General features: G+C 44.0%; 2 protein-coding genes and 1 non-coding gene across 8 annotated transcripts in view; 2 read left to right on the top strand and 1 right to left on the bottom strand.

The window, feature by feature from the left end:
* The first annotated feature begins 368 nt into the window (after positions 1 to 368).
* CTTN (cortactin) lies at positions 369 to 70,875 on the top strand. Of its 2 annotated transcripts, XM_040328119.1 has the most exons (17): positions 369 to 471; positions 23,506 to 23,586; positions 27,103 to 27,176; positions 29,013 to 29,142; positions 33,852 to 33,962; positions 40,784 to 40,838; positions 43,434 to 43,544; positions 46,275 to 46,385; positions 48,437 to 48,547; positions 52,959 to 53,069; positions 55,315 to 55,370; positions 57,851 to 57,920; positions 60,595 to 60,743; positions 61,156 to 61,266; positions 63,270 to 63,405; positions 66,453 to 66,524; positions 70,004 to 70,875. In XM_040328119.1, the coding sequence occupies exons 2-17, from the start codon at positions 23,506 to 23,508 to the stop codon at positions 70,138 to 70,140; spliced, it is 1,626 nt and encodes a 541-aa protein (XP_040184053.1). In that variant the 5' UTR covers positions 369 to 471; the 3' UTR covers positions 70,141 to 70,875. The 2 variants fall into 2 exon arrangements, with proteins under 2 accessions (XP_040184053.1, XP_040184054.1); XM_040328120.1 differs by lacking the exon at positions 52,959 to 53,069.
* On the top strand, positions 46,007 to 46,218 carry LOC120918046. Its single transcript, XR_005744263.1, has one exon. It is a non-coding gene; the product is annotated as a small nucleolar RNA U3 (small nucleolar RNA).
* A 24,552-nt stretch (positions 70,876 to 95,427) lies between the features above and the next one.
* SHANK2 (SH3 and multiple ankyrin repeat domains 2) overlaps positions 95,428 to 121,896 on the bottom strand; it is a 530,251-nt gene continuing 503,782 nt past the window's right edge. For all 5 annotated transcript variants that reach the window (XM_040328114.1, XM_040328117.1, XM_040328115.1 and 2 more), the window contains 2 exons: positions 117,985 to 120,379; positions 95,428 to 98,641 (listed from right to left, as the gene is read on the bottom strand). In XM_040328114.1, coding sequence (XP_040184048.1) covers positions 98,086 to 98,641; positions 117,985 to 120,379 — 2,951 coding nt within the window. In that variant the 3' untranslated portion in view covers positions 95,428 to 98,085. The remainder of the gene's footprint in view (positions 98,642 to 117,984; positions 120,380 to 121,896) is intronic.

Here is a 121,896-nt window from a genome sequence, read left to right as displayed (position 1 = left end):
AATATGAGGTCAATCCTAAACACTTCCCATTTGTATGCAATCAGGCAGGGCCTCGTACTACGCAGTTGGGAAATAAATCTAAAGAAAATTGAATAATGTATGGCCAGCTTAGCTTTACATCACTCGCGCGCCGTTGGCCCCTAGTTTACATTAATTGGCGCCCCCTCAGTAGTGCAGCGCTTGCTTACGTAATGACAGCGCGGTGACACCTGTAGCGCTTTCTGTGTGGGTGAGTGAGCGCGCGGCGTACACTGCGGAGGTGATAATATACAGAATACAGGGCGCGCCCCGCCCACCCCGCCGCCGCCGCACTGGTCATGTGACCCGAAAGCTTTCCACCTGGGATCGGCGGCTGGGATAGTCACGTGACGTGGCTGACGTCAGCTCGGGAGAGACAGGAAGTGGGATCCCTGACACCCAGCGAGAGACACCTCCTTCCTACAATCCGGAGAGGAGCCGACACCGGGAGAGGTGAGAGCGGGACGGACTGACTGACTGTCCGTACTCCGGAGGGGTTCTTCTGCATCCTTCCTATTTCCAATACACCCCTCCCCCTTATCTATTGATCTCTCCCCTGTATACCAGGATCTATATTGTGAGCGCACATATTCCGCCCCCCTCATATACACAATACCTCTCCCCTGATCATCCAGGATATCCCTCAGTTCTCTGCACTCCACCAATCACTTCATCCCCCATTATGTGTGTATGTGATACCCCCCCCCCCACCCCATTATATGTGTATATGACCCCCCCATTATATGTGTATGTGATCCCGCCCCCCCATTATATGTGTATGTGATCCCGCCCCCCCATTATATGTGTATGTGATCCCGCCCCCCCATTATATGTGTATGTGATCCCGCCCCCCCATTATATGTGTATATTATGATCCCCCCCCCATTATATGTGTATATTATGATCCCCCCCCATTATATGTGTATATTATGATCCCCCCCCATTATATGTGTATATTATGATCCCCCCCCATTATATGTGTATATTATGATCCCCCCATCCCATTATATGTGTATGTGATATCCCTCCCCCATTATATGTATATTATGATGCCCCCCCCCCCCCCCATTATATGTGTATATGATCTCCCCTCCCCCCCTCCCCCCCTATCTATTGATCTCGCCCCTGTATACCAGGATCTATATATTGATCGCACACATACCGCCCCCCCCTCTGTCCTCCCTTCCCTCTTCTATATACATAATGATTACACACCTCTCCAATGATGACTCCAACTCCAGGTTATCCCTCAGTTTTTCTGCTCCCCCCCCCCCCAATTATATGTGTATATGATCTCCCCCCCCCCCCCCCACCTGTACATTTATATCTGTATATGATCTCCCACCCCCTTCACCTGTACGTTATACCCGATCTCCTATTCTGCACAGTCCCCCTCCACTCATTATTGGTCCTCCTGTGTCACACGGGGGGGGTTTCATCTTGTAGAAGAGTGATGTGACCAGCAAGGACTCATGGGGTCCTTTCACACGGGGGGGTCATCTTGTAGAAGAGTGACGTGACCAGCAAGGACTCATGGGGTCCTTTCACACGGGGGGGGGGGTTCATCTTGTAGAAGAGTGATGTGACCAGCAAGGACTCATGGTGTACTTTCACACAGGCTTTCCCATCAGATCGATCTGTCAGTTTTTCAGGCGGACCTGATCGGAGCCTCCATTCACTCCTATGGAGCGGCGGATGTCGCGGTGACATGTCCGCTGATCTGATCCGGGAAATCCAGAAGGATGGTGACTCTATTTTTCCATCCATCTGGGGGATGAGATCAGATGGCAATGGACAAGCAGTCCGTTCTTATCTCCTCTCCCCATAGAGGAGAGCGGGACTCTGACAGGTCCATCTCAGTGAGCGGAGACTGACCCGTCATCCCCCTCCTCAGCGGATCCATCCCCCGCTGAGCAAAGCAGAGTCCGCCGTGTGAAAGGGGCCTCAAGCTCTTGTAGTTCCTTCACAAGCCCTGCGGCTTGTAAGCAGTGAGCCTGTATCAGAGGTGTGGGCTGAAAGCTGCAGGATCCCATAATGGGGTGCAATGCTTTGCAGGCTCCAGCAGGGGGGGGGGAATAAATGCACATATTGCTGCAGGAAAAAATATTTGCATTTATTTCTTTTTCTCCAAGAGGTGAACTTCTACTTTACATGTGAGAGCGGCAGGAGTTCCTATTACCTGCTTCATTGATGGGGAAACACTTTGCATCATTCTTGTTGGCTGACATCGTTTTTTTCAGGATAAATCCGTAACCAGGAGACATTCCCCCTGAATACAGAGATCCGATTCTTGTACTTACAGAAATGTATTGCTTACTAATGAATCAAACTGCATTCTATAGCAGGGATTCTCAAACTACTGCCCTCCAGGTGTTCAGGAACTACAATTCCCATCATGCCTAGTCATGTCTGTGAATGTCAGAGGTTTACAATGCCTCATGGGACTTGTAGTTCCGCCACAGCTGGAGGGCCGTAGTTTGAAGATCCCTGTTCTATAGCATGAGCTGCTTGTGGTCGCCCCTTGTGCTTGTGGTCGCGGTCGCCCCTTGTGCTTGTAGTGGCCCCTTGTGCTTGTAGTAGTGGCCCCTTGTGCTTGTAGTAGTGGCCCCTTGCCTAAACACCATCTTAGTAATGCCATTGTGCTTTTTAAAATTGTTTTGTGTAGCTCATTTCTAAAGGCAACTTCTAGTACAGAAAAACATTGGATTGCGAGCATGATTCGTTCCAGAAACTTGCTTGTAATCCAAAGCACTTGTATATCAAAGCATTTTTATATTACAGGGTATAAAATAGGAGAGGCGCCTCCTAAGTGTAGCAATAAGTTGCTAGATGTTGTACCTTCATTAAGGCTCCATGCACACTGGGCTTAAAAAAAAAGTCTGTTCTTTTTGGAGTAAAAAACGTTCATATAGAGCAGGGGGCTCCAAACATTCTAAACAAAGGGCCGGTTTATTGTCCTTCAGACTCTTGGAGGGCCGGACTTTGGCCAACGGGAGTGAAAATTTTCCTGGCATCAGTGGGAGTAAACATCTGGTATTAGGGGGAGGAATAGTGCCCCATTAGTGGTGTCAGTTGGATAAATAGTGCTCCATTGTCGGTGTCAGATGGCAGAATAGTGTCTCATATCATTGGGAGGGATAGGGCCGGATAAAGGCAGGCAAAGGGCCGTATGCGGCCCTTGGGCCGCAGTTTGGAGACCACTGATATAGAGCATTTTTTGTACAAAGTTTAGCAGAGTTTTACGTTTTTTCTGCCAGTGAGCTCCAATCAGAAACGCGAATGAGAAGGTTTTTTTTTTTTTTCCTGCCTCTAAACGTTGTTCTTAAAAATATGCCTGTAAACATCCTAATGTGTATGCACACAAAGGGTAACATTTAGTTGCTTCTACAGGCAGAACACACCAGTGTGCATGGAGCCTAAAGGGGTTGTAAAGGTACAATTTATTTTATCCTAAATAGCTTCCTTTACCTCAGTGCAGTCCTCCTTCACTTACCTCATCCTTCCATTTTGCTGTTAAATGTCCTTATTTCTTCTGAGAAATCCTCACTTCCTTTTCTTCTGTCTGTAACTCCACACAGTAATGCAAGGCTTTCTCCCTGGTGTGGAGTGTCGTGCTCGCCCCCTCCCTTGGACTACAGGAGAGTCAGGACGCCCACTAACACAGCTCCTTTATCCGCAACATAGAGAGCGGCCTGACTTTCCTGTAGTCCAAGAGAGGGGGCGAGCACGACACTCCACACCAGGGAAAAAGCCTCGCATTACTGTGTGGAGTTACAGACAGAAGAACAGGAAGTGAGAATTTCTCAGAAGAAATAAGGACATTTTAAAAGCAAAATGGAAGGATGAGGTAAGTGAGGGAGGACTGCACTAAGGTAAAGGAAGCTATTTAGGGGAAAAATAAATTACCTTTACAACCCCTTTAAATGTAACCATATCGCTACACTTAGAGGCTCCTCTCTTCTCTTTTACACTCAGTTGTGACATGACACTACTCTTATATCAAGACATCGCTTGTATATCAAGGCAAAATTTCTTAAAATGTTTTGCTTGTCTTGCAAAACACTCTCAAACCAAGTCACTCTCAAACCAAGGTTTTACTGTATATTGATGGTGAACACACACTTTGGGTGGACAGCAATGTGTCAGGACCTGTGCTGGAATGTAAAGGTGACACTAGCCTGACCCACCCTGTAGAGCTGCACGATTCTGGCTAAAATGAGAATCACTATTTTTTTTTTACTTAGAATAAAGATCACAATTCTCGCAGTGTAACATCTTCTTTCACATTATAGAGAAAAATATGGCTAACTTTGCTGTGTGTGTGTGTGTGTGTGTAATATATTACCGTATTTATCGGGGTATTGCGCGCTCCGGTGTATAGCGCGCACCCCTAAAGTGGACCCGCATTCCTGTGGAAAAAAGATTTTGGTACTTAACGTTTTGGTGTCTTGCGCGGCGGCCTCGTCGGGTCCAGCGTCCGTCTGCGGCTTCGGTGGTGTCCTCCTTGCCCGGTCCGGCGTCCTTCTGCGGTGTCCTCCCCGCTCGATCTCCGCTTCCCGCGCTGAGTTTGAACTACTGCGCCGGCATATACCGAGCGCAGTACACGTGTATAGTCGGGCAGGCTCGTCTCCTTTCGCGGTCACGTCCTGTGCGTCCAGGACGTGACTGCGAGAGGAGCCGAGCCTGCCCGACTATACACGAGTGTACTGCGCTCGGTATATGCCGGCGCAGTAGTTCAAACTCGGCGCGGGTATCGGCGTATATCGCGCACCCACAATTCAGGGCAAAAAAGTGTGCGGTATACGCCGATAAATACGGTACGTTTGAAAAAACGTTGCACAAATACAGTGTGACATAAAATATTGCAACAACCACCACTTTATTCTCTAGGGTCTCAGCTAAAAAATATCATGTTTGGGTGTTCCAAGTAATTTTCTAGCAGAAAAATATATATATATTTTTTTTTTACTTTATAAGCAACAAATGTCAGAAAAGGTTTGGTCTTTGAATAGTTAAACTACCTTCATCTACTCGACAGGTAAGAAAACAAAAAGATACTTTGTTTCCACTTATTCTGTGTTGTAATAAAACTTGTCAGGCTGCCTGGATTTTGTTTTTCCAGCTGTGAGAACTCTCTGCACTTGTTAGGAAGATCGGGAAGGGAAAAAGATTGCGATTTCCATTCTTCGCGATTAATCGTGCGGCTCTACCACCCTGTCCTCGCTGTACTTTGTTTCTGGCGATGCTGAGCTGTCGGTGCCCCCCGCACCTACTCCACCCATCTGGGGATTTGAAATCCTTCTTCCTCTTCTCTGTGCAGAGCTTCCCAGGAACGACCAGAACAATTCTGATTGGTCAGCGCCCTCGTAGTGAATCACTCAGCAGTTTTGCACTTCGTGGCGGGCCAGGTTCACATTTGTGAAACCGCGGTTTCCAGCATGGAGTCCGGTGCGTTTCTGTTCACCAGTTCAGGTGCGATTCAGGTATGAATTTTTGCCTGAATTAGCACCTGAACCAGATCCAAACACACACAGGACCCTTTTGCAATTTGCACCACGGCCGCCACGGACCTGTGTTCCCTCGCATGTCATGTGAATTGGATGCAATAAATACCGCATCCAATTCGCACATATGCGAACCCAGTCTTGCATGGGTTGCTGTCAATCAAGCTTGGCACGTTGCAGTTCAATGGTCGCACTGTGATGAAAAGCGCCCACGCACCAGCATAGCCACTTGTACGTGGGCAGTCAGGGGAGGTAAAAATGTGGATCAACTGGCTTTTTTTACTACATACATAAAACATTGTTAATACTGCGCTGTGGCCACCTATGTAAAAGGATCCCTAAGGGGTTTTTCTTACCCCATGTTCTTATTACAAACTATGGGGCAAATCCACAGAGCGAGTACGCCGGCGTATCTACTGATACGCCGGCGTACTTTCAAATTTCCCGCGTCATATCGTTGTTTTGAATCCTCAAAACAAGATACGACGACATCTGGGTTAGATCCGACAGGTGTACGCCTTCAGGTCTAAGATGCAATTCTTCGGCGTCCGCTGGGTGGCATTCACGTAGTTTTCCGTGTCGGATATGCAAATTGGCTATTTCCGACGATCCACGAACGTACGAGCGGCCGTTTGCATTTTTTTATGGCGTCTCTAGTCGGCTTTTTCCAGCGTATAGTTAAAGCTGGTATTTCGTCGCGTATAGTTAAACCTGCTATGTTAAGTATGGCCGTCGTTCCCACGTTTAATTTGAATTTTTTTTTTTTTTGTTTGCGTAAGTCGTCCGTGAATCAGGATGGACGTAATTCACGTCTATGTTAAAAAAAATTACGTCCTTGCGACGTCATTTAGTGCAATGCACGGCGGGAAATTTAGGGACGGTGCATGCGCAGTTCATTCGGCGCGGGGACGCGCTTCATTTAAATGAAACGCGCCCCCTAATCGCCAATTTGAATTCCGCGCCCTTACGCTGCCAGAGATAGACTATGCCGCCGTAACTTACGGCGCAAAATCTTTAAGGATTAGAACTAAAGCCGGGTAAGTTACGGCGGCGTAGCGTATCTCTGATACGCTGCGCGGGTGCAGATCTCTGTGGATCTGCCCCTATGTGAGCAGACTGCAATTTCTTTTTTAAGGTAACAAAAAATACCTTTTAGGCTTTAGAACCACTATGAATCGGTGGTCTTGACGTCATCAAGACCACTGCATAGTCCATAGCCGTGAGCTGAATGTTTGCCAAGGGACACTTCACTGCCGGATTAGAGGAGAGAACCTCGCTGCCAAGGCAGCAGAAGGTCGGCTATAGAGAAATGCCCTCCTAGCTCTTAATTGGCATTCAAACCCTGCAGTGCCAGGGCAGCCTCACCGCAAAGGAGAATTTCCTTTTCCCGGAGATGGCTCCTGTGTGGGTAGATGTTGATGTTGTCATCTACCAAAGAGATCTGTTGTCGCCGATCAATACACAACATCCAGGAACATTTGTTCCAGAGCTCATTACTGCTTGTTTATCCCTGTGAGCCTAAAACCCAACACTGCGCCCAGGAGCTGCTGAATAAAGAGCGCGCCGGTTCTACAGGAACGATCAGTATGAACGACCGAGGGAGTGACGTTATTGGATGCGACTCAAATGTTTGTCGATCGCAATATTACTGTAATTATATAATACTTTGTGCTGATTCATCGCTGTGATGCAGGAACATCAGGCCAGATTCACAAAAGGGATACGACGGCGAATCTCTGTTTCTATCTATGCGACTGATTCATAGAATCAGGTACGCATAGATAGCCCTTAGATCCGACAGGTGTAATTGTTTTACACTGTCGGATCTTAGGATGCAATACCTCGGCCGCCGCTGGGGGGTGTTTGCCTTGTAAACCAGCGTCGGGTATGCAAATTAGGAGTTACGGCGATCCACGACGGATTTTCGCGTTCGCTACATCACCGCTAGTCTAGTTTCCCGTCGCAAAGTTAGTCGTCGTTTTGGGTGCCCTAACTTTAGTCAGCAAACGTATTGCTGTCTAAAGTATGGCCGTCGTTCCCACGTCGAAATTTAAAAATGAACGTCGTTTGCGTAAGCCGTCCGGGAATACGGAATTACGCTATGCGCGTCGCTGTTCGAAAAAATTACGTCACGGCGCGCAAAGCACGACGGGAATTGCGCAACTGAGCATGCGCAGTAGGTCCGGCGCGGGAGCACGCCTAATTTAAATGGCACACGCCCATTTGAATTGGCCCGCCTTGCGCCGGAGGCCGCCGGCGTAGTTTTCATTGCAAGTGCTCTGTGAATCAGGCACTTGCGATGAAAACTTGCGGCGGTGTAACGTATCTACGATACGTTACACCGCCGCTCACCTACGTGAATCTGACCCATCTTTTCCAGCGCCCCTCCTATATAATCATAGCTTCTAAAATACAATCTGACCTCTTCCTGATCACTGGAGTTTACATCACGCCAGCTATTGATCTGTAGATTATACAATGAAGGGTCCAACCAGCTTTTTCCCAGAACTCCTTTTATTTGCTTTTTTGTTGTATCTTTACCTTCCCTTTCGCCTGTTTGTCACCTCCTTCCGCGTCTGTAATCTGCTGTTGTCTACAAGCAGTGACGGGACATGCTTTAACAAGGAGGAGAGGTGACTTTGCTGCTGATAAGCACGGCATTGTGGGTATATAAAGGGCGTGTTCACCATTCTATAGGAATGCGGCCAATGTTCTTGTAAAATGAAGGAACAGCCTGTCGGGTCGGAGTCAGAGGAATGTGGAAGTGCCCCAGTAGCCGGTATGATGGTGTTTTCCTGGTGTCACGTTCCATACGCTGTACAAGTAGAGACCTGTTGCCACATGCGTGACTCTCCATTGCTCTTTCTTAAGGTGTAACTGAAGTCTACAACAGACTTTATCAACATGGAGGAACCCTTGAAAAAACCTTTCGGTCTCAGGGAACCCCTTTTATAAATGGCTATATCTACAACTCGTGATATAATCCTAGACTCTGACTTGTCTTTTCAGCCTCAAGTCCAATCGTTGTCAAAGGTTCGTAGAATTCACCTTCGTGATACCTCTAAAATTCGTCCTTTTTAACAAATGAAACCACCAAGCTCCTCATTTACTCCCTTGTTATCTCTCGCCTTGATTATTGCAACTCTATTCTCATTGGCCTGTCTCTCCATAGGCTATCCCCTCTTCAGTCCATCATGAATGCTGCTGCCAGACTTATCCACCTTACCAACCGCTCAGTGTCTGCCACCCCTCTCCTCCAATCCCTACACTGACCACCAACCCTCTCCTCCAATCCCTACACTGACTGCCACCCCTCTCCTCCCATCCCTACACTGACTGCCACCCCTCTCCTCCAATCCCTACACTGACCGCCAGCCCTCTCCTCCCGTCCCGTCACTGACCGCCAGCCCTCTCCTCCCGTCCCGTCACTGACCGCCAGCCCTCTCCTCCCGTCCCGTCACTGACCGCCAGCCCTCTCCTCCCGTCCCGTCACTGACCGCCAGCCCTCTCCTCCCGTCCCTACACTGAACGCCAGCCCTCTCCTCCCGTCCCTACACTGAACGCCAGCCCTCTCCTCCCATCCCGACACTGACCGCCAGCCCTCTCCTCCCAGATGAGGGTAGATGAGACTGTCAGGTTGCATGTTTTAAGTTGGAGGAGGTCTAGGGCTAGAATTATTGCTCTCGCTCTACCAATCGCAGCAATACCTCACATGTGTGGTTTGAACACCGTTTACATATGCGGACGCTGCTCACGTATGTGTTCGCTTCTGCGCGCAAGCTCGTTGGGACGGGGTGCGTTTTCTGGCTCCTAACTTTTTTTAGCTGGCTCCTAGATTCCAAGCAAATTTGTCAAACCCTGCCTTAGTCTGTAGCATTCACGTTGCCCCACCCTTTGCAGCTATAACGGCTTTAACTCTTCTGGTTTGGCTGTCCACAAGATTTAGGAGTGTGTCTATGGGAACGTTTGACCATTCTTCCAGAAGCACATTTGTGAGATCAGGCACTGATGTTGGATGAGAAGGCCTGGCTTGCATTATCCGCTCTAATTTAATTCATCTCAAATGTGTTCTATCGGGTTTAAATCAGGCCTCTGTGCAGGCCAGCCACCTCAAAATCGCTCATCCACGTCTTTATGGACTGCGCTTTCTGATCAGATCGTAGCAGTGTGAACCTAGCCTGAAGGTGATTGTAGCTGCATATAAATTCTGTATCCCACACAGTACTCATCTGTGTTTCTGCTTTTTTCTGTAACTCTTCTGGTATGCAGAGGGTTGAACCCGGTAGAACATTTGATGGTCTGTGGCTCAGAAATATCCTTTCAGTGAAAAGCGCTGATCTTTAATTTCGGACCATTAAGAACTTGGAACGTTCTCAAGTCTGAGTCACTTTTGCAATTTTTGGCAAGTCTGTCCTCTGTCTATAAGGACGCATTTTAAGACGGGCAGTTGCGAGAAAATGAACACATCTTGTGTTCATTTTCCTCTTCCAGACTTTAGTTTGTACTTTTAATGGATGTTAATTTGTTAAATTGCTTTTAGTACGCCAGCCGTAAAAACAAGAAATGTTGACGATTCAACTGGTCAAGCAACTTATTTTTCCTTTTTAATCTTTGAATACAATCGGTCTCTAGTTGGCCCTAATAATCACAAACCGGCTTCTATAAAAAAAAAGACAAATTCCTTGGTTCTTTGGAACAGTCAAGTGAGATGCGTGGCTTGTGCATCTGCCCGGCAGATGAATGTGGCTTGTTGGTTTCCATCGTCTGTCTATTTCTAGAGCTAGGCTCCTGTTGGATAAAAATAAATACAAATACATATCCAAAAGGACCCTTCATTTTTTGGACCTGCAACAGACCATGCTTGACTGGTTTGTGTGATCCAGACCTTCAGGGCCAGCACACCCCGTATTTCTCTCATGACAGGTGCACTTTAAGCCTGTCATAGGCAGGGCTGTGGAGTCGGAGTCGAGGAGTCGGGGGAAATTTTGGGTACCTGGAGTCGGCAAACAATGCACCGACTCCGACTCCTACTAAATTTAGATTGGAATAAAAAAAAAAAAAAGCAAGTTTAAATGTCTCACGTAACCGCAAAACGAACACGTTAAGTGACCGTGAAGAAGCATGCTTTTCATGTGCTTCACTATATGGCACGCAACGCACAATTAGGAGCTGCAATACTTCTACTTTCCATAGTGTTGTGTTCTGCTTTTACAGGGAACGCATGTTAGAGAACCAGTAAGTGTCCAAATAAAAAATTTCCAACAGGAGTTTTATAAAGCACTAAAAGAAGTTGAAAAGTATGATCGCTCATCAAAACTTACTGTTGAAGAAGCCATCCTTGTTTATCCAGAGATCGTTAGTGATGTGGCCAGAATAGTTACTGCAATGCCACCCACCCAAGTCAGTGTCGAAAGATTATTTTCAGTCCTAAAAATAATAAAGTCTGACTTAAGAGCCTCTATGAAAGAGGATCTGGCAGAGGCAATTCTCTTCCTTAGAACTCTACATTGAATTGATTTGCTAAGCCTATAACTACATTTCAAGATTAATATAAACCATTTCTAGGTTTTACAGATTTTGTTTTTGGTTCATTATAGATAAGCTTTGTTTTTGTTCTAAAACAACCAAATAATGTGGTTTGTATTTTTGAACTGGTAAAGATCCTGTTCCTGATGTTTATGCCTGCTGCTACTATCCAGTCACTTGATTGTTTTCATTGTGTTTGCCTTTTGCTTAAACTGTGCAATACAGTAGACTGTTGGCTTCCAAGCCAGTAGTCCTGTGGTAGGTTGCGTTTCTTTCCCTCAAGGAATGTATAAAATACATTCGCATATTAATACAGAGGAGTCGGAGTCGGGGAGTCGTAGTCGGAAGTACATAAAACTGAGGAGTCGGAACATTTATCTACCTACTCCACAGCCCTGGTCATAGGCTTTTATTCTTTTTTTTACATTTTAAACAATGTGCGGATACAACAGAAACTTTGTTTCGGCCCTAAATATTACCACAGTCAGCTACCCAGAGTCTGGGGTAGCTGACTGTGGTAATATTCATAATATGGGTAGCTGACTGGTAATATTCATAATATATTATAAGGGACAGTGGTTGCCGGCATTTTAAGTCCACTCCTCGCATGCCCCCCTTTAATAGCCTTTTGAGAATCATGATCTTCATTATAAGCAAAAGAATCGTGATCTTCATTATAAGCAAAAGAGTCGTGATTCTCATTTTTCCCAGAATCGTGCAGCTCTACTGCCCGCCCACCTCTTCCAATCGGAAAGCAGTCTCTGGTGCTCATGCTGAGGGTCCGATCTCCTGTATTTAGAATGCAGCAGGCCTGCTGCTCAGCACAGGGCCTTGGAAGCAAGTGGAGATCCATGGAGTAGCTGTGTCTACTTCATTGATTTCTAGCTTTCAGGAGCACCAGCCAGGGGCTCAAATAATGACTTTCTCCACATTTTGATAACCCGAGAGGTTTTCACAGGTTATCAAACCTCTTTGGGCTCGATCACACTAGCTTTTGGGGGGTGGTAAGCCATGCTTCAGCCAAACTGAATGGATCACCGCTAGAGAAAAATACACAAGGTTGTTTCTGCTTCAATGCTCCGTAAAGGTTTGAAAGAAAGAGGTTCCCCAGTAGGGCTTTTGGGCAGCGATGTCAAAAAGTATATTGGATAGTTTCAGTATAAAAGATGATATTTAATTGCCGATATTCTCGGATGTCACAGTGAATAATAATAAAATATACAATACAGAAAGAGTACAAAAGTAAAATATCATATCCCAATCCTTGATGCAGTAGACATGGATAATTATACATATCGTTAAATTCAAATTATTGTACAATTTAGATCCTCAACGTGTTTCGACCGTTTGGTCGGTCTCTTCAGAGGGACAAAGGTTCTAAAAATATTAATTGCGTAGGTTCGAAATTAGAAAAAGAGAACATGTCAACATACATCACATTGAATCTACCATAGTGATATATTTACCGCTAAAGCAAGGAATCAAGAATATTGGGAGCCGCTGGATGGTCCGGAGGGGCTTATGGCTGCCTCCACCCCCCCCCCCCAAAAGGGGTGAGAAGCCCATCCAAGAGGGCTTGCAAGGAGCCAGAGTATGGACACCCTCTAGTAAAGGTTTTACCTCCATCTCTAATGTGCTTTTCAGTGTTATCACAGTTGCACGAGGTGGTTTTGGGGTATTTCGGAGGCAGAAAGATCTTCCAAAAACTGAACCACCCTGTTTGCCCCCAGTGGAGACGAGCCTTTGGAGCGATCGTCCTGTAGACAAATGGGTAGGATTTGTGTGGGTGGATCCATACCATTGGCAGTCCTTTCATGTTGACTCACAGATTACACTGATGACTTCTAATTAGGTGGAGGTGTCAATTAGAGCATGCCGCGGAGGAGTAAGCCTCTCTTTATGTTTCTGTTCAACGTTTCCATTGCCAATAGAGATTTAAGTAACGCACTGATTAGATATTAATACACAGCTATGTATGTATTCATTCCTTCTTTTCCAATACATTTTTTATGCCCTTATACTTGCTTTTAGATCATTTTGGCTATCCTTCAACAAATGAACATATATGTGTGTAGGTGTATGTATGTACATACTGTGCTGGATTCATAAAGAGTTATGCCGGCGTATCAGTAGATACGCCGACGTAACTCGGAATCTAAGCCCGTCGTAAGTTTAAGTGTATGCTTAAACTGAGATACACTTAAACCTAGCTAAGATACGACGGCGCATCTTGGGGTGCAATTTTTCCGCTGGCCGCTAGGTGGCGCTTCCATTGATTTCGGCGTAGAATATGTAAATGACTAGATACGCCGATTCACGAACGTACGCTTGCCCGTCGCAGTAAAGATACGCCGTTTCCGTAAGAGGTACGCCGGCGTAAAGATAAAGCTGCCCCCTAGGTGGCCTAGCCAATGTTAAGTATGGCCGTCGTTCCCGCGGCAAAATTTGAACATTTTACGTAGTTTGCGCAAGTCGTCCGTGAATGGGGCTGGACGTAATTTACGTTCACGTCCAAACCAATGCGTCCTTGCGGCGTACTTTGGAGCAATGCACACTGGGATGTGTACATGGACGGCGCATGCGCCGTTCGTAAAAAACGTCGGGTCACCAATCATTTACATAACACGCCCCCCTCATCCTCATTTGAATTGGGCGCGCTTACGCCGGTCCCATTTACGATACGCCGCCGTAAGTTAGGAGGCAAGTGCTTTGTGAATACATGCGTAAATACGATGCGCTACGCTGCCGTAAAAATGCGCCGATCTACGTGAATCCAGCCCACTGGCTTTAACTTCAAACTCCAAGAAAACACTGGTTCATTCACCTGCCAAATGATTTGTATTTATTTTTTTAAAATCTAAAAACAGTGAATGTTAAAGGCAAGTACTTTAAACATCATTTGGTAAAGCAGTTATAAGGTTAGTGTTTTTTATATTTTATTTATTTTTTTATCTTAAAGTGGAGTTTCACCCAAAAGTGGAACTTCCACTTTAAGCACTCCTCGCCCCCTTACATGTAATTTTTTGCAATTTTACCTACTTTTGACAGGTACTTCCTGTCCCACTTCCTGCTTCAGTCGCCTGGCGGCAACTCCCCCCCCCCCCCCCCCCTCTCCAATCCTCTCTGCAATCTTCTGGGACATGCCACGGGCCCCAGAAGATTGTCTGTCTGGGCGCTAAAAGAGCGTGGCTCGCAGCGCGCGCCCGGCTGTGAAGCCGCAAGCTGTCACAGCAGGGTGCCCACAGTTGCAATGACGGCGGAGAGGAGTGGCCCGCATTGCAGGATCGTGGGACGGATGAGTGTCTGTTTATTAAAAGTCAGCAGCTACACTTTTTGTAGCTGCTGACTTTTAATAAACTGAGAAACAAGTGTAACTCCGCTTTATTGCATTCTATACATTAAGATAAAACCCCCCTTCTAGCGTTGTGCATGAGAGCCTCAACTGTCTGGGGACTCTCCCTCCTTATTGGCTGAGGCAGCAGCATGCGCCATTGGCTTCTGCTGCTGTCAATCAGTGAGCCGAGCCATGGCTCTGTCTCTGATTGGGAGGGAGCCTGCTCGGATGCCTCTATAGCAAGCTGCCTGCTGTGGGGGCACTTGACGGGAGGGAGGGGCCAGGAGAGCCAGCGTGGGACCCAATGAGAGAAGAATCTGTGCTGCTTGGCGCAAAACTACTGCACAGTGCAGGTAAGTATAACATGTTTGTTATTTTAATAAAAAAAACAATACTTTAAAGCAGTGTTTCACCCTAAAAAACAACTTTATAGCATCTCATTCAGCATAGTAGCGCGAGCTACAGTATGCCTTTATATTTTTTTTTTGGTGCAGTACTCACTGTTTAATCGCGTAGTAAAATTTCAGACTCCCCGTGGGGAATGGGCGTTCCTATTCAGAGGGCTCGTGATTGACGGCCGGTTATGGCGCGTCACGCTTCACGAAAATAGCCGGAGTAGGTCTCGGCTCTTCCCGGCGCTATACGGTGCCTGCGCACAGACATCGGAGCTGACTGCGCAGGCGCCGTTCAGAGCAAACGCCTATTTCGGCTATTTCCGTGACGCGCCATTGCCGGCCGTCAATCACGAGCCCTCTGAATAGGAACGCCCATTCCCCTGAAACTTTACTACGCGATTACACAGTGAGTACGGCGCCAAAAAAAAATATAAAGGCATACTGTAGCTCACGCTACTATGCTGAATGAGATGCTAGAAAAAAATAAAAAAAAATTTTTTAGGGAGAACCCCCGCTTTAATATATAATGGGAACGTTTGAGCAAATGTTTGTACAAACATTGGAAAATCTGCTAGTGTATGGCCAGCTGAACTAGAGGTCTTTGTCTTCTCCCAGCCTGACTGGGCAGTGACAGGAGAAGTGGAAGACTGATGTACTCGTGTCTGTCACTCTGATCTCTCCTCCACTTGCTTTTTGCACTGCTGCACACGTGACTTTGTGCTGCTTCTTTCCTTTTCAAGTGTGATCTCTGCTGTAAAGTGACTGTAAGAGGCTTTTAAGACCTATTCAGGTACCTAAACCGCGTGCATGAAACAAGCGCATTCACGGACGTCATGAACACACAGCTACCTTTGTTTGAGTCTTTTATATCTGCCTGGAGTTGAGCTCTTTTTTTTTTTTGGTTAAGCGCATTCATTTACTTTAAATAACTGAAAGTTCTCAAGGGATCTAATGCTTAGTCACAGAGGGCTACATGCCCAGTCGTTTGTTGCATTCACTTGTTGATCTGTCATGATGCCTATTCCTCATTATGTGCCACTTTGTTCCAGAAGCAGACATGTGGGTCACGGGCCGGGGTCCAAAGTGTTCAGCCATGTCTGTGCCTTCTCTGCTGAATATACAAACATGCTGTACTTATTGATGCCGGGCCTGGAAATGTGATTGGGAACACATTTTTCTTCTCTTACTGGATGACATTTTCAGCCACAGAGTGTGATGGCGGATTTCCAGCATGGTGGTTTTTATCCAAATAAAAGCTCTAAGCAAAAAGTTATCCAATGCAGTGAAGCTGTGCCCGGAAGTCTTCCATTATAAAGTTTTACCTATAGGTAGTGTAAATATCTCCTAAACCTGTACCGTTTAGCAGATATTACTGTCCATGCAGGCCGTGCGTGCCGTTTCTTCAGAGCAGTGTGCCGTGACCGGCGGCGCCTGCGTGCATGTGGGAGTGACGTCATCGTGGCTTTGGCCAGTCACAGACCCGGAGCTGTGAACCCGGAAGGAAGATTGGGTTTAGATGGATGCCATCTTAAGCGATGACATTGCACTGCTGGAGGGCTTCATTTTAAGGTGAGTTTCACATAATGTGCTAGTATATGATGCATAACTAGCACATTATGCCTTTGTCTTGCAGGCAAGGTGAAAAAAAGTGTAGCGGTTCACAACAGATTTTAAAGGGTACGTTCACCTTTCGTAACATATTCCGGGTGTAATGTAGCACAGGGTTTGACAAATTTGCTTGGAATCTAGGAGCCAGCTAAAAAAGTTAGGAGCCAGAAAACGCGCCCCGTCGCGTGCAGAAGCGAACATATACGCGAGTAGCGCCCGCATATGTAAACAGTATTCAAACCACACATGTGAGGTATCGCCGCGATCGTTGAAGCGAGAGCAATAATTCTAGCCCTAGACCTCCTCTGTAACTCAAAACATGCAACCTGTAGATTTTTTTTTAAACGTCGCCTATGGAGATTTTAAAGGGTAAAGGTTTGTCGGCATTCCACGAGCGGACGCAATTTTGAAGCGTTGAGTATCAATTTACTCAGCGTAACATTATCTTTCACAATATAAAAAGAAATTGGGATAACTTTACTGTTGTCTTATTTTTTTAATTAAAAAAAGTGTAATTTTTTTTCCCAAAAAAGTGCGCTTGTAAGACCACTGCGCAAATACGGCGTGACAAATTATTGCAACGATCGCCATTTTATTCTCTAGGGTGTTAGAATAAAAAATATATATATATATATATATTGTATGTATATGTTTGGGGGTTCTAATTAGAGTGAAGGAGATGGCAGTGAAAATAGTGAAAAATTACATATTAGAATTGCTGTTTAAGTTGTAATGCCAATGGCCACCACCAGATGGTGCCAGCTGACAGAAGGAAGAGTTTGGGACTTCGCAAAGCCGCGGCCTCAATTACCGGTCGATCGCGCCGCGGGGGAGGTGGGGGCGCACGGAGACACAGAATCATGTGCCTCCGTGCGCCCCCACCTCCCCCCCCACCGCGGGCCTGTGGTGGCCGATAATTAAGGCCGTGGCCACAATTTCTTGTCACTATTGCGACCTGGCGCCCGGAAATATTGTAGACCCCTGGTCGAACGGACCAGACCCCGCACAAGACCGATCCCTGCTGTGACCGCAAGGTTCTTCTCCCCTGCAAAATTATTATTGCCGTATTTTTTTTCACTCAGAACCAAATGGTGTACTAAAATATTTACCAGTGCCAATGAAATGCAGCCTGATCAGTGCCAATAATGCAGCCTTTCAATGCCCTAATAATGCAGCCTAAATTGTGCCAATATTGCAGCTTGATCGATGCCATTAAAGGCAGCCCTACCTGTGCCACCTTCACCTCACACAGACTGACGTCAGCCTGTCACTCAGAAGACAGAGCAGCCCGAGCGGCCGTACTGCATTCGACCGCTCGTTCTGCTGTGTCTTCTGTGAGCAAGTGAGTGACCGGCCCAGCACTCGCGGGATACAGATTTTTTTTTTTTTTTTTTTTTTTCCCCAAAAAAAAGTTAACTTGTCCTTTAACTGTTTGGTTTGTCTAGGGCAGTAATGGCGAATCTTTGCACCCCAGATGTTTTGGAACTACATTTCCCATGATGCTCATGCTCTCTGCCGTGTAGTTGAGCATCATAGGAAATGTAGTTCCAAAACGGATTGGCTAGAATCTGATAAATATTCAGGAGGCCTGGGCAGAGTCGTCTTCCACTGCTAGGACGTTTCCAGTTCTCCGTAGGCTCAAGTCCCTCTGAAACAGCTAGAAAGGGCCCACACTGGAATTCTTTCCTCTATCAGGAGCTGGCCTGGGGGCTTGGAGAGAGAATTGCTAAAATACCATGGAACACAGTCATCATCAAGTGGAGAAAATATGGCCCAACAGTGACCTAGCCAAGAACTGGACATCCCTCCAAAATTGATGAGAAGAAAACTGGCCAGGGAAGCCGCCAAGAGGCCTACAGCAACATAAAGGACTATGACTAAGCACTAGTTTCAATGTGAAACGCGTCAACAGGTTTTATTTTGCTGTGACTTGTAGTGCTGGCCTTCTTTTAATAAAAGGCTACAATTTGTTCAAAGTGCGGCTGTCCAGAGACAATCTTTGTTCCTGCTTAGCAACATAAAGCAGCTGCAGGAATATCTGGCCAGTACTGGCTGTGTGGTACATATGACAACAATCTCCTGTATCCTTCATATGTCTGGGTTATGGGGTAGAGTGGTAAGACTTACGAAGAAAAACATCCAGGCCTGACTAAATTTTGCAAAAACACATCAGAAGTCTCCCAAAAGCATGTGGTAAAATGTGTTGTGGTCTGATGAAACCAAGGTTGAACTTTTTGGCCATAATTCCAAAATATATGTTTGGCGCAAAAACACTGCACATCACCAAAAGAGCGCCATACCCACCATGAAGCATGGTGGTGGCAGCATCATGATTTGGGGCTTTTTTTTCTTCAGCTGGAACAGGGGCCAAAGTCAAGGTAGAGTTGCATATACCAGTTAATATTGGCACGTCAGGCTTCTGCTAGAAAGTTGAACGTAAAGAGGAACTTCATCTTTCGGCATGACAACTACCCAAATCATACCTCCAAATCAACAAAGGAATGTCTTCCACCAGAAGAAAGTTTTGGAATGGCCCAGCCAGAGCCCAGACCTGAATTCTGTTGAAAATCTGTGGGGTGATCTGAAGAGGGCTGTGCACAGAAGATACCCTTGGCAATCTGACAGATTTGGAGTGTTTTTTTGCAAAGAGTGGGCAAATATTGCTGATAGACTTCCTACCCAAAAAGACTGAGTGCTGTAATAAAATCAAAAGGCGCTTCAACAAAAAAGGAAGGAGGGCGAGCGTTACAAAAAACTTCGTTACGCCAGCCTTTGTTATGGGAACAGACGCTGACGCCGCTGCGCGTGCGCGAGATCGAACGGTGGATGCTGGGATTACAGCATCACCGCAACCAGGAAGTTCATGCTGGTGGGATTCTAATGCCCACAGTAAGGATGGCAACGGCAGACACTAAGAAATATAAGTCATTATTACAGACCGAGAGAGGAGTAGACATTGGACAAGAGAAACGTGAGTTTCTTTAAGGCCCCTTTCACATTGAGGCGTTTTTCATGTGGTACAGCGCTAAAAATAGCGCTGCTATACCGCATGAAAAAACCTGCCCTGTAGTGTTCAATGTGAAAGCCCGAAGTCTTTCACATTGAAGTGGTGCGCTAGCAGAAGCGCTCCAAAAGTCCTGCTAGCCGCATCTTTACCGCGGAATAGGAGCGGTGTGTTCGCCGCTCCGATAGCGCGCCTTCCCATTGAAATCGATGGGAAAGCGCGGTATTAACCCTTTTCTGGCCGCTAGCGGGGGTTAAAACCTCACCGCTAGCACCCGAATATCGCGGTAAATACGTCTGTATAGCCGCGCTACAAATAGCGCGGCTATACCGTCACCGGGGCTGCACGCCTCAATGTGAAAGCAGCCTAAGCCTTGATATTAGCTGTTTAACCCCCCCCCCCCCCCAAAAAAAAAGTATTGGCATGGGAGATCCGCTTTAAGGGTGTGCACACTTATGCAACCATATTATTTTATTGTTTATTTTTTTTACTTCCCTCCACCTGAAAGATTTCAGTTTGTTGTTCAACTGAGTTGTACAGTTCATAGATCACATTTAAAGATGGAAAAAGTTCTGAAATGCTTTATCTTTGTCTCATATTTTATTTTTTGCATCACAGAAACCTGATATTTTACCAGGAGTGTGTAGACTTTATATCCACTGTATATACATACCGTATTTATCGGCGTATAACACGCACCCTAACTTTAAGAAGGAAGTTTCAGGGAAAAACTTTCCACAGCCCCCTGCGTATAACACGCAGGCACAGTTTACCTTCTATTTTCAGGGTAAAAAAGTGAGTGTTATACGCCAATATATGCAGTACATTGGTCGAAGCTGGAGCAATAGAATACGCATAATAGATCTGTAGCTGGATTTCCTCTTGAAGTGTAGGGTAAATTCAGGTTATGGTTTTGTTTCGGCATCTTCGGGTTAATGAATGGGTTTGTGTCGTCGTCGTTGTTTTTTTGAATTACTTGGCACTGAAGTGGTGGAATCTAAAACAACTGTGCCTAGATCGTGGCAGCTATAAATAACATTCGTACCAGTGATGCCAAGTAATTGTTGAAGACAATGTGTCGCCATAGTGACTGAAGACGACTACTCGCCAAGTAGAACGTATGCAAACGTCTATCGCAAAACCTTGTTTTTTTTTTTGTGTGGTAATTTTCAGTATTAAAAGTATCTAAACCTGTATGCTGTACCTCCTAACTGTGCGCTTGGTTTATTGTGAGTCTTGTGCTGTCTATTGGATTTACACATTATATTCCTTTTTTTTAAAGCCGTATTAACCCCAAAGAAAACATTTTGTTATATTGCAGCTTACCATTTCTTACATGTGATGGCTGCATTTATTTTCTTTTCTTTTTTAAGGTTGGGTTCACACCACAGTACGGAGCGGCTCACAGCAGGTGGTCCGGTGTGTCTCCATTAGGGTTGTCCCGATAGCGATACTAGTATCGGTATCGGGAACGATTCCGAGTATTTGCGGGAGTACTCGTATACCCACGATACCAAAATAGAATACTTCCCCGCCGCTGCATCCCCGCTTGGTTAATACGGCGGGGAACATTGCAGCATTCATTTGAATAGCTGTAGTCTTTCCCGCCGCGTATAGACACTCCCCCCTTGCTCGGGTGAACTGTCCAATCCCGAGCAAGGGGGAGTGTCTATACGCAGCGCGGCGCGAAAGACTACAGCTATTCAAAGCTGTAATGTTCCCCGCGCGTATTAACCAAGCGGGGATGCGGCGCGGCAGCGGGGATGCGGCAGCATGTAAGGTAAGGGGGACATGGCTGCTTTTTTGGGGGGGGATATGGGGGGGGGGGGTCATGGCTGGATATGGGGGGGGGGTGTCATGGCTGGATATGGGGGGGGGGGTGTCATGGCTGGATATGGGGGGGGGGGTGTCATGGCTGGATATGGGGGGGGGGGGGTCCTGGCTGGATATGGGGGGGGGGGGTGTCATGGCTGGATATGGGGGGGGGTGTCATGGCTGGATATGGGGGGGGACATGGCTGCATGTTATGGGGGGACATGGCTGCATGTTATGGGGGGACATGGCTGCATATATGGGGGGGACATGGCTGCATTTGGGGACACATTTAAAAAAAAGTATCGGTACTCGGTCCTAAAAAAAGTGGTATCGGGACAACCCTAGTCTCCATTCACCAATTTCAAGCCAAATTTCGGCTGAATTCGGACCTGAAACGGACCAAAAAACGCACAGGACTCCTGTCCAATTCGCACCGGAGCCGCTCCGGAGATGTGTGTGAACCGACTCCATAGAGAGCCGGTCACTATCTCCTGCTATGCAAATTGGATGAGATTAAACCACATGCAATTCCCAATAGTGTGAACCCAGCCTGAGGCTTTCTTTCCTCTATTTTCACCTAGTAGAACAAGCGCTCCAGAAGATGTATCCATTACAAGGATGAGACAAACCATTTAACACTGGCAGGGGTGCTCGCAATGATCAGCTTTATGTATCTTTAACCCAAAAGGGGAAAAATAACAACTTGCTGTAACTGCTTATAAAGTATTAGCTGGAGTTTGGCTTCAATTTGTTAGATAGTAGACACTGGTAGATTTGGATACACTAAAACTCCCCTGTCATTAGCATACACAATTAAATATCTTAGGAGCAGATCTAATTAGCACAATGGACACAGAATGCAATCACGGCAAGACACTTAAACATCCCATAATAGGCAGCCAGACTGGCTACCAAGCTCGAATTTACATCACCACAGTAGCAGACTTAATTAGCAACTCAACAGTCTGTTACACATTGAATGAGACATTCTCATTGACCTGTTGGGGGTCAGAATAAACCACCTGTAATATGTCAAGATCTCCTGCAATACATGAATTATCATTAATGTCCCATCTCATGTAATCCGAGATATCAGTTCTCAGTCATCCTGTGCCCAAAAGGGACTCCCGTTACAGTGATGACGTTTGATCTTCTTCCTATTCCCTCTGTGGTGGCAGTGAGTGGTCTTCAATACCAAAGAGAACAGTGATGTCCTTATTTCAGCAACACTTTATGCAGTATTGCAGGGGTTGACAAATTTGCTTGGAATCTAGGAGCCAGCTAAAAAAGTTAAGAGCCAGAAGACGCGCCCCGTCCCGACGAGCTTGCGCGCAGAAGCGAACACATACATGAGCAGCGCCCGCATATGTAAACGGTGTTCAAACCACACGTGAGATATCGCCACAATTGGTAGAGCGAGAGCAATAATTCTAGCCCTAGACCTCCTCTGTAACTCAAAACATGCAACCTGTAGAATTTTTTAAACCTCGCCTATGGAGATTTTAAACGGTAAAAGTTTGTCGGCATTCCACGAGCGGACGCAATTTTGAAGCGTGACATGTTGGGTATCAATTTACTCGGCGTAACATTATCTTTCATAATATTAAAAAAAATGGGGATAACTTTACTGTTGTCTTATTTTTTTAATTAAAAAAAGTGTAATTTTGTCCCAAAAAAGTGCGCTTGTAAGACCGCTGCGCAAATACGGTGTGACAAAGTATTACAACGATCGCCATTTTATTCTCTAGGGTGTTGGGATAAAAAATATATATAATGTTTGGGGGTTCTAATTAGAGGGAAGAAGATGGCTGTGAAAATAGTGAAAAATTACATTAGAATTGCTGCTTAACTTGTAATACCAACGGCCACCACCAGATGGCGCCAGCTTACACATCTGTTGGTAATAACTTGTAATACCAACGGCTCACCACCAGATGGCGCCAGCTCACAAAAAAAAACACTTTTTTTTTTTCCCCCCCCCCCCCCCCCTTTCAAAGCCAAGTCGCCAGGACCCCATTTCTAGTCGCCATGGCGACCGGGATTTGTCGAGCCCTGCAGTATTGTACTGTGAGTCCAGACCTTTATGGTGACACACCCACAAGGGGCGGGGTCCATGACAGTCCCGGGCTAACAGGAAGTGAGTTGAATAACGCTGGCTGTCATATTTGACCCAGAAGTGAAACAAGTGGCATACCGGATTTTCTATTTTAGGACAGCTCTGCGAATCAATTTTGTAAATTGGATTTCTGATTTAGCCTATTGTGAGAGAGTGTTGTAGTTAACAAAGATTCTTTATTTTAGATGTGGAAATCAGCAGCAGGACATAACATTTCCATCTCTGAAGAGGACAATGATGACTGGGAGACGGATCCAGATTTTGTGGTGAGTTTAGAAGAAGTATAAAATCTGAGCTTGCATTTTCCATATACTGCAGCGTACGGCTCTGTGTTCCTGCCCTAGCTGCTCCAATGTAATTCTCTATATTTTGACCAAATTATTTTGGGACATAAGGGGGGTAATCCACAAAAGAGATACGACGGCGTATCTACTGATACGCCGTCGTATCCCTGTTTCTATCTTTGGAACTGATCCACAGAATCAACAGTTTCCAAGAGATAGACAGAAGATCCGACATGTGTAATTGAATTACACTGTCGGATCTTAAAGCGGAGCTCCACCCTAAAGTGGAACTCCCGCTGATCGGAACCCTCCCCCCCTCCGGTGTCACATTTGACACCTTTCAGGGGGGAGGGGGGTGCAGATACCTGTCTAAAGACAGGTATTTGCACCCACTTCCGGCCAGACGCTACGGGCAAAAGACGGGCATTCCGTCACATCCCGTCTGTCGCCCGTTGTGTGCTGGGAACACTCGGCTCCCAACACACAGCGGGAGCCAATCGGCTGGCGCGACGCGACTCGCGAATGCGCCATAGGGAACCGGGCAGTGAAGCCGCAGCGCTTCACTTCCTGGTTCCCTGAGCGTGGATGGCGGGGGGAGCAGCAGAGAGACGAGCGATCGCTCGTGCTCTGCTGCGATCGGCGCTGGACTCCAGGACAGGTAAGTGTCCTAATATTAAAAGTCAGCAGCTGCAGTATTTGTAGCTGCTGGCTTTTAATATTATTTTCCCGTGGCACATCCGCTTTAAGGATGCAATTGTAGGCTGGCCGCTAGGTGGCGAGGCCATTGCGGCCAGCCTAGAATATGCAAATGAACACTTACGGCGATCCACGAACGTTCCGATGGGCCAGTCGTGCTAATTCTACGTCGTTTACGTCGAGTTACGCCGTGTAAAAATAGGGCTGAGTCCTATTTGACTAAGCCCTATTAAGTATGGCCGTCGTTCCTGCGTCGAAAATTCAAACTCTACGTCGTTTTGTAAGACGTCCGTGAATGGCGCTGGACGCCATTTACGTTACCGTCTAAGCAAATGACGTCGGAGCGACGTCTGTTGGCGCAATGCACGTCGGGTAATTTACCCGACGGAGCATGCGCAGCACGTCCGGCGCGGGAGCGCGCCTAATTTAAATGGGAATAGCCCATTTGTATTAGGAACGCCTTGCGCCGGACGGAGTTAAGTTACACAGCCGAAAATTTCCAGGTAAGTGCTTTGTGGATCGGCACCTAACTTGGGAGATTTGCAGCAGTGTAACTTAACTCTGAAAAGTTAAGTTGCGCTCGGCGGCTGTGGATCTGGCCCATGATAACTACAGAGTCTGTAATCAAACTTGCCGTGCAGCACCCAGGATTCCACACTATAACTAAACCATACAACACAACCCACCAAATCAAGTGTACAGTTAGTGATGTTTTCCCCCTTCTGTACATAAATATTTGATTTCCGTCTGTAAACCCCCATATTTTTTTTTTTTTCTTTTTCCTTTCAGCAAGTTAGTATTATAAATTAACAATGTCCTTACAATATGAACATGTAGGGATTGATTTCAAAACGCAACAAATAAATTCTGTGCCAAAGGGCTTTCCTCCCTTCCCAAAATGAAAAAAACAAACGTACAGCCATTAATGTCTAAATCGCTGGCAACAAGTGAATGCACCCCTAAGTGAAGATGTCCAAATTGGACTCAAAGTGTCAACATTTTGTGTGGCCCCCATTATTTTGCAGCATTGCCTAAACCCTCTTGGGCATGGAGTTCACCAGAGCTTCACAGGTTGCCATTGGAGTCCTCTTCCACTCCTCCATGATGACATCACAGAGCTGGTGTATGTTAGAGATCTTGCGCTCCTCCACCTTTTGTTTGAGGATGCCCCATAGATGCACAATAGGGTTAAGGTCTGGAGACATGCTTGGCCAGTCCATCACCTTTACCCTCCGCTTCTTTAGCAAGGCAGTGGTCATCTTGGAAGTGTGTTTGGGGTTGTCACCATGTTGGAATACTGCCTTGTAGCCCAGTCTCTAAAGGGAGGGGATCATGCTCTGCTTCAGTATGTCACAGTACATGTTGGCATTCATGGTTCCCTCAATGAACTGTAGCTCTCCAGTGCCGGCAGCACTCATGCAGCCCCACCCCATGACACTCCCACCACTGTGCTTGACTGTAGGCAAGACACACTTGACTTTGTACTCCTCACCTGGTTGCTGCCACACGCGCTTGACACCATCTGAAACAAATACGTTTATCTTGGTCTCATAACATGGTTGCAGTAATCGCTGTCCATAGTCTGCTTGTCTTCAGCAAACTGTTTGCAGGCTTTCTTGTGCATCCTCTTTTAGAAGAGGCTTCCTTCTTGGGTGACAGCCATGTTAACCAGTTTGATGCAGTGTGCGGCGTATGGTCTGAGCACTGACAGGCTGACCCCTTACCCCTTCAACCTCTGCAGAAAGACTGGCAGCACTCGTACGTCTATTTCCCAAAGACAACCTTTGGATATGAGCAGTTTAGACTACCCCCCCCCCCCCCCCCCCCCCCCCCCGCCAACCTTCACTTCCTTTTCCATAGCCAAGAAGGAAGTCGGAGGAAATCCCTGCAAATTAAGGGAATTCATTGGGGACCCCAAGGTAACCAGGACTAGTGTCCCCATTGGAAGGTTTCCCCTCTATTACTTCTGGGGACAACCCAAAATTTGGGATTTCACAGCATCTCCCCGCTGGAATGTACTCCCAAGGGAGAGGGCGAGCACGCTGACTATCTCCAGCCAGAACGGCTCGGATGATGGGGGCAAGCTTACTGAGGAGGAACAGGATGTGAGAAATTCTGACAAAGGGAAAAAAAACATTTAAAGGTAAATCGAACGGAAAGGTAAGTGAACCAACAATACACATAAAAAACAAACCTTTACAACCCCTTAATGAGCTCAGTTGTATGGACTGATGCATGTTTCTATATAAATAGTTAATGAAATAAGGCTTTAAATATGACCATGATGGCATACCAGCCTTAGGCACAGCGAGAATCATGGGATTAACCGGTAACTCCAAGGAAAAAGCCAGAATCGGCTGGAGAGATGATCAGTGTGGAGAGGTTGTACAGCAGATTCCAAAAAGCCGACTCGCAGTAAGTGGCCCACAGTTGGGCATGAAATGGCATGTACGTCTGGTATGCTATTATGGTCATCTTTACAGTGTCCCTGAGCTTTTTACCACAGCATCATTTATTTTAAAGAGCCATTTCATTTGTCCTTATGTGCTCAATAAAAAAATTCACTGGTCCCTGTGGATACATTAATTATTTAATGAACTATTTCTATAGAAACATGCATTAGTCCATCTAGCTGAGCTCATTAGCTGTGCTCTAACACTTATCTAGTGACCACCTACCAACGGCGCTCTTGTTTGAGTTTTTGAATGAGCAGCGAGGGCAAGGGGCTGGATTTGCATTCAGTCGATTTATTTTTTATTTATTTTTGCCCATAATATTAATCACCTTGTCTCCGTTTAATAGAATGATCTATCCGAGAAGGAACAAAGATGGGGAGCAAAGACCGTGCAAGGATCTGGTCATCAGGAACACATCAAGTAAGTGAACCATTTATATTGGTGTGGTGCCTTTACTACCAAATGTAAAAAGGTACTTCAGCAAAGTGTGAAAACATAATGTTCCTCTGTGTTTAAAAGGTTGAGACAGGATGTCATAGATACTCAATTGCATAGGCATGTATGGGGGCACTTTCCAGCACCCAATCCTTTCTGAAATAAGTGCAATGCATCTTTACTCAAACCTTTTTTTTAAAGAGGACTTTCTAGTAAATGAAATATTAGAGGGAAGGCAAGCAGAAGAGAATGACTAGTCATTGGTATTGCCTATACAGTGGAACCTTGGATTACGAGCATAATCCATTCCAGGAGAATGCTCGTAATCCAAAGAACTCTCATATCCAACCAAGTTTCCCCATATAAGTCAATGGAAATGAAACTTGTTCCACGTTGACTTCTATGGCATGCAATACCGCATGTGGACAGAGACTCGGAAATACTCAGACCATTTGGCTGCATTTAGAAACGCTCAGGAACAGAGTATTTCCGAACGGCTTGGGCGCCCCCACACCTCTGGCCAAATGCGGTACTGCACACCGCAGGGGCTTGAATGCTTCTTGTTTTGTGAAACACTCGCAAACCGAGTCAGAATTAAAAAAAAAAAAAAAGCTTGTATTTCAAAATGCTCATTGACCGTGTTACTCGCAATCCGAGGTTCCACTGTATAGGTTCCTTGCAGCTGACTTGCTATGCCTGCACTTTCTTTGTGTGGAGACAGCCATCTTGATGCATGCTCAGGACTTTGCTTCCTCATGCCAGAGCTGTTCTCCTGAAGACTGATTATCTAATAACCAGTAGGGGAATTAAGAAGCTACAGGAGAGTTGTAGGTATAACATACTCCATGGAGATCCTTCCATTACAGATCTTCAGGTATAGCTTTCTCTCTAACCAGGAGAACGGTGAGAAGCACCAAATCTCAATCAAAATATCAGGACATTAGCAGTCAGACAACAGTACCCTAGGCAGTGGGTTGTCAGCGCCTGGGGCGAGGCAAGTAGTTTGCGCCCCCCTGACCCATGGACTTACCTATTTTCAGCTATCTCTAGTCTGGTCACATGATCCACTATGTGAGAGAGCGGTGACTGTAGGGAAGAGGAGAGCGTGCTTGATAATGACCGGTAAAGCCTGGAGTGGTGACATCATGCATATGTTCCTATGTCCCATCTGCTGTTGGCGCTCCCTCCTCTTCACACTAGTGACAGCGCCCCTCTAAATTTTGCACCCGGGGCGGTGGCCCCCCTCGCACCCCCCACACTATGCCACTGACCCTAGGTCTTGCAAATCAGACATACAGCTATGAAGCCCAAGATTACTAAGGTATTACTATTTAAGGAGGAATTCAGGTAAATCTCCAGGTTACTATTTGGTCTCAAAAATTTATAGATTTTCCCTATAACAGCAAATCTTTGAGTTCAGGTCCACTTAAAGCAGTGTTTCTCAATTCCAGTCCTCAGGCCCCCCCAACAGGTCAGGTTTTCCGGATTTCCATTATTTTGCACAGGTGATTTGATCAGTTTCACTGCCTTAGTAATCACCACAGCCTTTTCATCTGAGGGAAATCCTGAAAACCTGACCTGTTGGGGGGGCCTGTGGACTGGAATTGAGAAACACTGACTTAAAGCAACAACTCCACCAAAAGAAAATGCATTTTCATTGGAATGATGGGGTATTTGATACTTTTCCAGGATGTCACCCAACCCCTAGCTAATTTTTTTTAACATTTTTAAGCTGTGCTGTGTGTTCTCTCAAATCTGTATTTCCAGTTCGAATTTTAAACAATATCTATAATTGTGATACCTCTCTGATTTTTGTCCCAGCATCCACACACTGAGGGAAAATGTCTCTCAGGAACACCAGAACCTGAAAGAACAAGAACTGGAGTCTGGACCCAAAGCTTCTCATGGTTATGGAGGAAAGTTTGGTGTAGAGAAGGACCGCATGGACAAGGTGGGTACAAGGCCTCTGAACACTTTGAGGATGGTTTTTGGAGTACAACATGGTGATGAGTTTTAATTTCAGTGACTTGGAGAGTGGGATTTGGGGTCTGTGTCAATGGGATTTTGTTTACATCAGAACTGCTTCTCTTACTAATACAAGTCGATAGGAAAGCAAAAGAAACTGGTTGATGCAGCTTAGGAGGTCAATTACCGGTCAAATAGACTTTTCAAACTGCAAATCTTCTCAGAAACGTCTTAAAGGATAAGTTGACCTTTCCCAACATGTCACACCGGTATTTAGGGGGTAAAATGTTGAGCATTTATTGCCATCCACCCCCCAATTTGCCCTTCCCTGTGACAGCGGGTCGGGGGCCTTCTCCCCACACTCACTGTTCCAAGTTGAAAACAGTGCAGGGTCTTGCCCACATGGCCACATCATACATTCAGAGGAGAAAGCCTTTCATTACTGTGTGGAGTTACAGACAGAAGAACAGGAAGTGAGGATTTCTCAGAAGAAATAAGGACATTTAAAAGCAAAATGGAAGGATGAGGTAAGTGAAGGAGGACTGCACTAAGGTAAAGGAAGCTATTTAGGGGGGGAAAAAATATTACCTTTACAACCCCTTTAAATGTAACCATATTGCTACACTTAGAGGCTCCTCTCTTCTCTTTTACACTCAGTTGTGACATGACGCTACTCTTGTATCAAGACATCGCTTGTATATTAAGCCCTTTAATAGTAATCAGAGTTTTACAATCTGTTGGTTTTGGAAAGCCTAATGCCCCGTGCACACGATCGGGCTTTAGCCCGACCAAACTCACATTGGTGTTCCAAAGGAATAGAGAACATTAGGGTTGTCCCGATACTAGTATCGGTATCGGGACCGATACCAAGCATTTCCCCCGAGTACTTGTACTCGGGGGGGAAAATGCTCCGATACTTCACCCGATGCCTAACTTTCCCTGTATCCATCTCCAGTTCCCCCATCCGTTCTGCTCTCTTCCTCCATGCTCCTGTGTGTCCCCCCCCCTCCGTGCTGCTGCCATTCTGCTTACTCCCTCCATGCTCTGTGTCCCCCCTCCGTGCTGCTGCCCGTCTGCTCTCTTCCTCCATGCTCCTGTGTCCCCCCTCCGTGCCGCTGCCATTCTGCTTACCCCCTCCGTGTTGCAGCTGTCCTCCGTTCTGTTCTCCCCCTCTGTGCCATAGCTGTCCTCCGTTCTGTTCTCCCCCTCCTTGCCCCAGCTGTCCTCCGTTCTGTTCTCCCCCTTTGTGCCGCAGCTGTCCTCGGTTCTGTTCTCCCCCTTTGTGCCGCAGCTGTCTTCGGTTCTGTTCTCCCCCTTTGTGCCGCAGCTGTCCTCGGTTCTGTTCTCCCCCTTTGTGCCGCAGCTGTCCTCTGTTCTGTTCTCCCCCTTTGTGCCCCAGCTGTCCTCCGTTCTGTTCTCCCCCTCCGTGCCCCAGCTGTCCTCCGTTCTGTTCTCCCCCTCCGTGCCCCAGCTGTTCCGTTTCCTCCTCCGCCCCCTCTGTCAGGATGGAGAGCGGCGGTAAGAGCCGCTAAACCCGGCTCCTACCTTTTCTGAAGGAACAGTCAGTGATCACTGAATCTGTCCATTCATATAACTGAGCAACGTAAACTGTGTTTACAATGCTTCATTTTATGAATGGATAGGAACCTCTGTCTCCTGTCCATTCATTTCCAGTGCAGCTGAGAAAGGGACTGGGGAATCTGTGTCCTTAGTCCCTTTCTCTGTCTTTAAAGGGGAGATGGCAGAGGTCTGTTAAGACCCCTGATATCTCTCCAAAGACCCCCAACAGGGCTGATTGAAAAAAAAAAATTGCAATAAATATAAAAAAAAAATATGTAAATAATAATAAAAAAAAAAACACACTGACAATCCACCCCCCCCCCTAAAAAACAAAACAAAAACAAAAAAAATGACATAAAAAAAAGAATCTGTATTGGCGCGTACTTGGGAAAAAAAGTATCGGTACTTGTACTCGGTCTCAAAAAAGTGGTATCGGGACAACCCTAGAGAACATCTTCTCTATGTAAACTCCGATGGGGCATGCACACGGTTGGAACTTCCGATATAAACAGTCTGTCAGACTTAATCGATCGGAAATTCCGATCATGTGTACGGGGCATGAGTGGATGAATATAAGAACGATGTGTTTTTTTTTCTGTGAGCAAGTAAATGTCTTGATGGGATTAGAAGGTTTAAATGCCAACAAAGCAGTCTCTAGTACTCGAGTATTTGAATAGTTGTATAGCAAAATCCAATGTATTTCACACTTTTTTTGTTTTGTTTTTTTTGTTTTTTAATACTCTGATCTTGATTTCAGCTTCCAGAATATTTCGTAAAATTTATGCACGAGACCCATTGCAAGAAGCAAAGCAAAATATTTGTGGAGGCTTCTTGTTAATTAGAATGCCCTTGATTTCAAATTGTGTACTGTGCATTCTTGGTGTGTGGTACATACTTCCTACGAGTGAGTGAATGCCATCGCTAGGCATGGAGGTTTAGAATGGCAGGCGAGGCTTCTGAAGGATTAGAGTTCATTGTTTCTCGCTTTGGTGGCTCTGTGACTAATGGGTCATGGAGGGCAGCTTGCTGTGCTGCTATTGAGCCAGGAAACGGCCATCAAACAAGAGGATATCCTAATACAGGCACTCCAGTGTAGTTGGAGGATCGGCTTTGCCTCATGCTGAGTCATTTCACTGTTCAGAGGAGTTCTGCTCAGCATAGGAAGTGGTTGGGGGAATGATCTCCAATTCCAGGCTGAGTCTGGCAAGCATTAGACTTTCCTGTCATCGTATGCCAAGCTTCTGTCACATGACCAGATCTACAGCTAGCAAGATGGAGGGCAACTCATTTCCTAAATGTGGAGGAGAGGAAGCCTCATGTCTATAGCCACCGATTAATGTGACGCTAAACAATATCCTTATTCTCCAAAATGAATCCATATACCGTATTTATCGGGGTATTGCGCGCTCCGGCGTATAGCGCGGACCCCTAATTTTGACCCTAAAATCCTGTAATTTTTTTTTACTACTTACAGTTTTGGTGTCTTGCCCGGCGGCCTCGTCCGGTCCGGCGTCCGTCTGCGGCCTCGGTGGTGTCCTCCTGGCTTCTCCCGCGCTGTCTTCATGTCGAATTCCCGCGCTCAGTTTGAAGCCTCCACCGACGTATACCGAGCGCAGTACACTTGGCTATATTCGGCCAGGCTCGGCTTCTCACGCATAAACGTCACAGAGCGTGACTACGAGCGAAGCCGAGCCTGGCCGAATGTACCCGAGTGTACTGCACTCGGTATATGTCGGCGCAGGCATTCAAACACAGCGCGGGTATCGGCGTATATGGCGCACCCACGATTTTGCCCTGAAAAGTGCGCGATATACGCTGATAAATACGGTACTTGCTATGTTTTCTGCCTCCCTTGTGATGTCCTCATTGAGCTCCTGAACCTCATGCCTAGTACACATGATTGTTTTTACCGTCGGGAAAACTGCCGTGGTTTCCTTTGGCCGGGAAAACCGGCCGTGTGTATGCTCCTTGGCAGTTTTCCCGACAGGAAAACGGCGTTTTAAAAAAATGAGAACATGCTCTTCTTTTTTTTTTTTTTTTTTTTTTCTCGCTGCAGATCGCAGCGTTCCCCCCCCCCCCCCCCCCCCCCCCCCAGCAGTTTTCCTATGGGAAACATTGCGACGGAGCATACACACGGCCGCTTTTCCCGACCAAAGTTCTCCTGGCAGTTTTCCTGTCGGGGGAAAACCGGTCCTGTGTACTTGCTCCGTAAGTTGCGGCGGCGTAGCGTAAATCGGCCGGCGGAAGCCCGCCTAATTCAAATTTGGATCAGGGTGGCGTGTTCTATGTAAATTTACTGAAAAAATAGTACTACAGCGCTACTAAATACTTAATAATATATGACATCAAAAAAATTCCTAAATAATAAACACAGCATATGATATGTTAGTCAAACAAAAAAGTGAAAAATCAATAGTATTAATATGCCCTGGATTTCAACTTCTGTGATGTGAAAACATAACCACAAACCATGAGTGATTAAAATCGGTACATGTGTCAATAAAATTAGTCCAAATGCATACTATATGCATGCAACTACAATACACCTCCTGTGTGCAAGTGCCGTGTACTGGCTTGAAAGATGGGTATGGGGTGACCAGGTTCTACAGACTCCAAGCTGATTGCTTCACATATGAGTATGAAATCTTCCACAGTTGTGCAGCTCATGTGAGAAACAGAGACAAAAGGAAAAAACCTCATTGCGCAGATACACAAAACCATATGGAAACAATTTGACAGGCTTGAAATAGGTCACACTCACGAATCCACCAATTTATATCAGCAAACAATCCTCATTTGGCTGCTCAGCATACGATGTGTCTCATTCGGATGTGTAATCCGTCCTGTTCGTAGCTCCTCCCTCACGCGTTGCGTCACTGGACACGTGACTTAGTCATGGGTAACCAGATGTGTTATTGAACCGCAGCACTTGGGTCTCCTGGCAGATACGGCTGTGCTATGTGTCAGTACTGTATAGATCTAATAGAACAGACCTATGGGAGGCATTCTACCTCCAGACCTGTGTAGTTAACTTTTCTTGTCCTATTTCGCACCTTAATTGTGTTTTCTATGGGCCACACCGGTGTTGGTTAGATTTACTAAGCAGTATTTTTTTATTTTTCTCTTTTCTTGCAGTCTGCGGTTGGACATGAATACCTGACGAAGCTTTCCAAGCACTGTTCCCAGTCTGATTCAGCGAAAGGCTTTGGTGGAAAGTTCGGTGTCCAGACAGACCGAGTGGATAAGGTGAGATTGTAGTCCCGATTAATTGTAAGGAATTTTAAAGATAAATTTTTAATTTTTTTTGGCAGAGTAGCGAGAGAACTCCTCCTTCTTTTTCTCTGCTCTTTGTGACCCCATTCAATGGATTTCCCTCATTTCCTGTCTGAATCCCTCCAGTTGGGACACACAAGGTTAAGAATCTCTAAGGTTATGGTTTACTTTCCCAGTGACTACCACCCCACTCATAGTTTGTCTTGCTGCCAGCGGTCGGTCATAGACTTGTGGAAAAAAATAAAAATGATTAACCTTTTTTACTTTTCCCAAATTAAAAAAAAAAAATGGGGTATGTATGCCTAAGTTTGATTAACCCTTTCACTCCCAGAGGCGTTTTTTGCATGCTCTGGTTTTTTTTTTGTGCTCCTGATCTTCAGCCTGAAGATTACTTAAACCCCCCCCCCCAACCCCTTTTTTTACAGACAGTCCCCGGGTTGTGACCGAGAGGTTCTGTAGATTGATTCTTAAGTTGAATTTGTATTCATGTTGAAACAAGTACACTTTTTTTTTTTTTTTTTTTCCCAATGCAACTCTAGCTCAAAAATTTTGTTTTAACCACTTAACCCCCGGGACCATATTGCTGGTCAAAGACCAGAGCGCTTTTTGCGATTCGGCACTGCGTCAATTTAACTGACAATTGTGCGACGTGGCTCCCAAACAAAATTGCCGTCCTTTTTTCCCCACAAATAGAGTTTTCTTTTGGTGGTATTTGATCACCTCTGCGTTTTTTTTTTTTTTTTTTTTTTTTTTTGTGCTATAAACAAAAATAGAGCGACATTTTTGAAAAAATGTTTTTCTTTTTAGTGTGTGTGTGTGTGTGTGTGTGTGTGTGTGTGTGTGTGTGTGTATATATATATATATTTTTTTTTTCCTCGGTTTAGGCCAATATGTATTCTACCTATTTTTCGTATAAAAAAAAATAGCAATAAGCGTTTGCTTTGCGTAAAAGTTATAGCGTTTACAAAATAGGGGGTAGTTTTATGGCATTTTTATTATTTTTTTTTTTACTAGTAATTGCGGCGATTAGCGTTTTTTTATTTTTTTTATTTTTCCTCTTCGGTACTGCAACATTATGGCGGACACTTTTGACACATTTTTAGGACCATTGGCATTTTTATAGCGATCGGTGCTATAAAAATGCATTAGATTACTATAAAAATGCCACTGGCAGGGAAGGGGTTAAGTATGTTCCCTGGGTGTGTTCTAACTGTAGGGGGGGTGGACTCACTAGGGGAAATGACTGATCGCTGTTCATACATTGTATGAACAGAGCGTCAGGCATTTCTCCCCTGACAGGACCGGGAGCGGTGTGTTTACACACACATAGCGGAGGGTCCTCGCTCTGTAACGAGCGATCGCATGTGCCCGACGACGATCGCGCCCGCCGAGGGCACGGGAGTCGGGGGTTGCTGGGCGAGGTGACGTATAGCTACGTGCTCTCGCCCAGCAGAGCCGACCTGCTGCCGTGTAACTGCGGCGGCTGGTCGGCAAGCGGTTAAATGGCATTGAGATACCATTTCAATACCTGCCCATAGTCATATGACGTCCTCGGCTTCCCGGCGGTATAGGGGGTGCGCGCCGCGTCTCGGAGGAGCCGATGCGTGCACCCAGCAGCTGTGATGTCCCACAGTTAGAATTACTCCCTAGGTAACGCATTTAACCCCTTGATTGCCCCTAGTGTTAACTCCTTCCCAGCCAATGACATTTATACAATAATCAGTGCATTTTTATAGCACTGATCGCTGTATAAATGTGAATGGTCCCAAAATAGTGTCAAAAGTGTCCGCAATGTCAGTCACAATAACAATCGCAGATCACCGCCATTTACTAGTAAACAAAATAAAAAATGCCTTAAATCAATAACCTATTTTGTAGGCGCTATAACTTTTGTGCAAACTAATAAATATAGTGTGTGTGTGTGTGTGTGTGTGTGTGTGTGTGTTTTTTTTTTTTTTACCAAATATATGTAGAAGAATACAAAAAAACGGTAAAAAATATTGTGGGAGGGTTGGGGTTTCAATTGTCACACTTTTGTTTTTATAGCGCAAATAATAAAAGCCACATAGGTGATCAAATATCACCAAAAGAAAGCTCTGTTTGTGGGGAAAGAAATCATAAAAAATTTATTTGGGTACAGTGTTGCATGACCGCGCAATTGTCATTTTAAAATGGCCTGGGCATGAAGGGGGTGAAAATGCCTGGTATTGAAGTGGTTAAAGTGGTGCCACCTACTTTGCATCGTTAAAGCACTCGTCTTTGTTTCGCTAGGACAAGCATTTATAGTGAAATTATCAGGCTTTAAAGCAGAACTCTGAGCAAATACATTTAATAAGGTGCAGCATGAAGATCCTATTTCTTGCCATCCCGCCCACTTTTACAAACCTGATGGAAATAGGTCATCTTCTTCTATAGCCAAGAGCTCTGTAGACTCCCAAGTTGAACAATTCTGTGGATGTCACAGTGACATGTTTGCTCTGTTAGCAAGTTAAAGGAGAAAATCATTTGTCGGGCCCCGGAATCCAGTCTGACAGACAAACGGAGGAGACATTAATTTTCCTTCAGCAAGAGCAATCCTTATTCACTTGAAGCCTTTGACTGATACAGCAAGGTAGCCGAGCCAGATGTTGCAAGTATCAGAAGCTTACTTGTCTTAACCCCTTCCCGCCGACCGTACACATATATGCGTCCTCACGGAAGTGGGTCTGTTTTTTTTCGTGAGGCATAACTTTCTTTGTACTCAGGCCGTCTTTAAGGCAGTGCAAAAGGGGCAGCTGCCCTGGGCCCTGTCATTGTTGTGGGGCCCAAAGCAGCTGCCTCATAATTGCCAACTATTCCAGTTTAAATTTCCTTGAAGATTTAGTCATGTGCTGTGTCCTGATATCTCAGTGTGAAGTGCTGCTACTAATGCTGCCCAGCTCTGCCCTATTGTGTGCAGATGATTCACCTGCAGACCCTGTGTTTACATGTAAATAAGGGGAGTTTTTATATGTAAATAGCGGCAGGATTCATATGTAAATAGCTGAGGACGGCGGCATTCATATGTAAATAAAGGCGGAATTCATATGTATATCATGCCCCTCTGCAGTGAAGAGATGATGTTGTGCTGTAACCTCTAGCAACCAATCAACAAGAAGAAATCATGTGCTGTAACATCTAGCAACTAATCAGTGAGCAGCAATGTGTGCTGTAACCTCTAGCAACCAGTCATTAAGTGGTAATGACATGCTGCAATCACTGATGCAGTAAACTGATTTTAAGTCTAGCTGATATTTATTGTATGTCTCGAAGCAGGTGGAGAGCAAAATTGCATGGAGGGGGCGGGGGGGGGGGGCGCCCATGGTCCAATCAACATTAAAGACGGCCGTGTTTGTACTGAGAGCGCACTGCACCGCGCGCTCCTTACCAAAATAGAGACCCAGCTCTCACCGAGAGCCCTTATTGGGACCCGGGTTTTCCGGATCCGGGCAGGGCCAATCCTAGGCAGGGTGCATTGCACCCAGGTGCATGCAGAGGGTGGGGGCTCCTCTTCCTGACATGAGAGTTCTAGTTTTCAGTGAGTGCTGATGTGCAAGAATACATTTCCTAACACTGGGAGTCTTAGATCCCGCACTGTCTCCACCAACTCCAGTTGGAATGCCTCCCACTCCCATCTCTATCTCAGGCTGCACAGAGAGAGAATCGAGGTGAGTCAGTGTTCTGTGTTCTGTGTGCTGGGGGTTGGCACCCCCAGCATCCCTTTACACGTGCTCTGGACTGCCCCTGCCCTAGATGTTTTATGGTATGATAGATTTCATAGGATACACAGCCCCTGCCCATTCCTGCGCCTAGTCCATCTACAGATGTGATGTATAATGAGATGTAAAGGGGAGGAGTTGGTAAAATGACAACGCCCATGTGGGGGTGCCAGAAATATTTCTGCACCCAGGCGCCTGTGACCCTAGGATCGGCCCTGGATCCGGGTCATCTGATCGCTAAGACAATAAAAAAATCGAGGTTTTGGGCCAGATTCCTTTTTGAAAAAAAATAATCAGGAGATATCCATTAACATTTACCACCAAATGAAAAACAAGGTATAATTCACCTAGCTACGCATAGTAGTTGTGACGATCTGTACAGTTTATCTGACGCATGTCAAATTTTCAAAATTGTGCTTGGGCATTAACATTTGTTTGAGGCCCCTTTCACACTTGTACGACTTTTCCCACGATTTGGGACTGCAAAGTCGCATGACAAGTCGTTCCCCATGATTTCCAATGACAATCATTCATAATAGTACGACTTCAAGTCTTGCCGACTTCAAAGTAGTCAAACTACTTTGGTCCGACTTTGACAGGCATTCGCTGAAATCGCAGCAAAAGTCATGTCAAAATCGCGGCGAATTCAAGCAACTTTGCAGTCGCAGTAGTGTGAAAAGGGGCCTTACCCTTAGGTCGGAAGTGGTTAACCTCAAATGTAAGGTCCGCTTATAGTCGACCACCCCCCCATGTAAAATCCGGCATTCTTGGTTGAGATGCATGACACTAACCTGTATTGCAATGAAGACCAGTGCCGATCCTGACCTCCCTGGGGCCCTAAGCAAAATGACACGTCACATTAAAGTTGAGAAGCGGGGGGTTGGGGGGCGCTGCTGACATGCCACATTAAAGATTGAAGTTGAGAAGCGGGGGGAGGGGGTGTTCTTCTGTCAGAACTGACATCTTGCATTAAAGTGAGAAGCGGGGGGTGCTGGCTTCTTACCTCTTCTCCCATGCAGCCAGCGAGTTGAGAAGTGGGGTGGGGGGCCGAAAATGACTTCGCACCAGGTGGGGCCTCTAGTAATTTGGGGGGCCCTCCGCAGCTTTGCTGGGCCCTAAGCGGCTTGCATAGTGAGCCTATAGGGCGGATCGGCCCTGTTGAAGACCATGTATGTATACCAATTCTGAAAAATAAATACCGATACCTTTTTTGTTGGATAAAAAAATCCGGCATTCTAAACTCTTCCAATCCTTGGTAGGAAGGGGTTGGAGGAGGATCTGGGCACACTAACGGAGGAGGTTTGGCAGCGTATTCCAGGGCAGATATCGATTTTCCTATCCCCTAGGGCAGTGATGGTGAACCTTGGCACCCCAGATATTTTGGAACTATATTTCCCATGATGCTCAAGCACTCTGCAGTGTAGTGGAGCATCATGGGAAATGTAGTTCCAAAACATCTGGGGTGCCAAGGTTCGCCATCACTGGCCTAGGTTGTCTCAATTGTTCCTTGTATATAATGCAAATCACGCTCTTCAAACTGCTTCGGTATTGACAAGTAGTAGTAGATCCTATAAATGGGGTTTTTCAAACGCACGTTGCTTTAGACCTGTTTTGTATGTATCTTGGATAGTTTGGAAGAGGATGTATAATCGGATTGGATTGGGGCATCAGTCTCCTTGCCCACAAACTTATAGCTTTAAAGTGGATCTCTCCACATCCCCCTACATTTGATTAGAAGACTGGTGTACTCGTGTAAACTCTATCTTCCTGCAGGAGCTCTACATTTTTCAACCTAGGAATACCTGTAAATAAGTTTGGGAGATGTGGCTGGCTGTCCAGCTGCTGTAAGGAGGGAGTGGTGGGGGGTGTGGTTTTACTGGCGCTGTGTAGGTCTATGGATACACACAGCCTGGCTCAGGCGTGCACCTGCATAGGTGCCCCCTTAGAACACATCTTGTTGAACGGGCACCCGGAGGAACGAGAAGCCGACTGCACTGGCGGGGGATTTCAGACAATACTCAGCTGGAGCCCAATCTACATCCAGTGATGTGCATGAGAGCAGCGGGTCTCTGTCTCCTCATTGGCTCACACAGCAGCTGGATCCATTGTCTTGCTGCTTTCAATTGGTCAGTGAGCCAAAAAGGCAAGGGAAAGGGTGGGGGGCTGTGCCAAGCTTGTGTTTTCAAATAGACACACAGAGGGCATGGCTCAGGAGCTAACCTTCTAAAGTGCCCCCATAGCAAGAGGCTTGCTTTTGGGGGCACTTGTCGGGTGGTAGGAGTTAGTACCGCCGGCGGGGGGGACCCGGGAAGAAGAGGATCTGGGCTGCTCTGCGCAAAACTACTACACAGAGCAGGTAAGCGTAACGCGTGTTGTAACAAAAAATAAATAAAAAATTAAGAAATACAGAAAAGAGGATCCGGAATTCACTGCACTTCAACCTTTGTTGCATATTCAATAAAAATCATCACACATGGTGTGGGACACTGCTAAAAGTTGACGCATTTTGCGCTACATATTTTTTATTGTAATATACAATAAAGGCTGAAGTGCAGCGCATTTCGGATCCTCTTCTTTTCTGTGGCTTTACAGACAAGCTGTGCTTAGCACTTTTCTTTTAGAACCACTTTAACTTAAAGTGCAACTACAGGCAAACGTAAATACTCATTTGATATACATACTGTATGTTTAGTGTTTTTAGTGCCAGATTTACACACACCTACCACACTGCACTGCCAGATCCCTATGAATCTTCCTGGTTTGGTTTTCTTGTTTTTATGTATCCCTGCTAACTGAATAAAGTTGATGGTGTCAATCTGTTGACCAAGAAATAAGCCTGAGGTTGCCAGGTGACATAAGAAGCCGGATTGCTGAACCTGGAAGTGTGTTTGGTGGGTAAAACAGTACATTTACACACAGTAAACTGAACAGGATTTTTTTTTACTTTAGTGCTACTATTGTTTTTTTTCTTTTCTTTTCTTTTCTTTTTTTTGTTTTGTTTTGTTTTTTTAACTATCCCGTGTGTTTGGTTTTTCAACCTTTTTTGTTCTCTTGCAGTCTGCTCTGAGCTTTGAATATCAAGGGAAGACAGAAAAACATGCATCTCAGAAAGGTGAGAACGTGTGTGTGCGTTTTTTTTTTTTTTTTTTTTTTATTTCTGGAGCAGATGAGACCTGCAGTTTAATAGAGCTTGTAACACTCAAATTGTATACAAAAAGTCAGTACATCCTCCAGGTTTTAAAAGCTTTTTCACTTTATTGCAAAAGCATGGCCATACAAACCACGTCTAGCCTTTTATTAAACTAGGAGCAAACGTAAAACGCAACCTCCTAGCTTAAAGCGGAGGTTCACCCTAAAACAATTTATATACCAAAAAAAAAGAAACAACCGTTATACTCGGGTAAATGCTGCATCTGTCCCCCACCTCTTCCAAGTCTGAGAGTGGCGCAGGGCTGTGTTTGTGTTTTTTTTTTTTGGCCTGGTTTCTTGGAATTGCTTTCTGAGTTAACGGTTCCAGGGACCCTGGCTACACTTGGCCACAATGCCCATCATTTGGTTCAGACTGAGCAGCACAAAACCAGGCAACATTTTTATTTTTGATTAAAGCGGAGTTCCACCCTGAAAATTTTTTCCACCAAAAATCTAAAAAATAAATGAAATGGAAAAAAATAGCTGTTGCTATGCGGAAGTCCCGAATCTGCCTCCTCATCTTCCGCGGTGGATTATCTTCCTCCTCCTACACTCGGTTTCTTCTTGTGAATGGGGCGCACTGCATTTTGGGAACTGTGTGTATCCCAGAAAGCAGCCGGCCTATTCACAAAGCGCCGCGCTGCTCGCACATGCGCAGTAGGAAACAGGCAGTGAAGCCGCACGGGCTTCACTGCCTGTTTCCCTTACTGTGGATGGCGGCGCCTGGAGCTGCCAGGATCGAGGATCGGCCTCGGCGGGGGCTGACTTCGCCGACGACTAGGACAGGTAAGTGTCCTTATTAAAAGTCAGCAGCTACAGTGTAAAGGAGAGTTATAACCCCTGTCGGGTTTTTCCCCCCCCTCCCATTGGAGTTTTCCCTTCACTTCCTGTCCTGTAGCCAAACAGGAAGTGAGAGGAAATCTCTCCAAAGTGAGGGAATCCTGGCATGTCCCCACTGGAAGAGTTCCCTTCTAGTCTTCTGATGACAACCCAAAATTTGGGATTTTCTTTTACTTTCAGTGATGGTATACAGGACAAATGGAGAGGGTGAATCTCCCTAATGGGGACCCAGACTGCAATACAACCTGACAGGTGTGCTAATCCATCTCCACTCTATCCAGAACTTTAAAAATAATTTTTGCTTTTGACACTTTTAAAGCGGTAGTAAACCGCTGGCTAATTCTTTATTTATTTTTTCCCTAACCTGCAAGGCAGTCATAATGGGCTAGTGTGTATCGCATACTTGCACATCATGTGAGACTTGCCTTAGAACTAAGCCTTTCAGCGGTGAGCTGACAGTTTCCATCTTCACCCTTCTTCCTCTCCGGGTTCACAGACTCCGGCTGTGTGAGTGGCCGGAGCCGCAATGAGGTCACTCCCACAAATGCGCGCGGGAGCCGCTGTTTACAGCACAGGACTCTGAAAGATTGGCTCGTGTGGCCGTTCCTTCAGAGCGCATGGGCCGGTGACGTTCATTCATGCATGGGAGTTTACATGCTCTTCAAATGTAACATCAAAAAGTGTCACAGGATTTTTAAATCTGTATTTCAGTATATAAGGTGAGTTTACTGCTAAAATAAGTGTGAAATTGAAGACTTTTTTGGGTGTAAGAATGTTTGCTTCTGCCTTTTAATGTTCTGTCAGATTAGGAAACCTGTTAGAACGCATAGCGACAATGTTGGTTGGAAGACAGGACACTGGCAAATCGAGATGGGTGAAGACTGGCTACTGGAAGAAGCCAGTGAGAACATCTTGGTGCCAGCGTTGGGTCTTGCGATCATCTGACCAATAAATATTGTAGACATTGGTTCTGCTTTCTGTAGGCCCATACTTACAGGTTGGGTTGTCCCGATACCAGTATCGGGACCGATACTGAGCATTTGCGGGAGTACTTGTACTCCCGCAAATGCCCCTGATGCCAGATCCGATACTACCCACCCGCTGCCGCCGCATACCGCAATGCCCCCGCCGCCTATTTAATCAGCGTGCGGAGAACATTACAGCTTTCATTTGAATAGCTGTCTGTTCCCCGCCGTGCCGCGTATAGACGCTCCCCCTTGCTCGGGATTGGACGGGTGATCTGCACTTTGATAGACAGATCACCCGTCCAATCCCGAGCAAGGGGGAGTGTCTATACGCGGCGCGGCGGGGAACAGACAGCTATTCAAATGAAAGCTGTAATGTTCCCCGCACGCTGATTAACTAGGCGGCGGCAGCATCTGTGGGGAGACATGGCTGCATCTGTGGACACATATAAAAAAAAAGTATCGGTATTCGGTATCGGCGAGTACTTGATAAAAAGTATCGGTACTTGTACTCGGTCCTAAAAAAGTGGTATCGGGACAACCCTACCTACAGGGAAATGACAGCTTATCTGTGCTACAATTATACCGTTATTGTAAAGAAGTTTGCTGCTAAGGTTGATTGTTTTAGCATTGAACTAGAATTTTTATTCTGTCTTCTTTTTCATTTTGTAAATGTCCAAAGCTGTTGCATAACAAATCTCAACGCCTTTCAGATTACACCAGCGGCTTCGGGGGCAAATATGGAGTTCAGTCTGACCGAGTGGATAAGAGCGCCGTTGGCTTTGATTACAAGGGCAAAACGGAGAAGCATGAATCCCAGAAAGGTTTGTGTCAAAGCGAGAGACGCGACTCGTGACGACTAGCCTGCAGCAAGGGTTGGCCTGCTGTAACCCTGTCAAGCAGTGAGGGGCATCGCTCTTCCCAGGAATGCACAATAGAACACAAATAAGACATCAGTGTGTGTTCATCATAAGCTATAACCAGATTTCCTGACTTGACTCCTACTGCAGATATTTTACCTGCAGTCTTTTAGCCAAAGAGAAACTAAAAATCTAAATATGTCGTGTCGCATGCCTCTCGCAGGCACATAAACAAAGCACCTTTTTATGTAGACCCTTCTGTTGTTCTAGGACAGGGGTGCCCAGCTGGTGGAGCCCTCGGATGTGGCGAACAATCACAAACCAGAGAAGCGCATGCCCATGCCTTGGGATGGCGGGTCAGCGAGCCCAGATCAAAATCAATGGGTTGCCAACCTGCCACCCCAGCGCATCGGAGTGCATGGAGCCAGCACTGACAGCGGAGGAAGCAAGCGGCTGTGGAGGGAGCAGGAGCCGCATATTCCAATGCTTCCTTTAGCAGTCTGGAGAGCAATGCCAGCAGAATCTGGAAGAGGTCGTTGTATTAAACATACACTGCACTTTTGCCATTGGAAATGGGTTATTAGGCTGCTTTCACACTGATCTGCAGGTGCTCTGTGCTTTCATGCAGGTTGGCTGCACTGACCCATAGACCTCTATTCTATCCTCTGGGTCTGAATGCAGTAGTTTTGGTGCGCTTTTAGAAAGGGCACCACACCCTTAAGATGTAATAGAAGTCTAAGGCTCAGTGCAGCTAACCTGCAGGAAAGCCAGAGGTGCACTGAGCTACATCCATGGTGCCAGTAAACTGCAGAGCATTAGCATGAAAGCAGCCTTATAGGGGCTCATGACAGTGCTCATTTACGTTTGGGTGGGGGGGAGGGTTAAACCCCATAGTTTATAGTTGCCATCGAAAAGGTACCAAATCACTTAAAGCGGAGTTCCACCCAAAAGTGGAACTTCCGCTTATCTGCTTCTGCCCCCCCTCTGGTGCCACATTTTGGCACCCGTTTTTGACCGGTACCCTTCCCCACTTCTGGGAGACAGCACCGTGGCGCCACCCCTCAGAAGTTCGGCTCCCCTCCTTTCTTCCTTTGCTGCCGGGCCAATTAGAAGGCACATGTGCATTAGGGAACCAGCTGTAAAGCTGAAGGGCTTCACTGCCGGTTGACATTCCAACAAATGGTGGCGGCCGCACCGGACAGCCGACCCATAAATTGGTGGGGTGCCGACATCGCGCGCTACCTGGACAGGTAAGTGTCCATATATTAAGTCAGCAGCTACAGTATTTGTAGTTGCTTACTTAATTTAGAAAAAAAAAAAAGTTTAGGTTACTCTTGCTCGTCAAAAGGTTGAGCACCCCTTTTCTAGGATATATTGAGGCCTGAACCAACATAACCTAATCCTGATGAAATCTCGAAGCTATCGGTGTTTACTGTGCTTGGAGGCGTGGTGAGGCATGATGGCAAATTATTACTTTGTCCAATCCTGGATGACATAGTAACTGCCTTTTTCAGTGCACGAAAAAGTTGTAGTTTGCCTGATTCCAAGTGTTAAGAAAACTAGTTACGGTATATAAATGATAAATTAATAAAAAAGATATATACAATTATTTTTTTTCAAAATTGGTACTCTATTTTTGATTATAGCGCAAAAAATGAAAACCGCAGAGGTGATCAAATACCACCAAAAGAAAGCTCTATTTTTGGGGAAAAAAGGACGCCAATTTTGTTTGCGAGCCACGTCGCACGACCGCGCAATTGTCGGTTAAAGCGACGCAGTGCCGAATCGCAAAAGGGGCCTGGTCATTTAGCTTCATTTTGGTCCGGGTCTTAAGTGGTTAAATAAAGCCTGTTGCAATAAAAAAAGAATAAAAAAAAAAAAATCAAGCCTGTTGCTATACTTGCCTTCTCTGCTAAACCACTAAACATTAGTTCCAGTAATAAGTTGTTGGCTAAGAAACCAATACTTGGTGTCTATCTTCAGTGTACCCCATAGGTCTCACTGATTCCTCCTCCCAACCTTCACATCGCTTCTGTCTCCTGTAATGTTGAGGTCAGTAGGAGGAACTGGTGAGAACTGTGAAGGGTCCAAGGAGACCAGAACTCTTAGCGGTTGCGATTGTTCCAGTGGACTTCTAGGGACAATTTCTCATGAGCAGAACAGCATTCAGCTATGCAGGGGATTGTAAGTATTTACACTCCTCTTTTTACATGTGTTCCTAGCCTGGGGAAAGTTTATCATAGCCCTTCTGTTCAGGGGGCTATTATCAAGACCGCTTTAGGAACTTTTCTATTTTAGGTGTGATTTTATAAACTTGGTTTATTTAAAAAAAAAAAAAACAATCTTGCATGACTCATTTGAGTTATTAATGCGAGAATTTATTGATTTTATATATTTTCCTATAGTTCTGCTTTTTAGTGAGACCACACATACTTTCAGGGATCATTTCTGTAGGATTCAAATGGAGAAATGTGCTCGAAAGTGTCCAAACTCACCTTCCACGATGATACATTTTAGGGATCTTGTCTTGTTAGGACTCCTGCTGGCAGTGCTGCTCTGTGTAGGTGGTGCCACCATATGATGACTTGGTCATCTTTCTATGTGGGAAGATGGCAGACGGGAACTCATTCAGAGTGGAAAAAAAAAGAAACTTCTCTCCAAGTCATATTCAGTTTATACATTTCTATCCCACAGACTATTCCACTGGTTTTGGTGGGAAGTTCGGTGTGCAGGCAGACCGTGTGGACAAGAGTGCTGTAGGATTTGATTATCAGGGAAAGACAGAGAAGCACGAGTCTCAAAAAGGTTGGTATTCTCTGGCAAGTTAATATAGCCACAAATGCATATGTTATTGTGTTGTACCTGGTATTTTATTATAGTACAGGCGGACCCGGGTTACAAACAAGATGGGGACTGTAGACTTGTTAAGTTGAATCTGTTTGTAAGTTGGAACAGGTAAAAAAATTAAGTGTAGCTCCAGCCAAAAAAATCTATTTTTAAGCTTTTTGGATATCATAGGAGAAGGGTTGTCACCCCTGTAACATTTGTTTTGGTGTCTGTGCCCCTGTTCAAAAAATTTCACCCCACTTTCTGTCCCAATGACAATTGGATTTTGAAAATTTGGGGTTATTGGGGAAATATGGACTGTTGATAAAGCATTAGTAGAGGCACCTTTTTCCCCATAATAACTCCTAGGAGAGAATTTCACTTCCTAGGGGTAGATTTCTGTTCACTTCCTCTTGTCTCCCTCCATTTGTAAGTCGGATATTTGTAACCCGAGGACCGACTGTACTAAATGAATGAAAGCTTTGTGCAAAACCTGTCCTATCACGTCCGTTCATGGATTTATCACTACAGCCTTTGGCAAATTCTTCAGGATCTGATAATTCGGGGATTGTTGGATGCCAGGTCCCCATTATCACTGCAGAACACATAGAGGCCAGCGAGAAGATCCAAAGTGCACAGCAGGAGAGCATGCCTCCGAGACACCCATCAGTGTTCAATGTTTAAAGTGATTGTAAGCGATCACCTTGTAAAACAACCCATTCATTTTAAAATAGAAATGAGACGCATCATTTGTGTATAGATGTTTAAAAAAAATAATAATAAAAAAATAGATAGAGGGGGGGCACATGTCGCGACAAGTCTGATCATTGGAGGAGAGCTGGCTGAGTTCCCAGCATAGTTGGAGAACTGACCATGCTGTGCTCTCCTGCTGTGAGTTTTAAATGGGCAAGCTGAGGGACTGGCAGGAACTACAGGGATTTCACACACACTCTCACACAGAACAATACAAAGAAAACTGGATACTTTTTCATACAAGTACATGGTACAGCAGGCACATATCAGGGATATGAAATGTTGGGGTAACAAACACTTCAAGATTCAGGCAGCTTTTCTTCTTTTTTTTTTTTTTTTTTTTTCCGTTTGGGGGGTGTTTTTATTTTTATTTTTTTCGACTTTAACACATCCATTGCAGTTTCCCCAATAAAATAGAGATCACTCGGTAAACCAAAATATAGCTGTGTGCAGACGCTGTATTTCAGTTTCAGAGCTTCTAATCAATGTTCCACTATTTCAGTGAACAATGACAACAATTAACTCCTCTACCTTCCCATTGGTAATCATTTTATTGGGGTCCCTACATGCAGATAATGCAAGTAAGGATTAAATAATAATGCCAGTGAACACTGTTTTAAATGTGAAAAGAGCTTGACCCCTCAATTTCAGAGTGGCAGAAACTATAAGATATGCATTAAGATATAAAAAGCCTTCTGTGTGTAGCGGCCACCCCAGTAATCCCTATGACTTACCTGAGCCCCATCTCTTTCCAGCGATGTCCAGGACTCTCCTGATTGGCTGAGATGCAGCAACCGTGCCATTGGCTCCTGTGGCTGTCTCTCAAAGTCAGCCAATCCGGAGAAAGAAGGGGGAAGGGCAGAACGACCGCTCCTTGTCTGAATGGACACATGGAGCTGTAGCTTGACTTAGGTGCCCCCATGGCAAGCTGCTTGTTGTGGGGGCACGCAATAAGAGGGAGGAATCGGGAGCACAGAAAAGAGATCCGAGAAGAGGAGGCTCCAGACTGCCCTGTGCAAACCATTGCATAGAGCAGGTAAGCATAACCTGTTTGTTATTTTAAAAAAAAAAAGAGACTTTACAATCGCTTTAAGAAGTAGATGTGTATGAAATATTGTTTATTGTCACTTCGGCCTCTGATGCCGCTGCAGAGATACCAAAAGGCCATGCTGAAACCGGTGATGAAATACACCCTTCTAGAATGCTGACCCTACTTACTCCATTAGGAGCATGCTCCCAAATTCAATATTTGAATACACATTTTTTTAACATTTTAGATTATTCCAAAGGCTTTGGCGGTAAATACGGTGTTGATAAGGACAATGTGGACAAGAGTGCTGTCGGGTTTGACTACCAAGCGAAGACTGAGAAGCATGAATCGCAAAAAGGTTTAGTATCAATAACCATTTATTTCCTACAGTTCCCCCGGCCTACAGCAGTGCAGAGCAGGTCACCTCCTGCCCATAAACGCATCATGTGCTGCTGGACATGAAAATGCAAACGCAGGAAAATGTTTGAAAAAAGTGAATATTTAGAAAGCTTTTTTTTTTTTTTTATAAGTCTACAGAATGAAGAAAAAAACTTTAACATTATAAAATAGCTTAACTTCTTTGGGTTCTGTATTTTGTGTGTTTTTAATATGGTGGTTTTGATTTATATGGTCAGTGCTGGCGGTTGATGACAAATGTATTTTTTTATTTTCCTCTTTATACGTTTTAAAAAATTGGACTAGCAAGCTACCCAACTGCAAACCAGCTTCCAATCATGCTCCTCCAGACTCAAACTATAATCGTTGTTTCCCATGCCCTACCTTATTCCTGCAGCTGCAAGCATTCTGCATAAACGCATGCTGACCCTTGTAATGGTTTGCAATTGTGTTTTTATATCCACACTATAGAAGGGCCATTTGGGGTCCAATGATATATTCAAATTTTATTTCTGCTTTAGTGAAAATTTTGACATTTTAAAGTTGTCGAGGTGGCTGGCATACATTTTTTTTTTGTTTGTTTGTTTTTTGCAAACTCTAATGCGGCGTACACACGATCGGAAATTCCAACAAAAAAAACGTGGATTTTTTTCAGACGGAATTTTGGCTCAAACTTGTGTTGCATACACACGGTCACACCAAATTCCAACCGTCAAGAGCGCGGTGACGTACAACACAACGAGCCGAGAAAAATGAAATTCAACAATTCTGCGCATGCGTCTAATTTATTCCGAGCATGCATGTTTTTTTTTTTCGCGCGTCGGAATTGCATAAAGACTATCAATTTTCCAACAAGAACTTTTCCCGTCGGAAAATTTTGAGAACCAGCTCTCAAATTTTTGCTGTCGGAAATTCCAACAGGAAAAAGTCTTTCTGACTCAAAGCTCACATCAAACTTTTCTTGTCGGAAATTCCGACTGTGTAGGAATAAGACGAATAAGACGTTCTTTCCATCTGCTGATTTTTATTTTTATTTTTTTCGTCTTTGCCCATTGTCAGTTATTTGAAAGGCTCTCAAGTATAACTGTCCCATAGGAGCTTCTTGGGCACCTTTTTGCCCAAATTCAGATTCTTTATAATTTTATTTTTTAATCAAATAAGGATTTACAATAACACAAAACCATACCTATTCCCACCCTCCCCTATCCCACCTATAGTCCCACTGCACATAAAATTATATATTTCAAACAAAAATGCGTTACAATAAAACCTATAAAGCTTACATACTCAGACACTGGGTTCAGCATTCTCCTCTCAAGATATTTGCTTAACCCCCAACATTATTAGCACTTTGGTTGTAAACTCACAGATTGTGATTTTTAGCAGTTCATTTTAATATTCGCTAAGGTGAGGCTAAATCCTTGAAGCTCAAAACCCGTCTTTGCACAATGGGGAAAAAAATAAACATAAATTGAGCACACCTCCTAGGTTGGTATATTTTTTATTTGATTTATTTTTTTGTTTCCAAGTGGCATGGAATTGACCTTTTTTCTATTCGTAATTGTTTAGTCAGAGGGCATGGAGATAACGGATTGAAATATTAAAATAATACATTTCATCAACATGCAAATGATTGTGCAATGCTGCCATCACTGACTGATATTTGGAGAAACAGACCTTTTTTAATTCTGTATGTCCTCCTTCTCCTATGGTTCTTGCTACCTGTTCTTTTCCTTCATGTTTACAAACTGTAACATTCCGGTATACTGCTTGGTGGCAAGGTGAAGGAGGGGACTAATGACACTGGTCCTCCCCATTCTCATGCTTGGTGTGTCCCCTTTATATTGTTTGCCCTCCTTGATTTTTTGATTTTTTTCCCCTTTGTTTTGTGGAAAGAAGTTTGGCATAAAACCAGGTTCTTTCTACTGATCGGTAAAATGGAAATTGCCATGGGTCAACAACTTGCTGTACGCCACTTAAATCTACCGGTTGATCATTTTTTATTTTGTAGTCTGAACAATCGACTTTTAACTTGTATAACATTTTACCTAAAGTCTGTATTTTCAAAGACTTTGGTAGTTAAAGGCCAACCCATCTAGTATATTGATATTTCAGTTTTGGGTTGGTGCCACAGAATTGAACCACATGCTGGGTAAGTTTAACACGTTCTCCAAAAAAACATTCCCCACCAGAATCCTCTGTTCTGCCCAGCAAATGCACTAATTCCAAAGTTGTGATGGTTTCTGCTCTTCTCTTTAAAGCGGAGCTAAACCCCAAAATACAATTTTTTAAAAACCTTTTTCCTGGTGTACTTTTATACATGGGAACCTTGGACCTGCTGTACCATACCTGACCGATGCCCCTGGAAGCTGAATGTCACTGAAGTAGACGCCACTAATATAGTGATCTGCATTTGCCTTCGGGTCCTGTGTCAAGTAGCCGGTCTGCTGCATTCTGAACACAGATTGGCCGCTCAGCATGGGCGCCATTCTGAGAATGCTTTGGATGAGGTGGGGCAGTGATGTCGCGCTCTAATCCTTGTCCAATCAGAGACCGCTTTGAATTCATTCAGAAGATGCAAAGCATTCTCTGAATGTAACCTGTGCTGAGCAGCTGACCTGCTGTATCCACAATGCATCAGGCCAGCTGCTTGTGGTGGTGTCTACTGCAGTGATTTTCAGCTTCCAGGAGCCTTGGCCAGGTATGGTATATGCATAGTTGGTGGTCTAAGCTGGACCGATGTAACAAAGTATAAAAAAAATAAAAAGTTAGACCTCCTTAATGTGGATGTAAACCCAATTCATGAAATTTGAGCTGGGCACCTATCTATAGTGTTTTCTTATCTCTATCCAAAGCACTGAGTCCCATGTGTTTCTTCTGTCCTGTAGCGCTGTTATCGGCATGATAACTTCTGGCAAGTTCTAAGAGAGGGGAGATGAAAGCAGCCTGAAGTATGCATCATGGGAAGTTGCTATAAATACAGGGTGGGCCATTCATATGGATACACCTTAATAAAATGGGAATGGTTGGTGATATTAACTTCCTGTTTGTGGCACATTAGTATAAGTGAGGGGGGAAACTTTTCAAGATGGGTGGCGGCCATTTTGAATCCAACTTTTGTTTTTTCAATAGGAAGAGGGTCATGTGACACAAACTTATTGGGAATTTCACAAGAAAAACAATGGTGTGCTTGGTTTTTTAACGTAACTTCATTCTTTCATGAGTTATTTACAAGTTTCTGGCCACTTATAAAATGTGTTCAATGTGCTCTCCTGTGACAGGCGGCGAGTGCTACGCTGTGGGATCTTGCTGAATGAAGCTAGGACAGCCACTGATGTTTCTTCATTAGACCCCTTTCACACTGGATACACGTATAGCTGAGCGTTAAAATCGCAGTAAAGCACCACTATTTTACCTCGATTTTTAACGCTCCGCTATAGGCATATCCAGTGTGAAAGGGGTCTAATGAAGAAACATCAGTGGCTGTCCTAGCTTCATTCAGCAAGATCCCACAGCGTAGCACTCACCGCCTGTCACTGGAGAGCACATTGAACACATTTTATAAGTGGCCAGAAACTTGTAAATAACTCATGAAAGAATAAAGTTACGTTAAAACCAAGGACACCATTGTTTTTCTTGTGAAATTCACAATAAGTTTGTGTCACATGACCCTCTTCCTATTGAAAAAACAAAAGTTGGATTCAAAATGGTCACCGCCCATCTTGAAAAGTTTCCCCCCTCACATATACCAATGTGCCACAAACAGGAAGTTAATATCACCAACCATTCCCATTTTATTAAGGTGTATCCATATAAATGGCCCGCCCTGTAGACTAGCAGAGGGCTGCTCCATTCAGACCACAGCTCTTCACATTAATTCCTTTGCAAATGAGGAGAGGGGGCGTGTGCCTTTCCTCCAATCATCTGTCTTGGCTGTATGCCAGTAATCCACTCCCAGTGCTGAACAGGAAGAGAAAATCTGTAACATGATGTGCACTTTCTAAAGAATATATAAAGGTGAAGACGGCAGATATACATGTAAAACTTATGTAGGGAGATTTGTGTCATCTGAGGCTGTTCACTTCACTGGGTATAGGAGAGGGTTTACATCCACTTTAAAGTTTCCTTAACACTCACCATTATGTTTCATTGCAAACATTTTCCCATTTTCAGTGCTTTTTTCTTTTTTGAAGTAATCCATAATTCCAGATGTTTCAACATGTGCAATTTCCATTTCACTCGATCAGCCTAAAACTTGTTGCCTTCCTAATATGAAGTACTAAGCAGCACACATCAGTAATTCATAACCTGTCAATTGTGCATGGGGTGTCTCTCATTTCTGTTTAATGGCTCGTGGATTTCTGTGTGTGTAGACTATGTGAAAGGGTTTGGAGGAAAGTTTGGTGTGCAGACAGACAGACAAGACAAGTGTGCACTTGGCTGGGATCACCAAGAGAAACTGCAGCTACATGAATCCCAAAAAGGTATTCTGTAATGTCCAATCATTCTGTGTTTTTGTCTGTCCTTGTCCTACCTTCTCATGTCTACTGGCTGTTCTACTCTTTACTGTGTGATGGGCCTTTAACACTAACAAACATTGGTAATAGTAGGGGTTATACATGAATTCATTTTAAGTTTACAGGCTTTCCTGCAACCTTTGCTAAATTGACTTGTATATAAAAAAAAAAGAAGGAAAAACACTTTCTGTGGAAATGCAGATTCATATATTGGGTGCCGATATCTTGAATGCAACTGTGTTCCAGGGCAGTGATGATTTAGTCGGGACTTGTGTCAATGGACTTTTGTAGACTTCAAATTGGTTTTGCATTCCAATACAAGTTTACCAATGCAATACCTGCATGAAGCAGGTCAGAAGTTGGTCAACTACAAGTCAAATGCACCAGTCAATTCTGAATGATTTCGAAAGCATCTCGAATTGTCAAACAGTTGCTGTTTAATGTGTCAAAGCCATTTGACGCAGGCCCCTAATCTGCATGGTTAAAGTAGAATTCCGGAATAACTCTAACTACTCTTAAACCGTCCCCTTCCTCCTCCTAACAGATATATTGACTAACCCGTGTATTAAAAAAAAAAAAACACTGTATACTTGCCTTTTTTCAGCCCACTCCAGTCAACTTTTCTCCCTTGTGTCAGCCAGTGCCCGCTGCAGGGAAGGGAGCCCTCCAATAATGGCAGGTAATGCTTGAGGGCATGACAATGCCTCTAAGCTTCAATGGCTAATTCATTGTTGGCGCCCGAAGGAAAATGGGTGTAAAGGCTCTACAATCTTCCCACATAAATACTCTGCCTGGTGCTCAGAACTTGATGCTGTGGACGCCTTCAACATACCAGAGTAAGGAAAGGGATGGTCAGCACACAGGATGACCTTCAAAATAGTATTTAAGTAAACGTGTACAGTGGAACCTTGAATTGCGGTTAATGAGAGTTTCGCAATACGAGTGGTGTGCAGTACCGCATTTGGCCAGAGGTGCGGGGGCGTCGGAGCTGTTCGGCTAAGGAATATCTATGCATCTACATCTACTACTAAGGAATATCTATGCATCTACATCTACTACTAAGGAATATCTACTCCTAAACCCTGAGATTTCGAATTTCGGCTAAGGAATATCTATGCAGACCCATTACTGGGCAGGGAACCACCACATTGTTTTTATATAGCGAAAGGAAATAGAAAAGAGAAGCAAAGAAAAAAGGGGATATCTTTTATAGCAGAAAGAAAAAAAGTTTTTCTCTCTCAAAACTGTCAAATTATTATTGTTTAAATCGCAAAAAATCAAAACTGCAGAGGAGATCAAATGCCACCAAAATAAAGTGTGTGGGGGGGGGGGGGAATTATTTGAGTACGTCGCACAACCACGCAATTGTCAAAGTGCTGTATCGCCAAAAATGGCCTGGTCATTGAGGGGGTAAAACGGGGCTAAAGTGGTTAAAGTAAACTGCTCTCAATTGGGACTGCCATTGTTGATTACCTTTTTATCTAAATGCCAATAACTTTTTTCACACGTTGGGGGAGATTAATTAAAACTGGAGAGGGCATAATCTGGTGCAACTCTGCATAGAAACCAATCGGCTTCCAGATTTTATTGTCAAACTTTGTTAAAAAACAACTGATGTTAAAAGCTGATTGCCTAGCATGCACAACACCGATTCTGAGCGCTCCAGTTAGTAAATCAATCCATTTAAGGTCAAGAACAAGTTGTGCAGATAAGTCAGGGGTCCATACTTGTCCTCGGTAGGTGATTGAACATTTTTTAGAGGGGTCTGCATGACAGCCAGGCAGGCTAGCATTTTTGGGAGGAAAGGGCAGAAATGGCACTCGGTGTTTCTCTTTGACAAGTTTACTCTAAAAATACATTTGTTTCCAAATAAGTTACCATGGCAAGCACTGTAAAGCTATATAAAACGGGTGCTTACCTGATCTTGCTTGCTATAGTGCTGTATAGCCCCCTCGCTGTCCATAGTTCTGACGTTTCATCACAAACTTGTTAGTTCCTCTTATTTATAATCACCCAATTTGCTTACAATTGTCTGTATGGCAGGCATTACTATGCCTTAAATGTACCAGCCAGTAAGACTTCCCCTTGCAGCAGTCTGTTTCAAATGTAAGCCAATTTGATCTGGGAAAACTCTTTTTTTTTCCTTTATTATTTAAAATGTGTTCCTTTTCTTTTTTTCAATTAACACTCCTATTTGCCAATATGCTTATAGATTACTCCAAGGGATTCGGTGGAAAATATGGTGTACAGAAAGATCGAATGGATAAGGTATCTTCATATATTACAGAAAAAAATATTATTTGTGCTTTTGATGTGTGACTGAAGGAAGGAGACCTAATGCTTAAAATGATTGTAAAGTACAATTTTTTTTTTTTTAAACAAACATGATATATTTCTTCTCTGCTCTGTGCAGTGGAATTGCACAGAGCAGCCCCGATCCTCCTCTTCTCAGGTCTCCATTGGCACGCTTTTCTCCTCTTCTTCTCGGTGTGCCACCAAAGGAAGCCACTTGATCCCGAGCTGCGCTGCCTGCGTCTATAGAAACAGACAGAGCAGCTTTGATCCTGCCCCCCGCGCTCTCCTCACAGGATTTGACTGACAGCAGCAGGGGCCAATGGCTCCAATGCCTCAGCAAACCCCGGGAGAGCCGATAGACAGGCACAACACTGGACTGAGTGAACACTTAAGTATGGGGGGTGGTGACTGGAGGATACTGTTACCTTAACATGTTTCACCCTAATGCCTTTTATTGTAAATGCTAGAAAGAGTGCCTGTTCAAGAACGGGAAAGGTTGGGTAAATTAAAAACAATGCTAAAATGTCTGGACGGGCAATACCTGCAAACAACAACAAATTATATACAATAATGGCGCACTCTTAAATAGAGGATGTAGCAAATATCAAATAAAAGTCCTTTTGAGCAAAAAGCTCTGGAGTGAGAGAGACAGTCTTATCTTCTGGGCAGCCTTGTATGGGGAGCTGAAGCCGAACTCCAAACATGCAATAGAGAAAACAACAAAAACAGGCGCCACTTAGAAAAACTGCAAACTTTAATGAACAAACAGCATCAAAGCACTCACATGGTAGTTACTGTGTACAGGCATCTAGTTGGGGTCCAGAGGACAGTCAGTGTCTCAGCCGCTGTAGTGAAGTCCCTGAAGCAGTAGCTGCTGTGTATTTCGATAATGCACATCTGCTGTATGCTGTGTGGAGATGCGCAAGTGCCTGTTCAAACACCGAGGATTTCCGGGTATGGCGTGCAGTGACCAGATGGAGGGCTGGAGCACACTCTGGGAAGCAACGGCGTGAGGGAGGAATGACGTCACAGGACTTGAATGCATCGCGTTTCGGTGCATGCGCCGTGAATACTGGGGGATCGCAGCGCGCACCTTCTTTGAGTGAACACACTAAAATCTTCAAATATAGCACTCGCATGAATCTCAAAAAATAGAGCAATACTCTGCACAGCAAACACTCGTTCAGAGATGAACCGAAAACCGAGTATATTGGTTGCGGCCGACCCAAGGTGCACATATTCACCTTTGTCACATGGTGATGTTTATGGACATTGGCATTATTTTTGAATACCTGTGAAAATGGATATTTCATCTTGCATTGTTTACAGCGCTGCTTATATTTTATTACACTAATTTTAGGGTTTTAGAATGTTTTTTACAGTTTTGTTTTTTGTTTGTTTTTTAAGTAGCTGCTTCACTCTTTTGCAAATTTGATTACCACTATTTGCTCATAAGCGCAGTGGTGGGAACACAGGGCGGATTTATCTTTGTTACCATTATTTACAGGCTCTAACCCTTCCCTGCTCTATGTATGTGATGGCTGCATGAGCAATTTCCATGCAGGTGACCACGATTGGTTGCATTCAATGGGGCTGCCTTTTCTAATCGCTGGGAACCCCCTCTACAGTTCTCATGTGTAATCGGTGCTTGGTGTATTTGTAGGTGTGAGTGCACACATAGAGGCCCTTTTAAAGCGGGGGTTCACCCTATAAACAAAAAAAAAAAAAAAAAAACATTTTTTCTAGCATAAAATGAGGCATAGTAGCGCGAGCTACAGTATGCCTGTCTTGATTTTTTTATCCCCGTACTCACTGTGCAATCGTACATTGAAGATACCGACTCCCCACGGGGAATGGGCGTTCCTATCCAGACGGAGGATGATTGACGGCCGGCTCTGGCACGTCGCGCTTCTCCGGAAATAGCCGAAATAGGCTTGGCTCTTCACGGCGCCTGCGCATAGTCTGTGCGCAGGCGCCGTATAGCGCCGTGAAGAGCCGAGACCTACTCCGGCTGTCTTCGGGGAGTGTGACGTGCCAGAGCCGGCCGTCAATCATCCTCCATCTGGATAGGAACGCCCATTCCCCGCGGGGAGACGGAATCTTCAATGTACGATTGCACTGTGAGTACGGGGATAAAAAAATCAAGACCGGCATACTGTAGCTCGCGCTACTATGCCTCATTTTATGCTAAAATGCTGCTATGGAGGGTGAACCACCGCTTTAAGTAGAGTTGTAGAAATATTGCCACAATTGCTTCATGGGTCAGTTTCATCATCATCCATTATGTCTGTTTTAAAGTCATGATTGCATACTTTATTTTCTTTTTGCTTTCATTATGTACTCCATAAACTAGACCAGGGGTCTCCAAACTGCGGCCCGAGGGCCTAATGTATGGTTTGCATTGTATGTGTTAAAGAGAATACATATATTACCTATGTTTTACATTTTTACAGGCGGCGGCAACCTTTGAAGATATAGAGAAAGTAGCCCCAAGTTACCAAAGAACTCGACCAGTGGAAGCCGGTATGTAATAACAATTTGTCTATCCTTAGATATGGGCTGTGGTACTGTACTTGTCTGTCAGTGTACTTCTGAAATGAATACAATTAATTACCCCCACTTGTTCGTCGCTTTTCATTTTAATTGGTGATTCTTCCGGTTTGCAAACCAACAGCCTAAGAGCCCTTTTCATACAGGGCAGCATTGGCGGTAAATCGCCACTAGTTTTAGTGGCGCTTTACTGTCATTTTAGCTGCGCCATTCAGCCGCTAGCGGAGCACTTTTAACCCCCCGCTAGTGGCTGAAGAAAGGGTTAAATGAGCCTGTGTAGCACCGCTGCCCATTCATTTCTATGGGCAGGGGCGGGATTCACTGCTCCTCCACCACCCCAAAGATGCTGCTTGCAGGACTTTTTTTTTTTTTGTCCTGCCAGTGCAGTGCCCAGTGTGAAAGCACCTCAGGCTTTCACATTGGGGAGGCGTTTTTTCAGGTGCTTTATAGGTGCTGTTTGTAGCCCTTTAGCGCCTGAAAAACGCCTCTTTATGAAAGGGGTCTAAAGGTGACACTGCTTCCTGAGCAGGAGCAACCTTGTCACCCTAGGAGGCAATGCATCCTGTGGTCTCCACACTGACATTGGTATGTCAACACTAAGGGCACTTTCACACTAAGACGTCGGCGGTAAAGCGCTGCAGCCGAATGAAATTTTACCAACAGTCCCATTTGAGAGGTGTCGTAACAGGAATGGCCATAGATGAATAGAAATTCTACCAGTCCCTGCCCAACCCTCCTAATTTCGATTTATTTATGGCCATCTTAAATCTAGTGAGATGAGCAGTCATCAGTTTTTTTAGATGATCTCACCTTGCAGATATACAGCTATGAGGCTTAAAGTATAGGAATGCCCAACAAAATGTGGAAAAAATAAAGCGCCGTGAATACTTCCTGGATGCACTTTACATCATATTCTAGATATGTCAAATAATTGGACCCTGCTGGTTTCTTAACCACTTGAGGACCTTGCCTGTTTTTCAGACTCTGTGTTTACAAGATTAAAACACTTTTTTTTTTTGCTAGAAAATTACTTGAAACCCCCAAACATTATATATATTTTTTCTAACACCCTAGGGAATAAAATGGCGGTCATTGCAATACTTTTTGTCACACCGTATTTGTGCAGCGGTCTTACAAGCGCACTTTTTTTGGAAAAAAAATGAACTTTTTTTAATTAAAATAAGACAACAGTAAAGTTAGCCCAATTTCTTTTTTATATCGTGAAAGATAATGTTACGCCGAGTAAAATGATACCCAACATGTCACGCTTCAAAATTGCGCCAGCTCGTGGAATGGCGTCAAACTTTTACCCTTAAAAATCTCCATAGGCGATATTTAAAAAATTCTACAGGTTGCATCTTTTGAGTCAGATGAGGTCTAGAGCTAGAATTCTTGCTCTCGCTGTAACGATCGCGGAGATACCTCACTTGTGCGATTTGAACACCGTTTTCATATGCAGGCGCTACTCGCATATGCGTTCGCTTCTGCGCGCAAGCTCGTTGGGACGGAGCGCTTTAAAAAAAAAAATTTTTTTTTTTTGTTTTCTTTTCATTTTATACATTTTTACACTGTTTTTAAAAAAATAAATAAAAATTGGGTCACTTTTATTCCTATTACAAGGAATGTAAACATCCCTTGTAATAGAAAAAAGCATGACAGGTCCTCTTAAATATGAGATCTGGGGACAAAAAGACCTCAGATCTCATATTTAGACTTAAATGCAAAGGGAAAAAAAATTGTCATTTGAAAAAAATTACAACAGGAAAATGTGCCTTTAAGAAGCATGGTCGGAAGTGACGTTTTTATGTCGCTTCCGCCCTACTATGCTATGGAGACGGGTGGGGGCCATCTTGCCCTCACTCGTATCCCAACTAAACAGGACCCGATTTCCCTTCGCGGCTGCCAACGGCTCCGGTAATCGGCGGAGGGCGTGGGAGGGGGGGCCCTCTCCCGCCACCGATAACGGTGATCTCGCAGCGAATCCACCACACAGACCACCATTATCGTTTAAAGGACCGGCGCCTGAAGAGATGGATATCTTGGTTGTGGCAGCAGCTGCTGCCGTTACTGAGATATCCCTCTTCAAAAATAGGACGTATATAGTCATGCCGCTGGGCTTAAAGGGGTGTTCCACTCTTTTTTAATGTTTATTAAAAGTCAGCAGCTACAAAAAGTGTAGCTGCTGGCTTTTAATAAACATACACTCACCTGCTCCACGTTCCAGCAACGCGCCGGCCGGTGCTCCGCTCCTCCCCCCCCCTCTCCGGCCGGCGTCTTCATTCTAAGTGTAGGCACCCGGCCGTGACAGCTTTCGGCTTCACGGCCAGGCACCCACTGCGCATGCGCCATTCGATTGGACAGGCGATCGCCTGGGACCTGTCGCGTGTCCCAGTCGGTCGCCTACAAGGAAGGGCTGCCAAAAGGTGATTAGACTATTTGCTTTTGCAGCCCCTGGGCGGAAGGAGGAAGTGGGACAGGAAGTCCCACTCCTCCTGAAGGACCCACACCCCCCCCCCCCCCAAAAAAAAAAATTACATGCCAAATGTAGTATGTAAGGGGGCGAGGAGTGGATTAAGCGGAAGTTCCACTTTTGGGTGGAACTCCGCTTTAAGTGGTTAGACCCACAATTACTGTGTATGTTTTACAGAGGGAAATAAAGCCAGCGACATCCGGGCAAACTTTGAAAACTTTGCAAAAGACAAAGAGCAGGAGGATCGGAAGAAGGCAGAGTTTGAGAGGGCACAGAGGATGGCACAGGAGAAGAATGAACAAGAACAGGCCCGCAGGAAAATTGAGGTCAGTGTAGAACTTTATACAGACTGAAAAGGAATGTATTTGTATTTTTTGAGTTAATTGATTAACCAGTTGTGAACATTGGGGTTCAATACATGCCGTTGTCAATTTTGTCTATTGATGCATCCAAAAAAATATATTTTTTTTGTAATACTACTGTGCAGTATATCACCAAAGGTGGTCTTTAAAAACTATATATAGGCATTGTTTAATTCTAAAGTGATAATAAAGTGGAACTTCTGCTCATTGGCACAATGGCACCTTTTTGGGGGGAGGGGGGACAGGATACCTGGCAATCTGTGGCCATAAATTGCAGAAAAAATAAAGTACCCACCTGTTCAGATGGAATATTGTTTGAGCTTGTTTTAACTTTGTGTTTTTTTTTTTTTGTTTTTTTTTACCACCACATATTCAGGAGCAAGAAAAAGCCAAACCTGCTTCTCCTCCTCCAGCTTCCCCCAGAACCAGAGAAGTGATTGAAAAGGCCCCAGAAATTAAAAAGGCCCCAGAAAGTCCTGTATATGAGGTGAGAATTGAATAAGGCCATCTACATGGGTTATTTATATGCAGGCGCTTTTGTTTCGGTAAACTGAAATCTCCCGGAGAATTTACATTGGTGCCTATAATACTTGTTTTATCTGTAGAGTACCGGTAGGCGGTGGAACCCTAAACTCATGTCTGAGCACATTACAGACAGAACTATAGCAGCATACTTTAGTATTTGTTTCCATGTGTCAGTGAAGCTTTCATGCTAGAGAACCTTTTCATACTATGATGTTGCGGTAATGCACACTTCATTGCATGTTTTGGTGTGATGTGGTACTGTTCACTTGAATGGTACTCCAATGGAAATACATTGCCATGCAGTGTAAAAAAAAATGGAAATTGAAGCGCCACACCACTACTACGAGGTCCAGATACAATTTTTTTTTTTTTTTTTTTTTTTTTTAAATGATTAGGGGATGATCCAAAAAGTATTCAACATGTTTCGAGGGTCCAAGTGCCCTCTTCATCAGGGCTTGATTGACAACAATGTGAACTGTCTAGGTGTAAATGGGACTTTTAATGTTGTTGTTGTTTCCAGTGTGACTGTAGGCACAGGTCTTGTCAACAGCTGATTTGTCAGCACAACACATGATGTCAATGCACTAAGTTGCGGTGTGGCACCAAAATATGGTGCATGTCATTGTGATAAGGTAACTCTTATTACCACAACAACTTGGTGTGAATGGGCCCTAGGACTGGTGACTCTGCTCATAGGAGTCTGGGGTATATTTAACGACTTAGTGAGGAAAGGATAACCGGCAAGGCTGTCTGCACAAGGTTTACACATATAATCGAGGCATTGATCATCAGCGTCCCGCCTATCAGTGCCCATTAATGCTGCCTCATCAGCACATATCCATACACCTTCGTCAGTGCACGAAAAATTTACTACTTTACAAAATGTTATAACTGAAACTAGGAACTTTTATTTTTTTATTTTTTTGGTCTTTTTTCATTTGTTTAGCAAAAAATAGAAAAACAAGTGGTGATTAATACCACTAAGGATGAGCTCTGGCGTGTTCGCATAGAACACGTGCAGAGCCCGCCAGAAAGTGTGCACGGTGCTGTGCTAATCACAGCCAGGGAGACATTGTCCTGATGCTCGCCTGCAGGGATCGTGAAATGTCTCCCTGGCTGTTATTAGCGCAGTGCCGTGCACACTTCCTGGTGGGCTCTGCACGTGTTCTATGCAAACACGCCAGAGCTCATCCTTAAATACCACCAAAAGAAAGCACTATCTGTCTCAAAAAAAATATAAAAATGTCATATAGGTACAGTGTGACATCGCTGAAAATTTACCTGGACAGAAAGGGGGGTGAAAGTGCCCAGTATTGAAGTTGTTCATGACAAGATGACATTGAGGCCTCGTACACACGATAGGATAGCCAGAGGACAACGGTCTGAAGGACCTTTGTCTTGGGTTAACCGATGAAGCTGACTGATGGTCTGTGACGCCTACACACCATAGGCTAAATAACCGATCGTGTCTGAACACGACGACGTAAAACACAACGACGTGCTGAAAAAAACGAAGTTCAATGCTTCCAAGCATGCGTCGACTTGATTCTGAGCATGCGTGGGTTTTTAACCAATGCTTTTGCATACGAACGATCGGTTTTGACCTATAGGTTAGGCGTCCATCGGTTCATTTTTAAAGCAAGTTCCTATTTTTTTAACCGAAGGTAAAATAACCTATTCGGCCCACACGCGATCGGTTTGGACCGATGAAAACGGTCCTTCAGACCGTTGTCCTCTGGCTATCCTATAGTGTGTATGAGGCCTAACGGGAATTGTCCCCAACAAGTGATAATGGGGCCATGAAGATTGGCAAAGACTAAAATATTTCCGTGTTCTATCCCAAAAAAAGTTGGGGCTTTGGTTTTACTTTAAATGTATCAAATTATACGGATTCATTTACATTACATGACCGATATCCAAATGATTCTTCAAGAATTGATGATGTTTGTTTTTATTCCATTGCAGGATGCTGCCCCATTATATGAGAAAGAACAACCAAAAGCCAGAGCTGAGCCTGAACCGTTATACCAGGAAGCCGAGACTCCTAAAAAAGAGGAGCCAGAAACCGAAGCCGTTTACGACACCGCAGATTATCAAGATGGTAATGCATGGTGTCTAGTGTGCACCAAAATAAAGCTACTATATAAGTTTGCAAATACAGTAAAACCTTGGTTTGAGAGTAACTTGGTTTGAAAGCGTTTTGCAAGACAAGCAAAATGTTTTAATACATTTTGCCTTGATATACAAGCGATGTCTTGATGTAAGAGTAGCGTCATGTCACAACTGTGTATAAAAGAGAGGAGCCTCTAAGTGTAGCAATATGGTTACATTTAATGAAAATACAACATTTAGCAACTTATTGCTACACTTATACCTATACCCTGTAAAAAAAAAAATGCTTTAAGTGCTTTGGTTTACAAGCATGTTTCTGGGACGAATTATGCTCGCAAACCAAGGTTTTACTGTATATAAAATGTTTAGAGTAAAGTAGGAAAATTGTCAGCATAGTTTACCATAAAGCAAGAGTGTTAAACTCAATGTCATGGTGGGCCGCATCAGCAATATGATTGCCCTCAAAAGGGCCGGTTGTATCTGTAAGATTAGATGTCCAGCGCATCCCCTCCCCTTACATTAGATGTCAAGAGCCACCCCACCATCAGAAGTTGAGTCCCCCGCTCTCCCTTACATCACAGTGCTGCTGCTGGGAAGAAGCTGGATGCATTGCTTAAAGGCAAAAAGTAAGGGTCTGGAGGAGGACCAGAGGAGGGCTGGAGCTCTCCTGCAGCTGAAGGAAAGGTGAGAGGGCCACATGAAATGGCCTGGAGGGCCGGATTTGGCCCGCGGACCTTGTCTTTGACACCTGTGCCATAAAGCAATATGGTTTTCTGAAAGATCTAGTCCCAGAACGGCATACGTTTTTATATTTTCATGCAATTGAATATCACACAAGAAGATTTTGCCTATTCCAGCCAAATCAATTCCCAGAAGATAAAAAGGAAGCCTGATTAGCCGCTATTGGAACCCGCTCCAAATCCCTTTTTGTACCAGTTTCCATGGATCAGCCCTATCATTCTCCATGACTGTCAGCAGTTCCAAACAAACCTAAAGAAAATACGTCATTGAAAGAAAAAGCCAGTTTTGTATCTGACTTTGGCTTTAAGTTGTTTGAAAATCTCTTAATTGAAAAATGAACTAAGCATATCCCTCTATAGCAGTGGTTCTCAGCCTGGGGGTCGAATAAAGATTTGCCAGGGGTCACCGCGTCCTGGGCTGTTCCTTGAAGCCCGCACAGCTCTCCCAGCCTTTTTGCGGCCGCCCAGCTGGGTTGTTCCCGGAGCCCGCGGCCGCCCACTCAGCCTCTTCGTAGGCGCCCATTCAGTTCACGGCATGGCTGGGGGGCAAAGACTAGAGGTCAGCTGACTGGAGAGTAATGTGAAGTGGGAGGGGCTGGAGGAGACGCCATCTCCTGATTTCGGCATAGGTGTCACTGCTACGAGACACCACAGAGCTGGAGACAGTGAGTAACACTACCTGTGATTAGAGTTGCCATTAAAAGGACTCTGGAAGAGCTAAATGTCTGTGGGTTAGGGGCGCAAATTACTTGTCTTGCCTTGGGTGCTGACAACCCATGCTACAAAAATTATTTTACTGTTTCCCTCAACTTGGGAAATTTTATCAAGGGGTCACGGCACTAGAAGGTTGACAACCACTGCTCTATAGTGTGTACTAGTCCCAGTCCAAAGCACCTAGTGTGATTTCTGTCTGCTTTCTTTTTCCTCTGCTATCTGCAGGCGTCATTTCGGACAGGTTACCCCAATACCATAGAATCCAGGGGGGTATATATAATTAATATATAATTATTTTCAATATTGTCAGTCTTTGTTTGTTTATAGGGAAAAAACAAACGGCAGAGGTGATCAAATGCCACCAAAAGAAAGCTCTATGGGGGTAAAAAAAAGGACATCAATTTTATTTGGGTACAATGTCGCACAACCGCGCAGCTGTCAGTTAAAGTAATGCAGTGCCATATCGCAAAGAATGGCCTGGTCATTGAGGGGGTAAATCCTTCTGGGTCTGAAGTGGTTTAATACTGCAATTGGGAATTAAAAATACTGTGTTTTGGCCACTAGGTGGAGCTGACTATCTTTTAGATAATAATATTTGAGAAACTACTCCCGGGTAAATCCATGCAGGCCAGTAGAATGTTTTTGACATTGGTCCAGGGAATGTTCTATAAGTAGATCCTGTGTGTACATTTTCAGTTAATTTTTATAAATATGAGGAAAAAAAAATATGCAGTCGGCACACTATGGATTCATTTTAGTCAAAGCTTTACTCGGGAACAAGTGTAATGGGAATATATCAACTGTCTAGGAGTTTCCCTCACTTCTGGTTATGTATACAGAAAAATCTCCCTAAGGCCCCTTTCACATGGGGCGGATCAGTAATAATCCGCCCCGTGAACCTCCGCTTGCTCAGCGGGGATCGCTCCGTTGATCCCCGCTGAGCCGGCGGATGACAGGGCGGTCCCCGCACACTGTGCAGGGACCGCCCTGTCTTTTCTCTGCTCTCCCCTATGGGGGGGATCGGATGAACATGGACCGTCTGTCCGTGTTCATCCAATCCGATCCGCCAGACGGATGGAAAAGTAGGTTTTTCCTCCGTCGCACTTTGGCGGGTCGGATGTCAGCGGGCATGTCACCGCTGACATCCGCGGCTCCATAGAAGAGCACAGAGCGCCCGTTCAGGTCCGCCTAAAAAACTGGCAGGCGGACCTGAACAGGCCGCCCATGTGAAAGAGCCTTTAAGGAGGGCACAGGTTGTACAAAAACACACATGGGTTAGGGGTTTGAACCGTTTCTTAATGTATCTAAAAGGAAAAAGTTTTGGCTTTAGACATTTTTATTTCTGCTTGAATTGGAGCAAAAAGGTTGATGCAAAATCACTGCATTAGTGTTTGTGTGTGTGTGTGTGTGTGTGTTTTTTGTTTTTGCTCTTTTAGATGTGACCTGCCACCTCAAACTAAACACGGTGTTTATCAACATGTGATCTTGTAACTGATGTGCCTGTTGCTAAATGAAATGTCTGTTCATGTTCAGTCTTTTGCTGTAAGTGATATCTGTGTAATATTCTGTATCCTCTTTTCAGTGGAGAACACATATGCGGAGTATGACAGTGACCTGGGACTCACAGCTATTGCTTTGTATGATTATCAAGCAGGTAGGTTCATGTCCGTGACTCATGTGTGAGGATGGGCAATATGCAGAAACCCCTCCTGTATTGACATTTTTGAAGCTGACACACAACCCACCCCTTAACACACCTACCTACAATGAGGGAAAAAAGGTATTTAATCCCCTGCTGATTTTGTTCATTTGCCCACTGACAAGTGATAAGTCTATAATTTTAATGGTAGGTTTATTTTAACAGTGAGAGACAGAATAACAAAACTATCCACAAAAACAGCATTTCAAAATAGTTATAAATTGATTTGCATTTTAATGAGAGAAATAAGCATTTGATCCCCCATCAATCCGCAAGATTTCTGTCTCCCAGGTGTCTTCTATACAGGTAACAAGCTTAGATTGGGGAGCACTCAAAGGGAGTGCTCCTAATCTCGGCTTGTTACCTGTATAAAAGACACCTGTCCACAGAAGCAATCAATCAGATTCCAATCTCTCCTCCATGGCCAAGACCAAAGAGCTGTCCAAGGATGTCAGGGACAGATTGTAGACCTACACAAGGCTGGAATGGGCTACAAGACCATCGCCAAGCAGCTTGGTGAGAGGGTGACAACAGTTGGTGCGATTATTCGCAGATGGAAGAAACACAAAATAACTGTCACTTTCCCTCACTTTGGAGCTCCATACAAGATCTCACCTTGTGAAGTTTCAATGATCATGAGAACGGTGAGGAATCAGCCCAGAACTACACGGGAGAATCTTGTCATTGATCTCAAGGCAGCTGGGACCATAGTCACCAAGAAAACAATTGGTAACACACTACACAGTGAAGGACTGAAATCCTGCAGCAGCTGCACGGCCCCCCTGCTCTAATCGTACAGACCCGTCTGAAGTTTGCTAATGAACATCTGAATGATTTAGAGGAGGACTGGGTGAAAGTTTTGTGGTCAGATGAGACCAAAATCATTTTTTTTGGCCTCAACGCTTCGTGTTTGGAGGAGGAAAGCTGCCTATGACCCCAAAAACTCCATCTCCACGTTAAACACGGAAGTGAAAAAAATTATGCTTTTGGGGGTGTTTTTCTGCTAAGGTGACAGGAGAACTTCACTGCATCAAAGGGACGATGGGTGGGGCCATTTACCGTCAAATCATGGGCGAGAACCTCCTTCCCTCAGCCAGGGCATTGAAAAATGGGTATTCCAGCATGACAATGACCCAAAACACACAGCCAAGGTGCAAAGGAGTGGCTCAAGAAGAAGCGCAATAAGTTTCTGGAGTGGCCTAGTCAGTTTCCAGACCTTAATCCCATAAAAAATGTGGAGGGAGCTGGAGGTTCGAGTTGCCAAACGTCGCAACCTTATTGACTTAGAGAGAATCTGCAAAGAGGAGTGGGACAAAATTCCTTCTGAGATGTGTGCAAACCTGGTGGCCAACTACAAGAAATGTCTGACCTCTGTGATTGTCACCAAGTACTAAGTCATGTTTTGCGAAGGGGTCAAATACTTAGTTCACTCGTTAACCACTTAAGGACCGCCTCCTGCACATTTACGTCGGCAGAATGTCACGGCTGGGCACAGGCACGTATCTGTATGTCCCCTTTAAGTGCGTGCGCGACCCGGCCCGGAGCTCTGTGATCGCGGGACTTGGTCCGTGGCCGTGGGACCCGCGGACCCGATCACCGCCGGTGTCCCGTGATCGGTCACAGGAGCTGAAGAACGCGGAGAGATGTGTGTAAACACACCTTCCCCGTTCTTCACAGTGGCAGTGTCCCTGATCGTCTGTTCCCTGATGTAGGGAAAGGCGATTTCATCTTTTCCCGTCCAATCGGGACAGGAAGAGGGTCCTAAGACCGGATTGGTCGGGAGGAGAAGGGGAAGCCGCAAAGCCCCCCGCGACCTGTATGTAGCAAGTGTGGGGTTGGTGAGCAAGACTGGTGATCGGCTCTCTAATGACAGCAAAGCAGGAAGTAAAAAACACCAAATTGCTTGTTAAAAGCGTCGCACACAGTAACGCATGTCGACCACACATTTAACCCGTTGATCGCCCTTGTTAAACCCTTCCCTGCCGGTGTCATTAATTCAGTGACTGTGCATACTTTTAGCACTGATCACTGTATTGGTGTTACTGGTTCCCAAAAAAGCGTTGGGTGTCCGATTTCTCTGCAATATCGCAGCCCTGCTTTAAGTCTCTGATCGCCGCCATTACTAGTAAAAATAAATTATTTCCATAAATCTATCCCATAGTATGTAGAACATTTGTGCTCAACCTGTGGCCCTCCAGCTGTTGCAGAACTACAAGTTCCATGAGGCATTGCAAGGTGGACAGTTACAAGCATGACTCCTCAAGGCTGAGGCATGATGCGACTTGTAGTTCCGCAACAGCTGGAGGGCCACAGGTTGAGCACCCATGTTGTAGACACTATAGGCCAGATTCTCGTATATCCGGCGTATCTGTGCGCCAGCGTAACGTTTGTCATTTACGTTACGCCGCCGCAAGTTTTACAGGCAAGTGCTTTCACAAAGCACTTGCCTGTAAAGTTGGCGGCGTAGCGTAAATCACCCGGCGCAAGCCCGCGTAATTCAAATTAGCCGGGTAGGGGGCGTGAAGCATTTAAATTAAGCGCGTTCCCGCGCCGAACGTACTGCGCATGCGCCGTCCGTAAAATATCCCAGGGTGCATTGCTCCAAATGACGTCGCAAGGACGTCATTGGTTTCGACGTGAATGTAAATGGCGTCCAGCCCCATTCACGGACGACTTGCGCAAACAATGTACATTTTTAAATTTCGACGCGGGAACGACGGCCATACTTAACATTGGTTGCCCCTCGTATAGCAGGGGCAACTTTACGCCGCGCAAACCTAACGTAAACGTCGTAACTTCACTGCGTCGACCGTACGTTCGGGAATTCGCGTATCTAGCTAATTTGCATACTCGACGGGGAAAACGAATGAGGCGACACCTAGCGGCGAAAAAAAAAATGCATTTAAGATCCGACAGCGCAAGAGCCTTACGCCTGTCGGATCTAATGGTTATGTATGCGTAACTGATTCTAAGAATCGGGCGCATAGATACGACGGCCCAGATTAGGACTTACGACGGCGTACATTGCGTTGCGCCGTCGCAAGCCCTTTGAGAATCTGGGCCACTAACTTTTAGGCAAACCAATCCATATACGCTTGTTGGTATATTTTTGATTTTACCAAAAACATGTAGCGGAATACATTTTGCACTAAATTGATGATGATTAAATTCGATTTTTTTATTTTATTTTTAATAGCGGAAAGTAAAAATGAAAACCACAGAGGTGGTCAAATACCACCAATAAAATCTCTATTTGTGGGGGATAGTACATACGTTTTATTTGGGTGCTGTGTTGTCAGTTAAAGTAATGCAGTGCCGTATCACAAAAAATGGCCTGGTCATGAAGGGGGGTAAATCTTTTTCTCCAGTTTACTGACTTGTTTGAGATAATTGTCGTACAGTGAATAAAAGCTTTCTTTTTTTTTCTGTCGCAGCTGGTGATGACGAGATCTCCTTCGACCCAGATGATATAATCACGAACATTGAGATGATTGATGAGGGATGGTGGAGAGGGATGTGCAAGGAACGATATGGGCTCTTCCCGGCTAATTATGTGGAACTCCGGCAGTAAGACATCCGTCATCTGTTGTCCCTACGAGAAGATCCTGCGTCGCAGCTCTCTGCTTGGTGGCGCTGCAGCAAGGCGCTGTTTTGCGCACTCTCTACAAAGAATTGTTGCCATAATTACCCGAGCTGGATTCTTACACTACAAATCATGATACTTTATTTTTTTTTTCTTTTCTTTTGGCGAGGGAACAGTGTTTTTGCAGATTATAATTTTTTTGGTTTTTCTAGTAAATTTTTATCAGGCTTTTAAAACGCAGCTGACTGCTGCAAGCTGGCAAAATGCATTTTAAAGGCTGTTAACCCCTTTAATGCCAGGCGTGCCTTTACTTGAGATGTTTGACCGGAGCTGATTAATGAGCAAGGGCATTCTTTTGCTGTCGGGTGGGTTTCACAGGTGGCAGCTGGGTAACCGTGTACAGCAGGCACCGTGTACAGCAGGCACCGTTCACACCTCATAGTTTTTATCAGTAAATACATGTGCTTGATTTTAATCCAGTACATCTGACCTCTTAGGGTTTGGGATGGATAACCTTTGTTTCTGCTAAAATATAAGGTAGGAGATGGGAGTAGAATAGAACTGTGAACATTACATAGGTGGTTTTATGGTACACTTAGAGCTTAAATCTCATTAAAACATTTTAGTTTTAGGTTATGGGCAAGGGTTACGATTTCTTTCTGGCTCTAAATGCGGTGTACTCAACTAGGGGACTGGTTTCTGTAAGAAGATTTTGTGTCCCCGCAGGGAAGACTTATGTCTTTCTGGCACCCATCTCCTGGACAGGAAACCACAGATTGCAAAATAAGTCCAGAAAGGAGATCTGAATCTTAAACCCCACATTACTAAATATGTATTTGTATCCCTGCCTGTGCCCTGTTGAGGGGGGGGGGTTCCTTAATTGTCGGCTGCGTCTGACACCCTAGGTTGCACACCACTTCTCGATCTGTCTGACATCCATTAGGCAGGAAGTACAAGAAATAAGGACACAGACATTCTAATCTTTCCCTACACCATCCAAAACGGATTTAAAGCGGGGGTTCACCCTAAAAACAAATTTTTAACATTACATTAAAGTGGATGTAAACCCAATTTTTTTTTTTTTTTTTTTTTTTTTTTATGTCACAATGTAGAGTATAAGATTCCCTATCATCTGTGCCCAGTCTTGCCACACAGAGTTAATCCAGTGCTGAGCAATCCTCTTTTAATGTTCAGTGAAAATTAACAGACTTCCAGATAAAAACTTGCCAAATTATAAAGTCCGTTTCTCTGTTCTTGCTTTGTGTTACAGGTTATTTACACATCCTGGTAATATACAATGAACTTTGGATCACCTCATATTATGATAAACATAACATATGATAAACATGCCCAAGCTCTAGATATGTAAATAACCTGTAACACAAAGCAAGAACAGAGAAACGGCCTTTATATTTTGGCAAGTTTTTATCTGGAATTCTGTTAATTTTCACTGAACATTAAAAGAGGATTGCTCAGAGCTGGATTAACTCTGTGTGGCAAGACTGGGCACAGATGATAGGAAATCTTATACTCTACATTGTGACATCAAAAAAATAAATACAAATTTTGGGGTTTACATCCACTTTAAGCTCCATTCTGACATTGACTGTATCTTTTTTTTTTTTATTTGCCGTACATACCGCTATATCTTTATTTCCCCCCCTGGCTTCCGGGTATGAATCCTGCGGGACTGGGCGTTCCTATGCACAGGCTTATTGATTGACGTATGACATAAGCTTCCCCCGGCGCATACGGCCGCGTCACGAGTTGCCAAAAGACTGCGAGTCGGCTCTATACGGCGCCTGCGCACCAACGTTCGGCTTCTTCCAGCAACTCGTGACGCGGCCGTATGCGACAGGAGGAAGCTTATGTCATACGTCAATCAATATGCCTGTGCATAGGAACGCCCAGTCCCGCAGGATTCATACCCGTAAGCCAGGGGGGAAAATAAAGATATAACGGTATGTACGGCAAATAAAAAAAAAAACATCAGCGTACAGTCAATGTCAGAATGGAGCTTAATGTAATGTTACACCCGCTTTAATGTTTGCCCATAAACGGGTCTTAAAGGGGTTGTAAAGATTTGTTTTTTTATTTTCTAAATAGGTTCCCTTAAGCTAGTGCATTGTTGGTTCACTTACCTTTTCCTTCCATTTTCCTTCTAAATGTTATTTTTTCTTTGTTTGAATTTCTCACTTCCTGTTCCTCCTCAGTAAGCTGTTCTGGCTGACTAACCCCCAGCCAGAACGGCTCCGATGATGGGGGCAAGATTACTGAGGAGGAACAGGAAGTGAGAAATTCAGACAAGGGGGAAAAAAAACATTTAGAAGGGAAATGGAAGGAAAAAGTAAGTGAACCAACAATGCACTAGCTTAAAGGAATCCATTTAGAAAATAAAAAAAACAAACCTTTACAACCCCTTTAAAGAGAGACGTAATGGATCTAGGGAGAAAAGCACATCTTGCAGTGTGCGCCCCCCTGTTCCTGTAGTTTTCATTATCCTGTCCCATGTGTACTATACAGCCATCTATGCCTAGACAATATTGAACTTTATGCAGTACTACATCCACTTTTTAAAAAATAAGAATGTGAGTGTCGGGATGCCATGTGGTCATGCCCTAATGTGCACCACCAGCTACAGCTGCCTGTGAAGAGCCCATAAACGGCATCGCTTTCCTGAGCTCGGCTACAAGAGCTCTACCGGTGGAGTGGTCGGTTTTTAACGGTTTTTCTTTTCTTTGCTTCTAAAGTGATCCACTTCATTTTGAAGAGAAAGTAGGTTTTCGTGGATGTCTGTTAATTGCCCTATCCAGACACTTTGCACCAACAAGAGGCCATTGGCATCAACCTGTAATGTCCACCGTGAACCTCCCCTATATAGGTGCAGTCCTGACTGTGGCTTATTCTATATGCTGCTCTTTTATTTTTATATGGTTCAGTCCGTTTCCTCCCAGTATTACGAAAATGGCAAACTATAGAACCATGCGTTAAAACTCTGAGCCTGTTGCTTTATACAGATGTATCATATGGTTGATGGTAAGGGGTCAAGTATTTTGTTTTTACATTCTCCTACAAAGAGGCCATTGCTCTTCTTTTTTTCGTAATATGGCACTCATTCTTCGGGATGCCATGCTCTACCTTTTGGCTGTTACAATCCTCCAGAACTGTACATGATCGGAATATTAGAGCAGCAAAGTGTGCAGTAACCCCGATCTAAAAGTCGCATTTGGCCTGGATTTCTGACTGGCGTCTCTGGATTACAGCACATTGTAGCCATTTTGTGTTGTGAATTTCCTAAGGTTAATTAAATCCTTAAAGTGGAGGTTCACCCAAAAACGTAATTTTTAACATTAGATTGATGCTCATTTTGTGAAGGGGAATCGGGTGTTTTTTTTAAAATCAAAGCAGTACTTACCGTTTTAGAGAGCGATCTTCTCCACCGCTTCCGGATATGGTCTTCGGGACTGGGCATTCCTACTTGATTGACAGGCTTCCGACGGTCGCATACATCGCGTCACGAGTAGCCGAACGTCGAGCGCAGGCGCCGTATAGAGCCGCACCGACGCTCGGCTTCTTTCGGCTACTCGTGACGCGATGTATGCAACCGTCGGAAGCCTGTCAATCAAATGGGAACGCCCAGTCCCGAAGATCATACCCGGAAGCGGCGGAGAAGATCGCTCTCTAAAACGGTAAGTACAGCTTCGATTAAAAAAAACACCCCATTCCCCTTCACAAAATGAGCATCAATCTAATGTTAAAAATTGTTTTTCGGGTGAACTCCCGCTTTAAAAAAAAATATTTTGCCTATAGCAGCCAATCAGAATTTGTATGATCTTTACTATCTGCACTTGGGTACATAAGGATGATTGTGTGTGTTTTTATTTTACCAACTGGAACCCCAATAGTTCAGAGCTTTTAGAGAGGCCAAAGTCTGCATTTTTTTTTTTTTTTTTTTTGCAACATCACACCAGTTTTTTTTTGTGTTTTTTTTTTTTTTTTTTCTTTAAAATTAAAATTGCAGAACAAATACACCGCCGAGCAGACCATCCCAAACAGAAAATGGATGGGGATTGCACTGGCCCCATTAGAGATGACGCATTTTTCGGATGAAACCCTCACGTGACGGCATCACAGATGTGCGTGGCTTCTAAAGGGATCCAAGGTTTTGTAATCCATGCCCTCTTTCAGTGATTGCCCGCATTACGAATAGACACCCAGTCTCCTCTTACGAAGGTGGGAGGTTTTACAGCTTTGTACTATCGACCAAATAAAACCCCTTTTGCCAAGTGATTTTTGTGGGGATAACCCATTTTTTGCAAGCAGCTTGCTGTAAAATTTTATTATTGGGGGAGGGGGGGGGAAATAATTCCTTTTAGAAGCTGTGAGACCCTCCAATGGCGGTTCTTTGTATTGTTACAGCCTAAGGGGAGAGCTACATATCCCGATTTTCTTTTATTGGTAAACCTTTCAAACTGTTACTCTCTCTGACATTTAAACAGGACTTTTGGACCAACTATTCAGGGGCTTGTGGTGCTTATTGTATCTGAAAAGCTGAAAAATTATTCTCAGTCCCTGGGGTTTGGGGTGGGGGGGAGTAACAGACAGGGTTGGGTTTTTTAAGTCTTATTTTTGTCTATTTGTTTCTTTTATCTGGTTTTGCATACAGCACTTCATTAATGATCTATGATTTTGTAAATGAAGCTTCAATAAAGTTGTTTTTTGTTTTTTTCCAACCATCTGAAATCTGATCTTCAATTAGAAATTTCCGTTGTGTTGCTGATGTGACTGATATGATTTTGTTTCGTTTAGTAGAGATGACCATGGCTTACTTGGCAAACGATGCCCTTGACCAGGCTTTATTTAGGGAAATGCAGGGGTCAAGTCCTGGGGAAAAAAGTGTGGGAACTCCCACCCAAGATCTACTCCCCCATCAAAAATATAAAAAATGATACGCTCATATGCATATATATTTCACACCCCTTTACATTACACAGCACCCTGCATCACTGGACCCCTTTACATTACACAGCACCCTGCATCACTGGACCCCCCTACATTACACAGCACCATGCATCACTGGACCCCCCCTACATTACACAGCACCCTGCATCACTGGACCCCCCTACATTACACAGCACCATGCATCACTGGACCCCCCTACATTACACAGCACCCTGCATCACTGGACCCCTTTACATTACACATCACCCTGCATCACTAGACCCCCTACATTACACAGCACCATGCACTACTGGACCCCTTTACATTACACAACACCCTGCATCACTGGACCCCCCTACATTACACAGCGCCATGCATCACTGGACCCCCCTACATTACACAGCGCCATACATCTCTGGACCCCCCTACATTACACAGCACCCTGCATCACTGGACCCCTTTACATTACACAACACCCTGCATCACTGGACCCCCCTACATTACACAGCGCCATGCATCACTGGACCCCCCTACATTACACAGCGCCATGCATCACTGGACCCCCCTACATTACACAGCGCCATGCATCACTGGACCCCCCTACATTACACAGCACCATGCATCTCTGGACCCCTTTACATTACACAGCACCATGCATCACTGGACCCCCCCACTCTGCTCTTTCATGTTTCCAGAAATCACACTGCGCCGCCGCCTGACACAACTCTTGTGCTCGAGTCCTGCAATGGGAACGGCGTCCCTGCTGTAAAAAAAAGTGCGTTCCCGCAGGACTCGAGCCCTGGGGAAATGACATGTAAAGTCTGGTTTACAGTTCACAGCATTGCTGGGGGGGGGGGGGGGGTGTTGATGCTGCTACTGTATCTTATCTTGATCATATAGTACAGGACACAAGCTGAATATTCATAGCGGTTGGGCTATAGGTTGGTACCTTTAGGTCATTGGACACTGATTATTTTTTTTTTTTTTTGAGAACACAATCCCTGGGGATCGCCCGGGACCTTTTTACCCTTGCAGAGAAATTGCTCTTGGCTGAACTAGTTGTTTTTTTTTTTTTTTTATTATTATGTAACAATAGAAGGTCTATTCTTAATAGTGGAAAATGGTGTCAAGGGAGAGTGGCTTTAAAAATGGTGCAAAATTTGTGCAAGGAAGAACTAATGGTGTTTAACCACTTTACTACCGGCCGCCGTCAATTGACCGCGGCACGATAATGCTGTAGTTCTGGGAGGATGTCCTATGATGTCCTCCCCTTGCCGAGCCAATAGGGGGAGCGCCGGGCACCCGCAATTGCCTAGTAACTGAGCAGGACCTTGGATCTCTGTGTGTAAACACAGACATCCACGTCCTGTCAGGGAGAGGAGACAGATGCTGTGTCCCTTGTACATAGGGACACAGATCGGTCACCTCCCCCAGTCAGTCCCCTCCCCCTACAGTTAAAATCACTCACTAGGGTACACATTTACCCTACACATGTACCCCTTAATCGCCCCCTCCTGACAGTCACATTTACACAGTAATCGGTGCATATTTATAGCACTGTTCGCTGTATAAATGTGAATGGTCCCAAAATAGTGTCAAGTGTCCGCCGCAATATCGCAGTCACGATAAAAATCACTGATTGCCGCCATTACTAGTAAAAAAAAAATGCTATAAATCTATCCCCTTTTTTGTAGCCGCTATAACTTTTGCGCAAATCGATATACTCTTATTGCAATTATTTTTTACCAAAAATATATAGAAGGATACGCATCGGCCAAAACTGTGGAAAAAATATCGTTTTTATATGTTTGCATATTTATTATAGCAAAAAGTAAAAAATATTGCTTTTTTTTTTTTTTTTTTTTTTTAATTGTCGCTCTTTCGTTTATAGCGAAAAAAATAAAAACCGCAGAGGTGATCAAATACCACCAAAAGATAGCTCTATTTGTGGGGAAAAAATAATTTAAAATTGTATTTGGGTAAACTGTTGCATGACCGCGCAATTGTCATTCAAATTGTGACAGCGCTGAAAGCTGAAAAATGGCTTGGGCAGGAAGGGGGTGAAAGTGCCCAGTATTGAGGTGGTTAAAGTATTTTCCAGTTAGGAACATGTTTGCACATTTCACTTTTGGTATGTGCTTTCAGCACCTGGATGCCCAGCTAGCTATATTTTTAAGCTGTGTTCACACCGGAGGGGGAAGGTGTTCTGTAGTCCTTGGAGCTGGGAACAGTGGAAACTGATTAGAGTGCAGCATAAGCCAAAATAACCTGTTCTCTTCGATCACATAGGGCGTATTGCAGCAAATGCTCATGAGGGCCACATTTGCCCACATGGGGATGCCAGGTCTTTGTTCATCCCTGTGCGGCCAGTTCCATTGATGTCAATTGTGACGCAGCGGTTGCACAGACACATCTGCTGCTCCCAGTTTGACATCCGTAGGGGTGCAGGTGCACGACCCCAAACAGTGTGCATTCGGGGGCTGTGTATCCACACAAATGTCAAATTGGGAGCAGCAGCTGTATCCCAATTGACATGGCAATGCCTGCCTGGGAAATCGGGGGATACCTGTACAGCCCTGTGTGGGTAAGCATGGCCCTCACATGGGCATACGAAATAGAACGGCCTGCGTGAAAGAGCCCAACGATCATATTTCAGTAGTTTGATTTCCAGTACAAGAATATATACAGTATACAGCGCTCCCAAACTGCCCCAAAGATGCTGCTTGCAGAACTTTTTCGAACGTCCTGCAAGTGCACCGCCCCAGTGTGAAAGCACTCTGGCTTTCACATTCGGGCAGCATGGGAGGCAGTTTCAGGTGCTTTACAGGTGCTATTTCTAGCGCTAAAACGCATGAAAACTGTGACCCGGGCTTTCACATTGAGAAGGCTGGGCAGGAGTTTTTCAGGCGGTATTTAGGCGCTATTTTTAGTGCTGTACCACCTGAAAAACTCCTCAGTGTGAAAGGGGTCTAAGGCCCCTTTCAGACTGGGGCGGGAGCCGCGGTGGCGGTATAGTACTGCTAAAAATAGTGGCGCTATACCTACCGCCGGGATTGCCGTTGGAATCTGCCGCTAGCGGTGTGGTATTGACCCCCCGCTAGCGGCCGATAAAGGGTTAATACCGCCCGCAATGCACCTCTATAGAGGCGCATTGCGGGCGGTATTGCCGCGGTTTCCAATTGTTTTCAATGGGAAGGAGCGGTATACACGCCGCTCCTCTCACTGCTCCAAAGATGCTGCTGACAGGAGATTTTTTTCTCTCCCGCCAGCGCATCGCCTCAGTGTGAAAGCCCTCGGGCTTTCACATTGAGTATGCAGTGAAGGAGTTTTTCAGGCGGTATTTAGGGGCTTTTTTTAGCGCTGTACCACCTGAAAAACTCCTCAGTGTGAAAGGGGTCTAAGGGCTCTTTCACACATCCGTTCAGTTTTTCAGATCAGTTTTTTTTTCATCAGTTGATCCGTTTTTGCATCAGTTTTTCCTTCCTTTTTTTTTTTTTTTGGGGGGGGCTTTTTACATAGAAAAACGGATGTTAGCGGAACGGATGATAAACGGATCATCCGTTAACGTCCGTTTTTTGTCCGTTCCGTTTTTTAGACGGAAGAAAAATAGGGTTTTCTTCCGTCCAAAAAAACGGAACTGAATGCAGACGGATGCTAACGGACGCTAGCCCATAGGTAAGCATTGCGGTGCGTTAACGGACGTCCAAAAAACGGACGAACGGAACGGACGTGTGAAAGAGCCCTAAGTGACCAGTGCTGAAAAAAAACAAAACACAATTGCACCCAGTGTGATTGATCTGCCAGGTCAGTTGGGTGACAACAGCTGTGTTCATTAGGAAGCACTAATGGTGTCACCTGTGTGGACTGAGGAGGCCTGAGACACTGATTATCATAGGGCTGTGTGATTCCAGCATTTACATAGTAATAGACAAGTTTCCTGATTCGTTCTGGTCCAGTCTGTACCTCACAGCAGAGTCTGCAGGTCCCCAAAGAGCCTATTCCTAGAGGTAAGAAAGCTTTCCATTCATTTATTAATAAACCAATTACCGGTACTTAAAATGTATCATTTTTTATTTGCATAGTGACCTGTGAATTGCATCAATTTCACTAATTTGAGATTGTGTGGTGCCACCCTGCAGGCCTCATGATTTCTTGAGTTCCCTGAAGGGCTGCAAGGCCGGGGTCTGTGTTATAGATGAAGCTTGTTCACAGCGCTCGGGTCCCCACTTATGTGTTATGAGGCCCATAGAAGCCAATGGTAACACAGGAAAGGAGTGTATGATGTGTATTCATGCATTCAGACCCTGTTAACAGGCCTAGGTTTTTTATTTTATTGGAGAAATGTAGAAAATGCAAATCAACGCATGTGCCCTAAAAAACTGTTGAAAATTGTTACTTCATCTTTTCTTTGTACAATAAACTTTATTGTGAGAATAAAAAGAAAATTAGTATGACCCAAACATGTAAGAATAACCAAACGTGAGGGCTGCAGGGAGCTGAGGAGAGAGCCTCAGATTACCCTGCATGCACTTCACCTCACCTCAGATTACCCTGCAGGCACTTCACCTCAGATTACCCTGCAGGCACTTCACCTCAGGTTACCCTGCAGGCACTTCACCTCACCTCAGATTACCCTGCATGCACTTCACCTCAGCGTTACCAACATTAACCACAAAAGGATACCTGCTCCTAGAACAGATGTGCCCTCCATATTACAAAACTGATGGTTGGCGCAGGCCCCTGACATTGTGTGGAGAGATGGGACAGGACCTGTGTCTGCACTCCACTCAGGAAGGAGGGAAACTGCTGGAGGCTCAGGGCACTTCTGAGGTAATTGTTTCTGCAGCAGCCATTTTGTGTAGGCCACAGGTTACTGTAAGCTCAGGGGCTGTTAACTGTTATACCTAAAGGCCTTATTCACACAGGAATACTGATCTGTACACCCGTGCAAAGGGCCGTCTTCAGCCACCTGGGTTGTCCAGGTGTTTCATGCAGGGGAGTGCTGAAATCAATAACAGGCTGCTGACTGCACAAACCTCCACACACATCCCTGAGTGCACATCTCTGCAGGTTTGATGTATGGAATCGCAATAAGTTCTGTCTTGACCTAAGGGCCTCGTTCACTGCAGAACGCAGTGCAGGAAACCCACGTTCATGTGTGTTTTCCCGCATTGCGTTTAGAATGTACTGGGTGTGCGATCTGCTGCATGTGTCGGTGTATACCTAGTGACACCCCAAACGCAGGTCACAAACGGTGCATTTACCTGCAGCACCATACGATGCGGTTGCAGTGTATTTTTTTAAAAGTAGTACATTCACTACTGTTGGTGCCCTGTATTTTTCTCAGTGAATGCAAAGCACTCCACCTTGTTCAATCAAAGGTTGATTTGCATTGATTGTGAAGAATGCAAGATATTCTCTGAATTGTGGTTACTATGCAGTAAGGAAGCTGCTAGGCAGGAGATCTGGAATACATCAAATACGCTTTTTATATCTAGCAATCACCATGCAGTAGCTGGACAAATGTAACCATGTGTAAAAAAATAAATAAAAAAACACGCCTAGAATTTAGGATCTGCCGTTTGTGTAGCCAGCATAACTCCAAGAAAAACGTTTTATATTTTTATACATTCTTTGTTTTCTTATACTTTAAGTGAAATAAAATAACGGCTTAAGTTTAGTGACCATAGATGGCAACAGTATACAGTGAGGGGGGAAAAAAAGTATTTTATCCCCTGCTGATTTTGTACATTTGCCTACTGACAAAGAAATGATCAGTCTATCATTTTACTGGTAGGTTTATTTTAACAGTGAGACAGAATAAAGTGCATGTATACCAGCAGTGCAAAACAACAAAGTTCACATATATATATCGTATTTATCGGCGTATATCGCGCACTATTTTCCCCTTAAAATAAGGGGGAAAACGTGGGTGCGCGATATACGCCGATAGCCGCTTCCCGCGTTCAGTTTGAAATCCTGCGCCGAGATATACCGAGTGCAGTACACTCTGGTACATTCGGCCAGGCTCGGCTTCGCTCGTGCTCACGCAAAAACGTCACAGAGCGTGAGCGCGAGCTAAGCCGAGCCTTGCCGAATGTACCCGAGTGTACTGCACTCGGTATATGTCGGCGGAGGCGTTCGAACTGAGCGCGGGAAGCGGGGACTCGACTTGAGGCGCGCGCTGGAGAAGCCGGGAGGACACCATCGAGGCCGCAGACGGACGCCGGACCGTACGATGGACGCTGGGAAGACACCAAAACTGTAAGTAATAAAATCCATATAACATATTTTTTTTTACAGGAATTTCGGGGGCAACTTTAGGCGTGCGCGGTATACGCGGGAGCGCGTTGTATACCTCGATAAATACGGTGTGTATATATGTATGTATGTGTATATATATATATATATATATATATATATATATATATATATATATATATATATATATATATATATATATATATATATATCAGCAGTGCAAAATAAAGTCCATGTACAGTGAGGGGGAAAAGTATTTGAACCCCTGCTGATTTTGTGCGTTTTCCCACTGACAAAGAAATGATCAGTCTATAATTTTTATGGTCGGTATTTTTAAACAGTGAAAGACACAATGGCAACATAAAAACACATTTCAAAAAAGTTATAAATTGATTTGCATTTTAATAAGTGAAATAAGTATTTGACCCCTTTGCAAAACATGACTTGTTGGCAATTGCAAAGGTCAGACGGTTCTTGTAGTTGGCCACCAGGTTTGCAAACTTCAGACAGGCTGTACATGTGCTTTTTTTGAGCAGAGGGGCCTTGCGGGCGCTGCAGGATTTCAGTCCTTCACAGTGTAGTGTGTACCAATTGTTTTCTTGGTGACTCTGGTCCCAGCTGCCTTGAGATCAATGACAAGATTCTCCTGTGTAGTTCTGGGCTGATTCCTCGCCGTTCTCATGGACATTAAGACTCCACGAGGTGAGATCTTGCATAGAGCTCCAGACCCAGGGAGATTGACAGTTATTTTGTGTTTCCATTTGCGAATAATCGCACCAACTGTTGTCACCCTCTCACCAAGCTGCTTGGCGATGGTCTTGTAGCCCATTCCAGCCTTGTGTAGGTCTACAATCTTATCTCTGACATCCTTGGTCAGCTCTTTGGTCTTGGCCATGGAGGAGAGATTGGAATCCGATTTCTTCTGTGGACAGGTGTCTTTTATACAGGTAACAAGATGTGATTAGGAGCACTCCCTTTAAGGGCCCTTTCCCACCTACAGATCCTGTGAGGCTCCGCACCATTCTTATCCGCTTGCTCAGTGGGGATCGCTCCGTTGATCCCCGCTGAGCCGGCATATGACAGGGCGGTCCCTGCACACGGACCGCCCTGTTAGTTCTCCGCTCTACCCTACGGGGGAGGGGGGTGGGTATCGGATGAACACGGACTGTCTGTCAGTGTTCACCTGATCCTATATTTTCACCTGATCGGATTTTCCTCAGTCTGCAGAATCAGACCATAGCAGGGACCGAGGACATCGGGTGTCAGTGGATGGTCATCCGCTGACACCTGCTATCCCATAGGGATACATGTATGTCAGTATTTCATCCAAAAACGGATGAACGAAATATGGACATACTGTCCGTACATGTGAAAGGGGCCTAAGAGAGTGCTCCTAATCTCACCTTGTTACCTATATAGAAGACACCTGGTAGCCATAAATCTTGCTGATTGATAGGGGATCGAATGCATATTTCACTCATTAAAATGCAAATCAAGTTACAACTTTTTGAAATGTGTTTTTCTGGATATTTTTGTTGTTCTTCTGTCTCTCACTGTTAAAATAAACCTACCATTAAAATTATAAACAGAATCGGCAGGGGATCAAATACTCCCCCCCCCCCCCCCCCCCCACTGTAGAATTCACTTGGTTGAGAAATGTAACAGTATCTTCTGATTAAAGCGGGAGTTCACCCGAAAAAACATTTTTAACAGTAGATTGGGCCTAATTACGGGAACCAGAATCTGGTGTTTTGATTAAAATCAATGCAGTACTTACCTTTTTTGAGAGATGTTCTCCCGCCGCTTCCGGGTATGGTCATTGGGACCGGACGTTCCTATTTGATTGACAGCCTTCCGAACGTCGCATACAGCGCGTCACCAGTTGCCGAACGTCGGAGTGGCGCTATACAGCGCCTGCGCACCGATGTTCGGCTACTTTCGGAAACTGGTGATGCTCTGTATGCGACGGTCGGAAGACTGTCAATCAAATAGGAACGCCCAGTCCCGCAGCCCATACCCGGAAGCGGCGGGAGAACATCTATCTCAAAAAAGGTAAGTACTGCGTTGATTTTAATCAAAACACCCGATTCTGCTTCCCGTAATTCTACTTCTACTGCTAAAAATTGATATTTTGGGTGAACCTCCACTTTAAGTAAGAACACTAGTAGGAAAAGTAACAGCACTATCTACTGATCAGTGTCCGATGTCCAAGCAGAAAAGAGGATGGGCCACTGGGTTCGTTCGACTAGAAATAATCATGATGACAATCAACCTTTCTACAGATGACAGTCAGAAGAAGGGGGACTGGTATAATGAACTATTTTAGGAAGTATGTATTATGCTGTAGAAGGGTCTGGACCTTCACCCGATTTGTATGCTCCCCCCACCCCCGTAAGGGAGATTACTTCCTACTTCCTGTCCTGGTGACCGCTTCCCTGCCATAGGAAGTCAACAAAAGTCTCCTCAAAAACTGCAGTAAAACCCATTACGGATTCCAATCATTCCCCTCTCCAAAACTTTTGTAATGAAAATTGAGTTTTCCTTTTAAACACAGGTCAGGTTTACAGAGAATGTGAGCTGCTTGCGTTGATCATTTGCCCTTTTCAGCCTTATTGACTTATTTTTTCTTACTTTGGAGACCCTGCTGAGCTTGTGATGGAAGCTTGATGAATGACCTATCAAATAATTGATGAGTTCTACCATTGACTGTAGATAAGAGGTCAGATGTTTATTTCGGAGGCTAAGCTGTGGGAAGAAGCGCTGCACAGGGGAGAACTTGTAAACTGTTTATCTTAAAATCTTCCACTGACACCAGGCTTTGTATTTTCATTTTTTCTTTTCTTTTTTTTTTTTTTTACAGCAGGACTATGGCATATGCAATTTTGCAATGTTATTCAAGCCTGAATTGTAAAACAAAACAAAAAAGTTAAAACTAAAACGATAGTTTTATGTAACGCAGCAACATCCACATACGTGGGCCATCCACATAAAGCCTGGTGCATATCGGCCGGTTCAACAGAAACCGACCGACATTCAGCCTGCGTGTATGACTATTCATTGACTCTGTGTTGAGAAAGTGAATGCCGGGCTGGGCAGGGTGACAGACCGGACAACAACTATCAGCAGCCCCCATGGGGGTACCGCTACATGCACAACCAAAACTGAGTCACCAGGACATGAAGACTTTACTCTTCAATATTATAAGCTTCTAATGCCATCATTGGGCCCCTATATGGTCAAAATGTTCAATGCGACTGGATCTTTGGCATCCTCCCTCTTCCCTAAGACCTAAAAACGTACATCTTAGTCCTTCCTAAGGAGGGCAAGGATCCAACATCCTGTGACTGCTACAGGTGGAAATGTTGACCTAAAAGCTGTTTTACCAAGATTTTGGCTTCACGCCTCCAACATGCTGCAATTGGTCCTTCTAGATCAAGCGAGGTTCATCCTGACTTGTGAGTCCTGGGACATTACCATTAAAGTCCTGAATCTGATCCATGTTGCCAACCAGACTCATATTTCATGTGTGTTTTTGGGAACGGACGCAGAGAAAGCCTTTGACCAGGTAAACTGGCAGTTTATGTTCATGGTTTTACGTTACATTGGGCTCTGAGACCATATGCTCCAATTGGTTTCTAGTGTCCACTCTTCGACAACCACACTGGTAAAGGTGAAAGGGGTTCTCTCAGAACCCTCCTCTTCTGCTAATGGGACCAGACAGGGGTATCCTTTATTGCCCCCCCCCCCCTCTTTCTCTTTGCTCTAACACTCAAGCTATTTCTTTGGCGCAGTGGTCATCAACCATGTCCTCAGGGCCCACTAACAGGCCAGGTATGTATTACCTTGGGGAGATGCAGGCTAGAATACTGCAAACACTGAGCAACAAATGATATCAGCTGTGATTTATTTCTGTTATCTTGCAAACCTGGCCTGTTAGTGGGTCCTGAGGACAGGGTTGATGACCATTGCTTTGGAGGATTGCTTTAGCCCCAACATTTTGGGCCTTCGTATTGCAGGCTCTCAGCACAAAGTGTTTGCTAATGCCGATAACTAACTTGCTCTTTTCCTTGACCAATCCCGCAATTTTTCTTCCTAATTTCTTTTGGGAATTCAGCCTTTTATGGGGCTCTGTCTAACCTCAAGATCAATTTCACAAAATTGGAACGATGGGGGTGGCGATACCGCCGTCACTGCAGAATTTACAACTCTGTTTCAAATTTAAATGGATGGATTCCGCACTTAAGTCTCTGCCTGTTTAACCGACACTTTTGATCTCAACTTTCCCCTACTGATGTGTAGGGTCCGTACCTTACTGGAGTCAAGGCACTGTGGATTTAATTTGTGGTTTGGATGCTGCAACATTATCAAAATGAGCATACTGCCCAATTTTTTTTACCTTTTTCCAGGATTTACCTCTTGCCATTCCTTCTCAATATTTAAAAAAAAACACATTCTTTTTTTACTGACTTTATGTGGGAACATAATCCTCCCCATATATGCCGTTGTCTGCTAACTTTTCCTAAAAAATTTGGAGGTCTGGTTGTTGCGGATCTATAAAAAAATACTATCAAGATGCCCACATAGGTAGACTCATCAACTTGTGCTGCCACGCAGACATTAAGCTTTGGCCCCCACTGGAACAGGCCCAAAGTCTGATATCTTTGCGTGGAATGCCATGATGCTTTGGCGACTTGCCCCCTCTCTCAAAGCTCACCCTTTGATAGGAGCTACGGCACACACATGTACTTTGCTTTTCTCCAAAACTGTGTTGTCTCTTACCGCTTCTCTGCATTTCCTCCAAGGTCTTTGGGGTGGGATGTTTTGCACTTTTGGGCGTTATTGGGCCTCTCACTTTTTAGTAGTGGACTCCTGGTCCACCTTACAGGAGCTGGCAGACTCTGAGGGCCCTTTTCAGTTGGACTTTTGGAGGACCTCTTGTAGTTACATAATTTTTTGGGCTCCCTTCCACCTACACATGACTTTTGCTGCAGCCTGAATATGTTAGAGACTTATTGCTCTAATCAAGGAGCAATGTTACCTCACACTCTCGAAGACTTTCTTGAAAATGTGAATTGGATTTGGATAGGACATTTACGCACAGTTCCTAACTGTCCCTGATTTGGAACAAAGTCTCTCTTGATTCCTTATTAGTCCCTCATTTTTGTTTGTATAGTTGTACGTAAAACGCACTATTTATCTTTCAAAGATTGTTTCCCAGTGCTAAACTTTTCATCCAATTTCTAAATTGCTGCATTTGTAAATTTCAAAAGCCAGAATAAAATAATAGTATTGATAAAACAAAAGCAATTGTAGGTTAACTAATCACAGCACTAATCACAGGCAGTGAGACATTAACTGGTCCGCAGCTGCACAGATCAGGAAATGTCTCACTGGCTGTGATTAGCAATGTAGAGTGTCGGTTTCCTGGCGTGATCGGGCATGTGGGATTTCAAACACACCCAAGCCCATCTCTATTGGTTGTAGACAGTTGAGCTCCCTGCAGGTTGCTTAGCAGCAGTGGACCCTTCTCTGACATGCTGATCGGGATGTAATCCAGGTGATGCTCCTAGTCAAATCCTAGTCATAAATATCAGTGATTTTATTGATCAAAGCCCACACTTTACAGCCCACATGGCTGCTAAACATACGTTTGATTATATATATATATGTGGTTGTACTCTTGATGCTAATAAATACTGTGTTTATTAGATCTGACTGGGAGCATTACCTGTATCACATCCCGATCAGCATGTCAACAGAGAAGGTTATACAGCATTACTGCTGCTAGGTGACCAGCTGGGGGCTGGGCTCTCTATAACCAATAGTGCCAGCCTTCCCCTGCATGTCACCAGCACTAGGTCCTAATAGACTGCCGCCGCTGCCAAGGAGACAGACACCAGACCAGCGCTGTCAATAGCAGGGACAGGACAGCTGGGGAACCCCACAGTGGCAGAACACCAGGGCCCCGGTGGCAAGACAACCTTTGCAACCCTGATAGTTCTCCCACTGCTTTGGACCCTTATATTTTCTTGGTGTGCTGGTGACATATATCCCTTGTTTTCTGACACCCTGGGGGGCCCCAGTATAGTAGGAAGGGAGCTCACTGCAGAACATGTGAAAGGGCCCATTGTGGGATCGTAGTAAAGGGCCCCAGGATATATATATATAATTGCATTTTATAGTTGGCCCCCTACTTTTGTCCCTGTCCCCCCATGTGCCCCTCCTAAATATGAATGCTGGAGACGCCACTGCCGGCATAACAACCGGGCGGCTTTTAGCAGCATCGGTTGTTAAGCCTGGATAGCCAATTGCTGGCTCTAAACAACGGTACCGGTATAACCCCTGAAAGCCGAGGAAGCATATATGCATAAGCTCGGCGTGAAAGGGTTAAATAAAAAAGGCAACACTGTATTAAAATTGTTTGGTTTTTCTTTATCTATGGTTGACGTTGGTACTAACCATTGTAGATATGAAAGTGTCATCTCTGATAACTAGGAGGTAGGTTTACATTTTATGAGGCATGGTTGGGAAAAAAAAATAACTAAAACAATTGGGCTGCTTTTCCTTGACTCCTGATGAAAATACAATTTCTCTGTCTGTGCTCCTGATTTAATAACAATAATACTACAAATCAGGAGTTCAGTCCCCCCCCACATCTATTTGTTTTACCCCTCTGATTTCCTTCCATATGACTTGACACCTGTGATAACATTGTTTAGTTTACATTTGGCCGGTCTGTATTGTGCACTGTTACAGTGTAACAGATCTGCAGACCAGGAATGAGATGAAGGGAAGCATTTGAGAACCACAGTTATGAGAGGGGGCAGCGGCCTTCTGTCTGCGTGTTTGCTGTTTCTCCAGGAATTGCATAAATGTGATGAATTAAAATAATCTTTGATGGATTCTGGCAATGAAGACATTGCCTCGCGTACAGTATCTCACAAAAGTGAGTACACCCCTCCCCATTTTTGTAAATATTTTATTCTATCTTTTCATGTGACAACACTGAAGAAATTACACTTTGCTACAATGTAAAGTAGTGAGTGTACAGCTTGTATAACAGTGTAAATTTGCTGTCCCCTCAAAATAACTCAACACACAGCCATTAATGTCTAAACCACTAGAAACAAAAGTGAGTACACCCCTAAGTGAAAATGTCCAAATTGGGCCCAAAGTGTCCAAATTTTGCGTGGTCACCAGAGCTTCACAGGCTGCCACTGGAGTCCTCTTTCACTCCTCCATGACAACATCACAGAGCTGGTGGATGTTAGAGACCTTGTGCTCCTCCAGACCTTCTGTTTGAGGATGTTCAATAGGGTTTAGGTCCGGAGACATGCTTAACCAGTCCATCACCTTTACCCTCAGCTTCTTTAGCAAGGTAGTGGTCATCCTGGAGGTGTGTTCGGTGTTGTTATAATGTTGGTATACTGCCCGTATGTCACAGTACATGTTGGCATTCATGGTTCCCTCAATGAACTGTAGCTCCCCAGTGTCGGCAGCACTCATTCAGCACCAGACCATGACACTCCCACCACCATGCTTGACTGTAGGCAAGACACACTTGTCTTTGTTCTCCTCACCTGGTTGCCGCCACACACGCTTGACACCATCTGAACCAAATAAGTTTATCTTGGTCTCGTCAGACCACAGAACATAGTTTCAATAATCCATGTTCTTCGACTGCTTATCTTTAGAAGAGGCTTCCTTCTGGGATGACAGCCATGCAGACACATTTGATGCAGTGTGCAACGTATGGTCTGAGCACTGACCGGCTAACCCCCCCCACCCCACTCCTTCAACCTCTGCAGCAATGCTGGCAGTACTCATATGTCTATTTCCCAAAGACAACCTCTGGATATTACGTTGAGCACGTGAACTCAACTTCTTTGGTCGACCATGGCGAGACCTGTTCTGAGTGGAACCTGTAATGTTAAACGGCTGTATGGTCTTGGCCACAGTGCTGCAGCTCAGTTTCATGGTCTTGGCAATCTTCTTATAGCCTAGACCAGGGATCCTCAAACTACGGCCCTCCAGCTGTTGCGGAACTACACATCCCATGAGGCATTGTAAACTCTGACATTCACAGACATGACTAGGCATGGTGGGAATTATAGTTCCTGAACAACTGGAGGGCCATAGTTTGAAGACCCATGGCCTAGACCAGGGGTCTTCAAACTACGGCCCTCCAGTTGTTCAGGAACTACAATTCCCATCATGCCTAGTCATGTCTGTGAATGTCCGCGTGTTACAATGCCTCATGGGATGTGTAGTTCTACAACAGCTGGAGGGCTGTAGTTTGAGGATCCCTGGCCTAGACCATCATTATGTAGAGCAACAATTATTTTTATTTTCAAATCCTCAGTGTTGTTTGCCATGAGGTGCCATGTTGAACTTCCAGTGACCAGTATGAGAGAGTGAGAGCAATAACACCAAATTTAACGCACCTGCTCCCCGTTCACACCTGCGACCTTGTAACACTTAACGAGTCACATGACACCGGGAAGGGAAAATTACTAATTAGGCTCAGGTAAATGTCTTCTATCCATCTGTACAATCTACTGCTAAACTATCTGACATTGCTGTATCACTTTTGGTAAATGTCTTCTGCTGCCATATCTTTAATCTTCTATATTTAATGCTAGCTCTATAACACGGTTCACTCTCATCATCACTAGATGCACTTGCTCCTCCAACCACACGCAGAATCAGGTCCTGACCGATACAACCCTAGTAAACTGACAACACTAGAAATCTCAAGAGATATTGCCATGCTCTTGAACGGCTGTGGTGTAAAACCAAACACCTGCAGGACTTCACTCTATATAAATCTGCACTTCTAAAATACAACTCCTGCCTCCATGTTGCCAAACAAGCCTACTTTGTCTCTCTTATTAATACCTTGTCATCCAGTCCACGTCGGCTCGTCTCAACCTTTAATGCCGCGTACACACCATCACTTTATGTGATGAAAAAAAACAACGTTTTTAAAAATGTCACTTTAAATGACCGTGTGTGGGGGAAAACGTTGTTTTATGTCTTGTAAAAAACGACAAAAAAAATTGAAGCATGCTTCAATTTTATGTGTCGTTTTTCAAAATGTCGTTTTTTACTTCACAGAAATTGACCGTGTGTAGCAAAAAACGACGTTTAAAACAACGTTTTTACACCCGCGCATGCCCAGAACCTAGTTATGAAGCGAGCTTCAATGGAAAAACGTGGTGAATGTAACCTCGCTTTGCTAGAGCATTGTGAAAAAACGATGGTGCGTAGGCAACTTCGTCTTTGAAAATGGAAGTTTCAAAAACGTCGTTTTTTACTTCACAGAAAATGTCGTTTTTTTTCATCACATAAAGTGATGGTGTGTATGCGGCATAACTCTCTGCTTCGTCCCCCACCTCCTCTACTCCACTAACTCACTCACTGCCCAAGAGATTGCCAATCACTTCAAAGACAAGATTGATGCAATTCATGACGACACCTCCACTGTGCTTCCATCTTCTCCACCCAACATATCTTGCCTAACAGCACATTCAACACTCTCCTCTTTTGAATCGACTACTACTGAAGAGGTTACAAAATAAATTCTCAAATGCCCACCTAACCAATTGTCCCTTGGATCCTTTTCCCTCACAGCTACTATGGCCACCCTCTTCTTCTATCCTATGTTTCCTCACTCACATTGTCAACCTCTCCCTCTCTAGTGGCACCTTCCCCTCCACTCTAAAACATGCGCAGATCACTCCCATACATAAAAAGCCCTTACTGGACCCCACCAACCTGAACAACTTAAGACCCATCTCATTGCTCCCATTCACCTCTTAACTTCTAGAATGCTTAGTCTACAACTGTCTTGGCTCCTACCTCAGTGAAAATAACCTTCTTGACCTAACAGTTTGGCTTTCGCTCGCAGCACTCTGTGGAAACTGCCTAACTAAAACGTACTAACAATTTACTAAGTGCTAAAACCAACAGCCAGTACTCCATACTCCTACTACTTGACCTCTCTGCGGCCTGATACTGTTAACCACCTGCTCCTTCTCAATAAACTCCATTCCCTTGGCCTCCAAGATTCTGCTCTATCATGGTTCTCTGCCTACCTATCACAGCACTCCTTCAGTGTTACCTACAACTCTGTCTCCTCCTCTCCATTGCCCCTTTCTGTGGGGGTCCCCCAAGGCTCTGTTCTTGGACCCCTTCTCTTCTCCATCTACACCTCCTCCCTTGGTCACTTGATAACCGCCCATGGCTTCCAATACCACCTATACATCGATGACACCCGAATCTATCTGTCTACTTCTCACCTCACTCCTTCAGTCTCCTCTCGCATTACTAACTGACATATCAGCATGGATGTCGCACCACTTCCTTAAACTAAATATATCTAAAACTGAGCTATTATTACCCCCCCCCCCCCCATGACTTTTCCATCAAAATCAACAATGCAGCAGTCCCTCCCCGCACGCCAAGGTACTAGGTGTAATCCTAAACTCTGATTTGTCATTTCAGCCTCAAATCTAATCGTTGTCAAAAGTTTGTAGAATTTACCTCCGTAAAATCTCTAAAATTCGCCCCTTTTTAACAAATGAAACCACCAAGCTCCTCATTCACTCCCTTGTTATCTCTCGCCTTGACTACTGCAACTCCCTTCTCATTGCCCTGCCTCTCCATAGGCTATCCCCTCTTCAGTCCATCATGAATGCTGCTGCCAGACTTATCCACCTTACCAACCGCTCAGTGTCCCCTCTCCTCCAATCCCTACACTGACCACCACCCCTCTCCTCCAATCCCTACACTGACCACCACCCCTCTCCTCCAATCCCTACACTGACCACCACCCCCTCTCCTCCAATCCCTACACTGGCTCCCAATCGCCCAGCGAATTAAATTCAAAATACTAATTGCAACATACAAAGCCATTCACAACTCTGCCCCAAGCTACATCACCAATCTTGTCTCCAAATATCACCCAAACTGTCCTCTCCGCTATTCTCAAGAACTCCTACTCTCAAGCTCTCTCGTCTCCTCCTCCCATGCTCATCTCCAGGATTTCTTCAGAGGCTCTCCCATCATCTGGAACTCGCTACCTCAACCTGTCCGGCTATCCCCTACTCTTGCTACCTTCAGGCGATCCCTGAAATCTCAGGCTTCCCTGAAGAGATATCACGTCTCCAACTAATCTTTTACCACTCCCATCAGCTCATTCCCCATAGTTACAACCTTTTGTACCACCTGCCCCACCCTATTAGGCCCCGTACACACGGTCGGTTTGGTCCGATGAGAATGAACCGAAGTTCATTTTCATCGGACCAAACCGACCGTGTGTATAGGCTATCAGTCTGGTTTCCTTCGGTCCAAAATTTCTAAACATGCTTCAAAACCAAACCGATGGACCGCTTCCCCATCGGACCAAATCGATGGTTAGTACAGAAAAGCATTGGTTCAAAACCCGCGCATGCTCAGAATCAAGTCGACGCATGCTTGGAAGCATTGAACTTCGTTTTATTCAGCACGTTGTGTTTGAAGTCACCGCGTTCTGACCCGATCGGATTTTGGACTGATGGTGTATACACATATCAGGCCGTACGGCCACTTCAGAGGTGAACCGCTGAAAACGGTCCGACGGGCCAGTCTCATCGGTTTGGTCCGACTGTGTGTACGGGGCCTTAGATTGTAAGCTCTCCTGAGCAGGATCCTCTAAATCCTCTTGTATTTTATTGTATTATAACTGTATTGTCTCCCTTTTTTATATTGTAAATCACTGTGTAAACTGTTGGCACTATATAAATCTTGTATAATAATAATTGGGCTCAATTTGGACATTTTCTCTTAGGGGTGTACTCACTTTTGTTGCCAGCGGTTTAGACATTAATGGCTGTGTGTTGAGTTATTTTGAGGGGACAGTAAGTTTACACTGTTATACAAGCTGTACACTCACTACTTTACATTGTAGCAAAGTGTAATTTCTTCAGGGTTGTCACATGAAAGGATAGAATGAAATATTTACAAAAATGTGAGGGGTGTACTCACTTTTGAGACATACTGTAGGTATTTGGAACAGATGGCTTTCTTGTCGTTCAAGTCTTGGTCTGCAGGGATGTTGCCCTCTTCACTGCACAGCGCAGACACTAAAATGTACACAAAGCAGCTTTTAAAGTGTAACTCCAGGTTAGGCACCCACCAGTCCGATGCCCCTGTCCCAAAGCCTCTGCCTTTCTCTGCAGCACTCTCCTGTGAGCCTGGGCAGGCATGATGACATACCCCCAGGGGGTGTACCGAATGCATCCTGGGTTCACAGGAAGTGAGTTGAATTATGTTTGATCATCATTCAGTCTGGAAGAGGGATCTGGCTTGCCAGATGAAGTGGAGAAGCTGGAGAGGAGAGTGTTGCAGTGAAGCAGCTTTAACATTTTTGTAGGACTTGGGCAACTTCCATTATTTTCTTAAATTATAATAGGGGCGCGTGCACGCCGCTGGAGGCGCGCGCACTCGCCGCCTGGTACCGACGCGCGTGCCCGGCGGGCGCGATCACTGCCGGGCACCCGCGATTGCTCATTACAGAGCGAGAACCTGGAGCTGTGTGTGTCCGGTCCTTTTAGGGGGAGAAATGCTGATCTTCTGTTCATACAATGTATAAACAGCGATCAGTCATTTCCCCAAGTCAGTCCCACCCCCCCCCCTTTACTTACAACACACACAGGGAACATAATTAACCCCTTCCTCGCCCCCTAGTGTTAACCCCTTCCCTGCCAGTGGCATTTTTATAGTAATCAATGCAATTTCATAGCACTGATCGCTATAAAAATGCCAATGGTCCCAAAAATGTGTCAAAAGTGTCCGCCATAAGGTCGCAGTACCGATAAAAATAACTGATCGGCGCCATTACTAGTAAAAAAAAAAATATATATTAATTAAAAATGCCATAAAATGTACTGTGTTTTTATTGCCGTGTATTTTGATAAATAAAAACGTACCTGTTAAAAATGCCATAAAACTATGCCCTATTTTGTAGACGCTATAACTTTTGCGCAAACCAATCAATAAACGCTTATTGCGATATTTTTTTATGAAAAATATGTAGAAGAAAACGTATCGGCCTAAAGTGAGGAAAAAAAACTTTTTTTTATATATTTTTGGGGATATTTATTACAGCAAAAAGTAAAAAATATATAAAAAATATTGTCGCTCTATTTTTGTTTATAGCGCAAAAAATAAAAACTGCAGAGGTGATCAAATACCACCAAAAGAAAGCTCTATTTGTGGGAAAAAAAGGATGGCAATTTTGTTTGGGAGCCACGTCGCACGACCGCGCAGTTGTCAGTTAAAGCGACGCAGTGCCGAATTCGCAAAAAGTGGCCCGGTCATCGACCAGCAATATGGTCCGGGGCTGAAGTGGTTAAAGGGGTTGTAAAGGTACAATTTTGTTTCCCCTAAATAACTTCCTTTACCTTAGTGCAGTCCTCCTTCATTTACCTCATCCTTCCATTTTGCTTTTAAATGTCCTTATTTCTTCTGAGAAATCCTCACTTCCTGTTCTTCTGTCTGTAACTCCACACAGTAATGCAAGGCTTTCTCCCTGGTGTGGAGTGTCGTACTTGCCCCCTCCCATGGACTACAGGAGAGTCAGGGCGCCCACTAACACATGGCTCCTTTCTCTATCTGCAACGTAGAGCGTCCTGACTCTCCGGTAGTCCAAGGGAGGGGGCGAGCATGACACTCCACACCAGGGAGAAAGCCTTGCATTACTGTGTGGAGTTACAGACAGAAGAACAGGAAGTGAGGATTTCTCAGAAGAAATAAGGACATTTAAAAGCAAAATGGAAGGATGAGGTAAGTGAAGGAGGACTGCACTAAGGTAAAGGAAGCTATTTAGGATTTTTTTTTTTTACCTTTACAACCCCTTTAATAAATGGCAAGATGCTGTGGGGTCCCGGTTTGCAATGGTGTCAGAACACAAGAGAGTTTAGTTATGACCCGTTTTCCCTCCATTTCAAGTGGCAAACTTTGCTCCTTTGTGTGAATGTAGAAATAGTAACACAAATACAGTTCAAGCTGAAAAAAAAAATGAAGAGAATGTTTCCTTATTTGTAAATCTCCTTTAATGACTGGTACATCTCTGAGTAGAATAATATGCATTTGTCAAGGCTGCACTTACAGTGCTTCTTCAATACAATTTAAAAGCCTCAATTCAGGAATTGGCAACATCATTTTTATTGATTCCGTACAGAACATTTTGTTTTTAAGTCTGCAATCAGAGCCACAATCTTAGTGCAATATTATATTTATTTTGTCTTACAGTAATTTGGTTGCCATACAGTAGTTTTGAGGATTTGGAAAAGTGCAATTACAGTAGCTTGATTTTTTTTTTCTCCTTTAATTTGTTCTTTATCATTGGAATTAAAAGCACAAAAATACAGCAACATTAACAACGTGAACACAGGCTGTAACACAAAACTAGAGAGAAGAACAGACTCACTTAAAAATAAAAATAAAATAATAATAATAATTGTTGGTGGTGCAGGGTGGGACTCAGGTGGTGAGTTTTGGCTCTGACATGGTTTTATCCGAATTAAAATTATGAAGGTTTCAAGGAACAGAATTTAATTAAACAAGGTATCACAGAATTATATATAGAAAAAAAAAAGAAAAGAAAAAAAGAACTCTGTGATATAGTTAATAAACAGTCACATGTAGTCATTTGTATAATTATATAATAAAAGGAGAATTGCAGAATTCCCCAGCACTGGCAGCTGTGCAAGTTTTACACAATTTACAAGATTCGTTTTTTTTTTTTGTAAAATTTTGGTGTTTGTATACACAGAAAATTACATAAACTAGATATGTCAAGAAAAAGACTCTCTTAAATTACACTATGTAACAAAAAAAAAGTTCTAAGCCTAAAATCCCCAAGTAGCAATGAAACGCAACGCTACCATGTCTGTACCACTGTACAGTCTAGAACCAGATGCAGGTTATTGATCTTTGACACTTTCCTTGCTATTGGTTCCTGTTTGATCAGGGCCATCCTCCATCCTTGTTACTTACGGATGAAACTCTACAGAACCGGCAGCACATAGGTTCTTCTACTAAGTTTTTTTTTTTTATGGCATTTTTTTTTTTAATAGCAAATATGGACATACTTCCACCCTATACACCCTTTCAATAAGATACTGTGTAAAAATATACTATTTAGTTAGCTCTTTAACCATTCATCTTATTTCTAGTAAATACATATTTTTAGTCAGGTGCCTGAAAATAAGTCTACTCAAGCAAAAGAAAAAAAGAAAATACAAAACCATTCAGGGAGCAAGGCCCCTCACTGTATAAGTGCACTGGTCACTCAGGCACAATGGGGGCAGCCATAGAGTTGCTAGTCCTAGTCATTCAGTACAGTGAATATCACTTCAATGTAGGCCTCATAGGAAAATAAACAAATCAGATGCGGTATAGTGCTCCACAACCAGTAGGCGTTGAAGTGCGCAAAGTGGCCCGCATTTACCCCTGTGATAGACACGTGTCATACACATGAGGTGTTGTGTATGTATGGTGGCACCCAATTACCACAGAGGTGATTGGAAGTGGTCTTGCAAGCCTTAATGCAAGAAAAAGTGGCGGGCCTTCAAGCTGTGGCTATCTGAAGCTTTTGTTTGCTTATGTTAGGCGTGACTTTCACTGTTGAAGGATCCACATTCACACAAATGATTCTAGTTCGCAACTGTCTCGTTCACCAGCGATGACCGCGTCACAAGCAGATTGCAACAGTTTCCTGGCACATATCAAGAGGTAATACCATATGCATTCAATAGAAAAAGAAAAGTAACATGGCCTTTCTGCTTTACAGTTTTAATTCTGAAATTTATCACCAAGTGGAAGACAATGATGGCTAAAAAACCATTGTGTACACTTTGTAATAAGGTGAGCTTTCCACTATAAGATAATGGATTGTGGAAAAATATTAAAGAATGTTAGTGGATTTAATACAGTCTCACCCAGCTGATTATGGAAACACAACCAGAAATACTTTCAAATAAAACACCTTTTTGCTTGTTTTTTTTTTCTCTTTGTTTTTTTATTATTACAATGATAAATATGAACCTGGATACAAATTAGTACCTGCAAAAGAAGAACATGTAAGATCAAGACCCCCCCCCCCCCCCGTCCAGTCTCAGAGGAGGGCCACGGTCAACCAGGCCAAAAACAGCAGGTCCCTCTGACTCTGTACAGGGACAAATGACTTTGTTTCCATAAGGGGGTGTCAGTGACATTTTCTACATTTGCAGTACCCACTGCATTATCCGTTACCCACTGCTGAAGAGAAAAGCTCTATTCTTCTTTGAAGAAGTTCTAGAAAGATAGAAAATACAACACAGCTCAGCTGGTTCATGTGCATTCAAATGAGGCTGATTTATTTTTCTATTTATTTTTTTTAAAAAGGCTGAACTAAGTTTTTTTTTTCCAAATAATTATTCCACAGAAATAGTATTATATTAAATCACAAAAGTGTTTTTTTTTTTTTGTTTTCCATTTTCTTTCTACAACTATAGTGGCACAAAGGCTGCCCAGTAGACCAGCCACTTATCTCCTTAAAATATTGTGCTTATAAATTATCTGTACAGCTATTTAAACTTGCAGTAAAGATTTTTTTTCTAAATTTGTGTTTTCCTTAAGTAATTTAAGGACCCCTATAAGAAACTGTCAGGAAAAGAAAATCTGAAGAAGCAAGGCAAGGTACTTCTATCTGTCCAAAAGCTGTTTTAATGCTCGTTCTATGTTCATTCTGTGTCCTACTCTTGTGACTCCCAGATCTATCAAGTCTTCTTTCTGAAGGCTTGGTAGGTGGGTTCCATCTATTTCATTGTCCATAAACATCTCCTTGTGCTCTCCCAGGTGTAGACTTTCCAACCAGTCGGCGACATCTTGTTTAGTCCACATATGGACAGGCTTTGCTGAAAAAGGCTTATTGGAGATTGGCTGTTGTAAAATTGAAGGGGAGGGGGACCTGCTTCTCCCCATACTCATCCCAAAGAGGTCCCCAGTGGGGGGTGGAGTTGGTAGAATAAAGACATCAGACATGGAGGCGGGTGGAGCGGACAGTGGACCAGGCTTGATATCTCTCATAATCTCAGCCGGAGATACCACAGGGCTGGGCGCTCGCCTCATACCAACTATCCTGCTGTCGTATTCAGGTGTCCTGTTCTGTAGCATGATTGGCTGGTTTGCTCCAGGACGGACAGTAAAAGTGACTGTGGTATTTCTGTTACCTGAGACTGTACTCAATGCATCTGAGCCCCTGTGGAGAAAGAAGAGAACACCGTTACAATTGAGGTGACTGGTCACTTTTAAGATTTTTAAGTAAAAAAAATAAAATTACAAAATACAATTTTACTTCTTTTTTTTATCTGCCATTTTTTTTTATCTGGGTTAAAACAGCAAAGCCACTGCCTGGCGAAACAATATTTTTTGTTTAAACCTGCTGCCGAGCGTTTACAGTAAATATACTGCGAGTGGGAGGCAGGTGCAGGCATGGCAATGTACATGCATGTTGCCAGCTTGTTTCCGGGTTTGGGGTGCACGTGTGCGCCCCCTGACGTCCTGTGCTGTAATTGGACACAGCACGATTTTGGTAGCAAGTTTCAGGCTTTCAGTCAATGATTTTGGATGTCAATCAAGAAAGTTCTGGCGCACAGAGGCTGTATGCCCCCCAAAAATTCTCTTAACATCTTATAATCTAGAGAAATCCAGCAGCTTAGTCCATAAATCATAAATTGCTAGTGGTGGCAGCCATCCCGAGAGTGTGTCCCTATAATAATATAGACAAGAAAATGGGGGGGGCACCTAAGTGCAGTAATAAAAGGCAAATGATCCAGCTTAAAGGATGTACAACATAGGTCAGAAACAGGTCAGAATTTGGTCTACAGCAAAAGAACAGCAAGACCTGTATGTAGCAGACTACATAATGTCCTAAATTTTAGGAAGACGTTCTGATTTGTTTTTTTAACCACTTGCCCACTGGCCACTTAAACCTGCTTCCTAACTAGACCAATTTTCAGCTCTCTCACATTTTAAATGAAAATTACTCATACAACACGGTACCCATATGAAATTGTTGTCCTTTTTTTCACACAAATAGAGCTTTCTTTGGTGGTATTTAATTCCTGTTTTTTTTTTTTTTGCACTATAAATTAAAAAAAAAAAAGACAGATACTTTAGTAAAAAAAATTAATTTGTCTTAATTTCTGTTATAAAATCTAACAAATTCGTAAAAATACCCCAAATCAGTGTATATTATTTGGTCTTTGTGAAAGCTGTGCTTCCAATCATTGAAAATTGATCACACCTGATATACTGACGGCCTAGCTCATTTATTGAGACCCTAACAAACCAGGACAATACACATACCCCCCAAATTACACATTTTAGAGAGTAGACAGTCTAGGGTATTTAATAACAGGCATGGTTAGTTTTTTGAAGTTGTAATTCTTTCCCATAATTCTTTGCAAAATGAAGATTTGTTTTTCTTTTTCACAAAAATTGTCATAATAACAAGTTATTTCTCACACAGCATATGCATACCACAAATTACACCCCATAATACATTCTGTTACTCCTCCGGAGTATGGTAATACCACATGTGAGACTTTTACACAGCCTGGCCACATACAGAGGACCAACATGCAAGGAGCACCTCCAGGCGTTCTAGGGACATAAATTGCCCATATAATTTCTTGACTACCTCTTACAATTTTAAAGGCCCTGGAGCACCAGGACAATGGAATCGCCCCAAAAATTACCCCATTTTGGAAAGTAAACATCCCAATGAGGCATAATGAGTCTTTTGACCATGTAATTTTTTTGCCATAAGTTTTTGGAAAATGTGTAGAGAAAATGAAAACACATATTTTTTTTTTTACATAAAGTTGTCCATGTTTTAAGATATTTCTAACACGCAGCATGTACATAGCAAAAATTACACCCCAAAATACATTCTGCTACTCCTCCTGAGTATGGTGATGCCACCTGTGTGAGACTTTTACACAGCCTGGCCACATACAGAGAGGCCCAACATGTAGGGAGCACCGTCAGGTGTTCTAGGACACACATTTCAAATCTAATTTGGCTACCTATTACACTTTTGTGAGGCAAATTAGTGACATGGATGTGGCACTGATGAGAACTGATGTGGCATGAATGTGGCACAGATAAGCACTGATGTGGCATGGGTGAGCACTAATGTGGCACGGATGAGCACTGATTATCACTGATGTGACAGGGATGATTACTGATGTGGCACGAATGATCACTGATGTGGCACAGATGATCACTTGTGTCATGGATTTGCCACGGAAGAGCACTGATGTGGCATGGATGAGCCATTACTATTATTATACAGGATTTATATAGCGCATTACAGATACATTACAATTTGGTACAAGAGGAATCAGAGGGCCCTGCTCAATAGAGCTTACAATCTAAAAGGGATTGTCATTTGATATAAAAGGTAAAAGCTGAGGGGATGAGCTGATGGAGGAAGTAAAACAGTGTATTAGTTAGCAGGGTAGGCTTCTTTAAACTGGTTGTATACCTGCAAATAAAAAAATAAAAAAACTCTGTAAGGCAAAGGCATAATGGGCTAGTATGCACCGCATACTAGCTCATTATGAAATGCTTACCTTAGAACGAGGTTCCTGCATCACATCCCAGGCAACGCAGAGGGAGCTGACATTTTATCCTCTGCGTTTCTCCTGGGTTCGTGGCTCCAGCCACTTACAACGGACGTCACTCCCGCACAGTCCTGAGTTCTGCCAAGGTTCGGCCTGATACGCCGGACCTTCGCTGTGCATGCGCCGTGTAGGTTTAGGAGATATTCATTTGACCTACAGGTAAGCTTCATTATAGGCTTACCTGTAGGTAAACATGTTACAAAAGTGTATACAACCACTTTAAAGAGAAGGTTTTTCAGGGATCGTCTAAAGATGGATAGATTGAGGTAGGGATTTCCAAAGGACGGGAGAAGCTCTGGAGAAATCTGGGAGGCGAGCATGGGAGGAGGTACAAGAAATTTAGAGAACAGGAGGTCTTGGGATGACCAAAGAGTGCGACTTGTAAGAAAATAAATGGCTGCACATCCAGGAATTCTGATTGCCTTTTATTGTTCAAAGTGATAACACCAAGGACACCAACACAAGGTCACGTAGACGCGTTTCACACAAACATCTTGTGCTTAATCATCAGGAGAGCGGCTTGGTTGGTATTTTGGGGCTAGGTTAGTGATGTAGCTGGGGGCAGAGTTATGGATGGCTTTGTAAATTATTGTTAGTACTGTGAATTTTATTAGTTGGGTGAGTGGAAGCCAGTGGAGGGATTGGCAGAGAGGGGTGGAGGACATTGAGCCATGGATGTGGATGGATAAGCCAGGGATGGAGCATGCATGTAGATGGATGAGCCAGGGTGACAACCTCATAGCTGTACATCTGCAGTGTTAGAGCTAAGGCATTTCTAACCTTTACCATGTAGCTTCAGAGAGTTTGAAGTAAGATACAGTGAGCTCACTACTGTCTTGCTGAAGGTTCTCAATACTGGAGGCTTTGACGAATCAAAAACCCTTCCTCTACCAAAATGGCCACCTCCACATGTGAAGAATAAGACATGGTAAATCAAAGATCAAGGAGAGCACAGGCAATGCTGGATACTAGTTATTGGCTTCTGCCTTCCTGTTTTTTTGGGCACAGCTTCAAGAGTTCAGTACCTCTTTAAGTGTTGGGCTCCATATAGTCCTTTTAGATGCCATGACATACCGTGTGCTGTACCACCCACCAGCAGTATGTTTAATGGGAAACACTGTCTGTACCAACAGAACTACATTAAACATAGACTGCTTTTACAATAGAAGCACGGAAAACTACAATTTGGCAGTAATTCTCCACCGCACAGTTACACTCTTCTTTTGTTCTGATGTGTGAAAGGTGGAGCCGAGAAAATTGGAGTATAATATGGATTGCCCTAAACCAGTTAATCAAGTTTATTCTTTAATTCCCAAAAGATCCAATTCTATAACCGTTTTTATCCCATCCTCTTCCATAAGCCTAAACACAAAGGCCTGAAGCATACATTTGTGTTTATGCTTTATAAAAGTATCTGTTAGAAATACGATTCTGATTTCAGAAGTTTGCTTCTTCAGACAGCTTCCTGGAGGAGTACATGAAAGCTCGACTATGAGGCTTTTTATGTTTAGAAAGCTTCCTTTGTACCTGATGCTTCTCCTCTTTGCTTCCGTGGATGTGGACTTGAGGGAACAATGTACCACATATGGTGGAAATGCCCCAGGGTGAGGCGCTATTGGATCAGAGTTTATAATTTTATACATACTCTTACTCAAATTAATTTAATTAAATCTCCGAAACAATCGCTGCTGGGGTGTGATGTGAAAAACGCCTCTAGACCTCAAAAATGCCTTATAAGATTTATATTTATTTCAGCTAGAATGGTTATAGCAAAATCGTGGAGGTCGGCCATGCTTCCATTCGACCACCTTAAAAACAAACTCTCCTGGATCATGCTCAACGAACATATGACTGCTATCCTTCATGACAAACTAGATTTCTTCAAAGCTGTCTGGGATCCATGGATCAACTATTTGTCATATGATCCTAGGTCTCTTCTGATCTAGATATTGGATGTTTCATTGGCTGGCACGGAGATACTTTCCCCCTCATACCATTTATGTTTTTTTTTTTTTTTTCTTCTTCTTTTGATTTTACTACATTTATTTTCCTTGCTTAACTTATAGTAATAGGTTTGGAATACCTGTATCTTTGACACGCGGTCCCAATACCTAACCTGATATTCTATATATTGGGAATGGTGTTGGGCCCCTGTAATTCGTTTTAATTTATTCATTTTTATCGATGATAATACTGTTCTGCCTTTCCACGCATTTGATTGTTCAATTACTGCCTTGAATTTCGTTGGCCTTGACATGTGTTTTGTTAACTGACTTCTGATTGATTGGCATACTACTGTGTATGCCGAATGGTGAAATCTACTGAGAATTCTACATTGTATACGTAGACTACCACCATATATATTACAGTCGAGGATACGTTCTGTGTATGTTTTATACTGCTTTTGATAATATGGCTTCCTTATACGATTTTATTTGTTCCGTTTTGTTGTGTGGAGATTGAAAATGCCTTAATAAAAATATTGAAACAGAAAGAACCTACAACTGACACTGAGGGCTGCAAGCATCAGAGGAGGTAAAAACAACAACCCAAACCACTGTCTTTTTGTGTATGTATGTACAGTATATATAACGGTGTTTGAAAAGCAAGTGTGCTGCCCATGACTACTAGAATCCACCTTTAACAAGGAAGAAGAGTGAGAAAAACTCTCAGCACAACCAGTACCCAAATGTGACACTGATCATGCTGCACGGAGGCATGGTTTCCTTTACTGTGGAGGAAAGGGAATTATCACTGGAGGATTTTTAAATATGTTCGAAAATCAAAAACACTTATTATACAGGATTTACATGCATGTTTTCTCTTAAGCCTTAAACACATACATGGTATGATTATCAGAGATGCCAATATCGGGTCATGGATAGAGAAAATACACCGTGCTAAAAATTAATTACCAATGTAATACCCATATATTCTCAATTAATATATCAAATGCAGAGCTTTTTTTCTCAGAAAATAGGTGCAGGAACTCAACCACGACCCGTTCAGATTTCACAAACAGTAGAAGGATCTTAAAGGGGCATTAAATATCAGAATTGCATTACATACAGAGTGCAGAGTTCAGGGGGTTACAAAGCGGTCACGAATCTGGACCACATAGCTGCTGATTAATGCTCCACTATGAAGGGAGGTGACACAGCTAAAGTAGTAAATAGCGAAGTCTGCACTAATACTTTACTATTTTATATATTTTTTTTAATTTTTATTAAATTTATGGTACAGTACTGAAAACACTGGAATAAAAAAAATGATATCAAACATCATTGTATAGGATCTTTTTGCATCTGGGCACTCATTTCTAAATGACAGCACATGTAATTTGTTTTTAACATAATAAATGAAACATATTCATACCGCCATGGGGATGACAAACACCCAAGGTATCACTGTCTCCTCTGGCAAAGGAAAGGTTGCACAAAGTTTAATATAAATTATTTGAAGTGTAAAATCTCAGTTGTGGGAAGTGTAGAGAACCGCATCCCTGGAGAAGACCGCAGTACAAATGCGCTTTTTGAAGCTTTTCATTCAGCTGGATTTTTTAAGGCGATTTGCGAATTTACATTTCAAAACTTTCTCAACTTGAAAAACCCCTGCTAAGAAATCTTGCTTTATGTGAGGGCTAGCGGCAGCGATAGTCAGCCTGCAGGTGACATCATATCCACTGGTTATAAAGTTTACTTTCTACTCTTCCACACTTTCCTGTGCTAGATCTGCACGTGTCAGTACTTAAATTGACTCTGTCACCAATCGGGGAGAGAGAGAGAGAGAGAGAATTGGAGGCATGGGCAGAAAATCCTTAATGACCAGGGGTCGATAATGCCTAGCCAGACCAAATTTAACAGTGTCAGTTTATATTTGGATATGCACATGTATATATCTTTAAATTTAATATACAGTGGGGATCGAAAGTTTGGGCACCCTAGGTAAAAAATTGTATTAATGTGCATAACGAAGCCAAGGAAAGATGGAAAAATCTCCAAAAGGCATCAAATTACAGATTAGACATTCTTATAATATGTCAAAAAAAGGTTAGATTTTATTTCCATCATTTACACTTTCAAAATGACAGAAAACAAAAAAATGGCGTCTGCAAAAATTTGGGCACCCTGCAGAATTTATAGCATGCACTGCCCCCTTTGCAAAGCTGAGACCTGCCAGTGTCATGGATTGTTCTCAATCATCGTCTGGGAAGACCAGGTGATGTCAATCTCAAAGGTTTTAAATGCCCAGACTCATCTGACCTTGCCCCAACAATCAGCACCATGGGTTCTTCTAAGCAGTTGTCTAGAAAACTGAAACTGAAAATAGTTGACGCTCACAAAGCTGGAGAAGGCTATAAGAAGATAGCAAAGCGTTTTCAGATGTCAATATCCTCTGTTGGGAATGTAATTAAGAAATGGCAGTCATCAGGAACAGTGGAAGGAAGACCAAGAAAAATTTCTTCATAAATTTAGGCCAATATGTATTCTGCTACATATTTTTGGTAAAAAAAATCCCAATAAGCGTAAATGGATTGGTTTGCACAAATGTTATAGCGTCTACAAACTATGGTGTATATACTGGAATTTTTATTTATTGATTTATTTTTTTTTTTTTTTTTTTTTTTTTTAGATTATAATTCTTTTTTATTTTAAAACAAATCAGTACAACACATATATATTAAAAAAAAAAAAAAAAAATACATAACAGAACATTATTACAAAACAACAGTCACAGTCCGTCTTATTATTATACATCCCCTTTAACCTTGTTGTCAGTATCAAACATATATCTCCTTCTTACATATCTCTCCCCTTCCCGAGCATCCCTGAGAGAGAAAGAAGAAAGGGAAAAAAAAAAAAAAAAAAAACACAACAACCCACCCTACTTCCCTCTCCTCCGACCCTTCTCCATATTTCTGTGGTTTCTCATTAAATCCCACATATACCCAATCCAAGTTCCCGGGCTCCTTCTATACCATTCAGCCTTATCCCCATTAACCTTCCCCCCTGTGGTCCATATAGGACTTCCAGGGAGTCCAAGTTCTTAAATATTTTTCCCTTTTATATTGTGTTGTCAGGACTAACTCTTCTAATTTGCTTATTTCCCTAACTTTACATATCCACATCTCCGCTGTTGGTGGAACTGGTGACTTCCACCTCTTCGTTATACAGGCCTTAGCGGCATCTAATAGATGGCATATAATCATTTCCCTATAGGCTTTTTCTGGTATTTGGTTTAAATGCAGAAGATAGAATTCCGGATCTTCCGGAATCTCATAATCTGAGCAAAACTGTAAAGCACTTTTAATCTCTGCCCAAAAACTCCTTAGCATTGGGCACTCCCAGAATATATGTAGCATCGTTCCTTTGCTTCTCTGGCACCTCCAGCATTTATCTGATACCTCTGCAAACATTTTGCTTAACTTTTCTGGTGTCCTATACCATCTTGTGAAGATCTTATAGTTTGTCTCTTGTATTCTCACACATATTGATGTTTCGTGTGTTCGCCTGTATATGCATTGTCGCTGTTCCGAACTGAAGGACTTCTCCAATTCCCTTTCCCATTCCTGAACGCACCTCAGAGGGCAACCTCCTGATCGTACTAATAACTCATAGCTTAATGAAAGACTATGTAGTAATGTTCCTTGTTCGTTACATATTTTCTCGAATTTCATGAGTGGTCTCTCAAAGCTCTCTGGATTTGGCAAAGTGTTCAGGAAGTGAACTATCTGAAGTGCATTCCAGAATTTCAAACGGAATACATTTCCTATTTCCATCAGTTCCGCTATGGTTACCCATCTTCCCATGTGGATATACCTTGCTACTTGTATACACTCTCTTTTTCTCAACTGCCGGAATGCTCCGTCTTCGTATCCCGATGGGAAGAGGGGGTTACCTATCACTGGGTATAGTGGGGAGGTCCTGGGCTCGATGCCCATCATAGGTAGTGCTGCTGCACAGATCCTCACCGTGTTACCCACTATTGGATTTTTATTCATTTCTTTAGGGAGTGAGGCAAACCACCACGGTGCTCTTTCTAGAGGTGTTTTGAATTGCGCCTGTTCGATTTGTACCCATAGCTTCGTATCTGAATGCCTATTCCAGTCTATTAGCCTGTTCAGATGTGTTGCGTAATAATATTTCCTTATATCTGGGACTCCCAGTCCTCCCTGCTGCTTAGTGCTCATTAGTTGTTTCCTATGTATCCGGGGGTTCTTATGTCTTATGTTGATTTATTTTTTACTAGTAATGTAGCGATCAGCGATTTATAGACAGACTGCGATATTACGGGTCAAAATGTGTGCCTAACCAGTGTTTTTATGCTTTTACTAAGGGAAGTCATGGATATTATTCCCTACTTTGTGGCGGGACGTGCCCCCTACCCAGAAGTGCCGGATCCCGTATCTAGTATAGTACGTGTTTAGGAGCAGCAGAGCCGCCTTGCCGCCATACATGTAAGAGATACGGAGCGCCTTTCTACGCTCTCTCCCTCCTCACAAGGCAGATTGATACCAGCAGAAGCCATTGGCTCCTGCTGCTGTCAATCAAATCCAATGACGAGGGAGTGGGCCAAAGCCTGAGTACCCGCTGAGCAAGTGGCTTGCTTATGGGGGTACTCGGCAGTGAGAAGGAGCCAGGAGCGCTGGTGGGGGGATCTCGGAAGAGGAGGATCAGGACTGTCGTGTACAAAACCATTTTTTAAAGCGGTATTGAATCCAAAACCAAAAATGAAATATATTGCAGCTTAACAATCATTAGGTGTTGTGGTGGCTGCATTTGTTTTAATTTTGTAGTCCCCCCCCCTCTGTTTTCACCTGGTTATCTGGTCAGTAACACATTTCCATCACATATGCTTTTCTGCATGCTAACAGTGATCACTTTGTGAACCTACCTTAAAAAAGAGCTTCATTAAAACCAGCAACTGTTGAATGGCAATGAACACTCAGGTCAGCACTATATAATGTATAATCTAATGTATAGAGTTCAGGGGTCAGGAGTAAGTAACATACAAAACAACATATAGAGTGACAGAATTAGGATGAGCCCACCTGTTCACATCAGATTCCCCCCTTACATCGATATCCCCATCAGTGTTGCCCCTCAGAGTCCCCCATCTACATCAGAGTATTCCCCCTTACATCAGGGTCCCCAGAGCCTCCCACCCTTTACACCAGGGTCCCCAAAATTACCCACATTGCATCAGGATCCCCATAGTCAGGACTGTCTATGTCAGGGTCCCCAGAGTAACCCTCACTTACACCAGGGTCCCCAGACTCCCCCTTAAATCAGGGCTCTTTGTCGCTCACATTAAGGAGAGTCCCCAGAGTTTCCCTAGTTACATCAGGTCCCCAGAGCCCCCCCCCCTTTACATCATTGTACCCCTTCCTCGTTACTTCAGGGTTCCATGAGCCTCTCTTGAATTATAGGCAAGAATAAAAGATAAAAGGAAGGGGTCACTTCTAAAGCCAACCATAAATGGATCAAGATTCTGCCAGTTCCTGCTGAACTGGGTACATTTTGATCCATCTATGGGTAAGCTGGCTGTGCTGAAGTCGATCTATCTATGTACAACCGCCTGTTGGGTTTTTGTTGCATAATTACTGCCTCTGACTATAGCTGGCAGCAGTAATCATTGTATTCTAACAGTGTCAAAATACAGTAGTGCAGCAGGAGGGATTTTCTTTCCTTCAACCTGTGTTCTAAGGAAATAAATTGCTTAGTAAAGCCATAGATGATTAGATTTGCATGGGTTGCAGGAAAGAAAATCGCTCAATTCCCCCATCAACACAGTCAGTGTTGATCTGGGAATCCCTCCCGTGGAGCTATTGTGTTCTGCTGGAGGGGAGCCTTCCTGGCCAACAGAACACAATGATTACTGCACGCAGCTATAGCTGCGGGCAGTAATCACATGTAAAAACTCTGACAAGCTGGTGTTACCCAAGTCGATCCATCCAACCAGCCTGCCCATAGATGGATCAAATCTTGGCCAGTGCTCGCTGAACTGGACAAGATTTGATCCTTCTTTGGATAAGGGCTATCCTAAGAGTAGCCAGGCAAATAAATGCACAGCAGTAAAGGGTTAAATTAAAGTAAACTATCTCAGCTGATAACGGAACTTTTATTACACACAGCTTATTCACCGACAGGTCCTGCAAGCAGAGATAAACGATCACTGATAAATTATCACTGCACAAAAAACAAAAAAACATACTTAATGGGTGGATCACAAGATGAAAATAGCCTAAAAAAGAAAATGAATGCAGCCATCACATCTAAGAGTTGGTAAGCTGCAATATAATAAATGTTTGCTTTTAGGATTAATATTGCTTTAATGTTTGTAGTGATTCCTCATAACTGAGGGACCTCCAGCCCCCTTTATCAGTCTTGTTGCCCTTCTCTGGACTCTCTCCAGCTCAAGCACATCCTTCCTGAGGATTGGTGATGAAAACTGGACGGCATACTCAGAGATGTGGCTGAACCAGAGTTTTGTAAAGTACTAGAATTATATGTAATCCGTGTCTGTAGCTTTTTGCCTGGATTTAATTGATTTTAAGTTTTTCATGTGTTCATTTGTCTAAGTATCTGAAAAGAGAGTGTTGTGTTGCCTATGAGATAACAGGGTTTTCTACTATTTTCTAAGTGTAGTATTAGGGACTGAAAGGAAGAATACAACTGCTATGATTAACAAACTATTTTTTCTGTGGACACTTTCATAAACGAGGTTCATTCTCTTAGGCCCCTTTCACACTGGGGCGTTTTTCGGGTGTTATTCGAGCGATTGAAGCCTCATCTGCAATCCCAATGTGAAAGCCTAAGTGCTTTCAACACTGCCAGTGCCCAAAAAAGGCTGGTAAAGCGCCGCTAAGACCCTAACGTTTTAGGGCGTTTTTGCAGTGCCTCAGTGTGAAAGGGTAAGGCGTTTTTACAGCGCTTTCAAATCATTTCAATGGAGAGGGGCGTTTTTGGAGCGTTTATTTCAGCGCTCAAAAGCTGCTCCAAAGATGCTGCTTGCAGGACTTTTCTCAACGCCCCGCCAGTGCAACGCCTCAGTGCGAAAGGGCAAGGCGTTTTTTTACAGCACTTTCAATTCATTTCAATGGAGAGGGGCGTTTTTGGAGCGTTTTTCTTTCAGCGCCCAAAAGCTGCTCCAAAGATGCTGCTTGCAGGACTGTGTGAAAGGGTCCATTGAGATTTATGGACAGTGTTTTATGAGCGTTTTAATAGCGCTATTTTTAACGCTAAAACGCTGTAAAAAAACTATTAGGTGTGAAAGGGGTCTAAGGGAGTCAGGCTACCCAAAACATATTGTGGATCCACTAGTCCTCTTAAGCTTCGTACACACGACCGAGGAACTCGACAGGCGAAACACATCTTTTTCCTCGTCGAGTTCGTTGTTAGGCTGTCGAGGAACTCGACAAGGTAAGTTTCTCCATTCCCGTCGAGGAAAAAGAAGACATGCTCTCTTTTTGGCACGATGGGATCTTCGACAGTTTCCTCGTCGAAAAATGTACACACGACCGGTTTCCTCGGCAAAAAAATATCTCCCAGCAAGTTTCTTTCTGGTTTTTGCCGAGAAACTCGGTCGTGTGTACGAGGCTTCAGGCTCAAGTCTCAATAACACTGCGTGCTGTATTCCACTATTACCTGATGACGGACAGTGCTATATTCTGATACCACTCTGACTATCCATCACTGCTAATTCGCAGGGATACCCTTTTGTTGTTAAAGCTTTACTTGTCTGTAATGATTATCACAGTCACTGTTACTGTGGATACCTAATGCAACACATCAAGGGCATATAGGGACTCTAGATGTCCACGGTTAAGCACAATACTGAGCATTGGTCTGTGTTGCCAAGGATTCCCAGAACTCACCTCCACAACCCTATTACTGACAGTGCTATTATCTGAAACTACTCTCGCTACTTCTGACAAACCCGCAGGAAACTTCCCTGCTGTTAAAGCTTCATTTATTTTTCAGTAATGATTATTGCAGATACTCTGGATGTCCATGGTTAAAGGGGTTGTAAAGGTTCATGTTTTTTCACCTTAATGCATCCTATGCATTAAGGTGAAAAAACATGAACCTTTACAACCCCTTTTACTTACCTGAACCCTGAAAGTCCCGCGTTGCGAACACAATCTTCCTTTTCATGGTCTCGGCTCTTCATTGGATAGATTGATAGCAGCCATTGGCTCCCGCTGCTGTCAATCAAATCCAATGACGTGGGCGCCAGGGCTGAGTCCTGCAATTGGCGGCTATGGACACCGAATATAGGACTCGGGAGTGCGCCTGCAAGGTAACCCCCTTGGGAGAACGCTTCCCAGAGGGGGTTATCTGAGGTGCGGAGGAGCCAAGACAGCTGCCGTGGGACCCCAGAGAACGCAGTTTGGGGCCACACTGTGCAAAACGAGCTGCACAGTGGAGGTAAGTATAACATCTTTGTTATTTAAAAAAAAATAAAAAATTTGAACCTTTACAATCACTTTAAAGCGGTAGTCCACACAAAAATGGAACCTCCGCTTTTTGGAACCCTTCCCCCCTCCAGTGTCACATTCGGCACCTTTCAGGGGGGAGGGGGGGTGCAGATACCTGTATAATACAGGTATTTGCACCCATTTCCAGGCATAGACTCCTATGGGGTCACGCCCCCCGCTGTCTTCTAGGAAACACACAGGTCCCAGAAGACAGCGGGGACCAGTTAGGACGTGCGACTTGCGCATGCGCAGTAGGGAATCAGGAAGTGAAGTCGCAACATTTCACTTCCTGATTCCCTCACCGAGGATGGCAGCTGAGAGCTGAGCGGCTAATCGGCTTCGGCTGACGACATCGCGGGCACCCTGGACAGGTAAGTGTCCATTTATTAAAAGTCAGCAGCTGCAGTATTTGTAGCTGCTGGCTTTAAAGATTTTTTTAGGCAGACCTCCACTTTAAGCACAATACTGAGCATTGGTCTGTGCCACCAAGGTTTCCTAGCGCTCACCTTGCTCTATGCGTATACGCTTTTTGTGATTAATTATATTTTCCAGTGACTTGATGTGAATGACATGGGCGGATGAGGGTGACATGGTTAAGCTCATGGGCATGTGTGTTTTAATCTCCTATTGTTTATGCTTTCTTATCAATGACACATTTTTGAACAATTTTGTTCTAATAAAGATTATATCAGGTCAATCCGCTGTTTGTTCCTTTTCTTTCCTTGAAGGCAAGGACACCATACGTCCTTCCCCACCCCCCTTTCTCCATTTTGGCTGCTTCTCCTGTTCTTACAAGGAACACCACCTGGTTTAGGTGAGTCGGTAACCTGCTACCTGAACTGACCAAAATGACTGGCTATCAGGACCCCGCCAAAGTTCTTTTATTCCTTTTAATATATATACCAAAACATGTACTGCATAAAAGCTGGTAGGTGGAATGAACATCGGCTATTTATATCTCTTCAGCTGGTGACATAGCTGTACATTCTAGGCATGCTCCTCCAGTAGAGCATTTATAAGTGGGTGTTATTCTGCCTGCTTGATTCTGCATGTATATTACATTTCAGCAAAAATGGCACAAATAGCGAGACTATCCCAGATAAAAAAGTGGAGAAGGTTGGAATCAGAAAATGTTTACTATAAGGCACTCATGGGCCTGTGCCCAGGGCAGCAGAACGATAAGGAACCACAGCAAAATACAATTAGGCTATATTTGCACATTTGTGTGCGAGTTAACATGTATTGCATTAAGAAAACGTCTTCACATTAATTGGATCCTTAACCATTTCCCACCCTTATGCCGCGTACACACGGTCGTTTTTTGTCTTGGAAAAAAACAACGTTTTTCAAACTTCATTTTAAAAAACGACGTTGCCTACACACCATCGTTTTTTCAGAAAGCTCTAGCAAAGCGCGGTTACATACAACACGTAAAACGGCACTGTGTTCCATTCAAGCTCGCCTCATAACTTGCTTCTGAGCATGCACGGGTTTAAAAACGTCGCTTTAAACGTCGTTTTAGCCCACGCACGGTCATTTTTTATGACACAAAAAACGACATTTTGAAAAACGACATAAAAAATTGAAGCATGTTTTAGAAGACAAAAAACAACGTTTTGCCCACACACGATCATTTTAAATGACGTTTTTAAAAATGTCGTTTTTTTTTCATCACAAAAAACGACTGTGTGTATGCGGCATTAGGCTGTTTATAAATGGCCTAAGGTTGATTATAATGGGATCATGGTTGATTGCAACCATGATCCCGGGAACATAATGATTTTTAGCAGACAATTTGGTAAAAGTAGTTCCAAGCAGCTATAGAGCCGCTGGGTCATTTTTACAGATGGCAGAATGGCCCACCCCCCTATTGCTGCCAATTGGATGGTGAAAATCCAGTAAAGATCTGATCAGCAGGGTGTGTGTGTGTGTGGCCTCTAGCGTGGCATGTGATCGGACGTGTCCCTCTGCAGCTCCAGGCTCTGCTTCACAAATCCTGCTCCATCCTGGGTTGCCCTTACTCACAACACCTCATTTTACTTCCCTAAATAGTTGGTGAAGGCTCCTGTATAACTGTGAGCCAGCTGGTGGATGGACAGACAGAGAAAACAACCCCCGGCCAAGATGAGCATCACCACACGCTCCGGTCAAGATGGCAGATGCAACACTGCACCATGTGTCTTGTCTGACTCCACTACGGATCTTTTTGCATAAGTCTCGTATGCCTCTCTGCCACCTTGCCCAGTGTACTGGATCCACTAACCCTGGTCTCTCAAACTTCCCCGAGTGAGGAAGGTGCGGATTTAGGGGCAGAACCCATGCTGATGGATGTGCTCGACACCATTAAGGTAAATCAACTTAAAATTGATCTGGCTATAATGCGGCAGTACATGCAAAAGATCTGGGGCTGGGTCACTGAAACTGAGAGGCGCATTAGTGACATAGAGGATACCCTTAACCCTTTCCTTCCCAAAGTTAACACCTGTGGCGGGAAGATCAATAGGCTAGAGGATAAGGTGGATGACCTTGAAAACCGCCTACATAGAAACAACCTGCGGCTGGTCTGTCTCCCTGAGTGGAGGTGACTGACTCTGTAGGCTTCCTGGAAAGCTGGCTTGAGCAGGAATTTGGTTGAGATAAGCTTTCTCCCTGCTTTGTGATCGAGAGGGCACATTGAGTGCCTGAAAGACCCCCCCCCCCCCCTGAAGGTAATCCTCCCTGCATCATGGTGATCCGCTTACTACAGGGATTGGACTCCATTCTATGTGCTGCTCGTCTGAAGTGTCCGTATTAACAATGCAGTGGTGTCACTGTTCCTGGATTACTCTATTGATGTGCGAAATCTCAGAGCAAAATACCAGCACATCAAGCAAAACTCTGGGAGCATGCCATACAATACTCCATGCTCTTTCCCGCCAGCCTCAATGTCAGCCATCAAGGGAGGGTTTTCTTCTTTCAATCTCTTGAAAATGCCTAGTCCTGGTGGGAATCGCTGCCACAACCTTCCCAGGCACCTGCTTGAGATGCGACAGCCTATGCAAGTTGTCTTATAGATGTCTTTTCTGCTTCACGTCAGATATGTTGTTTTTTTCATGAGGATTTTGGATGACCACTACCCCTCTGAGGAGAGCCTGCGATCCTCCACTTTTTCTTTTTTTTTTTTGGTTGGCTGGAACTGCCAAATGGTACAAAGGTTATACCTTATTCGTTAAACTATTGACATTTTTGTTACCTGTTCCTGGAATGTAAGACATGGTTATGTTCCCCATACATGACTCAAGTTTAGAGATTATGCCCACTCTGGTGTTTAGGAGTTGGGCAGGGGTGTGTCTACATTTGTTTGGTAGCTTGAATTCTTCTGTATATATTTTTGAAGAGGTGTGCATGTTGTATGGGTGGGTGTCTGCATGTCTATGTCTCCCCTTTACTGCTACAAATGTGACCGGAGCTGCTGATACTTCTATCGGCCTTGGCAGGCCCTCTATTCTGCCCTAGGAATATAAAACTTGATATATATCCACACTGACCATCTTTTCATGGACTAAATTCAAAAGGGCCAAAATATTTTAATTGCTTAAGCACCATAATCCACATATTTTATGTCTACAGGAAACCCATCTTCTGGGATCAAAAATCCTGGCTTTAAAAAAGCATTGGGTTTCCCACAACTACCACTCTGCGTATTCTAACTATGCCCGTGGGATGTCGGTTTTGGTTCACAAAGGACTCCCTTTCTCTTGTCAGCAGGTGATCACAGATTCCAAGGGACAGTTCATTATACTGCATGCTGTCCTATATGGGTCTCCCTTAATACTGGTTACGGTGTATGTTCTGCCTCCGGTCACAGCTGCAGTATTTTCTGATCTAAGCGTACATCTATCATCTTTGTCATCGTGTCCTATGATCATTATGGGGGATTTTAATTCAGTGCTACAACCTGAATTGGATAGGCTGAAGCCTTGGTCCTATGAATCTAAATTGTTTTGTAATTGGTGTGCAATGTATGGCTATGTGGACATCTGGCGATGGAAATCTCCTTCGGCTAAAATATACTCATGTCAATCTAAATCCTATGGTGTTCTCTCTAGGTTGGACTATGCACTGGCCACAACCTACTACCCTTAGTTCACTCTATTGTTTATTTATCCCAAACAGTGTCTGATCACTCCATTGCAAGGGTTAATTTGACTTTAGGCCATAAGCCCAACTTTCGGGTTTGGAGGCTCAGCCCTCTCTGGGTATCCACACCTGAAATTCACAATCAAATTCCCTCTGACATGGTTGGTTACTTGTCTTCTAATGTAGGCTCTGCTGATACTGGCCCAGTGTGGGATGCCTTTAAGGCAGTGGTGCGTGGCTTCTATATATCTCATATTAAACATTATAGGACTGTTGGACGAGCCACACGAGCAGCACTTGAGGCCTCTTTGGATGCTGCTCACTCTTGACACACTGCTAACCCCTCATTGTAATCCTGTGGTATATTGGCAGAGGCACATGGAACATTACAACTCCATATGGTAGATCTTTTTTTTTTTTTATTCTTTATTTTATATATTTTTCTTTCTCAATAGCTCTTCCATACATATCATAATACATAATTTTACACTTTGATATACCTTTTACATTATTATTCATTATTCTCCCTAACCACCGCTGCCCAATACCCCTTCCTATCTAATAGCTATGTCATTACATCTTCCTGCTCTCCTAGGCACAGCTTACTCCTAGCACCCCTTCCTCCTATCTCCCAAATAAACCCCCCCCCCCCAACAAAACATAAACGACAAAAAAAACAAAACCTTAGTGCTCGTCTCTCCCCCCCCCCCTTCACGGATTTTGCTCCCTATATCTCTCATAGGGGGTCCAAACCTGTCTGTACTTCTCTTCTTGCTCTCTTATACCCATGGTCAAATTCTCCATATGCTGGATTTCTGTTATTCTACCCAGCCATATGGTAGATCTGACCGGTAAGCAACAATTGTACATGTCAGCTTGGCTACACTTGCATATCTTGCTCGTATAGGTTTTTTGGATAGTTCAATTCCCAAAATTAAGTTGCCTGAAGAGACGGTTACATCTGACCCCTTAGTTATCAACCAAACCTTTCCATCCTTCTATAGTCATCTATATGAGGATTCAATACCTCCATCAGAGGCCACTTATGCTGGGTTTTTCACCTCTCTGACTTTCCCCACCCTTAGCGATTCCCAGTGAATGAGATGAACCCCTGACAGTAGAGGACGCGATTCCCAGCGACTCCTATTAGATGAACCCCTGACAGTAGAGGATGCAATTCCCAGCGACTCCTATTAGATGGACCCCTGACAGTAAAGGAGGTGTTTGCTGCCATACGCCCCTTCCCCGCAAATAGGACCCCAGGGTTGGAGGGCATCCCCTCTGAATGGTATCAAACTTATGCAGAAGATTTGGCCCCTAGGCTACTTGCTACTTTCTGCACATCCTTGGACTAAGGACAGCTTCCTGATTCTATGAATGAAGCTCTCATTGTTGCTCTACCAAAACCAGGTAAAGACAAACTATTGTGTGGCTCCTATAGACCCATATATTTTTTGAAGAGTGATGGGAGGTGTTGGCAAAAATCCTTGCCCTTAGATTGCAAAAAGTAATTCTATCACTCGTGCACTCCGATCAATCCGGCTTTATGCCAGGTAAGAGCACTTTTGATAACAACTTTGTACGTTTTTTTTTTTTGGTGAAAAAAGCTGATTTTTACATGGGAAGGAATGTCAGAATTGTCCCGAACTGGTTAACAAACTTACAGACAGGAAAAAAATATATAAAATAGGCATTGTGTTTAGCAAAAATAGAAATGTACTATTTTTGCAAAACACAATGCTTTCACCCTGTGTGCTCAACTTGTTTATACGGTTTTATGTTCATGGCATACCATTCAGAATGAATAGCAACTCATCAATATGGCCTGTTGTAGTGAGATGTAGTGGATCCACACAAAGGTGTGGATCCAGCCTATTTCCTTTATCAATCTGGTGAATTGTGGAAGCCTTTTAGGTACAACAAATAACCTGCCTAAAAAAAAAAGGCATTTTATTTTTATTTTCAGAATTTGGTACATATTAAATGTTTACACGATTGTGTAAAAAAAAAAGTGGAGACTGTATGAAAGGGTGGCACCATGTACGTATGCCTAACACGTTACATTCAGATTGTACAGTCTGTGCAACATTCTCCTTTAGATAGCTGATGGTGAAAAAAAAGAGGTGTAATGTAAGTTTAAGACATAATTAATGTCAAATATGGTCTTGGATAGAGCCCAGAATACTGCCAGGGAGATCGCTCTCTTACAGTCCTACAGAATAATAATGATCAGCATTCAATTGAAATATAAACCTTTGGATGGACTTAACCTTTAAAACGTTCTGCAAATAAAATAACACAAGTGTGCATTACCTTGTACTGAAACTTGCAGTTTTCATCCCAGTGGGTGAATCTAATCCTTCTCCCGTTTTTGTGGCCTTTTCTCTGTTCATCTGTTGCAATATTGAATTTAATTCACTAATAACATTGGCTTTGGGACTGGGTATGACTACGTTTTTCACCTCCGGGGAGTCACCCCATAGCTTTGAGGTCCTTTGTTGCCCAGGTTTAAATATAGCAGGCTGCAAACCTAATGGGGGCGGTGGAGGTGGAGCAGGAGGAGGGATAGCAAAAGTGTCCATGTTTTCTTCCAGGACAGCGTCCTTGTAAAGTGCATTGCTCTTGTTGATTATGGGCTTGACTTTTGGCTTTGGAGGTACTGGGGGCTTGTCCACTAGAAATGCTTGCCCATCTGCATAGACTGTACATGTGTCCAAGTTTTCACCACCCTCTGAAGATAAGGTAGATATGCTGGAGACAGTGGAAATTGTACTTGTTGTCTCTAAGTGGTGGTCGCTACCACTACGACTGTCCACCTCCTCTATCCCAGAGTCTGTGACATTGTCAAAGCTTTCAGGGTGTTGCATGAATGAGGTGGGCAGACAGTTGGATAGAGCCCCTGGCTTTCTACTTTCTAAAGAAAGAGAGGCAATACCAGGATTAAATATACCAGGAGGGAGGTTGCCATGCTTTCTCTGCATCAACAAGTCTGCCAGGGTGGCGGCTGGAATTGCAGACATATCCTCTGGGATATCAAAACTGTTGGCAAATTCAAGAGGAGGAGGCAGTGGTTCAGTAAAAATAAAGTCCTCGTCCACATCTATTGAGGCAAATGGTGGAGGAGGGATACGGAAGGGTAGGATGACGGGCTCATCCACAGAGCAAACAGCTACAATGGCTTTGTTAGGGGGTGCAGGGGTACCAGAGTCACTTGTTTTGGGTAACACATTTTCAGAAATCTCATTAGGTTCTGATGCTGGAGCACTAGGAGTTTCTAGAGATGTGTCTTTCTCTGCACATTCATTTTCACTAAGAACATCCTCTGCTTTGGTGGTGTCTACTGTATGAACCATGAGCAACCCAGCAGTTTTCTGTTGTGAGGTGTCCATGATGTTGATCAACATGTTTTTTTTCTCCTCGTGACGTTTCTCCTCCTTTGCTGCATCAGGTTCATGTTTATTCTCAGTCTCTTGTCTTTTTAGGACCCCGCGCTGATTAGACCTACCTGAACTGACAGCTGCCCCGGAGAATGAGCTTTCTGCATTGGGCCGTAGTTTGGTATCAATGAAGAGTGGCTTGTTCAGGTCAGACTTATCTTGCTCTGTGGGGATTGGGGTGGGCTGGCTTTGCTCTTTCATGGCTCTGTCTCTAGCTGCTAATGCAAGTGCTAGAGGAGAGTTGGGGTCTAGTAATTTCCCTGTCACCGGATGCATATAATTTCCAGAAATGCTAATCCCTTTACCAGTGTTGTTTTCATGTCCTTTTCCCTTCACTGACCGTATGTTGTTCATGTCTCCATTGGTACCAAAAGCATTCAAAGTTCCACTTGTTAAAATGAGAGAGGTTGGCCCCGTGAAGTGCTTAAAGCTCTCCTCATTGCAGAACATTCCCTCATCAATTGACTTGGAGTGCCGCAACCTTGGGCTAGGTGTGGGGCAAACACTTTCATCACCAAGATCTGTAGATAGGAAAGCGGGAGAGTTCCGTCTGGCCTCTAACCTTTTCTCCCTGTCCCTCACTGCTCCTGCAATGGCTGCAGCAAATGGACTATTCGCATTAAGGTTGTCATCTGGCCTTAATTGTCCCTGCTGTTCTGAGGCTTGGAGGTCTGTTTCCATGCTGCTTCCCTGACTGCTCTTCCCACTACTGCTAGTTGAAGGTTCCTTAATGATAATGGTTGGGATAGGAATGGAACAAGTCTTTTCGGGGCTGTCCTCCACATTAGATTGTTTCACAAGCATTCCCTTCCTTCTGGCAGGTTTAGCTGGCACATACACAGCCTTGTTACCCAACTTGCCTACTTCTGAGTATGGGTTCTCTGGCATTTGCGCTCTCTTATTTACAAAATTTTGTTGGGTTGACTTTTTTGAACTATAGATGTCCTCGGAGTCCAATGAGAAGCGGTCAGTCTCACGTCTATAATACATGCCCTTGTCTCTCAGTATTGTCCCTACAGTATCTGAACGCACAGCTGGAGAGGGGGACTTTGTTCCTGCATTCTGGTTGAATGTTGGTTTAATGGTTCCATATCCCCGAGGAGTAGGAGACTTGGGCGAGTTGAATGGTGCCGGAGATAAAGGAGGAGGTGGAGATGGAGGCAATGTTGCTGGAGGGGGTGGAATATCTTCTGAGGCATCTGGCATGGATAAACTTCTAGTAAACTTTAACATCGGAGGAGCCAAAAATTGTCTCTCTTCCTCTGTTATACCTGTAGGATACAAATTTATTACAATTATTATACATAAGTAAAATTCACAGACTACTGTAAGATTAATTTGTCAGGACAGGAATGCAGGTGCTGTAATTGCTGACTTGTTTTTAAAGGTGATCCAGGCTGTCATCCTTCCTTTATTGCTTAAGCAAGTGGCTGACTGGGAACAAGTACGAATGTATCAAGTGTCTTTTTTACTAAATTTACTGACTGCATGCTTGTTCTGCAGCAGTGGCTCTCTGGCAACATACTTGTTCAGGTCAGTAGTTTTTATAATAATGATGCAAGTATCAAGATGACAACTCCAGAGCTTAAGCCTATAAAAACAAGTTGGGAATGGCAACTTGCATATCCTTTTTAGGTTCTATTTTAAGAGTGAAACAACGTGACTAATTAAAAACTGAAATGCTGTTGCACCAATTATAGAAAACCGATGAGGGCTACCATTCTTGGTTGCCTCTTGCAAATGGCCAGGCTGTGTCTGGCTTCAATACTTGAAAGTCCTTATCTTTAATTTGTTCTAGGTCAGTGATTAAAGTATTAAATCCAGAGCATTGCATTTGAAGGAGAGCGCAAAGTCCAACACTTATGACAGGTTCTCTTTAACCTCTTGCTGTCAGTCACCCATTTATCTTAATGTACTACAAATGTGGCATCTGTCAACCAGGAGTTCAACTTATGGTCCAGAGCAATTTTTTTTGACAGTAAAAGATGGTCCAGAGCAATTTAAAATGCTTTTAAGGTTTACACTTCAGCCACTTGGCAGCTTTGCTAGAACAGTTTAAATGGCTTATTTAAAATATAACTGAAGGCAAAACTTCTTATTTTTTTTTTTTAGTTTTGTATAGAGTGGAGATGGATTAGAACACCTATTAGGTTGTTATTGATGTCTGTACACCACATTAGGGAGATTCACCCTCCTCTATTTGTCCTGTTTATCGTTAGCATTAAAAGTGAAAGTAAAAAAAATATATACTAAATTTTGTCTCCAGAAAAGTAATCGAGGGGAAATCTTCCAACCTGGGGGACCCTATGGGATTACCTTAATTTGCAGGGATCTCCTCACTTCCTGTTTTGGCTATGGGACAGGAAGTGAAGGTAAATCTCGCTAATGGAACACAGATGGCAAAAGAATAAAAAAAAGACAGATTATAACCCTTCAAGTTTAAGGAAGAGGAGGGAGAAGGACCCAAAGATATCCACCAAGGTTTCCCAGGACTCTCTTAGTCCTATTCCTATACTCTATTGTGATTTCTCACATTATTAGCTGACTTGATTTGATTGACACATGCGGCTGATGTTGGCGTGGCTGAGCTCATGGGCATGCATTTTTAATTGACAACATTGTCATTTTCATTTCACTGTGTGCAATTACTTATTGTTTATGCCTTCTTTTGAATTTCTTTCTTTTTACATACCCCTTTGAATAAAGATTATATCAGGTTAATCTGCTGTTAGTTTCTTCTCCTTATCTGAAGGCAAGGACACCTTTGGGTTCTTCTCCCACCTCTTCC

Source organism: Rana temporaria, chromosome 11 (genome assembly GCF_905171775.1).
Source record: "Rana temporaria chromosome 11, aRanTem1.1, whole genome shotgun sequence".
In the NCBI taxonomy this organism is placed as follows: domain Eukaryota; kingdom Metazoa; phylum Chordata; class Amphibia; order Anura; family Ranidae; genus Rana; species Rana temporaria.
The sequence above is the reverse complement of the archived record's forward strand: the minus strand, read 5'-3'. Positions and strand labels throughout refer to the sequence as shown.

Excerpts from the sequence above, each read along its gene's own strand:
- CTTN (XM_040328119.1), top strand. The coding sequence starts at position 23,506 with ATGTGGAAATCAGCAGCAGGACATAACATTTCCATCTCTGAAGAGGAC. Across the intron at positions 29,143-33,851 it reads AGAAGGACCGCATGGACAAG|TCTGCGGTTGGACATGAATA; the intron begins GTGGGTACAAGG and ends CTTTTCTTGCAG. Across the intron at positions 61,267-63,269 it reads CAGAAAGTCCTGTATATGAG|GATGCTGCCCCATTATATGA; the intron begins GTGAGAATTGAA and ends ATTCCATTGCAG.